The sequence below is a fragment of the Scardinius erythrophthalmus genome (assembly GCF_964197995.2).
Source record: "Scardinius erythrophthalmus genome assembly, chromosome: 7".
Taxonomy (NCBI): Eukaryota; Metazoa; Chordata; class Actinopteri; order Cypriniformes; family Leuciscidae; genus Scardinius; species Scardinius erythrophthalmus.
The window spans coordinates 18,955,025-19,059,870 of NC_138227.1; the positions used below are offsets into that span (position 1 = coordinate 18,955,025).

Genomic DNA, 104,846 nt, shown 5'->3' on the forward strand with positions numbered 1-104,846 from the left:
AGGCCCTGTTTACACCTGGTATTAGAGCCCGATCTCACGGGAAAACGTACAAATTCTACGAGGTGGCTTATTCGTACGAATTCATACGACCTGACTCGTACGAATTAGTACGTTTTTTGCAAAATCGTACATATTTTACGAATTGGCCAATTCGTATGAATTCATACGAATGACCTACCCCTGACCCCGCCCCTAAACCTACCCATCACGTGGGTTTAGACAAATACAAATTCGTACGAGTGAGGTCGTACGAATTAGCCAACTTTTTATCATTCGTACGAATTCGTACGAATTGGTCGTGAGATAGCGTTGATAGCGTTGGAGCGGTATTAAGATGCATTTTGGTCGATCTGATCACAAGTAGACGAGGGAGACACCTTCCCGTTTACACTTGGTGTTGTATTCCATCTCCCTTCTTCGAGGGAAGGGTCTATGAGAGGGTAAATGTATGAGTTTTTATACATTCGTGCAAAATAATGGGCAAAATTAGCTCATTTGAATGCGACCGGAGACAACGGAAAAACATTCGGAGAGCATCAGCTTTCGTTTCTAGTTTGTGATAAGAAATATGTAATGGTGAGAGAACATTGCGCTTGGTACATTTTTCGTCTTCAAACAAAACTTGAGTCTCCAAGTTTAAATCCCGTTTGGTTAGCGCACTTCCCATAATGTTTATGCATTACGTCAGTAGGCGGAGAGCAGGTGGTCTTGCGTGGCTGTTCGAACACACACACATCGATCCCACATGAGCTTTTACACTACGAAAGCAGTCAGGTTGAATGTGTACAACAGCATTCTCCCTCATGTTATTGCTTAAATATCATTACTTACCTAAACACAAGGTTTGACAGGCCTCAGCCCGTTGAGACAGATCAGCTGAGTGCAATAATGAGCCAGTGTGGGAAACATCACTGTTCCTTTTTAAACAATAGCGCTAGGCACCATGCCATGCTGCTGTTGCTTGTCATGTCACCTTGTTCACATGGACACACATACTGTTCACAAGGAAAAAGGAACTACATTCATTCCTCTAACCGCACTGTAGCAGAACAGCTTTATATTGTCAGTATGTACGTGTCAATGACGTGGTGGAATTTACACTGGCCCACAAGCTACTTGAAAGAGTATTATACATAGCCAAGTGTATTTTAAATGCAATTTTCAAAAAAATTATAAAAAAGTGCATCTTTGAAAATGAAGATGCACAATTATTTCACCTTAAAACAAAATGTTTAAAAATGTGTTTCTAGTTTCTTCAGATTATTTGCTTTAAAGTGAAAGTTCTGTAATCATCTACCCATTGCTGTAAATAACTGTAAATGTTAGTTATTAATTTATTATATATAAATTATATATTAAAAAAATTGCTTAAAAAATAAAATATACATATAAAATACATAAAATATAAATAGAATATTTTATTTTTAACATACAATTTATATATATTGTTTATATATTTACATAAAACAATTTGAACTGTGGTGCCCTTTGAAGCCAAACAAAATCTAAACGCATAATTGGTCGTATAGACTTAAGTCTAAAAAGAGGATTAACATTGTCAGGTTATCCTGTTCACCCCAAAACAATCCAATGTTTTGTCACCTAGCAGACAGTTGATCTCTCTCAGACCCTTAGACTAGAAAGGGCCTGACAGACCAGATGGTACCACAGCAAATCAAAAGATGAGGTCAGAGAATTAGAGGAGGTTTGCTGTATGTACAGTGTCATTAACATTCCAGGAATTATATATCAGAAATGTACCCAATAGAAAGTAATAGTGATTTCTAAAAGACATGTGGCTCAAAGCTCAACTGTGAGGGAGGGAGTGTTGAGGGAGACGTACGCAGAGGCATCATGTCCCTTTAATGAGATTGTCTAGCTCGTGTAGTTCCCCTGGTCAGACTTTCCATAGAATTACATAATCAGCCTTTAAACAGAGAAGGGAATCGTCTGGTGGACAGGTCCTGTAATGACGTCGCTGCAAGGATTAAGCATGAAGGTACAAAGATGACAGATTAATGTTTTAAAATTAATTTCAACTGCCTGTATTTTCCCCACTCTTATTCTTCATCCTCTCCATCCATTCCTACCTGCTCATAAAAGTACTCCTTTTCACCTTTTCATTCTAGTATATTCCAAACAGGGTCTCTCCGCTGGCTATTTCTGGATCTGCTGGCTGCGTGCTTCTATATGTATCACACTGCTTTATTTAACCAGGAGGCCAGTAACTTACTCATACATTGGTGGGTGTACATATGCTCTGAGTCATCCAGCCCTCAGACACCCTGCATATGGGATTTTCCAGCAGCATCTAATGAATTCACTAGACTGTGGGAGCGGCTATAATCACAGGGCCTGAACATGGACCTGGGTTGAAGCCCCTAAAATGTCCCCATTTACAAGAAGTAAGGCAAAGTTTGAGAGCAAATATTTGCGTTAAATTATGATCACATAACCTATAGACAAATTAGCAAAACATTACAGTATTGAACATTATCTAACTCGCATGATATATATAAATACCCATGCTAGTGAGTTATAGGGTTAGTTGGTGGATGGTTAGTTAACTGGTGGATTCTTAAGATGGTGGTTTAGTTGCAATGAAAGAGAAGTATCAATAGATTTTTTTTTCTACAGTTTTGAAACGTACATCCAAGTAAAAAATGATGGTGGAGACTGTTCTATTATGCATCGATTGTGGATTGGATGGAGACAGATCTGAATGCGAGCTTGCGGTAAGAAAGGGGCGGAGTTTGTAGTTTCACAAGATTAAGTTATGATATTCTAATTAGACAATACAAGTTCAAAAAATAACGTCAAAAATGAATCATGGATGAATCATTCAGAAATGCAGTTTCAAAATATACAGGGTGAATTTTCATTTCAAGTAATGCTACAGGTTCATATCTCTAGAAGACTTGCTTGTAAAAAAAAAAAAAAACACTGTCCATTTTCATGCTACAATATATCCTCTTCTGTGCTCCATGGGAAAAGAATGTGTCATACCGGTTTGAAACTAGCCTGCATGAAGCTGAGTAAATGATTTTCATTTTTGCGTAAACTCTCCCTTTAAAGCACAGTCAAGACGTAAAAGGAGTGATCATTTACGTCAGCACTGAGTTAAACAAATGAGGAACATTTAGACGCTGGAAATCTGGGCCATAGGCCATTCCCGCAGTGAGTGTCAATGACATGAGCAGCGAAGATCAGCTGGGGTGCAGATATATAAATATGCAGCCCTGTAGTGTAGCCTACATGCTATAAATGACACTGACAGCCTTACATTCCATGTGACTTTTTTTTTTTACTAAGCAAATTTTTTTTCTTCCTGGCTATAAGACCGAACACCATCACCATGAATCACCCTCAAGTCTCTTGAGGCCATTGTACAGTACTGAATTACACATTGTGTCGCTTGCCAGTCAGACAGGTTACATGACACCCGCTGTGCAACAGGCAGACTGCGGTACATTGACCCGGTAATAGGAAAAAGGCACCGGCGTGCCACAAGCTTAAGGGCAAAGGCCAGGCAGGATTGCGGGATCCTGGAACAGTGTTGCGACACGGATGTTTCGTCAGGTGAATGATCTCCTGCTTGCCTGGAACTCAAGGTAATCTGGCTAAGCAGCTTTAACCCTGCGGACGGGGGGAATTTAGACTAGTTGTAAAACCCCTTTGCACCAAGTGTGGATCAGTTCTCCTGGCTCTGTGTCCAAGCCATCCATGTGGAGATAAATGTTTCATCAGTACACACAAACAGGCTTCTGTTTTGTGAACAGATTTGGTGTGAATGAGTGTGGAACATGGCGTGTAAAACATGGTGTACCAATGAATCTTAAAAATTCCTATGCTCATTCCAATTTAAATTGAATTAAAATCCAGATGCAACTGCGTACCCTCTACAAAAATAAACTAACCATAAGACAAAAAAAATTCATTCATTTGTAAAACACATGTACATTCAGGTTTGATCCTAAATTCCCAGGAATTTTTTTATTTCTGTTAAAAATAAGGAACAAACCAGGATTTATAAAGACAGAAACTGGTGTGAAAGCGTCCTTACACCAACTGAAGAGCATTTGTGATAAAACCTTTTGCCTCTCATTTACCAGTAATTCAGTTATAAAAACGTAAAGATATCTAGGCAATCACATTATGCATTGATATAATCATATGTGCAAAATTAACAACATTTTAATGGCTTTGTGATAATAACGTCCCTGATTTTAAAATGGCCTGCAATTTAAAAAAAAAGGGATGCATTCTTTTGCAAACACACATTATATAATCATTCAACATTCTGGAAACCGGTCGTACATTCACATTTGGGATCATTATACGCAAGTCTTTATAAATGAATCCCTATATTGTCCCATGTGCTTTTTGGCTTCGTGAACCTATTCGGTTTGAACATTATCTGAAGTGAGGAAAGTTCATTGACGATCCCTGACCCGAGCACCCTTCACCCTGGTGCAAAGGAACTGTGAGGTATCTGACCTTTGCCATTTGGGATTATTTTGCACTTGTGGGGCCCTTTCAAGCTCAAGCTAATTCAACAAAAAAGGGCCCTGTGACCCATCTCACATTCAAGGAATGTTCCAGTTCAACACGAGCGCTCTAGAAAAAATATTTCTACTTGTCCCTCATATGAGAGCCAACAACCAAAAAAAAAAACAGCATATCTAGTAACAACCTCTACTTACAAGTCTATGGAGAATAGTAGTATGCAACAGATGTTGCCAACAGGCCTGTTCCTTTAAAGAACACTTTGAGAGGAACTAATCAATGGTAAATAATACACAGTGAAATTATATTTAGATTTAAGAGTGCTTTGTTTCACAATTAGCAGTTAAATCAATTAGTACCACTGTATTAAGTGGTGGGACAAAGGCTCGAAAGTGACCTTTCTCGAAGACAAGGTCATCAGCCTTGCTGTAAAACGGCTCCAACATAAGAAGATTATCCCTAACCTACCACACTAAATTGAATCTCGGCCTTGCAAAGTTCTCAAAAATACGACTCAAGAAAACTAGGATGTATAAATCGTGTCCACATTCATAGAGAATTTAGAACCACAACAAAATACCACAACACATATTTCATTGCAAGTGAAGATAAACAAGGCATGTTTTCCCAAATTTTTATTTCTTTACTTGAGCAGCACATCATTGAAATCACATTTTGTTCATACTGAAAGCCTGTTCATTTGATATTCATAGTAATCTGATCTAAATGTAGCTGGTAACTTCACCGTCTGACTCTGAAGAGGGTTAGCGCGGGAGGTTCAGCCACAAGCGCACCTGCAACACAGCCTGGCCGAGCTTCTTACGCGTGTGCTGTTTCTTTAAGAGCAGATGAGACGACGACCCTCAACAATCTTTTAATGCACTTGTGGAGAGATTGGCATTAGACTAGAGCGGATCACGTAGGCAATCTTTGTCCATGACCTGAAGAAGCCCTTGGGTAGGGGGAGGTCAGAACTATAGGTACGGTTACATGTGCAAAACAGTGTGACGTATAAGAGCTTGATGAGAGAGTGGCATGTTCTTGTACACTTCAGAGGGAGAAAAACAGAGAGCACTTTTCTGGCATGTGGCATCTGGTTCTGCTAAATGCCGAGAATTTTCTCAGTTTTCATCTGGCTGGGAGGATTTAGAGGGACGAATTTTCATATCCTGTTTTCTGTCCTGAAGAAGTTGGCCTTGAGGAGTTTACGGCTTGCGTAAGGTCAGTTGACGTGACAAGGGTGTGTGTATATGTCGACCTGTGCTTGTGACCAAGGTCAGATTCGTACATGGTGTGCACAAGCACATAAACACACACTCAAATTTACGCCATAGAATGACCTCGGAAAGAAAAGGGGAAGTTACATACACTCTGCAGTCTTTCATCAGTCATTCCCTAGAGGATCTCTGAGCCTTTCAACGCGTCAAAGCCTGGGCACGTCTCCAGAATACACGAAAACATCTATAAGAACACTGGAACTCGTCTGTCAGTGGTACTCAAGGTTGCCACCACACACCGCGCACCACCATTTGCTACAGCAGAAGAGCAAGATGGCCACCTCTGTCAGCTCTGTTGTGAGTACAGAATGCCACTCCCTGCCTGCTCAACACCCAAATAAGGGCAAGGGGACCTCACCGGCCCAGGAATGTGGCTGAGTCAGCATGGACCCTGTACGGTAGCTTTTGTTTATGCCTGAGAAGTACGAATAGCCAAGCTCAGGCAGTTCACGTGAGCAGGCTGCTGGAGGGACAAAAATGGGATCCGTCTGGTGCAAGATTGGTTGGGACGGCCTCATCAACTGTCTAGAAGAACTAAAGGCCTGAACCTTGACGCTGTTACCTCCACATCGGCATCTCTCTGTGCTGACGTGCCAGGAAAGAGCCAACCACAACAGTTCTTCAGCTGGCAGCTTTAGTTGGTACACAAGGACATAAAGCTTGCCAGTGAAGAACTGCTGCAGGTCAGCCAGTAGGCTTCCCGGAATCGGTTCCCGATTCTCCTCAGAAAATGTGGGAACAGGGCGTGGCAGGATCTGTAGGGATGAAGAAAGAAAGGCATGTTTGAGATGTATCAAGATGGGAAATAAGACTTAAGTTTAATGTTAGTTATTATAATAGTAAAAAATGTCACAGTATAACATTTCAGTTCATTAAAATTCATCGTTAGGTCGATAAGGTAAAATTCAGTCATCAATACTAAAACCAGTGAAACTTAACGAGTCTCGATACCAATTTTGATACCAAAGCAAAAAACGAATATGCTATTGAACACACACACCTTCCTAAATGAAATGTTGATTTAAACATTTACCTAAATTATTTTTTTAAATGTTATAAATCAAATTAATTAAATTATTAAAAATATTGTTAAAATTTTCTTTTTTTAATATTATTTAGAAAAGATTTCTTCAGTTAATCAATCAAAAAAGAATAAATTTAATTATAAAAAAAAATATTCATTCAATAAGCAAAGAAATATTTCAGCAGCTTAAATAAAGATCAGCTGGCATTCTCCGTTTTATAGTTCTATTTTCTCTATTTGTAGTTTGATAAATATTAATGACCATCAATTGCAAAGACATTATAATCAAAAAGGTCATATGATCATTCACATGCACAGCCGCAGCACCACAAGCCACAGCAATCTTTACAGGGAACACACGCACATAGACATATTGGCACTAGGAATACCATAGAAAGACAGGAATATCCTTACATTCTTTAACATTAGAATCTTTATGGGACATGACGACGAGAGATGTCAAAAGTAGGGGGGGGGGGGGTTATAGTTTAGACAATGGAATTCTTCTATTTTCACTGCCACAGCCATGCAAGAAAGAGAAAGAGAAAACACGAGAGGCCTAGTCATGTGCTCTTTGCCTCAGAGGTATTCCAGGCCTGATTCTGCTTCAGCATTCATTCACTCTGATCAACTCCTGCCTTTAATTGAGTACAGATAGATCCGCTGTGCGTTTGATCAAACTGTTCTGCAGGGAGAACATCAACCACTCACACCGCATTAAAAGTTTCTCTTTATCCGATTGACTTAGAGGTTTAGTTTCATTTCCAAACACGTCTGCTTCATTTAACCAAAGAATCTCCTGTATGCAGCCAAAAATCAGGCCATTCATTCTTCTCTCAGGGAAGCTCATGAAGTATGGTTTCATTTCCTGATTAAGTTTTTTTCTCTCACAGACAGACTGTCTCTGGGCCTCACTCTCCCATTGATCTGCACAGCATTAAAGGTGGCTGTAAAGCTCTGCGCTTTTGCTGCAGTTCAAGGACGAGCGCTGGACGGGTATGGCCTCTATGAACCCATTGACCTCGCTGAACCACGGAAAAAGGTCCAGTTTGCAGAGCAACGACTCGCCCTGGACTGGCACCCCCACACACATTCAGCTTTGCTCCCTCTGTCTCTTTCACACACACACACTCTCTCACCCACGACTCGGAAATGCCAGCTCCTGCCAAATAGCACGGATGATCTGCCCATACTCATTGAGCTGCCCAGTGGAGAAACAAACACAGTGGAGTGACAAAGACGGAGTTCAAACTGCACACAAATATTTTTTTGTGTTGAGACATTTCGTGCGCATTTTGTTCATTTCATGTGTCCAAATCAGCCGTCTTGTTCACTCTTTCACTATATACTGTAGAGAATGTGACAATTCACTATATGAGGAAAGAGTGAATAAAGTTTAGTGTATTCAGACACAACATTTCAAAAACTACCAATCGCATTCAAAATAAATAAATTAAAGTAATAATAAAATAATTTGTCATATATAATAATATAATACAATATGAATATAATCATAATAACTAGGGCTGTCAATTTTTCATTGCGATTAATCGCATACTTTATCAAAATTAGGCATACACCATTTATCTTGTTTAACGCGCGTTTTTTGCCCATTTGCTATATCCAGCAAAGTAAACAATCAGATTGAACAATATCAGTCATTTCCTTTGATTTCCAAAACTAAGACACAACACAACTTATTCGGAAGTGTAAAGTCAGTTTACTTTTCTATTAAACATTTAACCAGCTGCTAAGGCATGCAAGTTTGTTAACAATTTCAAGTGACAGAGCAGTCCTCTTCTTGCGCACACTGTGTCCAGTGAGTGAAAATATTCTCTCACACGCCAAGCTAATTCTGTGCTAGAGATGACAAGGTATGAAAATTTCATATCACGATTATAGTGACCAAAATGATCAAGATATTGTTAGAATGTGCTGAAAATGTTCACAAAGTACTGATAGGCTAAATGAAATGTAAATCCACTCTCTGACAGTAGGTGGCACTTATGCCGTTTCCCTGGTAAACGCTGTACATAAAGCAGTGCTGCACTTACAAAAATGACTTTATTAGTCATTGCACAGATGTAAGATAAAGAAAATGCCATCGAAACTTCTGAAGACAGTCAGTTCCCTTCAGAGATACATTCATATTCATATAACATTCATATAATAAATTCATATTCATATAATTCCCCTCAGCACTTGATTGTAAAGGTTGTAAAACCTGTCGCTGCTTTTTGCCAAGTTTTCAACTGTTGCTAACTTTGTTTAATGCTGGACTTATCAGCTTTTCAAATCCCAGTAATCAAATAAATATGAAATTGAAAATTGTTTTAAATAATAAGATGTTATGCGTTAGATGATGGCAAAGATAATCTAAATGTAAAAGTAGAGGAAATGTCCATGCTCGTTAAAATATCCAACATCGACTGATACAATACTTATAATTAAAAAAAAAGAAGATCAGATAAACAAAAAGCTATAGATATATTGCGCATCAACAGATGCAAGAAAAAACTTGAGAAGAAATGGATGCTCACTGCATCTGTGCTGTTTTCAGTGAAGGAAAATCACATTTGGTTGTAGCTTCCCCCTTCTGCGGAGTCTTTAGCCTGTTGTTATCAGACACCAGGGCGGTTGAATCGTCCTTTGTCTAAAGGCGGAGATAAGATCCTTCTATGTCCAGGACACTGCAGGCAGGGAGGGCTGACAGCTTCGGTTACAAGACTTAAAAACAATCACACACCACTGTCCAGTATCATACTATAATGTGCTCTCTAAAGTTGTAACACCCATGGATTTACCCAAAGAATGGGTGGCACAGACAAAACGGAGCTGAATAACATGCGGTTATGGAAAAGCCAGAGACTTCTCTTCAACCCACTCCCAGAAGAAAAGAAAAAATTCACTAGTCCGTCGCATGGTGTTTGATGTCTCCACCCAGTCAAGACGCTCAGAGAGCCACAGGCTAACAAGTGGTCAGCACCGGACACAACTCTTGCTGTCTCACTCACACACATACTCTGACTCACCGACATATACAAACACACAATGCCAACAAATCCTGTCGCATAGAACACAGTGTTCCCAAGGAGTGATTTATTGTAAAGTCGTGGAAGCTTCCCAAACAATTACAGTCAGGCTGCTCCACAAGGCAAAGGGAAATGGTAAAGTATGTGTCTGCTCACATTTTCCTCCTTAAAGCTCTTCCTACCTCCCAGAAACCATTTCAAATGAACCAATTAATCAATAGCCCAAAGATGACTCAAGATGGGAGTCTGGGTGGTGTCAAAAACACCTTTTTACCTCCATTTCTATTGCTCTATATTGCACCCAAACTGTTGCATCAGCTGTCTAGTGACGCTGTCCAAGAGTGACAGCTTGCTCACATCACCAGGAGACACCGAACAGCTTGAGCGGCAGGTGAAAGACAAAGGTGCGCTTCAGTCCAACTGGCAAAGAGGGTGGTTTTAGGTTTAACAGGCTTGCCCAACATCTGGAAGACAGTGGGAAGAGATCACAAGTCAGATTTTCAAAGCAAGCACTGCTACACCCTCTGTCTAAACAGATATGTTCACCGACATTTGTTACATCATTCAAAGCCCCACATTAATTGTGAGTTACGGATCAATGCATTAGTTATTCCCTTCAGCTTTCGGATTAATAATCGGGAAGTGACCAAATGGGTTGGGTGAAAGGGGGGTTTTAATTAAAGTGACATTTTGTGAATCTGAACAAAAGAAGAGCATGGCCATTCCTGAGCCGAGATAAAGATTATTAAGGAAAATCGGTTTTAAAAAAAGGCGCAAGCTCACCCCTCAGAGACATGGCCAACGTTGGAGATGTTACATTCCTGTCATGCTTGTCAGGGGCTTTCAGAGGGAGTACTGTACAGAAAATGAGAAATGAGAGCGCGAGAGAGAGAGAGAGCGAGGGAGAGCCACACCCAGAGGTTGAAAGTCTCTTGTCTTTCTGCTACTGTGGAAAAATGCGAGGTTGGAGCCATAAACTGGCAGAATGCAGTAAGAATCTCTGGAAGGAAACCACTAAATCCCTGAGGGATATGAGAATCCATTTTGGTTATGAAATGCCACATGACACAGCATGCAAGCAGATCATCTGCATGCGGGGGGAAAAACAGCCGTTTCTTTACAACCGGAAGTCGGTGGCTACAGAACTTTAGAAACAAATGCCTCCACATTTTACAGATGCCAGTTTGCCACATTAAGCCACTTCTTGAGACATTCTGAAAGAGAAAAATCCAGAGTGTCCAAAGATATTTTTTATGTGACTTTAGGGCAGATGCCCGAGCCTGAGCTTGTCCCGTCCGCTCCATTCCCCATTCTCCTCCGTGTCACGCAGGTCCTGTGCATTATTCACCATCCTTTACATATGCAGAGTGGCATGTACACTTGCATCTCGACTTCGTCCTTAATCAAGCATTGTTGTGCCTGCATCGGGCCCTCTAAAGAGTCCAGGCAATCACCGTTCCTCCAGCTATGCTTCAAATGCTGAGGCTGCTCCAGTAATTCTGCCATGAATCACAGCATGAGTCAACCGGCGGGCAGGCAACAGTGAGAAATGGAGAAGTGCAGACATTGAGAAATGGATGCCATTCACAAATGCACAGATGAAAAGAATAAAAAACCGGCAGATGCCAGGAAGGGGAAGAGATCGTAACCAACCGTTATAGAGAAAAACGCACCTGTACCCAAAGAGCTTTTTAATGACGTTCATTTGTTTGTGACGACGATGAGGTAAACAGGAAGACTTACCAAGGGCTCGTCCGGGACACAGACGTCACGCATACATCCTGCTCCTCCTTTTGGCTCCCAGACTTTGTCTTGGTTCAGGCGTGCTCGCCCTGCTGACCAAAAATTGATGAATTGAGGATGGTAGTGCATGTGCCGTACAGGGCAAGACACAAGAATGTCTATATAAAGCTCAGATGAACACAAATCCAAACATGTCACAGCCAAGTCATGGCCACAGAATGTTTAACAAGCTCAAGGAAAGTAATCTTAGCCTTAATCTGAAATGTCTAGCCAAAGCCTGAGCTTAGCAGGAAGACCAAGTGAATTTTTCCGAGGAACCGAGAAGGAAAGGAAAAGGGGTGCAGCGTATTAGCATCCCAGCACTCCATCACTGCTTCCCCAGAACGAAGATGACAGTTGTGAAAGGTCTCTGAAACTAACGAGAACCACCACTTATTTGTCTAAACCGCTATTCTACTTCCTCCAGCCACTTGACAAACAGAAAAACATGCAGGCAAAACAGTTTGATATAAAAGAGGAAATTCCAGCTGGGTTATACAATGGAAATGACTGTGGGGCAACGCGGAAGAAGCGAAGTCATTTCAGGAATTCATGTAATCTCCTGCTAATATCAGGGCTGAGGATTCTATAAATCTCAAACGAGAGCTCCAGGGACCCACACATAGCCAGAGGAAGCGGTTGGAGCCTTTAAGAGTGTGATGAGCATACCACTCATTTACACTTATACAGCGCAAAAATTACAGATGCATGCATACGTGAACTGCAATGAATGCTGCAGGGTCCTGCCTTGAGAAAAATAGGGAAGTTTAGTACTCAGAGGTAATTTTGCGTTCTTGAGCTCGTTCTTCTGAAATGCAGTTTGCAGCACCAAAGAATGCAGAACATCTGGCCAAGATTAAAAACAAGGCTTCAGCTTCTTCTCGTTATTTTTTAAAACACAGCTTGTGGCAAAGCCAAAGACCCATTGAAAAGACCCTGTGAACCTGACGAATCAGGCATATTTCTGGTATATCACTGCTTTAAGGAGTGCTACAGCCATGCTGCTAGTATACGTGTGTGTGCACTGTGCATGAGTATATAGCTTTAGTAAGTCCATACTCCTCCCTGCTCTTCTCCAATGCAGTTACGCTGGACTACATCTTGTATTAGCAGCAAATGCAAAAGGAAGCTGATGCAGCTGGAAAACCATGAATAAGCAAGTAACTCAAATGAAACTTCTTTCATAATGTTGGTTGTTATAATGACAAAGCATGGCCTGTTCTCCCCCTCCCCACCCGTCGAACTCCGAATCATTGCTCGCAATGTTAGCAGCGATCAGAGTGGCAGCTGCCTCTCCCAGCACAGCAAAGGAAGCAAAAGCTTTGATTTGACTCAATCATGCTTTTAATACTATGCCATGGGCAAATCGGACTGAATAGGAATCTCTCGGTTCAATTAAATTCAATTTCATTAAAATAATGAAATATCTACACTGCAATTATTCTGACACAGCAAACGACTCAACCAAAATTAGTAACTTATAGAACGAGTGCAACTGATCTGGCAAGACTATGTAGCATTGCAACTAAAATTATTTTTAAATTTATTAAAAATGTCATTTATTCCTGTGATGTCAAAGCTGAATTTTCAACGAAATGTCACTATGACCTAGACATTCACATGTCCCAATAATTGTTAAAATCAATTGTTCTTTTCAGCAGACACCACTCCATCACACAATCTAGTTAATAAAGCAGGGGTTCTCAACTCTGGCCTTTGAGGTCCACTACTTTCCAATAGCAAAGTCCAAACCATAACTACAACGATAACTGCACAGAGAAACAATATTGCTGGGATCACTTTCAGAATGTTTTTTTTCCAACTGATTAATGCTAAAAACATTGACAGCCAATCATAATCCATTCTGCTTTTAAGAGCACAAGTGTTTAAAGTGGCAGACGACATATTACAAGCACCCGTTTATAATAAACAGAACGATATCGTCCGCTGGTGTAAATGCTAATAAAGTTATCGTTATAGATAAGGTTCTTAGAATGAACGGGCCTTAAGGCGCACCTTGTCTTCCTTTACATTCAATTTATTCTATTCTTCTTTGAACTTCATCTATTGAGAAAGAAATAATACCAATAGTCTAACATCAGAGTACCTTGGACAAATATGATCTCGTTTTATTTCAACACTTATTTATTCTCAATATTTTTACAACTCTCGATACTTTTACGATTCTTTTATCATTCTTTATAGATTGTTAGACATTGCGATACATTTATCTTTTACTTGCATCATTTTTCATCTGCCTGGATCACACTGCATCATGCTAATAATATTTTTGTGGAAAACGTCATATGTCTTATTTTTTTAGGATACTTCCAGACCAGCTTTTATTTGAAAAAGAAATCTTTTGAAACCTTATAAAATGTCTTTACTGACACTTTTGATCAATTTAATGCATCCTGGCTCAAAGGTCGTTTTTTTTTCTTCTGTATATTTCATAGTTAAAGTGTTTTTTTATATATATCACTTTAATTTCACTATACGAAATCTAATCCATCAGCACTTACTTAAAGACTAAATATTTCTTTAGAAAACACTGATGGAATTATACTCAACAGGTTCATTTCTGCACCCTCTCCTTCTCTCTCTCTCTCTCACCCTTTCCACTGCGCTTTCTACAGTTCTTTCCGTTGGTCAAGTCTCTGTGCCATGCATTCTTGGGATGCCTGGTACATATGGTATAAATTCCATTCTGTCTGCAGAGGCCCTTCATGCTGTCTGAGATACGCCGAGCTGGACTGACTCCACCCTCCCACCGAGCTGGGCCAGCTCACAGTCTGTACTGCTGAGGTGAACTAGCTTGGCTGCCTTAAAAGAGAGAAAGAAAGAGACAGAAAAAGTCCACGACTGAAGTCAACAGAATTCTAACAAGCCCATTTTCTTCGTATAGAATGAATGAGCTCATTATTTAAGAGTTTGGGGCATCTCTGCGACGTACATGCGCCGCCTTGTATGTCGAGGACAGAAATTCAATGAAGAACAATAGCACAAAACCCCAAACTGGGTCACTTACATGGCGGTGTGGAGCACAAAGCCTGCAGCCCATTTAATCAAAGGGAGATTATACAGGTCCCTCTGGGTAGACAGCAAAGGCAAACTCACTCTAAAAGTCTAAGTCACAGACAGTGCCGAATCATCTCCTTACTAAGACAATGAAACGCTATTGCTAGGAAGTTAACTGCGTTGTTACTGTGGGTGAAAATGTGGACAGAAGCTCCGCAGGCTCACTTCCTGAGACCTCGTGGCACAAACCGCCCGAGCGGCCAGCATTTGGTCCCACAGGACTGCACAGACGGGAAGCTCCACTGTCCTTGAGACAACAGCAGACCTTCTTCTCAGATCCTCCCCTCCCACACTCAAGACAACCACAGCCACCTGCCAAACAGGCAAATCACTGTCACAGCCGAGCTTCATCTGCAAAAAAAAAGCCCACTCACAGTCTGTGCGGCACGATACCGCACCAATTACTGAGGCAATGGAGGAATGTATGCCAAGACTTCAGAAAAACCACTTAAAACTCCACAAATGAGAGTGTAAAAAAAAATCTAAATGTCAAAGAGTCCTGCAGAAACAGCGAAACTGTGTAACGCTAAGGGTGTGGCTCCAAAAGTCTCCATGCTATGACATTTCTCCTCATCTGTCCACGCATGCAGATGTCTGAGCTCCATGCTGTGGTCCGCACAGATCTGCTCGCGCAACGCAAAGCTTAAAGTAAATTTAGAAAATTTCAATGTTTCATAAAGGCCTCACAGTAAAGCCAATAAATGTCAAAAACTAAACAGAAAAAGTATTTGAACAGCAGAGACCTCGAATAGCAATCAAACATCCTGTGACTTCGACTACATTGATATATTTTGGTATCTTTCCAGCCACGCATGAATGAAGAATAAACTAATGTAGAAGCGAACGCAACTGCAAGGCCATACAATGGATTCACAAAACAAACATTTCCCTGAAAAAAATAATAAAACGCTGCCGCCTTCAGATGCTCAGACACTGGAATCAGGAAATAAGAGTCGCTCTTACTAAATTCATTCAATTTAAAAGATAGCAAGAAAATTAGACCTTCACGCATAGAGTCAAGATGTCCAACTTTCCTATGGATGGCGATTACCCTGGGCAGGAGAACAGATGTTCCTTTTTTCCTGTGCTGCTTCTTTAATGAGCTACTTCAATCTGAACTTGCTTATTTAAAGGTGTACACGACTGACATGTAGTACATCATTTTACAGCCCTTAATTTATTCAGGCATTTTGACTTTCATTCACGGTAGATGGCATTTCATTTTTTGCAAATTTACACAGATTTATAAAAATGACATTTTAAAATTCCAATGCCAAATTCCATTGAAGTTTAAATGTAGTTCAACTATTAAAAACCTGATGAAGAAAAGCAAAGATCATGTTCAGTCATGTGACAATTTCCTGCTTATCAATAAGATCTCAAAATCAACTCTTAGCACAAAAGCAACAAAAACAAGGAAAAAAAATATTCTTAACCTAACATTAAAAAGCCAAAGACATTCTTTGACATTTTTTTTTTCTAAATACTTCTTCATTCAGTTAATTATGTGGTGTAGATTAAAGATGATTAATAAATGAAAAATGGCTTCAACTCGACAACTTTAATCATTAGCATAATTCTGGTGTAAGAGTAATACAGAGATAAAATGGTAGGTCATAGATTTAAAATGTTGCATTTTAGTCGAAACAATTACTGGAGCTATGAAACCCATTAAAGCAGTTGCGTAAACATGAGTTAAGGATGTTTGTCAACACTTGTTTGCTTAATACCATCCACAAATTCAAAAAGTGCAAAAGAAGAATCATCTGGTGATATGACGGAACTGATTTGGAAAATACCTAGCTTGCTTAGTCACTCATTTGATTTATAATGGCCTGAATGATTGTGTAAAAAAAAAAAAAAGCACAACATCTTAATAGTCAATTATATTTTATCAGTTCATTTATAATAAAATTGTAGAAGCTGAAAAGATGATTTGCTATTAGTTGCTATCAGTTCTGACACATCACCCTCACCACTTGTCACCTCTAGAAGTCATATTTCATAACTTACCTTCAACAGGCGGACGTCATTTCAGACGTAAGAAGAAATCCATTTAATGACAGTGTTGACACTGGTATTAAACTGAGGTCTTCACTCCAGATGTTAGGCTGTGTGTGAAAAGAGAAAAGTGAGAGAAAGCAGACACAAAAAAATTAAACAAGTAACCTAGAGGGGAAAAAGAGGACAAAACTCGTAGATATCGCACCGTAAAGGGTGGGGTCTTGAGGAATTTGCCATGCTCTCGCCTCACAGGAATCATTGTAGGATAGGCGTTCTTTCATTACCAAATCCATGTTTTATGTAGCCTATACTATCCAACTACACAAACTAATATTTTGATATTCGCCATTTGTCGTATAGGTCGTATAACCTGCTAGTCATATTTAAAGAGACGTAGACTAAAAACACCGAGCATTAGGCTTTATCTTCATTCAAAAATAAAAAATAAATTGTCCTTTTCTTACACTAAAGTTTTTCCTTCAGTAAAACACAAAAGGAGGCGTTAGGCAGAATTTGAGGGTCTGACAGCCTCAGTCACCATTTAGCCTACTTTTATTCCATCTTTTTCCATTCAATGAAAGTGAAATCTCTTGAATATGTAGATATCATACGGGTTTAAAACATCATGACGGTGAGTAAACAATTACTAAATATTAATTTAGGTTAACTATCCCTAAGGCCTATTCAACGTCATCTGACGTAAGTTAAAAAGAAGCATAAATATAATACAACTAAGAAAAACAAGTAAGCAAAATAAAAATCACGAAAGAAATAGGCCTACGTCAGGCGATACGAGTTTAAGATATTATATTATAAGTGAAAGCAGATCAACGCCCACTGTTATATCAGTGCGTTAGTTCGCCTTAACATTGTGTTAATTTTCTGCGCCTTCTCTGACATATGTAAATTTACTGGAGTTGATAATAAATAGCGTCAAATCGATATCGGTGCAGTATTGAGTTTTTCGACAAACACCCTCTGAGCGAAAACTTCTGAATGAGGAATGTTTAACACCTACCTACTTCAACTGGTAGAATTCTTGATCTCTGTCGTCGATCGATTCGTAGGCTATGTCAGGCTGGTAAACTGTTCGACTCCCAGATATAACATATTATTAGATATCAATATTCGCTCAACATCCTTTAATTTCGCAATGGTTTTCCCCTCATACAGACGTACGGTCTAGTAGCGGACGGCTCACGCCCTGTACGGCTCAACTCTGAACCGAGCGCTCTCGCGATCTCCTCCAATGGAATGTAACAGATTCCATTCGTTCTGAAGTGGTTTCACATACTTCCGAAAAGTTATATAGATAATGTTGCAACGGCCATTGAACGATTAGACTCCGTTCTGTAATCGAATGCTTCCTGGATTTTAAATAGCTCACCAGTGACACGCGCATCAAATTCTCGCGAAATCCGTATGATTCAATTCAGCCGAAGCTCTGGCGTACAAAGGTAGCGCACATTCGACATTTAAAAGCGGTTGGCTCACTGGGAACCCAAGTTAGAATCGACCAGGGTCATGTCCTGATCCCATTTCCAGTCTCTCTCGCCCACTTCAATGCCTTATTCTAACTGTAAACCAAGGCAAAAAATCCAAGAAATAAATGCAAGTTCTGATACAGTTTAAATAGCCTAATTCGCCCTTTTGCTGAAAGCCACACCTTAATCTCAAATCACTCTTGAATCAAAGAGCTAAAGCGCGATCTCAGCTAAAATATCGAATCCTAACCCACTCAGACAGCAAGAGTGCTATAGAAATCATTTACAATATAATTAATCAACTTCAACACGACACCATTGGTCTACCGTCCTAAATTTCACAATCTAGCCCACATATCGCTGCGTCCTGAGTCTCCGCTTCAACTCCCCTCATACCGGCTTCTCCTCCCGATCAGCTGGCAGCGCAGTGACGCCAAGAGCAACAGCTGACCAATCAAACACTAACGTCAAAGACCAGAAGTAACGCCCACTTTATGACCGAACATGAATGTCAGGCCTGCACACCAATGCCATGCTCTGAGTCAGAAGGGTGTAAAGCACACTCTCCAATGACGCTATCTCTCTCCGACAGGCGTTTCACGGTTCTTCTAAAGAGCAAATGACTGAGCACCTCTGTGAGCAGGACTGGATAACTGTTTTCAGACTCCTATTAAATCTTACTTCACTTTGATACATTTCAGACTCCTTCGTAATGCCTTCAACATTTCCACAGACGTTGTTTTATTCTTGTTTTTTGGGACTCAAGCTGTGAGCAAATGCCTTTTATAGGTTCATATTCACATCCACATTATTTTCTGGCTTTTTAAGGTTGCACTCAGTAATCTTTCCTCATTAAAAGGGTTTTACATAACGAAACAAACAGTACTTGTGCAAAATATCTTTAAGATGATGTACACTTACATAAGATGAATAGGCCTTATATCAGTATAGCTGTTTCAATTTAAATGGAGGGTCCATTCATGGTGGCCGCCATGTTGAGGTCACATGACCAGCAAAAACCCACTTTATTTCTGTGGTCCTCCTATTATTGGATACTTGCACTTGAAATAAATTCAACATGAATATATGGCAGGTGTGCATTTCTACAATGGTATTAGAGTAGACTGAATAGAATGAATCAGAATTAATTCAAGTTATGCAGAACTGGCAACTGGAGTCAGGTGAAAAACTCAGCAAGGAAAAATGCTGCATTTCATTTTCTATAAAAATGATTCTTGAGGTTTCTGGTGAAATATAAAGCTGACTGCCATTTATGCTATTGCTCATTTTGTGGACGGAAACCTTAATTGGTGGCTTGCTGAGTCTAGAGGGAATTTTGAACAAAAATGCAAATTCCTGCCACTGAAGGAGAGAAAACCATTGAAAAATACAGGCTTTTATTCAACAATCAGAATTTTAGACCTTGCCATTCTTTGTTTTTGGCTCCAAAAATGGCCAAATAGAGAAGAACATTCTGTTGAATGGAATTCAGGAGGAGGATGATTCATCTTATTATTTAGTGTTATTGTAGATGTAAAGAATAAAGAAATACTTAAAAATAACTTCACTGTATCCTCAGTAAATTATCACAGCAAGTGAACTTAGACGATTGCTTGTGTGTAGCCAAAAAATGTTGTTTCTTCGTGTGCAAATGTCATTCCATTCATATTTCTTCATGTACTGCACAGTCAGGTCAATAAATGCTAATAAGTGCATGTCTTTTAATCAAACTGATATACTCCATAACTGAAGGCTGCAAGAGAGTGTCTTTTGGTCTTTTCCTGCATGACAACAGGCCAACTGCCTGGTCACAGTTGAAAGGACAGCATTTCCTTCAACTTCTTTCCACATTCCCACGCCACCAACTCTGGAACTGTCAAGTCCAGCAACAGCATTTTATATCACATCAATTTAAAGGCATTAATATATATGATCGGAAATGATTAACTGAACACAGGGAGCTATAATTGTAGAGGATACCAGTAAGTTAATGCTTTCAGATCTAATTGGATACTGAGCTGGAGGTGGTGAAGCAGTTGACGAAGCAGTTTCCTGTCCTGTTCCCACGTGGATAACATTTCCTTAAAATCTAGGCTATTGGTTATTTATATAAACAAAGTGTTACCAGCTTTGGGAAAAAAGGTCATTACAACCCAGTCACTACATTCCAAATTTAAATGTCATACAAATTTGCTTCATCTCCACGAGTGGTATCTGTGAGACATCCTACATCCTGTTACTTAAAAAAAAGACTGCAGACATTAAGACTATCTGGTGTAAGTCCTGGAGGGCACTTTCTCTGTCTGATCCTGATTAAGTCAAATACACTAATGCGAGGTCCGGCCCACTGTCTGGGCATGTTCTCAGACACATCACATTGTTAAGAAACTTAAAACAAACCTCTTCAATTTAGTTATTAAATGTCACTCAGTTTGTCCCCATGTGAACACAAACAGTTTGAGAACATGTTATGGTTATGGTTAATGTTGTGTTAATATACCTGGTGCACAGAACCGATCCCTCCTAGGACATTAATCCAGCGCTTAAATGGATTCCAGGAATCTATCGGCCCACTCCCAGGCAAGTGCCTTCCTGCATGAGTACAGCAATACACGTCCATGATAGAACATTTTATGTAAATGATCTCCTCTTGAAGAGGATCTTATTTCTCTCAGTGAGGCATCATTTTTTTTTCTTTTATATAATATCAGTTTGTCAAATTCAATCTAATAATAGGAATGTGGAAGTACTTTTCCTATGAAAATGTTTTAATTGTGCATTGATCATGAGACCATTTAAACAATAATTCAAACTTTACATGTAGCTATTATATTATTCCCCGTACTGTTGTAAAATGAACCCTGTATGTACCCGTTAATTGGCTTCCCATTGGTGTGATTGACTTGTAAAATGCTATGATCAAACCGTTCCCACTAACACATCAAACTTGCATTTCTCCATCCATAATACTCGTATAATCAACTACAATCCAATATTTGCTGTATTTCTTGGCTGTATTTGAACCTTTTTTTAATTATTTGCCAGTGTCATGTTTTACTGCTATCTAAATACCCCAACTTTTGACTAACCCCACCCTGTCTTCTGTGAAACAGCATCCAGAAGAGTCAGAGTGAAGCCGCTGTAACTTTAAGAGCTGCCTTTTGCAAAAGAGAACTGATTAGTGGTCCTGGCAGCCAACCACACAAGCGGCTGAGTGAAGACTCAAGCCAATGAGAAGTCCTGCTGGGCGGAGGTTACAAAACCAGCCTGAACCCAATGACTCAGCACAGGCAAGTGCGTGCGAGATGACACTTAACAGCAATTTAAAGAGCCAGTGCTCACCATGCAAAAGTAGGTAAGGGTAAAATACGCACTCATGAATCTCAGCAGCTGTTCCCCTCCCTGCGAGGAGGACCGTGAATGTTGTTCAAAGTGACACGGCTGAGCACAACATTCAGTTTTTGGCCATTTTCTCAAAGGACCACACCTACACACTCATGGTAGACGCAGCATGACTCAGCATTGGCCATCGTGTCACATAACCGTACATGACTGACAATGATGAACGCTGGCTAAACAAAAATAATGGTTTGTGACAGAGCCGCACAAAGATGACAGTTATGCGTCACTAAGCAAAATATAAATCCTGTTTGTTTTACGTCAACATAAATATTCAAACAATCACAGGATATGCATATGAAAATGCTCTGTAATTTCAGATGAGTGAATATGTGGGGATCTGAGCCACATCCTGGATGTTGTTCTAAACTGGATAGCTGCAACAAGCCAGAAAGGCAATACCTCAGTGACAAGGCACTAGCTATATTTACATCATGTGCTGTTAACTTCAGAGTACATATTTCTCAAGCTGATGGCAGGGGTTCTAGAACAGCCTCTTTGTTTAATGTAGGTAGGGCTGGACTTTACAGGTTCCTGAAACCGTAGGATGTTATGAAAAGACATTAAAAGCGCTATTCAAGTCACACACATTGCACCATCTATTATGAAGAGATTCAACAATCTCATATTAGTTTACAGTGTCAAATATGTAGGCTATTCATTTAACATCCAAACATGAAAAGCAGGACCATTAATAAGATCATTGTGTAGAAGACTTGCATTATCATGTTTTACACTGTAAAATTATGTTTACAGAAAACCTCTTTAACAACAGGGAACTGTAAGAGTGAAAATTCTTCGGGATGGGAGGTCTGATGAATCATGAAAGCATTTTACAATGGTAGTTTTGGTATGTGAGCTTATGATTGAGCCACAGCTAAAGAAATGAACAGAGTGACCTGATTAAGTTTAAACTGAATTATTCAGCATTCTGTCAGTCGCCCTTACCATGAAACACAGCAAGACCTATAGCGCAGCGCAAGGTCAGAGCTACACGGGAGAGAAAATATCAAGAGGAATGTTGACCCACCACATTCAAAGGGCAAACTGTATTAGTCTCTAGGGTTTGCAGAGAACCAAACTGAAATCGTCATAAAAATGATTAATTCTAAAAGCATTTTTTAAATGAAAGTAGTTTCAATATACATCTAATAATGAAATAATCTAATGTCTTGTGATGTAAACATATCCCTACAAATGGGTCAATGACATATAAGAGTGAACACATTTTAAAACTATAATTATATATATATATATATATGTGTGTGTGTGTGTGTGTGTGTGTGTGTGTGTGTGTGTGTGTGTGTGTGTGTGTGTGTGTGTGTGTGTGTGTTACTGGCAGGTTTTTAGGTTAGTGTAGTGTTTTACACCTTTTGACTCCTTAAACATGTTGTCGGTGTCTCTGATATTATCAAATATTATCGTATTTGCCCCACTTATGTTCCACTGACCATGCCTTGTGGACTCTGGTCTTGTGCATGTTAACAGGCCTGTGAAAGTTTGAGAGGAATTTATCTCCCTTTCCACATGCAAGGCCAAGGCCTACTTACAGATATGATTAGCCTTGTTCATACAACGTAACATGCTCTCCTTGACCAGATTCAAAGCAGCCAAACTCCATTTGAGTTAGCAAATGTATATACTCCCAAACCTTTTGCCTTGATCTCTTTATCAGAGTATGTTCAGGCTTCATGTTAACTAATCAAGACAACCCAGACAACAAAGGAATGTAACCAACACAAAATCTGACAACACGCAGCAGAAACCGGGGTGCAGCCTTGCAAGAGAGGAGTCGAATTTGACGTGCCAAGCCAGGCGAAGTTAAAGCACGCCATTGCATCACTAGTCTACCGAGTACAGTGATTAATCTATCCTGAATAAAAATATACAGTATATGAATGCATAGCAACACACTTCAAGATTAGAGTCTGCTGAAAGAGCTATGATCATTTTATAACTTGGACCCTTGGAGTTGTTGCGTCACTGCAGTGCTGGTAATTAGTGTTTTCGAGAGTACCATGGAATCAGCAGCAGGTTATGTAATGGCCCTGATGGCTGGAGGTGCGATATGAGCTAGTTAAGCATGTGACAGTGATTTGGGTGTGCGTGACCCACATTCACATCCCAGCAGCCTTTGCCCATTAGGTCACCCGTGTCATGCTGTGCACAATGTTTCTCCTTTGAGAAACATTTCAAAACAATTCTGTCTTTAATAATCCTCGTTATTTAACGTGAGCAAAAAAAACATCGCTTACGACAGACTCTAAGATCCTAGATGACCTTGGAAACACGTCACAAGCGATTGTGTCAACTGACAACACGAGTGAGGTCAGTCTATATTCAAGTAAGGCTTCCCTTCCAGAAGGGTAAAGAGCTCAGCCTGTCCCTATAACACACACAAGCACCTGTCTAAAAAAGCAGCCGTCCTCCCACCACACCTGCCAGTCTTACAGTCTGACACAGATCCAGCAGTTCGCCCAGCTGATTTTCCACAAATAGAGCCCGGTGTTCCAACTATAGCACAGCTCTGCGCTTAGCACCACACATTTACATAACCTGGCAGGCTGGGAGGGAAGTGCCACATCGCCAAGCGGTGACACTGCACCGCCCCACCCTCATCCTGAAACCAGCACAGACACCTGAGAATATCCATGTGCCCCGTCAGCCAAGTGCAATCCTTTTAATCTTCATAGTAACCTGTGATATCTGCTGCAGTGCACCTCTGTTGTAAGGGTGGGTGTAATACACCTCTTCCTGGATTGTGTGGGATTCTCATTGCTGGTCTCATTTGAACTGTCGTGAGCGTCACATCCTGTTCTTTCCATTTTTTATGTCTTGCATGACATATTTGCTTAGTCATGTCATGTGAGTTAGTTGAAACACATTATACCGACTGGTTTAATCTGTAACACTGTGGTCAGGATTGGAGAATAGACCTCAAGGAATGTCATTGAGACATATTTGGTTCCAGGCCCTCTCAAAGATGAATGCAGGCTTTTACATGAACGCATCTGGCCCGGCTAAGATTCTGTAGGGAATATAGGAATGAAAATCGCTCGTGTGTGTATGAATGGAACTAATTTTATGAAAGCAATGGCTCAGTTGTTTCATCGAAAGGGTTTACTTCAAAAGCTTACTTCACTCTCATATGGACATGAATGGACGTACTGTTTTTATATGTAGATGAAAGGGTCCACTAATGCTTGTGTGTAAGTATGTGAATTACAGTAGGTCAAAGGTCAATATTCTATTAGCTACGGTTATCCATTGGTTATCTGATGAGGTTAATCTCTAGGGCCCTCTTTACACCTGCTATTAATGCGTTTTGGTAGATCGGATCACAAGTAGACGAGGGAGACATTCCCGTTTACATCTGGTCTTTTAATTCGTCTCTTTTGGTCACTTTCAACGACTTTTGTCCTGATTTTTTCAAGGAGAGGGTCTATGGGCGGGTTAATGTATGCTTTTTCAGATAATTCGATCTAATGGAGGAAATAAGCTCATGCATTTTACATATAAACAGTAAACACAACTGGAGAAAATAGAAAAACATACCGAGAGCATAGCTTTCGTCTCTGCTCTGACAGCCGCAAGAACGCTGAGAGTGCGTTTTAGAAATCAGGAATGGTGAGAGAACACTTTTGCACTACAGAAGCAGTCAAGTCAAATGCGTTTTCGACCACCTCTGGAAGTGGTGAAAAAGTGGACAAGCTCAAAACGTTTTAGACCCCCGACCAAAACGCATCTTAATACCAGGCGTAAACAGGGCCTAGGAATACCACAATTAAAATGTAAAATCACTAATCAATGTATTATTTAAATAATAATAATAAAAAAAACTTTTTAAATAAATAGACACATTGAATTGTTAATTCATTATTTGATGCATTATTATATTATTAACATTTTAAACTTTTTATTATTATTATTAACATTTTAAACTATCGTTTTATTATTAACATTTTAAATAATATAAATTAATTTAAAATATTTTACATAAATAATTTAATTCAAAATATATATATTTTTTCATTGTCTATTTTTTGTCAATTTGATACGTGATTTATTAATGTATTTCATGTGTTCCAATTAACTGCATTTTTTTAAATAAACATTTTTAATATGTCTAATTATTTTTCTATCAAAAAAAGTGATTTATTTATTTGAATGAATGCATAGGTAACTGATTCCCTAATTTTATTTGTAAGTGGCACTTGTCCTCCATACATCTCAGAAACCCAAATTTACCATACTCAAGCTTCAACTTTCCTAAATATTATTTTACAATATTTTTTGTGATTTACTTAAAGAGATAAATAATAACAAATCACCCCCTAACTTTCTGCCTTCAACTCCTAAAGGTTCAGGCGCCTTAAAACATCTCTGTAATTCACATCATATTTCCCTCTTCTTTCTACATATAGTATAGGCTGATATACAGGCTAAAAAAATAAAAATAAATGGTCCCATTATTTACAAAGTGGCTTTAAGTACTATGTACTTACATTGAAATTAATAATTTGATACAATGTACAGTACTTATTGTGTAACTATAAGTTTTTACATTGTACTTACATTTTAAAAATTCCTCCTGTAATTAATTTATGTAATTACATTTATAATTACACAGTTGACCCTTCCCTTACACCTTAACTCACCCTTAAACCTACCCATGCCCCTAATCTTACCCGTATCACACCTCAATAGCAGCAAAAGTGTTTTACAATACAACATGAACACAATAAGTGCATTGTACTTATTTTTTTATGTAAGTACATAGTACTTAACGCCACTTAATATAAAGTGGGACCGGTTTGGTTTAGGGTTAGTTGCATGTAATTATGCAAAATGTATAATTACTATAGTAACTACATGTAACATATGTAACAATGACACTGTAAAATAAAGTGTTACCGCGACTACATGGGTTAAGGTTAGGTTTAGGGGTAGGTTCAGGGTTGGTAGTTATTACCCTGTTATTACCAGAGGTGGACAGTAACAAAGTACATTTACTTGAGTACTGTACTTAAATACACTTTTTGAGTATATGTACTTTACTTGAGTATTATTTTTCCTAGAAACTTTTTACTTTAACTTCACTATATTTGAAAGACAAATATCGCTTTTGGTTGCAGGGGGTGCATTTTGGTTGGAAATGAAAGTCGGCTTGACGTCAGAACCCAACGTCGGATTGACATCAACATCCGACGTTGGACAGAGACGTTGTATTGTGGTTGGAAATAAAAGTCGTATTGATATGAGAGGTATGCAGGCATAGATTCAGAGGCATAAGGTACTGTAAGTATTACATACAACAATGCAACAATAATAAAACAATGCATTGACATTTACTTTTTACTTTTGATACTTAAGTACTTTTAAAATTGAGTACTTCAGTACTTTTACTTAAGTAAAAATCTGTCTTTACAACTTTTACTTGTAACAGAGTAATATTTGACCAGTAGTCTCTGTACTTTTACTCAAGTAAGGAAGTTGTGTACTTTGTTCACCTCTGGTTATTGCAATTACTATAATAAGTTCATAGTATGTATGGGGAACCGGACTGTAAAATAAAGTGCAACCGGATTCTTCCTAAGATGTGAAAGAGTCAGGATTTGGGCAGTGAGACATTCGGGCCGAGGCTATTTCATGTGGAGGTAATGAAACACAACATCCAATAAGCTGGGAGACAAGCGCTGTACTTTTCCAGGACCAATGCACCGATGTCCATGTGAGCGAGGGGCCAGGCCCACCCCAGCCCACTTCACCGCTTTGTTATAAGGAAGAGAAGCGGAAAGGTGCTGCCCTGCGGACAGAAGACACAGATGTCTGATGTACCCAGGGTACCCAGCCACCCTCCCCCATATCCTCTACTGCCAGAGGCTGACATCCCAAGGACGGGAGCCAGGAGCTGTGCAGTCCCTGCATGTTTCCAATAAATCAGACAGATTAATTACGGAGCCAGGCATGCGAGTGCTTCAGGTCCACATCTAAAAAGAGGACAGCACTATAATTGGCAGTGTGTGTTAACACGGTGCAATATCTTCCATTCAAAAGCATGATTTACATTCACTGAAGGATAAAGAAGGGATAATATTATCCCGTTTATTACAATGCTACTCACCAAACAAATAAATAGGCTAAATAAACATTCAATTTTGATTTGAGATTTATTAAAAAACATAATTGAGTGCAAAAGAATCCATCATCCAATAATGTCTTTGTTTTATTCATATATCATAAAAGTTGTGATAATGACATATTTTAGAGTTGTTGGGATGTATTTTGTGGGAAACTGCAAACATACGCCATGCATCCCAGCTGTGAGGGTAGTATGAAGATAAATGTTTTTTTGTGATAACGAAATGACCATGGATCATTCAAAACACAAAAGTGATTTATTTGTTCATCCGCTGATAAGATGTTCTGTATCCATGCATGTGTAGCGACACCGATGCCTGCCTAGAACCATATTCATTTTCAGAGCCGAAGCGCAACCAAAACAATGTTCTTCCACAAGACCATTCAGCTTTAATAACCGCTAGACGGCCAACAGAACAGCTTTAAATTATTTTATCATTTTACTTGTATTGTCTTAAAGCTAAATACTGGCAACCCGGGGTGTCGAAATATTATTGGATAATTTCACAGTGGGCGGGATCACACGGACCAAAACAACAACAGATATTCTGACCTGGAACTTACATTTCAAAGTAGAATAACTGGCTGTAACAGCATTGTTTTTCAGAGAAACAAGTATGTGAACTTTGTATGTTTACTAAATATCTGCAAACATATTATGGTATTTTTATGCTTTACTACAGTCAAAAAATTAAATATAGCACATTTAATACTGATTGTTTTTTTGATACAATCAACTGAAACACTAGATGGTGTCTTGTTTGAATGAAATTAGAGTAGTGGCTCTCAACTTTTTTTACTTCAAGGCCCCAAAAATATTTTAAGTTATCTTGAGGCCCCCTTGGAAATTTGTTGAGGCCCCCTAGTGGCCCCCAGCCCTCTAGTTGAGAATCATTGAACTAGAGGGCGAGTTAGCGAATGATCCGTCAGCATCGAGGAAAGCCGCGTAAATAAGATTAAAAATTGTTGAAATTTTGTTTGATTGCCTGATATGCGAAATGCATTAAATAACCATGCGTAATGCGTTTAAATCTGTTGTGTTTTAGTTATTTAATCCCTCCTCATTGCAACGACCCTTGACTGTAACAGTGGAAACTAATGTCCCTGCTCTTTTGGCCTGTGCCTGGTATATCTGATGGCAGTCAGCAGTTAAGTGCCCACAGATCATGCTACACAGACGTGAAGTTGCACAATGGAAAAAAAAAACCTGATGCAAGTCTCCACCAGAGAGGGCAACACCACTGGTAAATGTGGCCAGCTTCTCCTTCCTTCTCAACCAGCCGTAAAGATTGCAAAGAATGCGATTCAACCGCGGACGGTGAAATCAAAGTTGGAAGAATGCAAGGTTCTGATCTGGCCCTCTTCAGACAAGCCAGGCAACCTGTCACCTCACATTACTACATCTGCCATCAGTCCTCCTCATGTCTCTGCCCAGGGGACAGGCGTTAACCTGCTCTTCTCCGAGTCACAGCTATTCAGAGTGATTAAAGCAGATTTAGGTATGGGAAGAGAGAAAGAGAGAGAGAGAGAGAGAGAGAGAGAGAGAGAGAGAGAGACATAATGTCTGTTAGAGAGAGAGAGAGATATCAACCCACCTAGTACATCTGCGTTATGCACATGCAAAGAATTTGCCGAAGGCTTTTACAAATATTTGCTGCTTGGGTTGGGAAATGGTCACACCTGGGTAGCAGCGACAAAGGTCGAGTCAAATAACACAGGTGTTGCACATCTGCAGAGTCCAGATTACATCAACAAAACACACAAAACATGCGGTCAAACTCTTTAGTTCAAACTTCAGTTTGAAGCTCATTGGGAAAAAATCTATCCAAAAACGTAAGGTATTCAATGCAATTCATTAATGTGGAACATGGTGTGCGGAAGTGGCCTTTCTTACATCTGCCAATGACGGGTCAATATATCCCACTGATGACCCACTAATGATGTGCATCCCGACCGCGCTGCTAATTCACCCCTGTAATGCTGTTGGAGAACTTTTCTGAACTATGACATTCCCATTTGGTGAAACCCTATCCTTTCATGCACAGCAGGACAAAGGCATTGATTGTATGAAATTCAAAGCGGAATTTATTTAGGCTACATGTGTCATGTTTCGGCTTAAAAATAGGTGCTAAATATAAACTCGCTTTCCGAGCCAAAATGAGAGAGCTCTGCGTCATGGCAACTGTCACTCATGGCTGCGCTGCTTTTCCATAGTCTCAGGCTGTTTCCCATACTGCCATCTGCTGCTGGAAAACTCTTGTGCATGAGTATGCATAGATTTAGAACATGATCTACAGACATTACTAAAGGCACAAAAAAAAGGTTGTTAGATTAAGCCTTAATGCATATTAATAATGGATAAAACTGCAAACAGAGATAAATATTCACTCAGATTCACATATCACTTTGAGATCATTACAACTGATGTGTTGATTAATGTGGCACTATCTAAATTTGATATGAGACTGCTAGCTAATTTATTGACATGCCAGTGGTTATAGTTAAAACTAAAACTATTAAAAAGTGTTTTTGTTAAATGAAATAAATCAGAAATAAATCAATGAAAAATGTAGACTTAAAAAACAAATGAAAATTAGGATTGTCTTGGCAACTGAAATAAGTTTTAAGTTCTAAATGACTAAAACTAAAGTAAATTAAAGTAAAATAGAAAAAACAACAGCAAAAGCGCATAAACAAATTAAAATGAAAACTAAAAATATAAACATTTAAATAATTCAGAATAGATACTATAATAGTATCTAAATATACATCAAATAAATAGATAAAGCTAAAATAACACTGTGACAAACACTACATGGCCAAAAGTATTTGGACACTCCCATCTCACAGGTTTCAGCTACCCACATTACTAAGTGCATAAAATACACTTAGTGTGCATGTTAATATCTTAAAGGAATATATATCTTAAGGTACGAAGTACATTTTTTACACATTTTATATTCTGACATTGTATGGTCACATAATGTGCCTATGCATAAAGTGAGCTCCATAAAAAGTCACAAATATTCAGGATTGAAAAAAGGTCCTGTTGTAAGGACCTGCCAATAAACACCCATATTGACGGTGGACCTCTAATGGAAATGCAGTCCTGGTTACAGACCTGTTCTCAACTATTATCCACTAGATGGCCCCATAAGGCAGTTCTGTAAGGATTCTTGAATTTATCAATCAATGCATTAAATAGAGCAGCAGATTTTGACTATCACTTTAGTAAACAACAATCTTGCTATTGTATGTGGCAAAATAGAGTTTGCAGTTTTAAACCATGGCAAAGTTGACTGTTCTCAACATTGATAATATGAAGTGTTTCTTGAGCATCAAATCAGCATATTAGAATGATTTCTGAAGGATCATGTGACTAAGTAATGATGCTGAAAATTCAGCTTTGCAGGAATAAATTATATTTTTAAATATATTCAAATAGAAAACAGTTATTTTAAATTGTAATATTTCACAATACTACGTATTTTTGCAGAAAAAATAAATGCAGCCTAGAAAAGCATGAAAAAAATCTAAACAACCCAAAACTTTAGAACAGTACTGTGGATGCCCATAAATATCCACAGTCATATTACTATAATACACATTCATTAATAGAACAAATACCGACAATGCATATAACTGAAAAATTTACATGATTTGATAGTCAAACCAAAAATCTTCAGAAACCAGATATCAGTTTTAGTAGTGAGTGCAGGACACTGTAGTTAATTTGTGTAAGTGAATAATTTTTGGTTTGACTGTATATAGGTTAATTATGAAGAGTAAAGCCATTTTAAACTGCCGTAGAGCTGGAGTCTGCAGAGACTGTCGCTTCTTATCATACCTCCTCTCTCTAAGCTCAGGCTCCAGGCTGAAGTTATATTTGGGGTTGCCCAGTAAAAGCCTGATCATGCATCCAATGAACTGTGTGATTCCAGGATCAGATAGCGTAGAGCTATGTGACTAAATGCACTAAATGCAAACAAATGCTTCAGCTTGGCATTCACTTTTCTGAGTCTGCTCTCAGGAACAGCTGTGGGAGTAAATTAAATCCCATTTCTGTTCCATGCAGTCTGTTGCATAAGTACTGTTTACTAACAAAAACCTGATCCGCATACATAAACGTGTTTAGCTGAAACCCTTTAATGAAAGCTCCCATGTTCACAGATAATTTAAACAAGAGGTTTGACACCATAGACATTACACATTTTTTAAATGGAGACAGAAAAGGCAGAAAACAAAAACAGTGAAAAAAAAAAAAAAAAAAAATCAGTGTCGGAGTTGTGAAAATCTGCAAAGCTAGCTCCACCCTTGTCAGCTTTCCCTGAAACCTCAGAATGACGTCATAAGAAACCCCAGCAGTGCCGACTGACATTTTACTCCGATTCCACAGGCTTCTCTAACGGCAGACTGTCACTTTTCATTATTGTGCGCACAGAATGTGCTAATGCAAAACATTACTGACGTCAGGGAGAGGCCACCATGTAGATGGTTTTAATATTCTCTACATTTTGCAATGAAGTACTGAAACATTCATGAGGTACAGAAAAATCATTTGGACCAATCCCTTTGAAAAAGTGAAACACGACTTCAAGGCTTATTTATATATACTGTCATTCAAAATATATATATTAATAATAATAATAAATATATTAAATAAAATAATAATAATAGTATATTTTTTATGATATTGAGATTATCATATAAACATCCTAGATAAATGGATATTACAGCTTGTTTTCAGAGAAAATATCTTGAATTAATTTTATTTTCTGTTATTTGAATTTGAATTTTCTTTTCTTTTTACCATCAATCCTTCCAAATTTAGTGAGCCAAAATGGAATAAGAAATGTATTTCAGGATATCTAACTAAGTCTTATTATCTAAAACAAAAAAAAAAAGGTTTTTTTTAGCAATTTTCTGGACAAAAATCGAATGTTTCAACACTCTCAAAGATTGTTCATCTGTTGACAATGATAGTCCAATTCTAAATAGTCCTGAATGTAAATGAGATATTTTGACCCGACTGCTGGTTTTCTTGGCTGCGATGAACAGCAAGTCAGACAAATGGTTCTAATGTATCTTTTTCTGGCAGTGTTCTTTGCTTTTTCAGTCTTTCCCAAATCCCAAACAAAGCAGGGGACCCTCTGAGCACATCATCATCTGGTGTAGGACCTCTGCCAGTTGTAAATGGCGTGAATGTTATGCGAGCAGACAGGCAGTCTTTTGCATGTGCTGACGCTGCGATGGCGGAAAGTCTTGCCAGCCCCGCTCACACCCCTCCGCCGGGCCGCCAGCTTGGCACGCTCCTCCGCGGCGAAGAAATCGGTGGTGGCGCGAAAGAACTCCAGTAAGGCCTGGTGGCTCCAGACGATCGGGCCCTCGTCTGATGTGGAGAAGCCGCAGTGGCCTCCGTGGGCAGTCAAAAGCAGGAAGAAATGTGGATTGCTCTCAAAAAGCTCTAAGGGAAGCGTGGCCTGGTCATCCCCTCGGATGGGGTCGTCCTGGCTGCACACGCACAGCACAGGAATGGCTACTTCATCTATGTCCCTCAGAGGGTCGTTCCGCTCCCAGTACGCCTCCCAGCTACCTGCTCCCTCCGCCAGCGCCCCTTTTGAGCCAGAATGGCAGAACAGAGCCTCCTCCATCGCCCTCAAAGAGCAGCTGGAGAATAAGTTGTCCGTGTGGACAAGCTCCCCGAGCACAGTTTTATACCTGCAGTTTAATCATAATAGAGAAGAGCAGCAAAGGAAGAGTTTTGTTATCATCATCGATTCGAGCAGGCAAACCTATTTAGACAGATCACAGAAATCAATAGCACTGGATACGCATCGCCAGTCGTTATTATGGCAACAGCATTGTATTTTAATTTGGATCACCCTGAGCGGATTTATTTTAGAAATACCTTTGTGATTAATCCCTTTGAAAAAGACAACACAACTTTAATTTAAATAAGCTTTCATTTATATACTGCCATTCAACGCTCCAAAAAGAAAATGGAATTGGTATTTTTATCATTAAACTGCCAAAAGATATAAAGAATATATTTTGAATTAAGTTTTCCTTTACTTCCTCTTTTTTATATTTATATGTATTCTTATTTTCTCTTTTCCATTCATTTTTATATCCCACTTTGAACTGTTCTTGTTTTTTTTTTACCATAATTCATACGAAAGATTTTGTGAGCCAAAAAGGATGTAAATTTTTTTTTAAAACAAAAATATTGCAGTGAAAAATTGCAGGTGACGTGACATTTTGAAAACAGGATTTTTTGGTATATTTGATAGTGTGTGTATTGTGTATTTTTGCTGTCTAAGCCACCGATGCCTTGACCTTAATAAAGTATAAATCAAATCTAATAAAAATATTCTAAAATGTTTCAACATCCTTAAAGATAAGCTCAATTCTAAATAGTCTTGAATGTAAACTGAGATATTTTGTGGAACAGAGGAGCAACCCTACCTGCTGAGGCAGATTTTTTGGTAAAGCAGGAGTGCCCAGTTGAACGGCCTGGTCGGGCCGCTCTCAAACCAGCTCTGGCAGCGGAAAACGGGAGACAGGCAGGCCGCGGCCGTCACATAGCTGGAGGAGCCGCACTCGCCCAAGTAGGACAGGAGGAGCCCTGAACCAGTGCTCTCACTCACGGCGTAGATCTGGCCCGCCGGCTGCCGGTACCGAATGTAGCGCACCGCTTCCCGCAGGTCGGTCGGGTCGCCGAACTGCTGCAGCTTGACGGTACAGAGCGGTGTCCCGTTCTGACTCCGACGGTTGAAGATCACAGGAAGGTAGCCGTGACTCAGAGCTGCCTCACAGAGCTGAGGAGAAAAAACAGAGACGGTCACAGACCAGATACAACCCACAGGGCTCATACTTGTGCATATAAACAAAGATGTTTTGCTTGAGTCTTGTCCACACCTGTAATAAGTAGTCTTGGGTTACATTCAAAATAAATATTCTAAACTATACACTTTTCAATTCATTTTGAAACAGAGCATTGCCATAAACTATCCGTTATAAAATATATTACAGTTATAAATGTTAAAAAATATACAGTATATGAGCATACTACTATAATATGGTCATTGCTACTCGGTTGCTGAATTGTTTTAATATCAGGGTTGTGTTAAATTCTGTTACTCGATGGAAGGACCAGGAACAATGACGCCAAATTCCTCAAGTTTCACAAGTCTGAAGAATCCTTATAAACAAACAATCCATCAGAGTGTAAAATATTTTCACATTTTCATATAATCTTTGAGTGAGAAAAAGGTAAATATATTTAGCTTGAGCTCTAAATATCCCCCCCACACACACACAATTCTATTCCATATTTAATAAAAAAAATATTAAAAAAAACACAAAAAAATTTAATCAATCTTTTGAAATCCTTAGTTGAATTTAGGCATCACAACATTTGAATGTACAGTATGAAAACTTTATATTAATTTAGAAATTTGTGGAATATTACAATTAACTGTGTAATTGTTAATTAAGTGTTTTTAAAACTAATTGAGCATTAAATTATGGTAAAAATAATTTAAATGTAAAAAAAAAAGCAACTGAACATGCACAATTAAATACCCCACCTATACAAAAATGATAACAATATGTTGTGCATACTTTACCTAAAAATTAAGGATTCAAATCTAGCCAAGAGCAAGGATTTATAAGGCTCATATGGGACAAATCTGGACTTAAACATCTCCATCCCATTCCTCTTTTTCCATATTACTTTCTGTCATCCCGCCTTCTCTTACTATGAGCAAAATTGCAAAAAGACCAAAAACAAGCAACAGCAATTCCTCTATTCTATTCATGATTGCAAATTATGTATCGGGCCATGATGCAAATGAATATGACTTAATGTAAAAACAGGATCTGCCCAAGTACACAGTATTTTCATGTCCCTTACTTGCGTCAATACCCTGAACAGCCAGGAAACACACTGCTTTGTGATGTCCAAACTTGGTCCAGCGTCTCGCTTAGTGTGCAATGATCACAGTGTATGTAACATTTCTCTGAATCACACGAAAACACACGAGGTGGACTACAATTCAACCCCAACCAAACCCTTCAAATGTCTCTATTTTAACATATAGACTTACATATTACCATGAAACAGACACTGCCATACCTATAAAACTAAAAGGGAACCATATGCATTACTTTATTGTTCCGTCAAAAAAAAAAAAAGAAGCTGGGTCTGTACTAATTTAAATTGGTTACTGTTTTCAGTTCTCACACACACACACACAAACAAACAAAGTGATTCTGGCCATGCAGGAGTGCACTCTTAAAAATAAAGGTTTCAAAAGGTTTTTTTTGTGCAGGGATGCAATACAAGAACCATTTTTGGTTCCTTAAGAATGTTTCAGTGAGAACCTTTTCTAGTGTAAAAAAACATTTAAAAAATATAAAGAACCCTTTTCCACTATAAAGAACCTTTTGTGTAGAGGAAAGTTTCAATGGATGTTAAAGGTTCTTCATAGAACCATTGATGCCAATAAAGAACCATTATTTTTAAGAATGCAGCTATTTGACTTTTATATGGCTCTTATCTCTCTACAAAGATATCTTCACCATGACTGCTCTCAGTCATGCCCTACACAAAAAGGAGAAGTAGAAGAGCCTGCTAACACATTGATTATATTCACAATGCACAGCTAACAAAATTCCGGTGAACACAGGGTACATTTCTCCAGGAATCATCCACGATGGAGTGTGAAATCTAATTAGTTTACTTTTAAGTTGCCCGGAGCTTTAGGTCTGGAACATGGAGTGAGCTCCAAATTGGCTGAGGAGGAATGACTCACTTCTGAATCTGCTACAAAGAGTCAGAGAGAAGCTCTATCATGCATGCTATAATTGCCATAAATAATGAAAAAGCCATGAAGCATCTTCACTTTAATGCAAAACAGTCAGAGTATTCACGTCACCTTACTGTACCCCAGTTTCATACTGAATTCTCAAGACTAATTTGCTCCTTGCCTCTTTTATCGTTTCAAATTCAGACTGTGCATAATGCAGCCTCACTCAAAGTACATTTATTAACTCTTTCTGTACCGTATCAGTTTCACCTGTCCTGTTTGTTAAATATGACCCCATACAGAATACTTTTATCCTGGACAATATGCAGATCATAATGGTTTCATATTGTTTAGCATCAAATGCACGTTAGCTGCCTGGAAAAGCCTGAAAAAAATGAGTGTGTGTGTGTGTGTTTATAAAAAGTGTGTTTATAACCACTTTTCAGTCTTTCCCCATTCAAGTAGACAGATAATTGGAATTTTCTAAACATGATTGCTAAATAAGGACTACAACAAGAATGCGAGTTTGCCATTTACCAGACATCCGGTAGTCTATATGTAGCAACTTGTTATAAACAATTTTGCACAACAAAAAATCTTCATGTACTGTTAGCCACAGATTTGGAAAAAAAGAAAAACATAGGCGAATTAGCCTTCTGGACTGGCCAACAAATACACGTCACAACAGCAAAGATCTTTAAAAGTGTCTTTAGGAAACTGCTGCCAACATTTTTGTTGCCACATAGTGTTTTAGGTGAAAATTGCATCCAATGGGTCTTTAGCCTCATTATAATGGCAAAAATATAGAATACCCTTCCCTTCAGCCATATTGGATTTAGGTATTCACTCAGCTGCATAGCACACTCAAAGGTCAAAGGTGAAAGAACATAATTGGTTCAATAACAATGGGTCAGAGTCAGAGAACACACACACACACACACACATATATATATACACACACACACACATTTGTGTTTTGTGATATTCTCAGAAATTGTTGTTTTTTTCAATATAAAATAATATAAAATTATCCAAAAAGGCAAGTAGCCTACCTTTAACACATTCCTGGTGATTTTCCCATAGGAGTTGGGAATGATAAGCAGAACGGGACTTGTGGAATTACTGGAAGTCCTGCGCCTTTTGTGATGTGCTGCACCAACAACAGCCCAGTCTAACGCCACGAGTCCATCATCACTCAACTGCAAATGATCTCGGATGAAATGCACGGGACAGTCAAACGGCCACAGAGCACCGTAGACAGTTTGTAAAGACGAACTCATTCGCCAGTTCCATTTTGGTATCGATAACGACTTGCAAAAAGTCATGCAGTGTTTGAGAAGGTAGTTTGCCAGTGCAGAGGGCTTGCATATCAAAGCGACTGTGGCTGATTCACCTTGTCCCTCGAGTTTCGAGTCGTATCTCTCCGCGGATCTTTTGCTCTCGCGCCGTGGAAGCAGCAGCGTGGAGTGACTCTCCGCTCCAAAACACTTCACCACTGGCCAGAGTATGGCCATTAAAATCATAAAACAAGCAGCACCAATCCATTCCAGCATTTGAACGGCTTTTGAGGCTGCACAAATAGCCTATACCTCGAAAAGCTTCCGATGTTGGCTTAAAACAACCTATCAAATCACATAAGCTAGTCAGTTTAGTGTTAATTGAGAGCACAGGTAGCCTTAAAAATGAATGCAACCTCTGGTAGCAAGAATTTAAACTTGAAAGTTTTGATGCAGGGTGTTTTTTGTCCTCATACCCAACAATTCGCCGCTGTTCTCCAAGGTGGCACGTTTTCTCGTTATCAACATTTATGTCAGAATAATGAGATTTGTTGCCGCCATAGTTCAAAACGAAGCTCCCTCGCTGCCTCCTCTCTTTGTGCTCCGTCGGATTATGCAATAGATCCCCTTTCGCAGTCAACTCTTCACCTGCATCCGCCTGTCAGACTCATGCAGCGCGTCTTCTGGCATTTTTTGTCCTCATTTCAGTGGTGTGCCACGGAACAACAGCTATTGTAATGAATGATTGTCAGATAGTTTTCAGTGCAGAGTCGCATCACACACTGGCTCGAATCCGTGAATCATCCCTGTTATAGAGAAGGAACGCCCTCTCCAGAAGATGTTATTCATCTGCAAGATACTTTTAGGCTGATGCTGTAATAAATGACTTACTTCTTTTAACCATGTTTCATGACATGTTGTCCCAAAATCCTAAATCATTAGCTTTTAAACAAATTCAACTCTTCTAGGGTAGTTTAAAGTTTTACGCATTTTAAAAAATGCGCTTTTTAAACATAAATATCAAAATTAAACTATTAAAACTAAATACTACAACTTCAATTAATTGAAAACGAAATTTATAAATCTTCTAAAGTCGTTTTACTCTGCATGGAGTGGGTTGCCTCATGGGTGTCGCTTGACATCACATGATCAGCCGTTTCACATAATTTAGTTACTATTACTAATATAATCATTTATTTTATTTTTTAGCACTTTTAACCAGTGTTAAAATGTTTTACAGAGCATACAAACAATATAACAAACACAATATGCATACAGTCACAGCAGGGAGTGACAACTAAACCGTCCACTTCACAAATCAAGGACAAAATGCTGTGACATCGAATGCTGAAAGCAAACACACAACGGTCACAGCCAGGTCACAGCTTAGCCAGTTAGTGAAAATGGGTCAAATTAATTACTAATTAACAAAAACATACAGAGTGCACCTTTAAAAAATGATCTGATTCACTACGTTATCGTGAAAATCATAAACTGCACACAAGTTATCAGTAGGCAGAAGAATACAGATATTTGAATTTTGTTACAACCATTTCTTACAGTTTTGATAAGATGAAAATGCAGTTGTTTGCGCTAGTTTTAGGGAGATAAAAAGGTTACACAGATTGAAAGAGGTAGTCAACTGCTCAAATGCATTTGATATCCACAGAAGCACCTTACATTCAAGCATATTAGCTTTATGTGACCCTTTAATGCATTTAAAGGTAGTCTGACTCTTAGTAGCAGAGAGTTCAGATTTTGTAACTGCATTATGGCTGAATGATTGGGGGGCACAACTCCAGCTGGGTGTGTTGCCTAGTCAGAGACTGCTGGCACCACTTGAGCTATTGTTCTCAGTGTATTCTTAATGCCTTCATAATAGACACTGAAATGGTCCATTAATGCAGCATGTTTTATATTTAGTGCTGCAAACCAAGCGTCAAGATTACAGGGGCCATGTGACATTAAGCTTTGTTTCTTTGACATTAAGGCTTAAGCTGGATTTCTACATGCAACAAAATCTGTTTCCTCTCACATTTAACTTGGTCACTCCAGCGTGATTGCTGCTTTCATGTGGAACAGGGTAAATATGGATTGGGGATTACACTGTATTGTGTGGTGAACTGTTATGAGATGGAGAGATTGGGTCAAGGTGCATATGTGGAGCTGTTTGCATTATTGTTGCCTAACATATCCTTCATTTTCATGCCTCTTCAAGGCCATATTATGCCTTTTTACAAAGTCTTGATTGTGCTTTTGGGGTCTAGTAGAATAGGTTTTGATGCTTGAATGTAGAAAAAAAAAATGTCTCACATGTTACATTGTTGCAGCACCTCTCTTCTCAGTCTGTCAGTAACACTCAGGTCTGGTCTCTTTGAAGCTCCTCCTTCTGAAAAGTGCAATGTGCTCTGATTGGTCGGCTGGACCAGTGTGTTGTGATTGGTCAATGTTATGCCTCTCATAACTGCTAGATCCAGGTTGGAAAAAAACAGCGTCTCTTGGACATGGAACAACACACTACTAACGCAACTTAACCAGGCCTCGCCCAGTATTTTTTGCATATGCTTTATTATTTAAATAGGGAATATTGTGACGTGGAAGAAAACTTGAGACTAAAAGAGGTGTTTTAGGGAGTTAAGAAACACGTGCAAATTGAGAATAACTCCGTGCTTTGTAACTTTGCAGATCTTTTTATGTGCAAACAGCAATATTACACACTAAAGAAAGTTGAAAATGTAAAAAAAGTATAATAGCATAATCCTCTTTAAGGGACAGAACTCCAAGTCTTACCTGGATAAAATGCTTTCCACGTATTGTTGTTGTCAAAGGCTGTGAGTCCAAACAAATTGTACTATTTTGGTATAAATTCCCCTATCGCTTGGAAATATTTAACTCAGTGTTTGCTCCATCTGTACCAAATGTTTACATGCACAATTCACAGTATTTCTAATAAATTCCACTGTTTGATTTTAAGGAAATTTGTATTTACCTTTTGTATAGTAAATTTTTTTTTGTAGAAGCAAAATCAGCCGAGAACCAATGGTATAATATAGACCTCAAGGGAGTGTGGCAGGATGTATAAAAACATTGTATTTTGGGAATGCAGGTATATTATACAAGTTTTTCCACAAGTGTCACACCCACACAGGATTCAGTGACAATGAAAGTGTCCATTTGCTTGGCAGGAAGTTTCTCAGAATAATCTTTGAAAAAGAAAAGACCGCCTGTGATTGCCTTGGGTGGACAGTGAGGAAACAAAGGATCCAAATGACAAATGGGGGAAAGGTTTTTGAACAGCCATGACCTTCAGGGCACAAATCCAACAGTCTGATCCCTCTGCAGAGGCCTGACTGTATCACATTCTCCTTTGTGCCCGCTCGCCCTCCTTTATGATTCCGATCTCCCTTGTATGTGATTGCGATAACACACACTCACTGGGCCATATAAATATGATGAAAGCCTTCTATACTAATGTTTTTCCACTGCCATTGCCCATTAAGGGAGCTGGGAAGGGCTCGTCTATAGTGCCTTGAGTGCTGATTCCAACTGAAATACTAAAATTGAATTTAAGCCTGCATAATGGCTTGAATTATAGAGAAAGTACAACCGCATTCATTATAAATGAGAAATGTCCTGCTCAGGCAGCTGATCGTTCAGCAAAGTCATGCAGATTTAATTCACACTGAGTTGAACCTGAACTGAAGAAGCATTTAATCTTTCCGCTTTAAAAAATGAAATTAAAACAAGCACTGAGTCAACAGAAATGTTTGCTTTAGTGCACAGAAATGAAAGAAGAGTGAAATAAAAAGGAAGGAATGAGGTTTAGTTTGGATTTAACCAAGCGGTGTACCAACTATTTGATTTATTTTATTATTTGATTTTAAAATAAAGATACATTAGTAGATCAATTATTTATATATTTAATAAAACAGAATACAGTATAGGGTTAATTTAGAGGCAAGTAATATAAGTAATAAAAATAAGTAATAAATAGGCTGCTCATCACAGGTGGTGCATATTGACATTGTCATGTCTCCCTCTTGATCACTTTGGTAACTCAAACCTGACGTCACTATACAGTACATGCACATGCCATAAATCAGTTTGCCAGCAAAAGTGTCTTAGCACCATCGTTACAGTAAACAATGAGTTATCTCCATTCCTCCACTCGTATATCACGCAGCCGGCGTGCTACACATGTTTATACATGTAATGAAGCGCTGAAGTAGCTCATAAATTAGAAGAAGAGGTAGCATATACATCTGCCGTCTTCATCTGGTTGCTCATACTCTAAACCCATCCGCTCATAGACACTGTGACGTCAACCATCCGACGCACACTGCTGCTTTAGAGGAATGTACATAAACATCTCCAGTTAATAAGCAGAAACACTCATTCTGACCCACTGCTCTGTAGGCCATGAAGGTTGCAGAAATGTTTAGAATGCAGCAGTGCTGCCAGATCTCTTTAAACTGTCTGTAAGAGCAAAGGTCTGGTTATGGCAGAGCAGTAGAGCATGCAGGGACAGGCCCTCTTTGCTGCAGTGTGTTTGCAGACATGTTGCAGTGTTAACCGGCTTTGGGTGAAGGTAAATTTGAGCATCTCACTGTGGTGTGTGAGGCATTTTAACGCTTGACCACATCCTACTTGGTGCTCTTCCTCATACACTTCCTGTTTCAAAGGACCAGTCATATTCAGACAGGTGCACTGAAGTTTCGAAGGCTTTTTTGGTCCGCTCCTCTGTAATCTCATTGGGTGGGTGCGATGTCAAGAATGTGAACTTGTTCAAAGTAAAGTTGCCACGCGTTAGTTTTTACAGTGGTTACTCATTAATGGAGTACTCAGATACGGATCAAAGTAAATGTCAGGATATTTTTGCAGGCCTCAGCATCATTCATTCCTCCAAATGCACTGATATTATCACTTGTGACAGATAATGACCATGAGCTTCTGTACATGTTGCCTGAGCTTCAATAAGCAGACATTAAAAAAAAGCAGGGTTAAATGGAGATTCATGTGTGTAAATAGCATGTGGTTAGGTTCTAAATAAGTTCCTATTGAAGGTGATATGTTATCTGTCACTGTCTTAGCAATCCTAGCTGAGGTACTGCAGGAGGCTGCTTTGTAAAGGCACTGTGGTTCAGATCTCTGTGGAAACCAAAGACATCGAGCAACAGCAAAAAGCAGAGCGGATGTTTTCGCATGCTATTCATGGGGGATTTAAAGAGTCACAAAATGTCAGCTGTCATGCAGTCTGGTGTCAGACTGTAAAGTGAGTGATTAGCAGTGGTGGACAAAGTAATCCTGTACTTGTGTTTACTTAAGTGTTAAAAGTTAAGTACTCTTTTCATATTCAAGTTGAGTAAAAGTACATATACTTACATTAAATGAACTTAAAGGGTAAGTTCGGTATTTTACACTTAAAGCCCTGTTTACAGATCGTTTCTGATGAAATAGAACGGTTAAGATTAAAATTTGGACACATGCTGCTGTCCCGAGAATTTTAGGTTTCTTTCGCTTTCCCCAAAAACCTCTAGAATGGGTGTATAGGTGCACTGGAACAATACTTCATAAAACGCATTAAACTTTTGTTTACAAAGACCTGAAACTCACCGAGTGGTCAGGGATGTTCACTGATATGCTCACACAAAAATCGCTGCAAAAGATGCTTTCCAACAGGTGTTTAACCATTCGTTGTAAAACTGTGGATCTATTTTTCCAAACGTCTCACACCCGTAGATTCTTCCGTTGAGAGCTTGAATAATAGACACTCCAGCCCAGTTGGTGGCGATAATGCACCTTTGCCAATTGCAAGCAAACCACTGGCATTTCATTGAATACACAGAAGAAGCAGAAGAAGAAGCGGCGGAGTAATACCGTACCTCTCACAGCACATTCAATACAAGTCAATGGAGTTGGACAAAAAATACGATAAAACCTGTTGGAAAGCATCTTTTGCAGCGATTTTTGTGTGAGCATATCAGTGAACACCCCTGACCACTCAGTGAGTTTCAGGTCTTTGTAAACGAAAGTTTAATGCGTTTTATGAAGTATTGTTCCAGTGCACCTATACACCCATTCTAGAGGTTTTGGGGAAAGCGAAATAAACCTAAAATTCTCGGGACAGCAGCATGTGTCCAAAATTTAATCTTAACCGTTCTATTTCATCAGAAACGATCTGTAAACAGGGCTTTAAGTGTAAAATACCGAACTTGTCCTTTAAGTATGAAAAGTCAAAGTACTAATCTACTAGTACAATACTTTATCTTTTTGCAACTCAAGTGAATGTCTATCGACTGCAAATCACTTCTGTTTTCTTTATGGAAAATGAATGGCAAGATCTTAAAAGCTGATATTGTATGGGTAGGAGGATGTGTTCATTTAATTTAATTTAACTTGGAAAAGTGGAGAAAAGTGAATAACTGCAGTAAAAAATATATTATATAAAATAATTTATATTAAATATAATGATTTTATTATTATTAATTGCATATTGAAAACACATTTCATTTAATATATTGAGTAATTTAGTATATCTAATAATATATCTCATATTTAATAATGAAAAATAATTAATAATTAAAAAAGTTATTAAAATAAAATTCTTTTTAATTATTAAATATGAGATACATTGATTGATAAAAAATGATTGATTTATCTTATGTTACTGTACTTTCACTTCAAGATAATTCAAAATTGATTATAATCTTGTAATATAAGATTAAATGAAATCCCAAAATACAGATTTTGAAAGTCAAAATACTTGCTTAGTGTCCACCATTGGTGGTTAAAAGTGTTATTTCGTTAGCCTGTCATGCATAAAAGTAATTTTTATTGGGAAATGTGTGAAAATGTGTTATGACGATATGGCAGCATTCAAGCCTCATGACGTACTCATTCTGGTTCTCTCTCTCTTTCTGAGTCTCTGTTCATGAAGAGAAGATTAATACACACCAGAGTGATGAATGCGTCTGATGAGCCATGGAGCAGCAAGCCACAGATCAGGTCTCATTACAGCTGCTCTCCTCCAGAGACCCAACACCCCTCACTGAGAAAGAGCTTCAAGAAAAAGATCGATGGATCACGTAAACCTCACAATCATCCATCACAAAACAAAACCTTGTTTGCTTTTGTTGCTATGGTTCATCTTTGAAAAACGTAGCTGTACTTCCTGTCAGTGGTCTTTGTGGGCTGTGAATGTGTGTTAAACAGAACACGACTCTGTGGGCAAGTACACACTGAATGAATGGGCTGAAAAGGGTACTGTTTGTTGTACGATTCTGGCCAAGTGAACCAAAAGACACAAAAGGAGAGACCGAGATACAAAAAACACATGAAGTGAGAGACAGAAGGTCGCCTCTGTTGATATGCACTAAAAACCAAAACTTTTTTGATTAAAACTCTCAAATATAAAGGTTACTTGTGCACTGTATACACATCATGATCTAAAGAATCTTTAAAGTGACAATTTGTCAAAAGTTACTCAACCTAGGCAACTCTGCTAAATCAATGGGCCTGGTGTCATCCTGAAGTACATGTTCCAGAAAACCATCCATTCCCTGCAGTGTTGTAGTGGATTGCATTTCACCAAAGCAGAATCATGAAGTGCTGCTTGATGGTTGTTTGTCTCAATTGTACCACACGAGCAACCCAAAACCCATGTGCAACCGAAAGCACAATTTCATTCTCTCTCTTTGATCCTACTTTAAAGTCTCTTTGTGACTGCATTGTGGGATAGCTCAGATCAACCCCAGACTCTTTCATAAAAGCAGAAAAGATTAAAACAAAGTGCAGCGAGAGCCAATTAAATGTGACATAACACAAGAGAATTTAAACTCAACCACTGCTTCTCTTTTCACTGCCTCAGTGTGTGTTTTGGAAACTAAGGGGTTAGTAAAAATCTCACAAATTCGGTTACAGTGCCAAGAGATCTATTTCTCTGTGGAAACTAGAACAAATCAGTCTGCGCTTCAACATCAGTTACAAAATGTGTGCAGACTGATAAAGGGAGCTGAAATGAGCTGTGACTGATTGTGTGTGTGCGTCTGCGTCCATAACCTCATAATCTCAAATAAATACTGCCATCCAGCTGGCTTGTGGAAACTCTCCTCTTTAAACAAAGCTTCATTCTTCATGACCTCCATGCTTCTTCTAAATTGATCAGAATCGATCTGGTTACATTAGGTCTGTAGTGGAAGGTCAAAGTGGAAATAGTGTTTAAGAAATATTTGACCCAATATTTTAATTATTTCTTCTCTTTAACATAAAGGCAGAATTTAATCATTTACCTTTTTAAAAAGTAAAAAAAACAACAATAATTTACGTGTATATATTTACAGTACAACTAGAATTATTATAAAAATGCTATAAAATTATTTTTTATTTTATTTTTTTTTATAGCATTTTAATAGTAATGTATATTATCTAGTTTTATATATATATATATATATATATATATATATATATATATATATATCATAATAATTTCATATTTTATCATTTCAAATGAATAGTATCTTAATAAAAAGTAAAAAAAAAACATAAATATATATATATATACATATATGTGTGTTTTTTTTTTTTTTACTTTTTATTAAGGTACTATTCATTTGAAATTATAAAATATGAAAATATTTATTCGATTTATTTAAATTTTATGTTATGTTATGCAATTCAAAATAATATTTTTTTCTGGAATGTAGTGGAGTCAAAAGTAAAATTAAATCAAACAAAGTAATAATGCCAAGCTCCATAATGACAAATATAAAATATAAAAATATAAAATATAAAAGTGACCCACACGACCCATGCATTATATTCCAAGTCTTAATTCAAATGACATTTTTGCGAAACAGGCTGAAATTAAAGCCGTCCCCTCCACCGTAGTTCTCAAATCAAATGAGGTGTCAATGCTGTATGTGTGACATCCTGGTGTTTAATCACAAGACACATCAATTGTGTTTGCGGTCATTGGTGTTGGTGTGCCATTGTTGTAGTCCATACAACTTTTGTAGTCCATTAAGTGAAAACAAAATTTGAATTTTGGTCTTTTTACTCACACAAAGCTATCATATGACTTCAAAAGACTTGGAACCCAGTGCATAAGTCTTTTTAATACTTTATAAATAACCATGCATTTATGTTGTATGGAAAGGAGAAGCTTGGACAGTCATTTGTTACATTTTGCAAATAGATCAAAAACCTTGATGTGAGTTGAATTGTGTTATCAAGTCCTTTGGGTCAGCTGTTCTCAGCAACAAAAAAAACTCCCTGCTCACAGTCTCTCTCTCTATTACAGTGGTGAAAATATCACAGGCACTGAAACTTCAGCAAATCAAAGCACCAAAAAAAGAAAGAAAGCATAAAAGCGTTGGCTTTAAGGGAGGATTCAGTATCCAGTGCTGCAGTCAGGGTGACAGAATGAATAACACATCCTCTCACCATTCTTTTCACAACACAATGAGCGAGATCAAATCATAACCACAAACAGAAAAAAACTTCCCATTAGTTTATTTCACTCATCTGAACGTGCCAGTGAACATGTCAGCTGTCTGCTCCCCAACTGAGTGCTTTTCCTAAATGATTTCTTGGTGCAGTCATGCACTCACGTATATGTCCACAGCGCACTCTCAACTCAACACCTCCTGACTCAGTGACGCACAAATGAAGGGAATGAAATGGCTCTCGCGGTTGATTTCGAACTGAGTCACATATGCCTTTCACATCATTTCTTCTTCAATGCATTTATACTATGCTGTCATGAAGTGATTAGTTTGTTTTCAAAATTCTTTCTGTGGGATTTGACTTTTTGTGCTTTTCGTGCTGTATTTGACTTTCCCGTGTAACTGAGACAGTCTGTCCCTGAAGAGTCACATGCTGCATATCTGGTGACAAGCCAAGAGAAACACAGTCCCACAGGACACACATGATGATAAGGCTTTCCCTTGCTCTTCTACCCCAACACTCACACATCAGGCAAACATGATCAAATGTGACAAGTGAACATTGTTTTACTGCACTGCCATTTTTTTCACTTCATTTTAATTACTGTTTTTAGTATAAACAAGTGAAAAATACATTTATATTCAACATACAATACATAAACATATGGCAGAGATTTTTCATTGATTAATTCTGCTTGACATTTATGAGTTAGTCACTGAATCACCCTGGAGAACCCACGGGGTCAAATTTGGCCGCTGTTAATTGCTGCTACCCAAAAAAAAAAAAAAAAAAAAAAAAAATTGTCAAATTTAACTTCAAAAGCCCAGAGTGCCACTTCTGACCCCTGCATAGAGACACCTAGTGGATAAATATTGAACTCACAAGTGCCAGAGTGGTAGTAACATGATGGCTGACCACATGCTGTTTTGTTGAGCTGGAAACCTACCCAAACAAAATCGTCTTCTCAGCAAACCAGCGGATGGTAAAATTGTGTATTTTTTGTTAATCTATTTAGTATTAGCTTGCAGAATGCCTAGAAGTACGTTTTATATTATTTTTGGATAAATTAGTGACTCTGAGCTATAGTTCAAAAAAACGATGGGCCAAAAATGACCCTCTGGGTGTATAGGTTAAAAAAATGTCGGGTCAGAAATGACCCTTTGGTTCTCTGAGTTACTTTGCTGGAGAATGGTGACAGTCCTGTATTTGGCTAAAGCATTGAAATAATTTCATTTGTAATATATATTTTAATAAGTTACCTCAGTAGTACAGGGCCAGAGACTAATAAAGTAGTATATCTTTTCAGGGAGTTTGGCATATGTGCAAGGACCTCAAAACTAAAATGCACTGTGAAAAATGTGCAGTTCCTCTCTGCATCAACAAAAAAAAGAAATTGTTTCAAAGACTACCACAATGTCTAGTGTGAGTTCCTCTCTCTAGCAGAACAGATTTTTGGATAAGCAGTTTTTTTCAGTCGTGATTTTGGCCTTGTGTTCTTGTTTCCATTGGCCACATTTGGAATCCAGGTTTATCATGCAACAAATAAAGTAAAAAAAAAAAAAAAAAAAAAAACTTGTTAAATGTAGCTGTGTGGTTGACTGATTATTTTCCTAAATTTAAAATAGTTTGCATTGACAGTGTTTGTTATTGTGATTCTTTGAAATTATACGCCTAAAGCCCAATGGGTCAAATTTGGCCCTAATCCTAAATTAGGGAATAAAGGGTTAAAATTGAAAAAGTGGATATTTTGGTGTTCAGTGAACTTATAGCAGTAATTTAATGCATAGTTCATAATTTTCCAAAGAAGAAAAGGGTTCTTGGGTTCTCCAGGGTTAAAATACTGATTCATTTAGGAATGCCATAAGCCTTTAAAAGTGAATCATTTGTTCTTTTAAAAACACTGATTCTCTCATGAGGAAATATATTATATTATATTCCACTGTTGTGTGCTGCTTAGAGACGTGTGGCGATATAATAATAATAATGTATTTACATAATACCTGTATTTACATCCTGTTTTCGGTCGAAGTCCATAGTAATCGATTGTCGAGTTCACGCGCATAGGTTTAGTACCTATGATCACACGCGTGAACTCGACAATCGATTACTTTGGACTTCGACCTAAAACAGGATGTAAATACAGGTATGAGCGCTGGCTGAATAAACATAATTTTTATTCATATTTTTCACATATACTGCAGTCAGATTCACCCGTGTTCACGCTGAAGGAATCACTCACATTGGCTGTATTGACACCACTCCAAATGTACAAAAAAATGAGCTCAATGTTAAAATTGACCGGAGTTCTCCTTTAATTCTGCTTTCCCGTCTTAAGAAGGAACTACTGAACTCATGCTAAAGGGCATTGGGGCCTCCTAGAAAACGAATCTCCACGTCGTCCATCTCCCTAGCCTTTTAAACAGAGAAATCAACGTCACTTGAAAGCTTCTCTCCCCTCATCTGACGGTGAGGAGGATTTCTAAAAATATCCCCGTGAACACGTCCCCTGTGTACACGCCACTCTTTAACACCACTGCCTTATGTGTCGTAGGTCGTTCTTAAGATTGTCAGTACAGTACATCGCGCTCTCACTGTAACTCTAACCTCCCTGACACAATTCCCTTTGTCCTTGCAATCTGCTCATCTCAGACTGAGATGGTAAGCCTCTCCCTTTCATTTTGTATGGCTCGCACATAAACCCAGAGCCTTCCGGTAAGAGATGTTATAGGAAACTTTGCATGGCGTACTCTAATTTTAAAATAGGATGAGTGTATGACATCAAAGGTGTTAAAGAACTCTCACCAGGCGGCTAATACCTTCTCCCACGGTCCCACCAATCAGCACTCCGATACTAACAGGTGAATTGTGTTAGGACTCATTAGCACAGAACACCATCTGCTTTTCCTGTATATTCCTGTTCTGGGAACAAATAGCAAGCTCTGAACCCCCCACTGCTGGGACAAAGTGATGGACAAAGGCTGAGCTGTCACAGAAACATGCTTCTTTAATTGTGATATAGAGAAAAACAAGCCAGTGATGTTTTTAGTTTTAATCACAACCGAAAAGAACATTATGTGTAATTAGTGTTACAGGACCCTTCTGCTAGACAGATGATAACTCGATAGCTTGTTTTGTTCCACTCAGTGGGGCACTATGTGGCAAGAGGACAGTACATTCGATCATGGCAGTAATTGCATGAGTGCTGCTGGCAGTAACTCATGCTGTCATAATGGAAGGGAAGCGGCTCCTAATGCACTATAAAACCACATATAGGTCTGGCTGTTGACACGCAAGTTGACTGAACAAACGATATGACAACAGCTCCCAATGCTTGTGTTCAAGGTATTTCATTGAGAAACATTAGTGTTCTGAGGAACACTGGTGTCTAAAGCACAAACACTGTTTAACTGAAATAATAGCTGCGTTTTGGGGGACTGGGGAGGTTTTTATTTCTTCACTGTAAAAAATCTGTGATATTTAATGTAAAATAAACAGCAATTCCAATATGGCATGCTAAATCTTTACTGGAAAAAAAGATATAGCTTTGTGTGAGGAAAACAAACTGGTTTCACAGACATGGTTTAGATTAAGCCAGGATTAGGCCTTAGTTCAGTTAGGGAATTTAAATAGCTTTTAAAAATTTATTTTGGAAAAAAAAAACATTACTGGTGTGCATCTTGAGACAAAACAATGGCATTGACATAAGATATGTCAGTTAAAACAGCTCAAACTTGCATTTTAGTCTGGGCCTATTAAAACCGGGGCAGAAAGTTCTTATTGACAGTGCTCACATTCAAATTTAATTTATGCAGTGAATATATGCATATTCAAACTTGCCATGCTTGCAGTTGAAGTTACAAGACGCATAAGAATCATATGGCTATATATGACTTGGAATATAGCATGCAAGTAATTTGGGCTATTTATTAAGATGTTTTTTGTGATTATGGAGCTTGACAACTCCTGGTCACCATTGACTTTCATTGTATTTAAAGAGCAGTGTGGACATTCTGCTAAACATCTTTTGTGTTCCACTGAATTTGGAATTCACAGAATTTAATTAACAGAATTTAAATTTGAACCATCCCTTAGAGTGCTTCAGCTAATCAACAGATCTGTCTAAATGAATGAATCCTGTGAGGACACATCTTTAATGTGCTCTATTTGCTTTTTTCTACATGATTTGCTAAATTTGTTCTCAGCTTGAATCGCCAAATGTCCTCTGCCTGGCCAAAGTGTGCAGACTCACTATTTGAGCATGCTAAAAATAGAAAATGAATTCATGTTTTCTCATCTTGCATGAATAAGCAAAATGTGTGTGTTGTGTGTGTGTGTTTGACCTAAGGGCAAATTGCCCTTGCCACTACTGAAAAAGTCACCGGTCTAAAATATAAAAATGCAATAATAAGGAACATAACCTTTTTCTATCTTAAATGAGAGTGGCTGTTCATAAACTTTTAAAGATCATCAACAATTAAATAAGTTAATTTCCTCTATAAAGCAGTTCTGCAAAAAATTATGTCATCGTCCAGCTCAGTTCTCACTCAGATCAATAAAATTGTTGAATATTAAGGATTCAACAATATTAAATAAGTGAAAAATAGGGTTAGGGTTATTTTTCACATCTTACATTGTTGCAGCACCTCTCTTCTCAGTCTGTCAGTAACGCTCCGTTTAGTTCTGGTCTCTATGAAGCCCCTCCTTCCGAAAAGTGCAATGTGCTCTGATTGGTCGGCTGGACCAGTGTTGTGATTGTCAACCGCTACACAGCATGTTTCGGAAATGTCACAACCCTAACCAATACCGCAAGTTTCAACACACTTTGGCTGCATCCAAAATTGCAATCTCTCTTGAGTAGGTATTTATTTTGAATAAGTAATTACTTCACAATCACTAAAAAACTACATTCGCCATGTTGTCTTTATTATGTGACCTACCAGTGTCAGTTATGTTGCTTCACTGCCATTCACAAATCCTCTCCCTTCGCCTCATGGGATAGTAAAGTGTCCATCGTATGCACACCTCAGAAACTCGCCGGAAGAAGTAGGTCATCTGGGTACTTTTTGCTGACTCTTTTAATGAAAACTGTGAATTCGGACATACTTCTTTTGTCATATACTGTTTTTCGCCTACTATATAGTAGGGTAGTAATTTCGGATGCAGCATGTAAAGCAACTCAACCAGGCCTTGTCCATTTTTTATGAGTATATATTGGGCAGGAATTATTTAAATGAAGAATATTGTGATATGTATGTTCCCAGAAGAAAACTCAAGAGGCAATTGAGGCATTTCATGGAGTTCAGAAACAGTGCTTATTGATATGGAGAATACTGTAACTCCCTTTGGAGTGGACTCTGTGCTTAGTAACTCCCTTTGGAGTGGACTTTGTGCTTAGTAACTTTGCAGACCTTTTTCATGCTCGAACAGCAACATTACACACTAAAGAAAAAAAAAGCATAATAGGACCCCTTTATTATTCCAGTTCTGTCCTGACTGTTCTTTAGAAAAGCATGTTATTCCCTTAGAACAGTAAGTTATCAAATTGACTTGTGACCTACATAATAAGCTGTTTCTTTCTGTGCCGTGTGACAGAGCTTCCTGTGCAGCACAGTCACTGTCAACTGCCATTTCATTAACCCAGCACGTTTCTGAACAGCTCAATTAATCTCTCATGTACACAAGCTTGCATCCTCATGCACAAAAGCACACTTGTGCCACTAATATGCAAACACTCACTCCTACAGTACTTCCCTTGCTGAAACAAACACACACAACTGCACTCACATTCTCTCCTATCTCAGCCCCTGGATCCTGTGTACTTTATTTTGTTTCACTTGGAGTTATTTGTGTGTTCACTAAAGGATCGCTAGTGGGCAATTACTCTATTAGGACAAAATGTGCATGCAACCAGATCTGTAGTTTTAACAGGGTTTGTATGAAGGCACTAATGGACTATAATGGGCCTTGTGCTCTGCCAAAAATGTAAAAGAGTGAATTAAGATGTCCTGTACAGCAAAACAAAGGGGCTGGTATCAAATGTCCCGAATGCATTCAAAACCACAAGAGCCCTCTGTGCATGAGCGAAACTGGGTGAAAAGGAGTTTTTCTTAAGCTGGGAGCACACTGTATGATTTATAATAGTCCTTTACGACTGTACGAGCATGTTCCCTGGTATAAGCCATGTGTCAGAGACACTCACTCTTAGTTTCATTATCATGGACTTTTAGTTTGTTTTCACCAGTTTCCTGTCTTTGAAGTTTTTGAACACCTGCTGGACCCTAGAGAGTTACATCACTATCGCACTATGGATAGATGGATCCCCATTCACAATGGGCGAAGCGGAGGATGACAGCAGCCTCGTCCAGCCACACCTCGCAGCCAGACCCAGACCTCAGCCCACCATCACCCAGCACCACGAACACGACGCCTGAGCCCCCTGCAGACGGACAGCATCTGCCCACCGCGAGTGAGCCGCCTGTGACGACAGCGCCAACCATCACCCTGGAGCCGATGCACCAAAGGGAGTCTGACCAGGGGTGTGTGCCGGCAACCATCGTACCAGTGGGAGTCTTGGTGGAGCTTGAGACTGAGGACTGTTTAATAGACTGGGACTCGGAGGTACTACTTCCCACCCTTCCCCACCCTGAATCTTATGTACTACCATCATCTGTGCCTTCATCACCGTTGGTTAAGCCCAGCATAATGACTGTATTTTCACCCTGTATAGACAGTGAATTATCGTCTTTGATCCCGCCCAACCTCCCTCTCCCACCTCCACAACAGATCTCTGCCAGTCCCTCAGCCCTGCCTAAGCTGGTTTCTTGCAGTCCTTCGTCTTCCACCGCGACGCCTTGCGGCTCCACCTCCGGCGGCTGTTCCCTTCGCTCCACCTCGGCCCCGTCGACCTGTCCGCGCCGCCTTGGCTCCTCCCACCCTTGGCTCCACCAGAGATCCTTGGCATTTCGGCTCCACCAGGCTCCCTTGTCTCTCCGGCTTTCACCTTGGTCAGCCATCACCATGTCTGCGCTGCGGACGTATGAACCATTCATGGGGCTCCGGCTCTCCACCTATTTGGCTCCAGCGGGCTTCGCCCTCCCTCCGGCTCCACCTGGGTCCTCTGTCGCACCGGCTCCACCTCGGTCCTCGGATATTCCGGTTACACCTCAAACGCTCATCGCCGCACCTCGCCTTGGTCTTCAGAGCCAACAGTGTCACTCAGGCCCATCAGCACCCTGGGATCCCATAACATCGCATCTGTCTCCGTCGGCCGTCCCGCGGATGTCGTCTGCCATGTCAACACCTTGACTTCTACCTCCATCGACTCCACCGTGGGCTGTCATCATAACTGCGCTCTGGGTCTGCAACATCTGGCCACTCCTCGTCACCACCTTGGATGCTCCCACCATCTGCTCCTCCGTGGGTTCTCTGCCATTCTATCTGCCTGTTATTACCAGCCCTTCGCCTACTCCTCGTCCTCCAAAGCCACCACCCTCCCTCCCTCATCTCCTGTTTGTCTCTGTTTTGGTTATGGCACAAGGTCGCGCCTTCTGGGGAGGGGCGTTATGTCACAGACACTCATTCTTAGTTTCATTATCATGGACTTTTAGTTTGTTTTCACCAGCTTCCCGTCTTTCTTTGTTCAGTTTTCCCACCACTTTTTAGTTGTCATGGTAACAGATATGATTAGTTTTCAGTTCAGCTGTGTGTCATTAATTACCCTCATTTGCCTTGCTATTGAAGTTGCTGTGTTTGTATCACCCATTGTCCGGTCACGTTTCCGCATAGCGGTTGGTTTCTTTTCCTCATCTTGTTTGTATTGCCTTCTGAGTGGATTATTAAAGATGGTATACCTGATCTTCATCTTCATCATGTGTTGCTTGCAACCGTTGCTGACACCATGTCGTGTTTTACGTCATCAATCCACATTCGGAAGCTTGTTTTCAGCTACTGAATAGAAAAACAAAAAAGTTAATTGTGACCTTTTTTTCCCCTCAGAATTGTGAGTTTATATCCCACAATTCTGACGTTATAACTTGCAATTGCAAGTTTATACACTGTCCGGCCAAAAAAAAGTTTTGTTTGAATTTAAATAGGCAAATGCTTAAGAGTCTATGATTGGATCATTTTTGCATTTGCAGTGATTATTATGTTTCTAGCATGTTATATGTTTGGCAACAGTTCTTCTAACTCTAATTGATGAGTGTATAGCTTTTCATTTCTTAAACAACCATCTAGGAAGACAGACCACAGCCATATTCCAGGATGACAATGTCAAGATTCATCAGGCTCAAATTGTCAATACAACATCTTGACCAAAAATGCATGCACCTCTTGATGGAAAAACATCACAATATTTTGTTCCATCAAGAGATGCATCAATTTTTTATCAAGATCTTGTATTGACAATGCAAGAGTCAAGTACTCTGTAAAGTCTACTCCAGCACCAAAGACTTTAAATGAAAATAAGGTCTGGACTCAGAGCTGCCAATTCATGTGAAAATTCTTCATGCTCCCTCCCAACCATTCTGTGACAATTTGAGCCTGATGAATCTGGAATTTGGCCATGATACGTTTTCCAACATGGTTGTTTAAGAAATGAAAAGCTATACACTCCATCAGTTAGAAGAACTGTTAAACATATAAAATGCTAGAAACATAATAATCACTGCAATAATGATCCAAAAATGCATCAATCGTAATTGCATCATCAGGTTCGGCACTCCTGTTGGTTTTCGATTTGATGGTCGTCAAAGGAGAAGTCACACTGCAGTGCTGTACCACAAATCTTCTGACACTGCCAGAATTTCATCGGAAGTAAAATTTGATTGCAACAGACATTGATCGGCTGTCGGCGAACGTCAAACTAGCGATCCAAAGACTTCAGATTTTGGCCTAGACTCAGAGGAATCTTTTAGGATTGTCAACATGTCTCAGACGGCCAAATCGTGAACCTGGCTTTACTTTTTTTATTGAGTTATTTGGGCATTTAATACTTATTTTGGCAGCAAAAAAGTCTACATTTGGTCACACCTAAAAATTCATCAAATTCATTGTTTTAGATAGCAAAATATAATATGCAAGACTTTTTTCTAAAAAAAATAACAACACATTCTTAGGATACTGTTGAAGTTACTTTTAGGCAGTTGCATTACTTTATCACATTAACTCTGGACACAAAGTTTAACAACTAAAAATGTCCTTTTTATAAAAATTTTGAGCACTACACTGAAAATAATTTGGTGTAAAATTAACTTTGAAACAATTCTCAGAAATGCCAAGTAAATTTCACAAATAATTACAAAGAAACAGCAATTAAATGTGAAATTTTGAAGTAGAAGGACTGAAATAATATTTTCTTGTAAAACATACTCTCGTTCGTTACGTACTACATTAGTTTTATTTACAACTTTTAAAAGGGAGTTTATAAAGTGTATATCTATTGTTTCCTCATTTAAACCATGACGTAATCTAATCTGTTATCACATTTGAAAAAAAAAAAAAAAAAAAAAAAAAGAAAAGACATTTACAAGAGTCTATGTTTGAGAACTGCACTGAAATACTGTAACACTTGCTTTTCTCGCAACCCTCTTCTCCCTTCCTCCAACCCCCTCAGCAGTACTCATATTTCATTATATTATCACAATAATGACGTCAGTGTTGTTAGGCCCTTGTGCTCAGATTCTTAAATCACATGCAGCAGATTCCAGTCGAACCACAGTGTATGGCTGATCTCTGGGATTAAAGAGTCAGACATGGAGACAGAGGTGTTTTAGTCAGTTGACTAATGATGACAGTGAGATTGGGGTTGTGGACAGCTGCTGGTTGGGTCCAAAGACTTCCTCATGTTTTGCTTTAGCTTAAAGAAGCCTGTGGGTTTCAATTTCTCCAGACCGGGATCATTTGACCATGTGGGGATCTCCACCACTGAGCAGGGTGGAGCTGAATTCTGGCTCGGTTACATTATTGCGGCAGCAGACCGCTGTCACTCTGTAATGAGATCTGCGTCACAGGCTTACACTTTTAATGGATTTTCTGCATAGTTTGTAGTCTATTCATCATGCATTATTTTAGTTTCTTATTTTTCCAGTTCTTTCTAAGAAGATGAATCATGAATACACTCAAGTAAACAACCTTAAGCATTTGTTTAGGGTGAATAAGTTATCAAGTTAATAACAAGTCTGGGTCATACTTACTTAAATTAATACATTTACTCAGAAAGGGTGCAATAACTTGCAAAAAAATCCTGAAAAAAATGCATCGTCGTTTTCACAAAAATATTAAACACCACAACTGTTTTCAATAAGAAATGTTACTTGAGCACCAATTCTGCATATTAGAATGATTTCTGAAGGGTCATGTGACACTGAATGATGCTGAAAATTCAGCTTTGCCATCACAGGAATAAATTACATTCTAAAATATATTAAAATATAAAACAATTATTTTTAATTATAATAATTTTTCACAATATTACACAATTTACTATATTTTTGATCAAATAAATGCAGTCTCGGTGCCCATAAGAGACGTTATTAAAAAAAAATCTTACCGACCCCAAACTTTTGAATGGTATAGAATTATTCTTTTAGAATAATTAGACAATATTGAACTATGTGATATAGGTGAGATTCACCTATGGTAGAGGAATCATTTGCCTACAGGGAATTATGTAACCAATGTGATGACATTCATCAATGCAAGATATCACAATGCAAAACGAATGATTCCAAAGTCCTGACAAATTTATTCCTGCATTAGTTCCCATGCACTGCACACTCACATGAATATCAATTCAATCACCCCATGTGTTTGCACTTAGTTTTACACACCATTTAACCCTTTTCTAACATGATAGGAAAATCAAGAATGGAGCCTTTTAACTTCTTTTTGTCTGTGCCTTAATGCAATCATTCAGAGACCCTATGTTGGGCGTCCTATTGATCAGGGAAGGCAGGAATTAAGTTTGGTGCAAATCAGTGATCAAGACAAACAGAGCATGAACCATTGGGCCACATTAGTGTAGGATGGCTCCTCTGTCTGCCAGGTGACAAGAGTTTACAAAGGCTGAAGTGAAGTGCTGAAGCACTTTACTAGAGACTGAGTGAGTGGGAGTGCTGTTAAGAGCCTTGAATGAGGGGTCATTAGCGCCTGAGTGACTTCATCAGACCAGACGGTACTGCAGGTTCCAATAGCCGCTGTGTTAAGGAAGATGGCATGCTTTAATGCAGACATGAGCAAACACAGAACAGGGTATGGCTCTTTTAGCCTGTTGACTAGCAGATCAGAACAGACCTCAATCAACACAATCTAATACTGGCTGCTTTCAGCCTCTTGGCTGTTTGATGCATGCCCTGAGCATGTGCAATGCTGGGTAAAATCATTACTGCTATCAAATAAGAGCGCAGATTCTTCTCTATTAAGATTTGCAGTCAGTTGTGTGCTGATCATGAGATCAGCAATAAGGAAAAAGAGAGAGTCCATTAATTATTAAAATTAACAAGCCTCCAGAGACAATTAAAACAACTTATGCGCCATGCAAAGGCACAGATCTTAACCAACAGCCTAGGAACAAACTCAAACATACGTGCATTGAATTTAAAGACTGACTTAAGTATTTGTGTGTTGGTGTGTGATTTAGGTTCACATGGAAATCACCCTGAGGAAGTGTGTGGCCTCTTTTAAATGCCAGATGTGTCATTCCTAGTCTGACAGTGTCATATTGAAAACAAGGACATGCTCCAAGGCCTGCGCTCCATGACGACATGTGAAGAAAAGCAGTGCTGAGGTCAGTGCCAGTGCTGATGAAATTTCGGGACCAAATAAACAAAGCATCTCCGTATCAACACAAGTGTGTTATTGTGACATTATGAGAGATCTGCTAATCAAAATATGGCATTTCCAGTCTTTGGCACACCACATCACTGATTTCATATTAGCAATAACTGTCAAATACAAACTGATAATGTCATAGTTATCATATTATCATCTTACAGAAATGACTCAACATTCTAAACCTTTTTTTTTTTTTTTACCTAATTATTAATGGTAAAATAGCACCATCTAGTGGCACATATTCCATTGATGTTTTGAAAGTGACAAACATTATATAAATCATAATTTATTTAGTTAGGGATTAACATTATTAATTATTTAGCTATTAATAACTTATTAATACATAATGGTTAAGGTTAAAGGAACACTCCACCGTTTTTTGAAATAGGGCTTATTCACCTTCTTTCCTACATTTAGATTGGTGGGTAAATGCATTTTTGTCTCAGTGCATGCATTGTTTTAGTTTGACAGGGTCGGCGCTAGCTTAGCTTAGCATAATGAATGGAATCCTTTGTTGCCAGCTAGCATGTCCTGAGTAAAAGTGATATAAAAAATTTAAAAAACACACCTAATTACTTCTTGTGGCCTGCGTATTCACAACAAGTACAAATAGCGATGCAGATTAACACTAGGCGATTTCCTAGGCAGATATTGACTTATATATTAAGGACTATATTAGGGGGAAGCACAGGCGAAGCACTGCTACTTGGGCGTGATATCTCTGTGCCCAAGTAGCCGTGCTTCGCCTGTGCTTCCCCCTAATATAGTCCCAAGTCAATATCTGCATAGGAAATCGCCTAGTGTTAATCTGCATCGCTATTTGTACTTGTTGTGAATACGCAGGCCACAAGAAGTAATTAGGTGTGTTTTTTAAATTTTTTATATCACTTTTACTCAGGACATGCTAGCTGGCAACAAAGGATTCCATTCATTACGCTAAGCTAAGCTAGCGCCGACCCTGTCAAACTAAAACAATGCATGCACTGAGACAAAAATGCATTCGCCCACCTATCTAAATGTAGGAAAGAAGGTGAATAAGCCCTATTTCAAAAAACGGTGGAGTGTTCCTTTAATGATGTAAATCTTTGTTTTAAAACAAAATTACAGAACAATAGAAGTTCTATATATATAATTTGCTCACTTTAAATGCATTATATATTGATTATATTGGCCTCCCGACTGAAGCCATAAAAGTTCATTGAAGTTCATTGAAAAGCACATCTAAGTGGGCTAAAATGATTAATGTACACAAAGAAAGCTTTCAGCTTGCTTCCATTAAAGCCATTCTAATCCAAAATTGCATTATGGATTAAATATTGCATTATGAATCCACAACGCATCACTCACAGTCATTATAGAGTTGCAGAATAACATTCACATCACATCATTATTTAAAAACTGAAATAAAACACATACGACAATTATAAAAGTATAAAACTTGAAAGCTTAAAATATGACAAAAGTCGCCACATATTGTATCAACTGTAAAATGCTAAATCATGAGCAAGAGCTAGCATGAGCTGCTTGTTGGTCAGATACTTGCAATCTATTCTTTTTCCAATCACAAGTCTGTTCATACAGGCATGATGTACATTTCCAGGCCTCCTCTATGTCCACCCCTTTGGGTTCCCTCTGGCCTGTCCAGTAGGCCAGATAACCCTGAAGCTCTGCCCGTAGTTGAGCTTCATTGAAAAGAGCGACTCTGGTCCCAATGGTTCCACTAGAGCCTTGGTGATAGTATTCAAGCTGAAGCAGGTCAATGCATGGAAGATCAGAACACGACACAGTTATTAGTAGGGCATCAACCAGTTCCTCAAAGGTAGTCACCTGAACCCCAATGCTTTTAGCATGGCCCAGGACTCCCGCTCCAAGCACTTGAGTTGGACGCAGTTTAAGGTGATTTAAAATATGGTCTTTCTTCACTTCCCCTCTCACCAGTCCATCAAATAGCAATTTATACAGGCCCACCTAAATAACAGATGGACAGTTTAAAAAACAGATGCAAAGATCCAATATATATATACGGTCAATGGTGCATTAGAGTGTGCATAATAAAGAAAAGAAGAAGGGAAGAAAAATCTGTGCCAAGTTCATAGAAATGCACTTTTTTTATTCATGTTGGTTTCATATGATTTTGATTGTAAATTATGGCATTTTCCTAATTTTAATGTATTTTTCATGGCAAAAAAAAAGAATTTCTATAAATATCATCAATTATGAATTTCAGTTTTGCGGAGTCAAACCACGTGATTTGGCTGGTTGCACATGACTTCGATTAAGCAGACATAATTTGTTCAAATATTTATAATGATTTTGTTAAAAGATACATTTTTATCAGTGTTGTAAACTGAAAATAAAACTGAAACTATTAAATATAATTTTTGGTAATTGAAATTAGGCTGAAATAAAATATGAAAAAGTATAACATGAAAATTAGAAACGGAGAAAATTAGAAACTGAAATAAATACATTTAAGATAAAGTACTAAAATGACATACTAAAACTGAAATAAAAATAAATTAAAGCTGATAGAAATAATTTAAATCGCATAACCAAATGAATTAAACTTAAAACAAAAAATAAATGAGTGACTGACAATATAAAAATAAAGGCTAAAATATTAAGAAATACTATAATTGTATATACATTCATAATACTGCAATGAAACCGATTTTTTTCTACTAAGAAATAATAATAAAAGATTAAACCAAGCTACTTAATATTTCATCTCTAGAATTTCATTCTTTCATGAGGATTTTTTATTATTATTATGATATTAGGACAGTTGTATCACCCTGACATTTTTTACTTTATAATTTTCAACAACAAAAAATATCATGCTCTTTATAGAAAATAGAGCAATTTGTATTCAGGTCATTTAATGTTGTTGTTGTTTTTTTGTAAATAAATGAATATAAGCGCCACATCATTGACCCTCACTATATGGCCAAATGTATATGGAAACACAATGAAGTCCAGGGAAAACAAGGCAGCTGTGCACAAAAGCACAGTGCAATCATTAACTGCTGCATCATGATGACCTGCAATAAATAACTCCAACTCACCTGTAAGCAGTTAACTTTATCTTGTGCAGAACTAGGCATGGAGTTGTGTTTGCGTGTCTTAAGCTCATTTAGGACTAGCTCCCCCTTCTGGTTATACATCAGTTCATCAATGACCCCCATTAAAAAAACACCTTCCTGCACACCAAACACAGGAAACTCACGCACACGCTCCCCTGAAACAAGATGTTTGAGAATTACATGTTTATACTTCCAAAACAATACCTAAAATTATTTCAACACTGTCAACACACCTGCTTCTAACAGTGAAATCATGTGTAACATGTTGAGAAGTTTGATGGCTTCTGCATCCTCTCTAGTCTTGATATCTATAGGGACAACGTTCTGTATCTCCAGTTCTGGAGATGAAAGGCATGGATGGAATTACTGAATATGCATGATACATTATGTTGCACAAAGTATTGAAAGCCAATGCAGTTTATTACATCACCTCTTGATAAATGTATGTTTGCTCCGATTTGCACCTCAGTCCGTTGCAGGTCTTTTCTTTTGAGATATGGCTTCAAAAGACCGTAGACGGCCTTTATCTCACACCAAGACTGGTCACACAGGAGAGTCACACTCAGATGCCGCTTGAAGAAGCGTTGCATTGGGCTGAGGCTGTTTTCATGGAGGCTCTTTCTCTTTAAACCCCTCGCATCATCAGTTTTTACTGCTTCTTGCCCCAATGCCTCTTTGTTATGGCTGAAAAGTAGAAGATGTTATTATGTGACAACCGCAAAGAAACAACATGTTGCAGAATGACGAGGGTTGCATGTCGGCACACAATATCTAGAAACATTCTTTCTCTAAGCATCACATAAATGACTGACTTGTAGACTGATGAAGTGGGCACCCTGGGAAGGTTGAAGTCCACTGAGTGTTCACAATCAGTTTCTCTACTGAGAGGACGCTGGGGATCTAAAGAGAGAGAGAGAGAGAAAAAATACTGTTTACGTGTATAAAACCTAACAACAACATACAAGTTGTATCTCATGTTTCTTTCAGTGGAAAGAAACAGATATTATACAAACAAATGAACAGAAAAAAAAAAAAACGCATGACAATCACAACAAATTACCAAAATTACACAATCTTTTGGGGCTCCCAATAGGCATTTTACCGATGCTTTGTTGCTCGCAAGGGATGTTGAGGAATTCTGAGTCGCTAATGTCATCCCAGTCGTCGAGCAGTTGTTGTGATCCAGAAGCATCCATCTGAAAACGAAAATAAAGTAATTTTCAGCTCATTCTAATCTTCACACCAATATTGCAGGGACAGCTATAAAACAAACACGCCATTAGTTCTTATATTTGTCATAGATGTTTTACATTATATTGCGTAGTTTGGATTAGTTACATACGACATACTAGTAGGAAGTATGCCAAATTATCATCCCGCCCCGTCAAGATCAACAAATCTATTCGATTGGCTACTGCTCCATGTAGCCCCACCCACTTCTTTCGCTAGAAACGTATCCGATTGGATACCAGTGCCAAATTCTTCTAATAAAAACAGACGTTTGAGTCTCTTTAGTGTAAGCAAAGAAGAACAGTTCCTAGGAATTCTGTATTTAAAAATTACACATTTGAACATGATATTAAATGAAAAATAAACCATTATAAAATCATATGCATTTACACTTCCAATAGGAAATACTGGATGGTTCGGTTGCCATCATAAAGTATCGTATATTTAGCGTAAACAGTGAGCCACGGAAAGGAATGGCGTTTTTGACGTCCCGCAGTCAGTTGTAGTTGTTCTCACTATTTGAATAAAAACAAAAGATGGCAAACTGACACTTCAAATATACGACCAAAGTTATAAAGAAAACAATTTATCAAGAAACATAACTGTGGATCATTACATGTCAGGTCAGAACATCTAATTCGCGTTCTAATGATACAGGTGGGTAGGAAAGACGGTGTATAGCCACTAGTTATACATTAATTTAACATAATGATATAAATCACAGGTCTCGTGAAGTTGTAAGAGTTAAATACTATAATAAAATATCAATTATTTTAAAATAACACTGGACATTGTTACCTTCACAGTTATCACAAGAGGATTAAGTTAACACTTCAATGGAAAACATTAACAACACTAGATGGACCAGAGCCAAAAGTCTAAAACAACACCTGAGACCATGAGAAAGCTGAAGAACAGTCCTGGAGATCATACATGCTCACAGAAGACCAGAAAAAAGGCCAAAAAAGGGAGTCAACGACACAAAAATGTAATGGTATCCACAGCCAGGCCCAACCAACCTAAAAAGAAATCCATGAGCCAGTCCCAGGAGAGTCTGAGATGGGTGGGAGAGCTGGCCGACCCTGTGGAGGAAGAAGAGAGGATTGAGATTTATAAAGCCAACAGAAGGAAGCGCTATTTGGACTCAAGAACATTTAATCAAGAGCTTGCCCTGAATTGACAGTCAGTAAAGTATTGTAGTTCTTGTATTTAAACTTAAAAAAGAAATGCATGTTTTATACATAAAGCTATAGCCTACATTTTAAAATAGCTGCATTCATATTGTTTAGGAGTAAAATGCTTTTAAAAGTGATTGTTCATTTTTGGGGTAACTATCCCTTTAACATCTGACCTCTAATACTTACTTTCACCTCTAGGGAGCTCTCGAGTACAACAAATGAGAGGATCACTAGTTCCACTGCTAACTTTGTATTTGAAGTACGGTCTTGTTTTCTTGCATGATGCAAACATTAAGGAAAATGCACCTTACATTACATTACAATAAAAAACAACATGTCACTTTAAATAATGAATTTATTTCATTTTAATATCCATCTTAACGTAAACATTAATAGAATCAGAGTTAAAAGAATTAAAATAATTGTACACAGCACAACTACAGATTTTAAAAGCTAGCTCATGTGTCACTCACTCAATAACTGTGCACAGAATAAAAGGGAATTAAAACAAGAAGAAATAAATAGAGAATAAAAACATTTTTAAACTGAAGTGCTGTTATTTACATTATAATTTATTTCAAACGCTGGTCTTCATATACCTCAGTCTGCAGTATCAAGCATGATTGAGCTCATTTCTAATGTGACCCCACTTGTAATTTTTCCTTCATGAGTAAAAATACAGAGAACAACTTACTAAAACCAAGCCAAGCTGTGGAAGTTAGCTAGCCTTTACATAGAGAAAATATGGTTAATGACTTAAGTGTGGCTACAGTAGTAAAAATATGCAAGTTAGTTGATTTTCTGATGGATTGAATGTTTCAGCCCAGATATAACCCTTGTGCAAAGACACCCTAAAATACCCTGTTTTTTGTTTTGTTTTGTTTGTTTTTTAGGCCCTTCCCTTCTAGATCTCAGTGAAATGTGAATCACATGAAACATATGGTATGTGTCAGCTCTAACTTTGTAACCCAACCCTAAAATACACTATTTTGTTATTCTAATACACAATTAATGGTGTGGAAAATCAGTTTGCAATCTAGTACATCCCATATTTCTCTATGGTCAACTCCGTGTCCTAGTTGAACATCAAATTTAACCTTTCAAACCAGTGATGGTCCAATATCACAAGATCTTAAACTTTAATCTCACTATTAAATAAATCAACCACATTTCTACATACAATTAAACCCATTGGTGTACACTACCACTAAACACTGATGGAGAAAACCATCCAAACCTTCATATGCTGCTTCTAACCAAACCTTAAAAACTATGGTTAAAAACACTTTGCTTTCCCTCCTCCAGCCTTGAACTCACTAACTGCACTTCTGTCTTGGGAACCCCTTTCCAACTGGCAACAATTTCAGTCAGAGTTTCCTTTTTCCCCCCTCTTGGGACTCAATGAATGCAGGCGGTGGTTTATAATTGGTACATATGGGCGTAATGTCAAGCACATATGCCAGTGTGTCTTTCAAAGACCAGCCTTGCAATCAGAAGCCTGCAGCTCAACAGCAGAGAAGAAGCGCTTGGTCAACTTGTGCCCGTCATAATTGAGCTGGGTGGTGTAGAAGGTCCGGGTGTGTTTGGGGTACACTATGGTGGTGCTCTGGTAGCGCTGCACACGCTGACGGGGCTGGAACTCCAGCTGGGTCTTGTAATGTCTCCAGGTGCTCTGAGGCAGGGCCAACACGGTCTGGCTGCACATCTCCAGACCCAAACCCTTGGGCTGCAGGGTCACGTCCTGGATGAAGTGCCGATCTGAATCATAACGCACAGACGATGTGTATCTGTAAAAACACATGTAACAAGTTAGTGCTGCATATGAATTGCACCTGCCCAGAGCAAATTGCCCAAATCCCCAAAATCATGCGATGGGGATACAGTAAAAAAATAAAAATAAAAAAATACATAAAAATAAAAGAAATTAAAAAAACATCACCTTATTTCTTTTAGTGGCAGAGGATCAAGTTCAATCCCTTCTCCATAGGACAATGCATGCAATTGGCGATTATTAGGAACCTGTATAAAAAGAATATATATATATTTTTTTATTACTTTGGGTCAGGTAAATATGCATACATACTGTACATACATAAATAATTAACAATCTCTATAACTTTAGTAAATATACATTTTTACTCGCACATAAAAAAAGCATGTTTGTTAATCGAAATGAAGCTGAAATATAGGCTACATTTCAGATAAAACCATTATAAGTACTTTTTTGTACTATTAAATGTCTTGGCTTATCATACCACAGCTGTCCCTCTGCTCTCGTCTTCAGTAATCGGGGTTCCAGCCCCGGTGCCCTGCAGTAACCAGACGCTCGGGCTCGGACTCGGAGGCAGACCGGAGTCAGGACTGTCCAGCGGCCGATCAGCTTTAAAATTCATATCCAGCGGATCGTCGTCAGACACATTCCGCAAGTTCAGTCTTCCCACCATTGCTTTTTAAAGTTGCTCAACACTTGCGGGCAAGTTCCACAAGCTCTTCTAACAATGCAATTAAATCGAATTATGTGCAAAAAAAAAATTTCTCTGTAGATCTTGCGGGATCTCTAAAAGAGATCAAGTATAAAGTAAACCAGCTGTGCGATGCCGTGGACGATCGTCGATAATCCGTTTCGTGGCTCTGGCTCACCGCTCCCGTTTCCTCCGAGACTTTGAAACGCAGATCTGAAGAAGCTGCAAATGTGTTTGTTGTCGCCAAGTTCACATGGGTTTATAAAAACTGAGAGCAAAATGGAAACTTCCCTGACTTCGCTCCTGAGCGCATGCAGTCAGGGGGTCATCGCCGGGGAAGGGAACGCAAGTTTACCCGCTTGTCAGCCTGCCTGCATTCAAAATTGTCCACACTCAAAGAAGTTCATTGTTTTACAAGCGCCTGCAAGAGAGGAGACGCCTTCAAAACTGCCTCCCACTGATGATTGGAGTGACAATTAGAGAGTCAGGAGGAGGCCCTTGCTTTCAACAGAGGCCAACTTCACATCAAGCTTAACAAGTCAAGTTTATCTATCTATCTATCTATCTATCTATCTATCTATCTAGCTATCTAGCTATCTAGCTATCTATCTATCTATCTATCATCTATCTATCTATCTATCTGTCTGTCTGTCTGTCTGTCTGTCTGTCTGTCTGTCTGTCCGTCTGTCCATCTATTGGTCTATCTATATATCTGTCTGTCCGTCCGTCCGTCCGTCTGTCCATCCATCTATTGATCTATCTATCTATCTATCTATCTATCTATCTATCTATCTATCTATCTATCTATCTATCTATCTATCTATCTATCTATCTATCTATCTATCTATCTATCTGTCTGTCTGTCTGTCTGTCTGTCCATTCATCTATTGGTCTATCTATCTATCTGTCTGTCTGTCTGTCTGTCTGTCTGTCCATCTATTGGTCTATCTATATATCTGTCTGTCCGTCCGTCCGTCCGTCCGTCCGTCCGTCCGTCTGTCTATCCATCTATTGATCTATCTATCTATCTATCTATCTATCTATCTATCTATCTATCTATCTATCTATCTATCTATCTATCTATCTATCTATCTATCTATCTATCTATCTGTCTGTCTGTCTGTCTGTCTGTCTGTCTGTCCATTCATCTATTGGTCTGTCTATCTATCTATCTATCTATCTATCTATCTATCTATCTATCTATCTATCTATCTATCTATCTATCTATCTATCTATCTATCTATCTATCTATCTATCTATCTGTCTGTCTGTCTGTCCGTCCGCCCATATCTGTCTGTCTGTCTGTCTATCTATCTATCTTTCTGTCTGTTTGTCTGTCTGTCTGTCCGTCCATCTATTGGTCTATCTATCTATCTATCTATCTGTCTGTCTGTCTGTCTGTCTGTCCATTCATCTATCTATCTATCTATCTATCTGTCTGTCTGTCTGTCTGTCTGTCTGTCCATCTATTGGTCTATCTATATATCTGTCTGTCCGTCCGTCCGTCCGTCCGTCCGTCCGTCCGTCCGTCCGTCTGTCCATCCATCTATTGATCTATCTATCTATCTATCTATCTATCTATCTATCTATCTATCTATCTATCTATCTATCTATCTGTCTGTCTGTCTGTCTGTCTGTCTATCTATCTGTCCATTCGTCCGTCCGCCCATATCTGTCTATCTATCTGTCTGTCCGTCCGTCCATCCGTCCGTCCTTCCGTCCATCCATCTATTGGTCTATCTATCTATCTATCTATCTATCTATCTATCTATCTATCTATCTATTTATCTATCTATCTATCTATCTATCTATCTATCTATCTATCTATCTATCTATCTATCTATCTATCTATCTATCACACACACACACACACACACACACACACACACACACACACACACACACACACACACACACACACACACACACACACACACACACACACACACACACACACACACACACACACACACACACACACACACACACACACACACACACACACACACACACACACACACACACACACATAAAATGACAAAGACAATTATCAGTTCATCCATTCATCCATCTTTCTAGCATACAATATCCTCCTGGGCAAAAAAAAAACAAAAAACCAAAATGTCTAAACACTAGACTTTTAATTGTCTTAACCACAAATGATTGGTCAGGAAATTAGCTACATTTAAGCAAATGCACTACTTAAAAAGCCATTGCTGTCTGTGAAAAACATAGACGGATTTTTGGCAGAATATAGGACGTTGTGGGTAACACTTTATAATAACTGCACACTATCAATCATTAGTTAAGCATTAGTAAACAGTTAATTCATCATTTATAAAGCATTAATAGACATTAATAAGCAGTTTATAAATACAGTTATAAATGCTGTATTCTTGATTTAAAAGCATATCTATAATGTGTTTAATAATTGTATTTTTATACTTTATTAATGATCAGTTTATCATTTCTAAATGAAGTATTTCTTTATTTTCAAACCGGTTATTTAGGAGTTGTCAGTGATTCATAAGATCACTTAGAAAGTGTAAGTAAATGATTAATAAAGTATTTAAATGTACATTCATACATCTTATTATTCAGACATATAATAATAGTTACTTAGTGTGTTAATAAATGGTTTATTAACATGTATTTCTACTGTAATTCAGGGTTAATTCAGGTAGTTATAAAGCATTTAGTAGTGGTCAGTTAACTATTTTTGTGAGCTCATCTAAAGTGAGGACTATTTATGCCTTGTAAAGCATTTACAAAGGAGATTTAAAGGCTGTTAAATATTTTTATGTTCTGTATCACTGTGTTGTGTTTGTTTCCTTTTTCTGTTTAGAAGATAACTGAGTCTTTAAATCTCCTTTATAAATGCTTTACAAGGCATAAATAGTCCTCACTTTAGATGAGCTCACAAAATAGTTAACTGACCACTACTAAATGCTTTATAACTACCTGCATCTACTACATTTACTTACACTTTCTAAGTGATCTTATGAATCAATGACAACACCTAAATAACTGGTTTGTAAATAATGCAATACTTCATTTAAAAATGATAAATTGATCATTAATAAATTATGAAAATACAATTATTAAACACATTATAGATATGCTTATAAATCAAGAATAAAGCATTTATAGCTGTATTTATAAACTGCTTATAAATGTCTCTTAATGCTTTATAAATGACGAATTAACTGTTTACTAATGCTTAACTAATGATTAATAGCATGCAGTTATTATAAAGTGTTACCGACGTTGTGTGTGGAGTAATGAATCACAATGAAACACCAGTTGCGTGGTTATGCTCCCGAGCGGTGTCTTCAAAAATCTGGTGAGAAATATAATAATAAATACTTCCCTACCACAGACAGTGAAGCATGGAGGAAGAGCTGTCATTGTGTGGGGAGCCTTTTCAGCTGCTGGTGTTGGTGAGCTGCTTCACTGTGAAAAGTCATTTAATGCTTTGGAGTACAGGAGAATATGGCAGAAAGGGTTGCTTAAGTTATCTAAAGAGGAATGGTTAGATGTTATTTCTCAACAAGACAATGCCCCTGCCCAAATTGCAAACAACCAAGAGGTGGCTTGAGAAAAAGTTCATCGGGCTCATGTTTTGGCCTGGTCAGAGTCCAGATTTGCACCTTATAGTGAATATTTGATCTCACATTAAACAAACTAAGTAGGAAACATTTTTCAACTACTCTTGAACTGTATGAACATTAACATTGAATGGAATGACACTGACACTTCCTGTAAAAAGCTGTTTGCAAGTTGGGAAAAGCTATTCCATGCCAAGTTACTTTATCTACAGTATTTGTGCAGTCGTTGCTAATTTCCTGCCCAGTGATTAGTGAATAAATTGCTTAAGACCATTAAAAGACCACTAAATATTTTGCCATTTTTGGCTTGGCCCACTTTTTCTTTTTTGGCCAGGAGTGTGTGTGTATGTATATTGAAAACTATTGGCTCATCCATCTATTCATCATACATAAAATGACAAAGACAACATGTTTGTCAAAGCCAATAATCAACAGATTTTTATTGACAAGAATTTATATCTGCAGTTGACATTAAAAAGATGTTGTCATATTCACAGAAGGCAGGAATGTTTTTATTAGAAGCAATCAACAGTATAAATCATAGCAGAAATAGTTGCAAATAATATTGCAATAAACTCACACATCACAATAGCCCATCCAACACATAAATCATACATTCATTGCACACATTTTAGCTTTGATATACACTGCTTCTGAGGTCTTTTAACAAGTACAAAGCCATGTGCAGAGAAAAAATACAATTATGAAGGAGAGCGTGATGATGAAAAGTACAGTAAACCGATTCCGGAGTTCATGTAATCTTCTATTAAAAGAACTATAAAATAAGTTATGTCAGACAATGGACAAAAACATGAACAGTGAACAGTAGATGAAGTAAAGTAAAAGAATGTATCCAAATTTATGCATTCCAATAATCTCCCATGAACTAGTTATTGTTCGCAGAGGAAATATCTCTAGCATGGGAAAACACAAGTGGTAAATATTTCTTCCTTACAGCTCCTGCAGGGTAAAAACATCTACAATGTGAGCGTTTCTTTCTTTTCACCCCAACCTGGGAAATTATTTTAAAAGCCAAAACAACTGGTTTGTCATTTCAGAGGAGACGGAATCCCAAACTCCTCTGTTGTGGAGTACCTGAGACCTGAAATCTCACTCTTCTCCACAGGCACCTTTAACCCAGAGCAAAAGCCAAATTCCACACAGCCGTTAAGCTTATAGTGAGGGGACAATTATAAAAACGTTGGCTTTAAATCATTTTGATGTTGGAAATCCCAGGGCAGAAGACTTTGTGCCAGAATAGCAGCAGGTTTCTTTTCTGGGCCACACTGCCCTCTGTTTTGCTTTAAGTGCAAACATATTTCAGAGAAATGTGCAAAGTAAATGACACTGTGGGTTTTAGTGTTATAAATTGGAGCCAAAAAATAGGGGAGGGGGGAATGTGGCAAAATGACTCATTCATGCCAGTAATGTGTTGAGGTTCAGGAAAAGAATTGAATCATAAGGCTTATAGTAATGCAAGTCATGAAAGCCTCAAAGTTAAACAGTGATCTGTAACCAAACATAAATACATACAAAAAAAAAAAAATAGCAGTACTATTTACATCCCATTTTAAGCAAGATAAAACTCGAGTGGAGACATGTCAGGCCATGCAAAAAAGAGAGCGCTCACATTAGTATATTGATGGGAATAAAGTTCCTGCTAATTTACTGAATTCTCTTTTTAATGAGCTTTTCCAGTTTGCGGATACGGGAAGATTCTTGTTCAGGGGTGGGGGCACTGAAGGACAATGATGGACCACCGTCTGGTCCTGAGGGTGGAGTGGGCAACCTCTGTCTGAAAAGCTCCAGCATGGTGCTCTGCTCACTCCGTTTCAGACCCTATAGATTTAGAGGTAAAAGAGGCCAATCAATTTCAAAGATCTTTTCAATCATTTGTGTTTACTAATATATATCTATATATATATACATATATACATATATATCTATATATATATCTATATATCTATATATATCTATATATATATCTATATCTATATATATCTATATCTATATATATATTAGGGCTGTCAATCGATTAAAATTTTTAATCGCGATTAATCGCATGGTTGTCATGAGTTAACTCGCGATTAATCGCATTTAATCGCACATTTTTTATTTGTTCTAAATATACCTTAAATTAATACTTTTCAAGTTTGTAATACTCTAATCAACGTGGGCATTGATAAATATAGATGCTTTATGCAAATGTATGTTTATTATTGAAACCATAGTCAATATAGCATGAAGACGAGACATGTTTCAAAGGTCATAGATGTTTTTCAAAGAACTTGTTCATGTCTATTAGACACATGTAGAAAGAAAAAAGAAATACCAGGTTCCCATTACTTCTCTTTCTTTGCACTGAGCAATTTACTAACACAAACATGTTTAGATTTTTGCATGACAGGGCAGCTCTTCTGAAAATGCTAAATGTACATTTAGCATTTATTATTACATTGTAGTTTGTCTCTCTCTGTTCCCATTTTGATGAAGCTAAATTCTCAATACATTCTCAATAAAACGTATATTTTACTGTTTCTGTTGTCAAACAACGGAATGAATTTGAAATGGTGACTGAAACGCGACCAAATAAACATAACCAGCTCTCCCTTCCAAGACGTTAATCTGCACAAAAATTCTGATAATCGAGCCGTCGTCTGGTGAAATCAAATACACATAAGCTAAAGACAATATCCGTGCTCTGATTTCGGCTATAATTGTAAAATTAGAGAAGCAACATAATATCTGTGTTTAACTGAATTAAAGCGCTGCTCCTCCGCGTGAGACGCAGAGAGAGAGAGAGAGAGAGAGAGAGCGAGAGAGAGAGAGGCGCGCGCGCGTGCTGGGAGAGCAGTACCGGCGGTACCGGTATATTCTCAGAAACTAAATAAGGTTTGGGCGCTTTGTTGAAGGGAAAAAAAATCGCTAAAGGGGTCTGCAATGTGGCTAAGTTGCCAACACTGTGTATCTGCATTTCTCCAACTAGGTTTTGGGTCACGGGTCAAACAGAAAATACGCGCTGCGTTAATCGTCCGTTAAAAAAATTAGTGCCGTTAATATGATTTTGTGTTAACGCGTTATTAACGCGCTAAATTTGACAGCCCTAATATATATATATATATATATATATATATATATATATATATATATATATATATATATATATATATATATATATATATATATATATATATATATATCAATATCTATCTATCTATATTTTTTTTTTTTACGGTTTGACTTATTCTCTAATGAATCAATTATAGATGTTTGTGAACCAGTAATTAACTAATTCTTTCAAAAGATCTGACTCAATACTAATAGATTGATTCGCTCACAAATTGTAAATGAACTACATGAGAAATTACCCGCAAAGGAACATTTAAAGTCATTATTGTGTTAAATTAGAAAATTATCAAATAGACATGACAAAAAATAGTGTTAGAAAAATGTATTTTGATTCAAAATGGAATTTATTACACAAACTTGAATGAATTACACTGCAATTACAATTGCATAAATAATGGAATAATATTAATGGGTATTTCACATTTGCACTCATTACTCCTGTGATATTCCTTAACTATATCATATTTGCATATGTTACTCCTGTTATATTCTTTAACCATATTATATAAATATGAGAATAACTCATATACAAGGGCATTTTTGTCCCAATATCTAGGATTTTAGGGGCATTCTATCTGCATTCTATAAGCTATATCACACAGGGAGTTGTTGCCCTGCTTCATGTTCGTCACCAATCAACTGTATGAAATGTAAGATGACCTCGGGCGGAGCGTATAAGGTAAATGCATTAATCATTTTAACACGTAATTTTTCCATAACCAATTAATTATATTAACGTTAAATCGACAAGCCTAATATATATATATATATATATACACACACATATATTAATTTCTTTTTCTTTTCTTTTTTTACAGTTTTATGAGGGTCTCCTGTTCAACTAGTGGTCAGATTTCATGAAATATGAGGAAGTTTTCCCTGAAGCAAATAAAACAGACTCACCTTCATATCTAGTATCTTCTGGAAAGTCTCAGGGTTGCTGTCAGCAAGGAGCTTGATGTAGTTGTCCACAAAGACCACGGATGGTTCGTGAGGGGCCATGACCACCTGAGAGGTGGAAGAAAAAAAGTAAGCTAAACTACAACTGGGTTCTCTGAACACATGACACTCTGGGAGCAAGAGACAACATAATACAGCGAGCTGATAGATAACGCGCTAAACAAAGACAAAAACTTGAAGTGCCTATTTAAGGCTCATTTTAACAGCATAATAACTCTATGCTTGAACGAAGCTGAATTAGCCTCACCGGTAATTTTTTTGTGGGGTATAATGAGAGACTCAAAAAAAAAAAAAAAGTTGAATGGGGTACAGGCCTGCATTGTGAATCTGTTTCTTTTCCCTCCAAGGTTTGGAGAAAAAAAATGTTTAATTGGATATCTTGTGACCATTTAGATTTGTAACAGGGCAGAAAAACACATGGCTGACAGATACAACTGGGGGGGGGGATCTTAATCAGCATCCTGCGCAACATTTCCCTTTATACAACACCCATTATTCTTTCTTTTCTTTTTACTCCAAGTACCTGGAGGGATACACCAGGATACGCGGATAAGGGTCAAAACAAAGCGGGACACGGAACACTTCAGATCATCGTGAATTCTTAACGTTCCTTCCTTACCACAGAGTGATTTACTTAGCAACCATCCTGGAGACATGCCAAGGATAAGCCTCGAGAAGGCTTGTTGTAGTTACCTCGCAAATGAGAAAGAATAGAGAGAGCACGAAAAGGAAAACGCGAGGAGGGGGATAAAGTCTGCCTTTCCATTAATTTCCAAAAAGAGCCACAATGGGGGGTGGGGGGTGAGACAGGCAAGAAAAAAAAAAGAAAAAAGAAAAAGGAGAAGACTGTGGAAAACAGCCACGTCTCACAGGCAGCAGCAGCAGCATGCTTGGCTTGCGCTACCTCCTTCAGCTTCACATCTCTCTGAGGTTTGGGCCCTAGGATGGGCAGGAACTCATTCCCAGCCAAGGAAAGAGAGAAAAAGTGAAGACATCTTTAACAGATTACTCTCCACGTTTACCCTGTAATGAGCATCATGTGGACAGCCAAGCCACCACCAGCAATGAAGGTCCTGTTTCACCCATAAACCGCTTAACCGGTGTCACACTTCACTGATGTAATTCATCAACGATTAAGAAAGAACAATGACAAAGCGAGACTGAGGTGGCAAACGATTGTGCCATTGTTTCACTAAGCACAAAGCAAACAATACCAGCCGCTGATCCGCCTGGCCAAATGGCAGCAGAGCCCCTTATGCTATGGAGCATACTGAAGTATGAATGACTCTTCCAAGAACCGCAGAGCAAAATGCTGATGAAGATGGAAGTAATTACCTGAGAAGCACCTGGGGCTCAACAAAGCCAATCATTAAACGCCAACCAGACTTTGAAGACCCACCGTATGCAAAGTCAAGATCAAGGCCAGGTTTCTTACACAGACCTTCGAATTTCAATTAATGAAGGGCATGTGTTCATCAATATTTATCCAGTGTATTGTCTAATCTGGCTTATATAGAGATGGAAAAATACAAACTCGGCTGTTGCAGGGATAGTTCACCCGAAAATGAAAATTCTGTCATCAATTACTCACCTTTGTCATTTCAAACCCGTAAGACTTTCGTTCATGTTCGAAACACAATTGACTATATTTTTAATGAAACCTGACAGATTTGGGTCCCTCCATTGAAAGTTAATTCCTCCAAAAATTTCTAAATTAAAAAATTTCTTAAAACCATTAAAAAAAAAAAAAAAAAACCAAGCGGTTTAATCCAAGTCTTCTGAAGAGACAAGATCGCTTTATGATGAACAGATTTAACTAGGGCTTTTATTCAAATATAAATATTGATCAACGCACATACATAGAGCTCGTCAAATATGAACGGAAGCTGAAACGTACTTGCTTGGCGCACGAGAACCAATGTGGTTTGTTCTTGTGTCAAGAAAGAATGGGTCAGCTTTTTTTATCCATTTATTTAATTGAAAATATCTTTATTTGAGTTTTGAAGTCTTAAAGGTTTGAAACAACATGAGGGTGTGTAAATGACAGAATTTTCATTTTTGGGTGAACTGTCCCTTTTTATGTAGCCCATGTTTTCTTATAGCATTTTTCCTCTTTTGTAAATGCTCTTTGCATGATCTTGCACAAATAGAGCTGAACCCAGTATAAACATTAGGTGGATAAAGGCTGAATTCCAGGCAGTTAAAAGACCAGGAGCAGGAAAGCCCCGGAGAACCTCATAAAAGCCTGTGGAGCATGTGTGGGGCTGAAGATAAGGGTCATGGAGAGGAAGGTGGGTCTGGATATCAGGGAGAGGAAGATTCACTAAGGCACACACTATCCTCTCCTCCTGTTGCATTTCATAGTACAACACAAAGCTCATACGCCCAACCAGAACATCTGTCTACACATGTTAAAGGGAAACACGATTTTCCTTACACTTCTCAGTATCCGTTGACACTCTAATGTTTGCAACTTAATCGGTCAACCCTCTTAGACCATTTATGAAAACTAAGGTGCATGGATGGGTCAGAAATCATTGTGCCTCCCAACCTTTAAAAATGACTATATTCATCCCTCCACTTTCTGGGAGATAATCATTAGATCTTTAAGAGGTTTAAGGCCTGTTCACATTAAGACGAACATTCAGAATGAAAGTTTTTTTCCGATAAAACATTTTAATTTGACGGCTGTTTGCATCTGTTCATCCGTCAATGTGACAGCTTTTTACAGCAGGGTATTATGAAATCTTTTCCATTCCATTCTGAAGAAAACTGGCCAACCAATAGGATTTGTGCTTCTGGTCATGTGCCTGGAGTGTGCATAAAACTACAACGTGGTCGTAGTAGCAACTATTGTGCTAATTGACAGTGATTAGGAGAAGAAGAACTGTCAGATAACTACCTACTGTCAGATGGTGAAATTTTCATTTAGAAAATCAGACCAAATTTTTAAACCGAACATTTTGGTGTGAACAGGCTTTAATGCTGCTGTCACTAAAGCAAAATAGGGACAACCAACGAGTTTGTTCTGATCACGTCAAATTCAAAATCCATGTTTCTCTCTTAATAATTAAATAACTTAACATAAGTTGTAAAGGGGAAAAGAAGTTTGAACCCCACTGTATGTTACAAGTCTATATGTAAATATAAGTAGAGATCTATGAGTGAGGAATATTAAACTGTGGACTGCTAAGGCTGCAGGCAGAAAAGCCAAGGCATGTGAGCACTTCCTGTCTCTCAGAGAGAGCTCATTAAACCAGACGTGCACAGCTTAGTAAATAACTCCAACCGAGCGCTGCACCACACAGAGCTTTATGAGCAGCTGATCATTAAAGACTTTCCTGTATTGAGCTTCTCATCAGGGAGGCCCGTTTAAAAAAGAATTGGGTGAAAGCTGAGCGATTTCTAAAATGTTTAAGGGTCGTGAATGAACATAAGGTTCCCACCTTGAGGATCATCTCCGCTCGAGTCATTCCTTTAACCACTATTTTGGTGTAGCTGGCCGGGGCTTTACGGACCACCTGAGAGCCAATGGAAGGGAGGTCTAGAAGAACGGTCTTGAGGGAATGTGTGTCCAGGAGTAGCTGTTAAGGAGAAGAAGAAAAACAAAACAAAAAGAACGCATTTGAACTTAGTCAGGTCTATGAAACCCAAACATCCCAGTGTCTGAATCTCCACCTACCTGCTCTGCTCCAACCATGCTGATTGGCTTACACCTGAACAGGTGGTTGATGAACTTTGGAATGAAGGAGCTGAAACGAATGGATAGAAAGTACAGTTAGCAGAGGTTTAGCAAACCCTGTGTTATGAAAGAGTCTTTGTTGCGGTACTGACTTGGTGAACTTAATGCAGAACTGCGTGAAGTATTTCCGGGTGGAGGCCAGGTTGTCTCTAATGATGGGCACATTTTGTTTGATGTGCATGATTACAGAGGTCACATACGGGCTTTGGTCTCCCACATGTTCCACACTCTGCCACGGCATCTGTACAAACATAGACAAAATCAACTTCAAGTCTAGTATAAATATCCTAAAGACACTCTGTGTTAGATAACGGTCAAGGTAAAAATAGGGGAAATAGGCATTACAATTAAACACCCAATATTGCCTGGTAAGATAAATAGGGGGGGATGGGATTTAATATCAGCCGATAACTGCAATGATACCGGTATAGTACCTTGCTCATAGCTGTAAGGGCTGGATCACATGCAGCATCCAGGTCCTGAACTAATAGCTGGATACTGTTTGAGATAACCCTGCCAAACAGAGAGATTCATGGGAACATTACTTAACAACTATTAATTCATTTCCTTGGGCAGATATGTTTTTATTTAGTGTTGAGGGTCAAGTCAGTGTGACTGGTAATTACGTGCTAAAGGTGTCCATCTCCCCAGTTAAGTTGATTCTCTCCATCAATGACTTGTCCACCTTTTCCTTAAGCTTCTCCTCCAGCTGTGGACATGATATAAGACATTTGCATCATTAAAAAAAAAAAAAAACTATGCACTTATAATTAGGGATGGGAATTGATAAGAATTTAACGATTCCGATTCCATTATCGATATTGCTTATCGATCCGATTCCTTATCGATTCTCTTATCGATTCTTATTGGGTGAGGGAATAAGTACAAATTTGTTTGTATTAACTCCCTTTAATATCTGATCAAATTGATCATTATCACATTCATTGATCCGGACAAAAAAATAAATAAAACTGCCATTTATGTGCCATAAAAACTAAAAACACAGACTGAAAACAGTTAAGGAAGAGCTTGTGCCTTTTCGAATATTAACAGTGCTCATTTGTATTAGGCTATTGAGTTACTTAAACAATCTTTGTCAAATAATACACAGGTTTTCTTCACATTTTGAACGTTTTTGTTTCCATTTGTTTAATTTCAAGATCTGATGTGACTTATCCATTGTTGTTTTTACATCTACAAAGCTGGGAGCACTAAATGATATTCAGTCACATTATACACGCTTTTAACATTAAATAAAGCACATAAATAGTACCTGATATTATCATTGCCACACTTTGAGATTGTTGTTCCAGCGCGATGTCGCAGTAAAATAGGATCCGTTTCAAATAGAATTGTTGCGTGTCGCGGCTGGTTAAACTTTGATTAACATGGAAAATGATACTTTTTATTGCGTGTCGCACCGTCGTGTCACATGTAGTTAGGACGCGGTCAGAGCGCTTCTGCCTCGATGCCATGTTTGCTCATAGTGTTTGCTACATTCTGAACCAAAACAACGCAGCACGTGTGTGACGTCGTGTCACATTTGAACGAGCGGAACCGATAAGCGGAATCGTTAAGCAGGCATACTAACGGTTCCAAGGAATCGATTCACTGGGCACCGGTTCTGAAGAAGAACCGGTTCTCGGTTCCCATCCCTACTTATAATATGTTAATTGATGCATGCGTGTTGGTCACCTGCTGTGTGGTAGCCAGGCAGTATTCGGCTGTGCTTAGGATGCTGCAAATGAGACACAGCTCTTCCATTGTGAACTTGGCCGCTTCTGATCCCTCTTTCTCCTTCAGCAGGCTGCTGATGGTCAGACCACCACTATTGGTGCTGGTCCTGCATGCAAACAAGCACAAATATGGTTACCAAAGAACACGAACTCAACCCTCCAGCCCTCCCCGCTGAAAGAAACAGAAGAAAGACTGCATGGAAACCACAAGACAGCTTCTCAAAAACAAAGATCCCTTTTGAAACTCCCAAAGACAATACGGGGTAAACCACACAAGGCGACGGGTGGGGATTTTTCTTCTTTTGAAAAGCGGCAACAAGAAACCCCACAAATGCGACCACACAGAAACGTCCACTCGCTCTCCTCTCAAGCATCACCACAGCATAAACACCCCGAATAAAAGCCCCAGCAACTGGGAGGATCAAAATTCTACCATAACAAGGGAGAAGGACCAAATAAAAAGTAATGTGAGAAAGTCAGGTGGCTCAACTCACTTGGGAAGGTTTCCAGAGAGGATCTTCCAGGCATACTCGCGCAGATACTTCTGGAAGATGGTGCTCAGAGCAATCATGGGTTCTCCGGTGCTCAGTTGCGAGCATTGCACCATACACTTCTTGTAGTACACGAAGAGATCTGCACAGCTGGGAAGTACAGCACCTCCCTCATCTGTCCCTGATTTAGGGGGACCCTGTGCCCGGAAATCAGCAACAAAACGGTCGATCAGCTCTCCGAGATTTCTAAGAAAGAAAACAAAAACATTAATGGCAGTAGGCCTAGACATTATCTACATTTCCTCCACTGCATAAATCCGTGGAATGGATTTAAACATTGCAACATAGGCTATGTTAAAAAATTTTAATTTTAAACTTGCATATTTTGTATTTTATTAATTCATTTATACATCTGTGGTTATATACATATGCATTTATTTATTTTATTAAAGATACCAGGATGGGTGAAGTTCTAGATGTTCTGAATGTTTTCAGTACTGCTTAGTTTCAATATCAAAACAAAGCAAATTAAATAAAATATATGCAAGGTGAAATTTTTTGGGGTATTGGGGTGACCAATCTGATCTCTGTGTTTTGTTGGAAAAAATACTAAATATTAAAAATAAAAAAAAATAAAATAAAATATTTGCAAGGTGGATCTTTTTTGGGAGAGCTATCTGGTGGACACTGTTTTGTTGGAAAAACTACACAATGAAATATTTAAAATATTTAACCCTTAATCGCTGTTTGGGGTCATTATGACCCCACTGGACTTTTCTTTCATTTTTTAAAAATGTTACCTTCATATCAGAGGCATGAAACTCTGGGACTTTTCCTAAATAACCTATCTAAACATGCACAAAAAAACTGGGCTTGATTTGGTTGTTCTAAAGGTGTGTAAAAAAAAATTTACCGTTTAAGCTGTTTGGGGTCAAAATGACCCCACATTGAAAATGAATGGGAAAATGAAAAAAATGACTTTTTTTTATTTTGTTTGTCAAAAAAATAAAATTAAATCCATTATAAATCTGAAAATTTATACATATAAACCAAGGTCTGGTCCTAGAGCATAAATAAAAAGTAGAACGAACTTTCTATCTCATACACACACACACACAGACACACACAAACACATAAACAAACACACAAATGTATGTGTTTGCAACAGAGAGCATTTTTACAGAAATTGGTAAATAAAATAAACAAAACTGGCATAAATCTAAAAAAATTTACATTTAAATCAAGGTCTGGTCCTAGCGCATAAACCCAAAGTGGAACGAACTTTCTATCTCATACACACACACACACAAACACACATGTATGTCACTGCAACAGAGAGCATTTTTATAGAAATTGGCAAATAAAATAAATAAAACTGGCATAAATCTAAAAAAAAAATTACATTTAAATCAAGGTCTGGTCCTAGAGCATAAACCCAAAGTGGAACAAACTTTCTATCTCATACACACACACACACACACACACACACACACACACACACACAAACACACACAAACACACACGTGTATGTCCCTGCAACAGAGAGCATTTTTATAGAAATTGGCAAATAAAATAAACAAAACTGGCATAAATCTAAAAAAAAATTACATTTAAATCAAGGTCTGGTCCTAGAGCATAAACCCAAAGTGGAACGAACTTTCTATCTCATACACACACACACACACACACACAAACACACACATCTATGTCACTGCAACAGAGAGCATTTTTATAGAAATTGGCAAATAAAATCAACTAAACTGGCATAAATCTGAAAAATGTCACATATGCAACATGGAACAAGCTTGTTCACACACACACACACACACACACACACACACACACACACACACACACACACACACACACACACACACACACACACACACACACACACACACACACACACACACACACACACACACACACACACACACACACACACCACAGTCATGTCATAGTGGTGACTTGTAATGGTTCTGCAAATGTATGTATAATAATTTGCAAAAGCAGATAATTCAAAATATATCAGAAAACAACAACAAATTCTAACTCTGACAAAAATACAGATTTTTTTATGTATTTCAAAATGTTTAAATAAATATTCACAAAATATATATATCAAAGTTGTGAGAAGTTGAAGCATCACAAACAATAAAGTGAAAATGAATGAGTCTCTATGGCCCTCTATTGGATATATGTGGTCATTGCACTTTCTTTCTTTAATTATAATTTCTAAAGTTTTACCACAAACTAGCAGATGTCAGTATTCTATCTCTAACACATAGAGCAATGTCCAAAAACTATTTAGATTTAATTAAGATCATCATTTAAGTGATTTTTTCTTTAAAAAATCATTTTTCATGAGCCAATTTATGGCCTAGTTATGTAATTGTGCAGTAAATAGGTAAAAAACTTCAAAATTTCCACAAAAACACAGCATAAATGTATAGTTGAGAAGTAAATAAAAAAAATGATATATAGTTTTCCATATAAAAAATGTATATTTCCTTATGCAATTGCTCTTTAAAAGTTTGGGGTCAAAATGACCCCAAACAGCTTAAATGTTGTCCTTTTTTAACAGCGATTAAGGGTTAAATAAAGTATTTGCCAAATATTTGCTTTTTTGGGGACAAAGTATATGATGGATGCTTTGAGTTGGAAAAAATAAATAAATAACTTGGTAACTGAAAACAGTTAAATTAGCAAAAACATTTAATATAGTAAAAAAAAAAAAAAACAGATTGCACCACATATCTGACTATGACAGAAATCCTAATGTGTTAAACTTGCTTTGAACAGCGATGTATTGTAAGGTCAGTAAATAGGCCATCTCTCTCAGCACTGAGTAATCAGATAGATGCTGACCCCAAGAGAGGAATGTGGACACTCTCATGCCAGACAGGTCAGTGTGAACTGGTATAATGCAAGCCATTGTTAACAGAAAGGTCATTCTGCTTTAGGCAGTGCCAGCGGAGTGTTTCATGGGCCAGAGAAGGGCCTGTACAAGAAGCCCTTTTCTTGGGAGCCCCGTGGGTGAGAGAGGTAAAGAACGAGACCAGACGAATAAAGAAAGAAATCAGCTGCCGTTTTCAGGTTGTCTGCAGCATCTGTGGTTACCAGCTAATGGGAACCATTTTTGCCTCAGTGGTGAGGCGGAGAGAGTCAGACAAGAGAACCACTGAAAAGGGGTGTACAAGAGAGAAACGATCACAAACCAAATGAATGGGCTTATTCCCATTTGGCTTGTCTGACATGATTGTGCACAACGTTCCAGCACATTTCACTCACTTATCCTGCGACTCGATGTAAACGTAGAGATGAGGCTCAAAGCACTTGGACACAATGCCGTGGAAGGGGTTGTCTGGAGCCTTGGGCTTCTTTGGCTGTGAACAGTAAAACATTACTCAATCAGAAATGTCTTAAGAGGTTCCTTTACGTGTGCCAGGGTTATTTTATTATCATTAGCCGCGTTTCCAATACCCTTCAAATTGCGCAATTTGAAATTGCGAATTGAAAATACGCCCAATGGAAACACGTCAATTTCGCAAAAACTCTCATTTATCGCAAAAAAGTGTTTACGCTCGCATGAGGTGGTTTTTCAGGCAATTCGAAAAAGAAATATTCCGCAAAACTGCAAAGGAAACAGTTTTTGCGCATTTACAGGTCACCTGACGTAGATGACGCGGTGTGTTTGGACAGAATACGAGACAGAGTTCTTTATTAAATTCATATAACACAAAAGTATTACAGAAATAATGGATTCTTAACCTCAAATAAATGTCACAATCAAGACCTTGAAGCAGATATGAGGGAGAAACACCCAGAAACACCTCATATGTGCCGCTCACAAGTATAATATACACACATACATCTCTTTACATTAATAATAATGGCTAGTGCAGTGGCTGGAATATAGTACAGAAACCTACCAACGTCCTTTGCCATGTTTTTTGGAATGATTTTACTTAGCGCGAGAGGAAAAAAATTTTTTTAGTCGCAATTTTTTTAGAGAAAAAGTTTTAGTCGCATAACATCGGTTAATGGAAACGGCGTCATTTAAGCAATAGTTTTTTGTCGACATTTAGAAGAAAAAAAAACGCAAAAGTTTTGCGCAAATCTGTAATGAAAACGTGCCCATTGATATGCTATTACAGTTGAATTAGATTTTATTTTTTAGATTTTCATGTTCTCAAATTTCTTTTTTGTGCATTTTTATTAGTTTTAGTTTTTTTTTTACATAAATCTATTTAGTTTTTATTCATTTGTATTAAAGGTATAGCGGAGGATCTTTCCGAATTTTAGATAAGAACCGCCCTCTCCACTTTTTGAAAAAATGCACATGCGCAACACTCTACCTGCTCCCGAGAGGGAACGCCTATTAAACGTGTGCGAGGTTCCCCTCGTGCACGCTCTGTTTACAAGTTGCTGTCGGCATCGCTCATACAAGATTACTTTCCAAAAGAAGATTTGCACTTTTTCACCAAATAGCATGCCAAACTTTACCTGTCAAGTAGAAACTTCGCGACTGAGGCATCAGTGGGAGGCCCAACCTGTGTTTTCAGCGCACGCCATCGTGTGAAACAATCTCCCAAAAACACTCTGATCTTGTTTCTCTCTTCTGAGGCCTTTCTCTTCTTCTCATACAGTTCGTACAAACTTTTTCTCTTGCAACCCTCAGACATTTTCAAAGGACCCGGTGAAACGGTGAGCTTCAATGAATGGCTTAGCTCTAGCTCACCACACATAAACACCTGAAAGTGCGCATGCGCAGAAAGCGAAAACTAAGGGACGAGCACGTACGACGGCCTTACGTAAACATATCACCAGAATGATTGACACTTAGGTGGACCAATAGTTTACACTACCCACCCGGAAAAAGAAAATCCTCCGCTATACCTTTAAATAGTTGTTATTTTAGTGTTTCAAGTTAAACAGAATGAAAATGAGAAATGCGAAATGCTGCCTTGGAAACCAGCTGAAAAAAAGCTATATACTTTTTTATATTTTATTTTCAGTTGGTGTTTAATTTAATTCAAGTAACAATTTGTTTTATGGTTTAAGTTAAAGACAATAACCCTGGCATGTGCTACAGTTTGACAGGAAGGTGAAAGGAAATTCTGTTGCAAAAACACCACAGTGATAACGGTGAACTTTTGAGGAACCCAAATCATCAGAAATGTTCTTACAACAGCTAAAACTGAGAACATCATTGCCAATTTAAAGATAAAAGGAAATAAGTGTGCAATAAATATAGGACCCGAGCCAAAGTCAAGCTGTTGTTATATTAAAGTACACGTTAAGTGTTTGATAAATACATAGCAAATAAAGACTTCTAAACACACAGCGTCTTGAATGTTTTCATAACACGTCAATTACAGAGAATAAGCGCCTTATCCAGGCTAGAGTTCAGATGCAAGTCAAATCAAACTACATTAGAAAGAAATGTAAATTGCTGGAATGGTACCAAATGCGGTATCAGAAGATGGGTGGAGTATAGATTGGATATGGTGCAAATAGGGTCATTGCTGCATAATAGAGAGAAAAAAAAAAGCAGCCTCACTCTATCCAGATCTTCCTCCTTTTCTGATACATTGTCCTCTCCTGACTCATCTTCCAGAAAGGGGTTTGTTGGCTCTAGAGGCGTCTCAAGTTTTTTCTGCTGAAGAGAGCAAAGGAGAAGAAACATCACACAACAGCCAGATTACCAGCATGTTCACGCCTCTCAGTAAAGCCCTTTGCCCGCAAACAGGCATGGTCCAAAACAAAATGCAAGTGTGGGAATTCCTCACCCCGGGCCCGTCGTTCAAGGTGCAGCCCGAGAAGCGCTTAGCCAGCAGTCCCTCGAAATTGGTGGTCCTCTGAATAGCGAAGAGCAAAAGCTTGACCTCGATCTCCCTGGCACGGGTTCGCATCAGCTTGGCTAGCTCGATTCTGATGAGCAAATGAAACACAGACATAGTCCTTCTTGGCACGTTAGGTTTTGCTCACAACCCTGTGTCTAAAGCTTCAGGTCAGTGCTTTTATAGGTCAGCGTGTGCAGATGCCTGGTTTGGCTGTTAAAAGGAACCACAGAGGATCAGTGTTGTATTCAAAAGGAAAGATTTAGTTACCATCAGCTTGAAAAATAACCTTTTTGAGAGCCTCCATAGGGAGAAGATGGTGGTGTGGTGTATCCATTCTTATATAAAGTTTTGTCAAAAAATGAGAAATATATTAGATTGGATTACAGTGGACCTCAAACGTTCTTTCCAGGCATTGAGGGTTTTGTTATGACTCTTTTGAGAGGAATTCGACTATAGACAACACACATACACACACATAGCCTACTTTAGACTTTATCCCAGACATGTAACCAGTTCCTTTCCATCTAATCATTCATGTCGTACTGTGCACAATTATGTCTTTTGCTAAATCATGCCATAGTGGTGTGCTGTATAATGTCTAGTCTTCTAAGCTAACCACTAAATGCACATGTAATTCTCCAGGTATATTTTCTCTATGGGGCAATGGAGATAATGAGGATTTATGCTGTGCTGATATCATGTCGGAATTACCGTAATTACAATTCTACTCAGACTCTTCAGACTCAATTAATAGTTTCTATGGCAACACTCATTATGCCAAAATGTACCCATGTCTGGCTTTGTCATTGAAGACAGCAAAATATATAATCACTATAAATGCCTTCCTTTATATTCTCTTTTCTTCCCCCAAAACACAAAATATGCACCTACATACACTACAGTTCAAAGGTTTGGAGGTGGTACAGTTTTTTTATGTTTTCAAAAGTGTCTTATGCTCACCAAGACGAATATTGTGAAATATAAAAATAACTGGAATGGTACTAGAAATTGAGTTTTTCTATTATTATACAGTCACATGACTTGTTGAGATATGTGCACATGACTTTTTGGATGTGCATTCAGGAATTTATTCGATCGTAGTTTATGTGAATGTCTTGACAAAAAAGAAAACCCTCTAAAGAGCTAATATTATGTGAATGCATAATATTATGTGAATGCAGTGTTAGTGCGAGGTGTTCAGTCGGTACCTGGTGATATGACAGAACTCTACAGCGATGCGCTCGGTCATCCACCACTCCTCAGGGAACATTCGTCCATACTTCTCTTCATAGTCCACGAGCTGACGCTTGATCCACGCATAGCGCCGGTCTATTTTGTCGAGCCACGCCACCTGTACTCAGGACAAACAGCAGAACAGACCGTAAGAGATCTGGTTTAGCACAATTTCTGCATGTACAGGATGCTCGAGGACACACTCACATCCTGGTTCTCTTGGAAGAGTACTAGGTATTCTGACAGGTGCTGCCTGATGAACTTTTTGATGATCTCCTGCTTAATCCGAGGATCCAGGACATTCGCCACCAAGCAGGCATCTCTGAGAACAATGCTAGGACCTCCAGATTTCTGTAAATAACAAACTAAATGTTTTTTATCTGTCACAAGAATGATACAGAGACTAGCTATGCATTAAAGGGATAGTTCACTTTGAAATAAAATTTTGGTATGTTTTAGCTTACCTCAAGTGCATCCAAGATGTAGGTGTCTTTTTTTCCGCAGTAGTTTCAATTTTGATATTTTTAGGTCAAACCGTTCTTGTCTGTCAGTCATTTCATGCAGGTATATGGTCACTGTCTCAAAGAGCATGCACAAAGTCCAAATTAAAACAATTCCCCATCGTAAGTACACATTGATGGCCTAAGACACGAAACGAGCGGTTTGTGTGAGAAAACGAACAGTATTTATATCGTTGTTATCTCTTGAACACAGCACACGTCCAAATGATCTGACGGCGCAGGCGGGTATAGATATATAAATAGATGTCGCCTTGGCTACTGCAGTTCATTGGAACGAAACCGTAGCCAAGCGACATCTAGTGTATACATCTATACCCACCCGCGCCGTCAGATCACTTGGACGTGTGCTGTGTTCAAGAGATAACGATATAAATACTGTTCGTTTTCTCACACAAACCGCTCGTTTCGTGTCTTAGGCCATCAATGTGTACTTACGATGGGGAATTGTTTAATTTGGACGATGGGGAATTGTTTTAATTTGGACTCTGTGCTTGTGTTTTGAGACAGTGACCATCGACCTGCATTATATGACTGACAGACAAGAACGGTTTGACCTAAAAATATCAAAATTGAAACTACTGCGGAAACAAAGACACCTACATCTTGGATGCCCTTGAGGTAAGCTAAAACATATCAAAAATTAATTTCAAAGTGAACTATCCCTTTAATACTAAAAGTTGATTAATTGAAATCTCTTCATCAGAATGCAATATCTGTACCTTTGACCCCTGGGCAGGAAAAGTCTCCTCAAAGTCAGCCAGTATCTGTGTACCAAGCTCGCTCTGTGCGGCTTTAACTCTGAGGAGGGGCAAAACAAATGGGTTAGTGTTTACAAGACACCTGGTAGTTTCAGGATTCCCTGGTGTCTAGTGAGATTATCAAAGCAATAAAGTCAAGACACCAAATGTTAAAATCTAGAGCAAATCCAGCTACACTTTACAATACTTCATAACAACTGAATTTAAAGGGGTTTATGACATGGATTTTTTTGAAATATGTTCCTTCTAATGCACACTTATAATGTTGTTAAAGTTTTCCACAAAATAAATTTAATAAATTTAATAAATTTAATAAATATAATATATATATATATATATATATATATATATATATATATATATATATATATATATATATATATATATATATACATGCGGAAAAACAATTGTTTTCGACCTTCATTCTGACCCTCTGTTTGAAACTCCATTTTCTAAGGGGCGGCTCCTTTAAGGCTTGTAAATGCCACTGTTATGATTGGCTAACGTCGTCTTTGCATATGAAACAGTATTAACACCCACTCATTATTGCACGCAAGTAAGTGTTTTGAAAATGTTATCTATACAAAACTGTAATTTACAGAAAAAGCATTATGAAATAATTGACTTGTGGTTTGTGATGCAGCTGCAGTCAGATCCAGTACAGTTGACTGCTTCATCTTTCAACAAAAGCTTCTTTGCGAACTCTCCATTACACTGTGCTGCATCACAAAATTCTCTCTAGTGGGTGGACAGACTCTAGAGCTTGGAGTGTGTCAGAAACTGAATGCTGTATCTAGTTTATAATGGGTTCTATTTGCTTTTGATATGTCTATGTCAGCCGTTAAGCGACTGAATAACAGTGGGTGGGGCCCATGGTGTGACGATGTATAACTATTCTTCGATGTCTTGCTCTGGAGGCAGTCATATGCAAATGTATTTTCCGGTGCGACATCACAGATCCCACAATATCAAAGCGAGCCATTTTTGGAGCTTGATTAAAAAGGTAGGATAGGCAATTCCGGAGAGGCTAGCAATAACAAGCTAGCTTTGAAAGCATAAGATCCCACCCTCCCTTCAGAGCGTCTCTAAAGCCACACCTCCTTTAAATCACATGAACGCACACAGCCAGAGCAGAGCGTCACAAGAAACAGCGTTAAATTTACCTCATGTCCCAAAGCACATAATAATAATGGACGTAAACAGATTAATTTCGCCATTGATAGGGTTGCCACAGAAACGCATAATTTCAAGCAGCTCCAAGTACAAATGTCACAGGTTACCATCTGAAGAGAGTTTCAACCAGTATAACAAAAATTGTTTCTGAAAAACATTGCCAACCCTACCTTTAATAAAATGCTTTGTTTATAATGAGGTGAAACATGGTGGATGTTTTAATGGCACAAAGACCTCTTATATGTCAAAAGATCCAGAAAATCAATTTTATTTGTGTCATGATTCACTTTTAAATAAAGTATTATATATCATAAAGTATTTTCTAATATGTTTTTTCTAAGTAAACAGTCATTAAAAACTATGTGCTAATCTCTGTTAGAGCAATGTGTAGGCCTATAGCTGGTACCTAGATCCCTCCTAAAATAATGGCTTGAATTATTACTATTGGCAATTGGGGAAACAAATGGAACAGAGACAGAAATATCAGCTACTTGTATGAAAACAGACGTAAATTTAAATTCTATTAAACAATAAGGTCAAACTGTACTTTGGACTAAAAATCTCAGAGACAGTGTAACATAAGCCCAATTCCATGAAAGGGTCTGGAAGAACCATAACTTGATTAGAAGATGCTCTTTTCATTTCTGAATCAGTTGCTGGCACAATTGTCTTCCAAAATAAACATCAAGATACTCAGAGGGAGAGAGAGTGAGTGAGAAAGAGAGACGGAGACACATGCACTTGCCAGTCAGACACCAGTCTACAACGTGGCACATGGCTGCCAATTTGCTCTCTCACCAGCTCCATTAAGACCTCCACACTGTCTGAACCACAGCACATCCCTCAGCTGCCGCCCCTGATCTCTGAAACATCTCTGCCACACCTTATAACCAACCAGACATCTCCATTTAGGGACAGTCGGGCTCGGAAAGAAAGCATCTCAGTTTCTCCTAAATTGGCATGTACTAATATTAAACATCACAAAGATCCAATTAGACATCACAAGAATTCTCTCAAGACTTTTTTTGTCCTGTAATATGTGTTAAGCTTGTGTAGTTCAAAACAACATCACTAAAATCAGCCCATCTGATCACCAAGGGGGGGCTAATATTATTTACATTGTAAATTCCTAGGCACAGTCCCCACCCTCATCAAATATAATCTCTTTCTACACCACAAAAGAAACGGACGAGAAAAAAAATGAGTCACGCAGCGGTCAGAAAGCGCTGATGTACTTTGGCACACTTAAATGCTGTTTTAACAAAAACACTGGATTCGCTTGATGTACAAATGCACGTTCAACGAAACAAACTCTCATCATCACTCAAGGACGCCTGTGAAAGTTCTTAAGAACTGAATGGGTAAATTTGACTACAGGGGCACTGAAAAGGAACTGCGGATACATGCTTTTCCAGAGAAACATTTAGAACCTGGAACAATCAGGGGAATCATATTTCCACATCAAACACCCTTCCTTGCCATCTGCTTATGAAACAACAGCTTTATCAGAGCATCCAACATAAACAAGCAATGGGAAGCGCAGAATCATAGGGACCGGAGCCTCATTTCTTTCCGAACAAAAGGCCCAGTCTCAGAGCCTGCAGGGGATGTGGACAGCACCACCCAAACCAGAGAAAGCACCTCCACTGGGAAAGGCCTGAAACAAAGAGACGCTTTCCGCTCTGGGAAAAGTCCAAAGTGGGGGGAAAGGTAAATAATGAGACACTGTGAAGCAGATTTCCTTCCTGTGCTCATCTTCAGTAAACATAAACAGGATCTTCAGACTCTCAGCACCATGATTTAGTCAAATAAACAGTGTTGAGAGAGTCTTGTGCTTGTATCCTTACCTCTCTGAGAGCTGGCGTATCTGGGGGATGCCCATGTACTTCTGGAAGTGCTCAAGCACGTTGACTACACCCTGAAGGAGATTGGCCACCTCCCCATACTGCCTCTTTCGAGTCATAGCTCTGCAAAGGTACAACGAGACAAGTTTTTAGCACACTACTATGAATGAGCAAACATACTGATCTTGGGAAAAGGTATCTTGAATAAACATACTCAAGAGAGTCCACACCGCCAGCCAGCATGTGCAGGTGATTGAGGGTGGTTATAGAAGTCGTCAGGTGACGCTTTGCATGGTCCAACTGCTTGATATCCCGTGTGATCTCTTTCACCTGAAGATTTTTTTTTTTAGATATATTAGGTATGCACTGATATTTAAATTCTATTTAAATTAAAATCTGTGTGTATACATACTGTGATATTATATGATATTATATACAAACTCATATGTAAACAAAAACTTATGTTAGATGCGATTAATCACGATTAATCTATTTGAAAGCACTAATATTATAGCACAATATCATACGGAAATTATTCTATGATGCTGATTTGGTGCTCAAGGAACATTTCTTATGAATGTTGAAAAGATTTATTTTTTCAGGATTCTTTGATGAATAGAAAGGTCAAAAGAATAACGTTTGTTAGTTTTCGTTTGTTTGAAACAAACCTATGAATGGGATTATATTATATTACGTTATTTATATTATAAATTAGCAATAAATATAACTATTGCTAATGATGTAAAAAAAAGTCTATACAACTTGGTCAACTCTAAAACTAAAATCAATCATAAACGTAACAAGTGAATTTAGGAATCACATCAATATAATGTAGTGTAAAAAAAAAATATATATATATATATGTAATATGTATTCAAGATTTGCTCAAGGTTATTTTTAAAAGTGTTATTAAATTATTAGTGTTGAGTATGTGAGCATTAAATGATGGCAAAGGTAATCTATTTGTAAAAATAGACAAAATGAACATGCACAATTCAATTACTATTAATCCAATACTAAAGATGATTTATTATTATTATTTATTCAATACTAAAAACACTCCGACATTGGCTAATAACCTATATGGTAGCGATATTTCATCCACCCTTCTTTATATTGCTGGGGACACAGGAACAGAGCTTTGCTATTGTTCTCCTGCCTTCCTCCCCTTGCCCTTCCTCTGTTCTGCACTGCATAACATTCACAGATGGCCAGTGCATTACCTTGGGCTCAAAAAGAGTGCTGTGGACAAAACCACAGGATGTCACAGTTTCTTGTGCCTTGGTTACCCAGCCTGTTGGGGTGGGTGGGTGGTGAATGGCTATTTACTCTGGGTCGACTTTCAGGCCTTAAATGACTAGGTTCCTGTCTAGAGGGCTTATTTTTACTCACCATTTGCTCCGATTTCTCCGCTTTGTCTTTGATGTCTTTGATTTTGCCAAAGAGTTGCTGGATGGCTTTCTGGGCCTCCTCCAATGCCTGGAAGAGGAGACAAAAGATCTAAGATGACCCAAACAGCACCGCGGTAGCGTTTTCTTACAGCTCTCTGTCAGTTCGATGTTTTCTGTGAAACAGCAACCTGAAGTTCACTGGCTTGAGTTCAGTTTGTGTTGGGCTGGTTTCATCAGCTTTCAAACTAGGCGATTAGAAAAACAGACACTCAATCTAAATCTTACTGCCACATCAAAAGCAATTAATAATGAACCCATATTTAATATGAAAATACAGGCTGAATGACATTTTAATGAACTTGCTTCCTGCCTGCCCTCCTAACCCTTCAGCTACTATATTATTTTTAGTGGGAAGATTTCTGTGCTTCAACAGGGTGGGGAACAAACCGCACGGCCTGATGAAACCAGTTTTTACTTGACATTCTTGTATGCAAAGACTGCAGCAGCTGCAGTTTTGGCCCTTCCACATGTTGCCCCACCTGATGCCACCACATCACAAGGCTCCCAGTTTGGCCCTGAAGGGATCCAACCTTACTGGCCACTCGAATGCAGAGTCACAGCAAGTGGCACACCTCCCAATGCAGCCACACTGGCAGTGTTTGGACTCTGACAATGCATAATTACTACTTCCTTTAAAAGCAGCTGCAGCACTGGATGAGTGGGAACACTGGCTGCTGCCAATGTATTTAGAGACGTGCATGGGCTGAGAGTGGAGAAAGTTTGGCCGTTCCTTTTGCCTTGCTTCTTCACAGGCAAATGGAATGCTAACAGCCGGCACCAGCTGCCCCCTGGAATTTACCACTTTTACAAGCCTCCTCAAAAACACAGAGATGCTTTGAGCCACACCGTGTTAACAGCAATGCATCCTCCTTTCAAAGAAAGGATTCTTCAAATTGCAGTATTGCAAGGTCATGCCAAGACTTTTTACGGCTTTGAACAAAAAGCAGAACTAGAGCCCAGGTGTTAACTGGGATGCATCTAGTTTAAAGTGGCCATGTTGTAGTTGTGCATAAGAAGAAGCTATCCAGAGTCGATTTTCTGAGGTTAGAAAAATTCTTGTTGGAGGACAGTCTCTGGATCTCCTTCTTATACTGCTGATCAGAAGAAAGAGAAAGAGAGAGGTTTATTTGGATCTGGCAGGAAGGAGAGCAGCTGCTATGCATGTGGACTCTATTTGCAGTTTCAGGATGTTTCCCCCCACCCACAGATGGTTTAGGCAGCCCACAGACTACAGGACGACATGGATGCTGGGATGCCTGCTACATTTCCCTGTAGTGTTGTGACTCGACTAAAGAATATGTAGGAGCACTAAGAAAGAAAATGTTGATTATTAGGACAGTTTAACAGCTGCTGACAGGCATGAATGAGACTGTGTGGTTATTTCCTCTGTGATTATGTGGTCAATCATTTACAGCATTCCACACGTGCACTAATGATGATTATCCTACTAATTATCCGACATGTAATTATTTTCTAAACTGCTGAAGAGATTATGAACAGCCTGGTTGAACAGCTCTGTTTACTCTATTAAGTGTCATTACCTTCGGGTTACAATTTTCTTTGTTCTGCAAGATATCAAATATGATACTAAAATGGTCATTTTAAATGTCTATGGTCATTTTAATGTCTTCTTCTGCCACAGTGGACTTTGATTTACAGAATTGTCCTGAGATTTGCCTTCGAATTTCACCCATCAACTATGATACACATTTGTTAGTGAGTAGCTTTCATATAAAACATTGAGATGTACAAGTTATTTTTATGTTATGAGAAATTGCTTAAATATTGCCTAAAAGCAACATTGCGCAACAGTGGAATGGATGTACACTACTGTTCAAAAGTCAGGGGTCAGTAAGAGTTATTTTTTAATTAATACTTTTATTTAGCAAGGTGCATTAAACTGATCAAAAGTGAAAGTAAAGACTTTTACATTGCTAGTTTGCTACCAAAATATATATTATAAATGCATGCTGTTCTTTTGAACTTTCTATTTATTAAAGAATCTTGAAAAAAATGCATCTCTGTTTCCACAAAAATATGAAGCGGTACAACTGATGATGCTGCAAATTCAGCTTTCCCATCACGGGATAAAAAAATACATTTTAAATTACAGCAAAACAGAACAACGTTTTAAATTGTAATATTTACACAATACTGTATTTTCAATCAAATATTGCAGCCTTTGTGAGCATAAGAGATTTTGTCAAAAACATTTAGAAAAAATCTTACCAACCCCCAACTTTTGAACGGTTGTGTAGCTCTCCTTTGCAGTTATCATGCTTCTTATTTGATTTTTTTTTTGTATTGTCCATTTTAATGTGTTTTAGTGAAAGTAAAATTTCATTTAAAAGTCAGTAAAAACCTGATTGCATTAGACTGTCATGTAAAAGCCCATCTATTCTATATTCAACAATTCTGTTAAACTATTTAGCTAAATTAAATTGTTGACATGACAGTTTTATGACATCAGCTAAATGTACAGTGGCTCAATTTCGACACAAATACTTCATTTTAACATACTCAAATACCATACAAGAAAAGAAAAAACAAACAAACAAACAAACAAAGGGTTAAAACCTAGGCATTAAGTCGATAAAACCTCTGTCAACAAAGCCTGCGATGACTAAAACAACTCCAAAGGGACAATCAGGGATCGGTCTTTAACGACTGATAGAAAACCACACATGCAGCAAACTTTCCATCCTGTGTTTAGATTAAATATTTATACTACATTCTTGGGGAGGCTCCTTCTTGGCATTCCTAATAAGCAACTCCAGATGCCAAAAACTACATGAGACATCCTGATCCCAACTGGCTCCCTGACAGCTATAAACCTCTCATCTGAATGCTCCATCTGGGAACAACAACATGGCAAACTTTTTATATGGAACTTTCTGCAGCACTGAGGAAAATAATGTATATTAGCGCAAACCCTGCATGAGACAAAGGGGAAGGCAAAGTGAGGGACTCCTCAAATAATTCACACCAAATGTTTTGGCCCACTGTTGACTTTCCTTTATGAATGATATCACAAATCTATCTAAGTTTCCCCACATTGTCAAATGCTTTTCCAAATCAGAAAATATTTCCAGGTTGCTGTCCGTTAACAATGATATAAAATAGTACTTTCCTCACACTGTAAATGTCCTGATAACAACCACAAAAATGTTTAGAAAAGTTAGGGAAAGACTTCCCACCCCCCTGCAACTCCCCACGTAATCCACATAAGAGTTATTACAGTTAACTGAAACCATATAAAAATGTCATTTCATTTTTCTCAATTTCATTTAGTTTGACTTGATGAACTAAAATAGCTTCAACTAAAATTAATACAAATTTATGTACATATTAAAAAAACGAAAATAAATAAACATGAAAAAAAAAAAAAAAAGATTACTAAAAATAAAATAGAAAAATATCCAATTGAAAACCAGTTCAGAATAGTAAAAAAAAAAAAAAAAAAAAAAACATACTAGCATCTCAATTATTCTAAAACAACACTGACCCAAACAGAAGGCAGATGATAACAAAACCAGAGTCTGGGTCTTTAAACAGGGTGAAACATCTGTGGCGTGACTGCCTCAAATACTATTTGTCAAGCCCTCAGCTTCATCCAAACTTCAAAGAGACTCAGTCACAAATAAGATGCCCGACGCCCAATTCTAACTTTAGCATTTTCTTTACCACTGGGGAGAAGGTGAACATACTCATCTAAGACAAACACATCCGTCCACCTCCTCCACACAGCTAGAAATGTCATCAAGCAGACCCCTGGGATCCCGTTCCAGACACGGATGTCTCCATCTCACTGATAAATACTGCACAGACTAAACAAAAAAAAAGCTTCAGCGGGTCTTTCCAGTCCTCTCCCTCTGTCTCCACCATCACTCCCAGCCTCGAGTTGGGACGTGTAATCCACACTTCCCGCCGTTCCATCTGCTGAAAGGATTTTTCCTTTGCTCTGTGGAAACAACTCAGAAGGCTACGGGCCGTGAGACTCGTGGCCCCGCGTTAACAGCGATCCGTTCAGACACAACCAGTGCACAAAAGCGGTGCATGCTGGGTAATTCAAGCTCAGCTGACCCCACTCGTAGGTCTCAGCCACACTGGCTTTTAACAACCCAAACGCATTTCACCTCAGCATGCTGCTCTGATTAAGAACGGATCTGTGTTGAATCAACATTTTCAGCCTGGTCCAAGAAATAGTAGGACACTAAACCACAATGTGGAATGGAACTGTTGCGGAGAACAGGAAAATTCGGGGTAAAGTGTGCCTTCCTTTCCAGGAAGACACAGCATCTGGGACTTTCAAGAACCTCGGTCACCTCCAGAGACGAGAGATGGAAGAGATGCAAAAGACATCCATAATGTCGAGAGCTGTTGTGAATCGGGCAGAGAGGTTTACCGCGCACAGAATAACATTCTAAAGCTGCTTTAACCACTACAATGGTTTGATTAGAGTACAAAAACACTTATTTAGTTCGCCCAAACATGAAGACTCTGTCATCATTTACTCACTCTCATGCAGAAGAAAGTTGTACAGGTTTAGAAGATATTTTTAAAAATGTGGGGCTTTTTGTCCACACAATTAAAGTCAGTGGGGATGTTGTTTTGGACCCCATTGACCTTCATTTTATAGACAAAAACAGTTCAATATATCTTCTTTTGTGTTCTACAGAAGTAAGTCAGTCATACATTTTTTTATCTTACAGCCTGGAACAAGATGTGGCATAATGTTGATGAACCTAGATCATTGCTTTCATGCTATTTATTTGCCATTTATTCCTATAACCTGAAAACTATGGAGGTATGAAGGGGAGAAAGCTTTATATTTATTATTTTGATCTTAAATTATTCAAAGTCCTAATCACGTGATTGGATCACAACAGAACATGCGGCATTGATCTGACATTATGTATGTGGAACCAAAATACTCACTTGTCTGCCATCTTGGCCCACGTTAGTCTGTCCCCTCACCACTGTCCTGATGTTGTCATCCAACCGTCTGATTAAAGGAATTATAAACAATATCAATTTAATAAGAATCAATAACCTCCACATATAAATGCAGACCATGTCAGGGTCTAAATATTGAAAACTCACCTGATTTTAAGTCGTATGTTATTCACCACATCGTCTATGTTCGCCAATGACTACAAAATTATTTGGAAGGGGGGGAATACATAAACACTACTGAAAATGCATCAGCTATCCTTTAATTTCATTTATCTCTTTTAAAAGTCAACATCTCATAAGTCAGTTTTTCATGTTCAGAGAGAGTAGCGCTCTCTAGTGGCAAAGAATATGAACATTCAATAGGATACAATGTAAAAAAGCATAAATATTAGTAGTATTATTGGTCACTGGCCTCAATATGGGTGACCTAAACACATATAGACAGGCATTCAATTTGATTCATTAATTATTTGGATTATCAATGTTAATAGCAAACATTGCTCAGAACTAAAAGTTGACCATTTATGCAAGTTTTCTAATTTAGACTCACCTGCTCTGTTGGAAACAAGGTATTAATGTATTCAACAGCATTGAAGTCCGCTCGATCCAAAGGGTCTTGGCTGGGGAAAACCTAAATATTGAACAGATGTCATATGACAAGGCCAAGCCCAGAAAAGCAGACTCTGCTGATTGAGGACCACAATGTTGCTAAAGATGTTCTGTGAGTCTGAAGTGAACAACAAGCTTTACTACACTGCAGTCCATTCAGATGGCACCAAAAACCTTAACAAATAGATCTAGAGAGCCAGTTGTATTACTGATCTTATGCTGGACTCAACTGGAGCCAGTGGAAGAGAATTATTATTGCTCAATTAACCATTATAAACAATTCTGCACATCATTCCTCTCCAATGATGCTTCTTTAGGTCTTTTTCTTTCTCACTGTGATTTGGAAAACATTAATAAACATTGTGTTAAGAACATAGACTAACACTACTAGTTCACCAAGAGATAATTAAATATAATTAGATAGAAATTGCAGTGCAATTTAAGTTCTTCATTTTGTGTCTATTCTAAACGGACTCCCTTGTTTAAACCCTTGAATGTGTCAATCTCTTTTTTCCTGTCTTGACACCTCCCATCAAATAGCAAGCTAGCATTGACAAATTTACGTTTGCGGGTTCGTCGTTTTAAAAACAAAGTCGACTTTGACAACAGTTATCTACGTAAACAAAAAAGTAAAATGATAAATAAAACAGACAAGACCAAAACTGTGAGCTTCAATGGAGAAGCATCAAACTGGCTATTAGCATCTCATGAGAAGACACACTCTCTGACACTACAATAAAAACAGACTCAACCCCAATTGATCTCTTACCTGCTCAATGGCCAGCTGCACTTCTGGAGTAAGGTGTAATATCGCCTCCAAATCTTCCACAAACTCTAATTCTTCATCCTCCATCATTGTAAACAGTAAACAGACGTTTTATTTCCTGTGCTGACGTTAATGCTTCTTTACCGTTGTCGATGATCAGGGGAAATATGATTCATTAGCGCCATCTTTCGAGATGGAGACTCAACACGAGACTGTTATCATTGTATTTCAAATAATCCGAAATCTTGTTATTATCTATTAATTTAAAACGATGACAATACATTTTTGTATATTTCTGTTTTTAATTGTTGTGTGTCTCTTATATCATAATTACTTATTATACTGTTTGTGTGTCGAACGTAACTGGTTTTAAAACAATTCATCAATCACACTATGAAAAACAGTAAATAGAAGCCTATCCTTTGCAAATAGCAAACAGATCGAAAGAGTAGGCTATTATAACAAAAACACATAAAAACAAAAATATTTAAATATTTTTTAAAACATAAATCATAAATGTCAAAATGACTTCCTTGGAACTACCCTTCGAGTAATAATAAAAAAAAAAAATGTACAGTCTATGGTTTATCATCTATGACGTCACAATGTTGTTTCTATTGACGAGCGTGCGCTTCAGTTCAGTGTGAATCTTCATGTCTACAAGTGCGCTTGAGCGTGAGGCTTTCGACATTACCTCCAGACTCGGATATTTAATGCTGTGAAGATGATGGAGGAGGAACCAGAAGCTTCAGAAGAGCAACAGGCTTCTTATATAGCAGCCACTCTGGAGAAAAGCACAATAGGCAATCTATCCAATATAAAAATAACATAAAAAGCCTAAAATCATAACAAATAATCTTGTTTTAACTATTGAAATAATCTTGTTTTAACTAGGCCTATTTGCCCTGTTTCACAGACAAAATTTAAGGCTAGTCCTGGACTAAAATGCACTTTTGAGTTTTAACTGAAAGCAACGTGCACTGACATAGATAGCCTAGGCCTACATTAAAATATGTCAGTGCTATATTGTTTTTTTCTCAAAATGCACACGTTTTGTTTTAATGCACTTTTATAAATCTACTTAAATAATGGCCTAATCCTGGCTTAATCTAAACCTAATCTGTGAAACCACAGCGGCCAGTTTAGCCACTAAATTAAGATTTGAGTTGTTAGGCCTAAAGACCTTTATTTTGTGCTTTTAATTTTTAGTCATAATTTTGTTTCCTGCAACAATGAAGTCTAGGCTCTGTGTTTGAATTCTATTTCTAACTCATTTATTTATTCAGAAAAACAAACAAAAGTAAAGAAGAAGAAAGGCATCTGTTCATTCTTCCAGAGAATACATAACCGAGGCAACAAAGTGGCTCATCTTCCACCACAGCCCGCCACAGATACAGCAGATTCCCAGCCAGGTCCATCCGGTGTCACGTCCATCCCTGACATAGGTCTCATTGCCCTATTATTACTCTGGTTCATGTGAATTCTGTCTTTATTTTCAGTTTTATTATTGCTTGACAGATGTCCCTAGGTAAGATAGTACTGTACGAGTTGTTAATATCCACATTCTTCAGATGAATATTTATTCTGTCCAACCATCTATGCTATGAGTTCATGTACGACTATCAAAGAAACAAGCATTCTAATATATGAATATACTTTGTGTATGTTTTTTTTTCCAGTTCTATTTGACTCCCTTTATAGAGTGGGAGAGAGACTGGGAGAAGGAACCTCTGGCACTGTGTATGAGGGGACTCGCAAATCTGATGGCAAGAAGGTAGACACTCAACCATCCTTTTATCTGTCCATTATATTTTGTGAACTTCGAAGTTATATATCAGTATCCAGTTTTGTTCAAAACTGGTGTAAAACCTTTACATTGAAGATTGTAATTACATTTTAAATAAAAGTATTAAATTTCAAAACAAGAAGATTTGCTATGATTAATTTACCATATTTTTTCAAATTTTCAGGTCGCTATCAAATGTTTCCGTAAGAGTAGAGTGGACCGTCATATTTTGATTGTAAGTTGGTTACTCTATATCTAACGACACGTAATATATCTAATTTCATGTTTACTCTTTATTACATAGTGAGAGAAATCAAGCATACACATAGTCAGCTAATCTTTTGAGGAATATTTCTCTAGCCTGGGTATTCCCAGCCTCTGGTTCAGGAAGTGGCTCTAAATCTGCTGGTGAAAGTACCTCCGAAAAGCCCCAACATTGTCCAGATGCTGGACTGGTTTGAAGAGGCAGGTCGACACATCCTCGTCATGGAATATCCACATCCTTGTATGACCTTGTACGAATTCTTGATTCACAACAGATATCAACTGACGGAAAAAGTGACAAGTGGCTTGATGCTTCAAGCATTGCTCGCAGCAATTCAATGTATTAACCGAGGAGTCTTCCACCGTGACATCCATTCTAGTAACATACTGGTCAACACAAAGACACTGGATATCAAATTAATAGACTTTGGCATTGGTCTGCGTATTACAAATCCAGGTAAGTTTTTTTTTTTTTGTCTTGTGTATAGTGACTTATTAATCATATGATGGTTTTATAAAATTGTCTCTTAGTTCTCAAAAAAACCCAATCTTTTGCTTTTTTGGGATAGAGAACAAAACCGAAGCTATCTCAGAAACACTCAGGTCTCTGGGCGTCATGCTGTTCGAGTTAGTGAATGGCGATCCCAGTATATCCAAAGGTAAGACTACGGCAAAAACAAACACACAATGCCAAAAGCAATTGCATTGTTAAACACAAATATAAAGCACAATTTGCTCACCAAATGCAACTAAAAAAAGTGACAGAACTGAAAATGATTGGTGTATAAGTAAAATTCAAATGAGCTTATGTAAAACATAGAAGAGTGCCTCTATGTTCACAGAGTTTTACATACAACAAACTTTAATGTGTTGCATGGTCATAAAGAATGTGCACGACTAACCAGGTCTCTCATGAAAACATGTACAGAATGCCAGGATTTCATGAATCAGTGTCTTGGTACGCCAGGGGAGACACCAACGATGGAACAGCTTTTACAACATAAATGGTTTAAGCAGGAAAAATGGTGAGGAAAATTGTTCAGGAGGTAGTGTAACATACTATTTGAGGGAAGACAGATAAAAAGAAAACTACATTGAAATCTGGTGTAGTGGGTCTTTAAAATATGTACTTGTATTGCAAGTAATTTTTGCATTCAGCAGATCATCCAAATTCTCCAGTGAGGAAGAGCAGAATACAAACCATTCATCAGACAGTCTGAAGTGGAGATGTGGAGACCAGAGCCCGGAGGAGCACTTTTTTTTTTTGTAAAATTTAGCAGAGTGAAACTCTGATTATTCTCAAACCAGGGTAGCATGATTCGCAAAATAATTACTCTTATGAGCCGGTTCTTTTTTAATTAATGGAAAACATACAGCGTAACCATGTACAGTCTGATTCATGAACGAATGACTCTTTTAAGCCAGTTCTTTTTAATTGAACGAAAAACATACATAGACAGACCAGTGTAGTCAAAGTCATGCATTCATGACCTCAAGGCTACATTATAGCACTGCATTACTTGGTGGTTGCCCTGAAAATGTATTTTACAAAGTCTAGTTGAACCAAAAAGTTTTGCTCTGTCAACACTGCACTGGGTTCGTATTAAGCATTGTACATTTTAAAATCTAGCTGATTAGCCTATTTGCTCCAGATGTTTTAGCTCCTCAGTACTCCTAAGTGAGTAGATTGTCCTCACTCAATGGCTGGTTGTCTAAGTGGTGTCTGCAAAATAAAATAGAATTCATAGACAATTCTACTCCTTGTCTAATTCTACTCCTTGACTCCCTTTATAGAGTGGGAGAGAGACTGGGAGAAGGAACCTCTGGCACTGTGTATGAGGGGACTCACAAATCTGATGGCAAGAAAACAAATCAAGGCTAGATTATAGGACTGCATTACTTGGTGGTTGCCCTGAAAATGTATTTTACAAAGTCTAGTTGAACCAAAAAGTTTTGCTCTGTCAACACTGCACTGGGTTCGTATTAAGCATTGTACATTTTAAAATCTTGCTGATTAGCCTATTTGCTCCAGATGTTTTAGCTCCTCAGTACTCCTCAGTGAGTTGATTGTCCTCACTCAACGGCTGGTTGTCTAAGTGGTGTCTGCAAAATAAAATAGAATTCATAGACAATTGGAAAAGTTTTTGGGGCAGACCTGACCTGTTGAAAAGAGATGGTATTCATCCCTCCTGGGATGGTGCTGCTCTTCTCTCTAGCAATATGGCACATAGTCTTAGAGCTCAAACATGACAATCTGGGGCTCAGGTCAGGAAGCAGACAGACTGGCTAAACCGACCGTCTGCTAGCTGTCTCACGTCACCAAGGTCAGATAAATCCCATCACATAGAGCCTCTTTCACCTAGATATCATCATATAGAGACTGTGTCTGTACCATGAATTAGGACATTCAAAAAACTTCCAAACCCATTCAAGGGTAAAAATGTAATTGATGTTCAACAAATCAAAAACAGATATAATACAAATGAGCAAATGATAAAGCTTGGGTTGCTGAATATTAGATCCCTTACTTCAAAAGCACTTATTGTTACAGACTATAATCTAGAGGTGCTGTGTTTGACAGAAACCTGGCTAAAACCAAACGATTACATTACTTTAAATGAGACCAGCCTGCAAGATTACTGTTATAAACATGAACCTCGTCTGAAAGGCAAAGGGGGAGGTGTTGCTGTAATTTATAGTAATATTTTTAGAATTACTAAGAAGTCTAGTTTCAAATATAATTATTTTGAAGTGTTGGCGCTTAATATAGCAATATATAATGTAAATGATAAATCACGTTTGAGGTTTGTGCTGGCAACTGTATACAGGCCACCAGGGCACCATACTGTAACGGTCACCAGCTGGAGTGCCCTTGAGAGCCACCAGAGGGCACTCCACACCAGACTCTCACATTCACTCACAGACTACAT

At 38.3% G+C, this 104,846-nt stretch overlaps 4 protein-coding genes and 1 long non-coding RNA gene across 15 annotated transcripts; all 5 read right to left on the reverse strand.

Annotated features, from left to right (window-relative positions):
- Positions 1-13,720: 13,720 nt before the first annotated feature.
- Positions 13,721-18,622, reverse strand: LOC308694012. Its single transcript, XR_014030542.1, has 3 exons — positions 17,722-18,622; positions 16,713-16,810; positions 13,721-14,444 (listed from the first exon to the last, which is right to left on the reverse strand). It is a non-coding gene; the product is annotated as an uncharacterized lncRNA (long non-coding RNA).
- A 13,913-nt stretch (positions 18,623-32,535) lies between these two features.
- Positions 32,536-38,553, reverse strand: abhd15a (abhydrolase domain containing 15a). Its single transcript, XM_081371219.1, has 3 exons — positions 37,590-38,553; positions 34,193-34,545; positions 32,536-33,445 (listed from the first exon to the last, which is right to left on the reverse strand). The coding sequence occupies exons 1-3, from the start codon at positions 38,088-38,090 to the stop codon at positions 32,890-32,892; spliced, it is 1,410 nt and encodes a 469-aa protein (XP_081227345.1). The 5' UTR covers positions 38,091-38,553; the 3' UTR covers positions 32,536-32,889.
- Positions 38,554-59,092: 20,539 nt separating this feature from the next.
- exo5 (exonuclease 5) lies at positions 59,093-64,445 on the reverse strand. Of its 9 annotated transcripts, none has more exons than XR_014030538.1 (8): positions 63,523-63,556; positions 63,276-63,369; positions 62,986-63,073; positions 62,604-62,857; positions 62,407-62,511; positions 62,156-62,328; positions 60,503-61,058; positions 59,093-59,457 (listed from the first exon to the last, which is right to left on the reverse strand). XR_014030538.1 is itself a non-coding variant. In XM_081371223.1 (7 exons), the coding sequence occupies exons 2-7, from the start codon at positions 63,367-63,369 to the stop codon at positions 60,588-60,590; spliced, it is 1,185 nt and encodes a 394-aa protein (XP_081227349.1). In that variant the 5' UTR covers positions 63,484-63,574; the 3' UTR covers positions 60,099-60,587. The 9 variants fall into 9 exon arrangements, 6 of the variants coding, with proteins under 6 accessions (XP_081227349.1, XP_081227352.1, XP_081227351.1 ...); XR_014030539.1 differs by having other exon boundaries at positions 59,099-59,457; positions 60,232-61,058; XR_014030540.1 differs by having other exon boundaries at positions 59,289-59,457; positions 60,232-61,058; positions 63,484-63,565.
- Positions 64,446-64,918: 473 nt separating this feature from the next.
- rflnb (refilin B) lies at positions 64,919-67,462 on the reverse strand. The gene is made up of 3 exons (XM_081371236.1): positions 66,837-67,462; positions 66,521-66,600; positions 64,919-66,368 (listed from the first exon to the last, which is right to left on the reverse strand). Exons 1-3 carry the CDS (start codon positions 67,023-67,025, stop codon positions 66,053-66,055), a joined length of 585 nt encoding a protein of 194 aa, XP_081227362.1. The 5' UTR covers positions 67,026-67,462; the 3' UTR covers positions 64,919-66,052.
- A 3,603-nt stretch (positions 67,463-71,065) lies between these two features.
- vps53 (VPS53 subunit of GARP complex) lies at positions 71,066-100,058 on the reverse strand. Of its 3 annotated transcripts, none has more exons than XM_081371201.1 (22): positions 99,870-100,058; positions 99,042-99,122; positions 98,639-98,688; positions 98,474-98,540; positions 93,477-93,563; positions 92,299-92,414; positions 92,088-92,207; positions 89,029-89,107; positions 87,996-88,139; positions 87,764-87,906; positions 86,502-86,643; positions 86,273-86,368; positions 84,001-84,095; positions 80,713-80,955; positions 80,178-80,325; positions 79,109-79,191; positions 78,917-78,995; positions 78,575-78,723; positions 78,423-78,492; positions 78,187-78,324; positions 74,684-74,788; positions 71,066-72,490 (listed from the first exon to the last, which is right to left on the reverse strand). In XM_081371201.1, the coding sequence occupies exons 1-22, from the start codon at positions 99,954-99,956 to the stop codon at positions 72,317-72,319; spliced, it is 2,496 nt and encodes an 831-aa protein (XP_081227327.1). In that variant the 5' UTR covers positions 99,957-100,058; the 3' UTR covers positions 71,066-72,316. The 3 variants fall into 3 exon arrangements, with proteins under 3 accessions (XP_081227327.1, XP_081227326.1, XP_081227328.1); XM_081371200.1 differs by having other exon boundaries at positions 86,273-86,371; positions 99,870-100,005; XM_081371202.1 differs by lacking the exons at positions 98,474-98,540; positions 98,639-98,688; positions 99,042-99,122; positions 99,870-100,058 and adding an exon at positions 97,243-97,341 and having other exon boundaries at positions 86,273-86,371.
- Between the last annotated feature and the right edge of the window lie 4,788 nt (positions 100,059-104,846).

Coding starts and splice junctions, on each gene's coding strand:
- exo5 (XM_081371223.1), bottom strand. CDS start 63,369: ATGGATGCTTCTGGATCACAACAACTGCTCGACGACTGGGATGACATT. Junction 62,512..62,603: donor AAACATACATTTATCAAGAG/GTGATGTAATAA, acceptor TTTCATCTCCAG/AACTGGAGATACAGAACGTT. Junction 61,059..62,155: donor ATAAAGTTAACTGCTTACAG/GTGAGTTGGAGT, acceptor TCTGTTATTTAG/GTGGGCCTGTATAAATTGCT.
- abhd15a (XM_081371219.1), bottom strand. CDS start 38,090: ATGCTGGAATGGATTGGTGCTGCTTGTTTTATGATTTTAATGGCCATA. Junction 34,546..37,589: donor TCACCAGGAATGTGTTAAAG/GTAGGCTACTTG, acceptor TTTTCTCCTCAG/CTCTGTGAGGCAGCTCTGAG. Junction 33,446..34,192: donor CAAAAAATCTGCCTCAGCAG/GTAGGGTTGCTC, acceptor ATTAAACTGCAG/GTATAAAACTGTGCTCGGGG.
- vps53 (XM_081371200.1), bottom strand. CDS start 99,956: ATGATGGAGGATGAAGAATTAGAGTTTGTGGAAGATTTGGAGGCGATA. Junction 79,192..80,177: donor GCCTGGCTACCACACAGCAG/GTGACCAACACG, acceptor TCATGTCCACAG/CTGGAGGAGAAGCTTAAGGA. Junction 78,724..78,916: donor CCCTTACAGCTATGAGCAAG/GTACTATACCGG, acceptor ATGTTTGTACAG/ATGCCGTGGCAGAGTGTGGA.
- rflnb (XM_081371236.1), bottom strand. CDS start 67,025: ATGGTGGGAAGACTGAACTTGCGGAATGTGTCTGACGACGATCCGCTG. Junction 66,601..66,836: donor AGAGCAGAGGGACAGCTGTG/GTATGATAAGCC, acceptor CTTTTTATACAG/GTTCCTAATAATCGCCAATT. Junction 66,369..66,520: donor CTGCCACTAAAAGAAATAAG/GTGATGTTTTTT, acceptor GTGTTTTTACAG/ATACACATCGTCTGTGCGTT.